This window comes from Photinus pyralis, unplaced genomic scaffold, assembly GCF_008802855.1.
Source record: "Photinus pyralis isolate 1611_PpyrPB1 unplaced genomic scaffold, Ppyr1.3 Ppyr1.4_LG4, whole genome shotgun sequence".
Lineage (NCBI taxonomy): Eukaryota > Metazoa > Arthropoda > Insecta > Coleoptera > Lampyridae > Photinus > Photinus pyralis.
The window spans coordinates 45,215,320-45,359,498 of record NW_022170511.1 but is presented as its reverse complement, the minus strand read 5'-3'; the positions used below and the strand labels follow the sequence as shown (position 1 = coordinate 45,359,498).

The window sequence follows — 144,179 nt, the reverse complement described above, 5'->3', positions numbered from 1 at the left end:
AGACCTTGAACCACAAAACACTTTGTCGATTAAGAATAAAATGAATCGATTTGGGAATAAAAACAAAATCCTCGTGAAAGTCACCTTTGTACATTAACCTTCACCTTGATTTGTGTAACAACTAGTTTTATTATATCCGACATAAGTCCCCTATTTAAATGTCACCGCTAATCCCATTTTGTAAAGTGATTGTATTAAACACATAGAAGAACAGTTCCGCATTGTGAAACCAGCACCCTTAGCCGAGGTATCTTGTTGATCCAGTGGTAGACTAAAGATGTCCATATTTTCTTGGGCACTTGTAGTTTGGTGTCGGAGAAGAACAATGGATTTATTTCATTAGTCATTTAAGTACTTATTAAATCAAACAGGAGTAATCAACCAACTTGAATGAGAATGACTAATACATCGTTAAAGAAAACGGCACGTTCCAACCCAAGTATGTACAGTGTACCTGCACATATTATTAGTTTCTTTAATCTCATCACATCAGTCATCACACGTTCGCTTGGATTATGCATTTCAGGTGCTCATTCGTCTTAATTACATAATCATATTAACTGGCGTTATGATTGATTTGAAATATTGAGAGTGGAAGATCAGGAAATTCCGAAAACGAGAGTCATTATGTGGCAGACAAATTAGAAAGCTGGGGAGGAAATTTTGTGCAGGGGGGATACTACATGCTCATCACGCCAGCATTCAGTGCAAAAAAAAAAGTAAAAATGGCTTCCATAAGGAAAAACAAAGTTGATGATGGTTCACCGGAGACGAAACCTCAGACTTACAATTTTAAAAGTAGTATCTTGAAGAGGAATAAAAGTGGCCATAATGGGTCGCTTATTTTGAAACATTTTAACATCTGTCGGGTCAGCCAGTTTTGTGATATTCTTCCATTTATCATATTGCCCATAAGGGGAAAGCAAAGATCACACTAGTAGGGAAAAGTAATAGCTATATGCGATACAAGGTAGGGTCTTCTGTTGGTAAATTGTTTTTTTATTTCGGTTATCATCAGCTTTTTTTTGGGAAACGTTTGTTCCCGTTTTTCCAAATGTTTGTTAAAAATATACGCTTGCTAAATATTTGTAATCCAATCTTATCAGTAATGGCGTAAACGTGAATGATACATACAACCGAGCATACAACTGATAATAAATAAGTTTGCGGTTATCCGGTGCGTTCTTATCACTTACTTATTCGATTCGAGTTTTATTGACGTTTGCAGGTCTGGGAAAGCCTCTCTTTTTCTGCACGTGCCTTCATATTATAATTTTAAACCTTTTAACTGATGGTTGCATCTGAAAATAAATCACGTCGCTTGCATTTAAGATGCATTCTATTTAGCAAAGCTATAAATACCCGATTACGTTTTCTGAACGTTGTAGGTAGGTTGGAGATTCCAATATAGTAAATAATTCTAATCCAATTGTGAGAGAGAAAGACTCCAGCCGCCAGTGCACTAGATATCGACCAAGCTCCCGGGCGGGGTTATTGACCTTTGCCCTTTAACAATCACCATTATCAGCAATATTTTTACTCAATTTTTTTTTGGTAATGCATTCTTGGTTTTCGTTTCAGAATTGAGTCAAGCGCAGCGATCGTTTTCCAAAAATTTGCAAGGGTTCACGTTCGAGTGCATTGGAGGTATACAGACAGATGACGAGCAAGTTATATCCAGATCTCTCAACGAGTTTGGCAAATTGATTAGTTCTATTGAAGATGAACGGGACAGAATGGTGAGTATCCTATTGTTTTTTTTTAAATTAAATTATGTCGTAATGGAGAAGCGATTTGTAAGGTGAGTGAGTCGCTAATGAGATTTGAGAAGGGTGTCGCTTAGTTTAGTGGTTTTCGTTGTCGGGGGCACTTGAATCGCTCTTTCATTCATTACACGAGCTCCGCTACGATTCGCGCGGCATCGATTTTTGTGTCAAGAGTAGGAAGCGTGTCAGGAATGTTGACGTAAAAATCAGATTTATGATAATCATTTAATGGTCGGTCACGAGTATTTCGATAATGTCATATGAAGAGGAATAGTAGGTAATTGAATTAAGGTTACATGCAACGGGAGTGGCATGACGTCGTTAAAAAGCGTCATGGCCTGACTAAGCACAAAACCAAAAACTGGTAATATTATGTGTAAGACAGTGTTCGTCTTGCAAAAGTAAAACAGACACACCAATAAACCACAATAATATATTAAAATCTCGAACGCGTTTCGACAGCAAGGCTGTCATCATCAGCGAACAGCTGAACATTAAAATACATCTTTTATACTAATTAAAGTGTTTGTTTTTACGAAACTCTAAACTTTCGTAACAATCTAATTCCTTTTTACTATTTTCCTGCTTATTTAGGCAATTTATTTTATTTTTATTTTTGCTTATATGACTTCATTTTTATTGGTGTTTTTGTTGCCACAAATGGTTCCAGTTCTTCAACTGTTTGTCTGTCTGACAGTTTCGAGACCTCAATACTCAGCCCTCTAGAAGGCTTGTTGGAAGCAGCAATTGTTACAAAATTTAACATCGCAAAACAAAGGTAGAAACCGAGGTAGAAACTGTTATAGTCCAAGTGCTATGCCATTATGTGTTTCTCTTATGTTAGATGAGAATTTAGATACGCTGAAATATGGCGCTATTTGGAGAGGAGTGGGGATGACCATATTTGAGGTTTTCATCTACTGGGATTTCAAAGAACTAGACACTTATTGAGTTGAACGGTTTATGACCATCAGTACCTCATAGTCATAAGTAATAACTTGTTACATTACATGCATGATCTCACGAATATAAAGTGATGCCCCAGACAAAACTACATCCGGTATGGATCTGGTCGTAATTAGAAACTGCAAGATAATTGAGTGTTACGCTCATTTGGATTCAGTTCGAATTGTCCGAGGTCCAAAATATGTAAATGAGACACATTTTATAGCAATTGACGTTATGCTCACGTTAACGTAGTCGTCACCGGCACGTAACAGTAAAAATGTAATTTTTAAGTTGTTTAATACGGATGACCTACTATCAAATCCATTGTTTATATATTTTAACAGTTATTTAAAAAAGCGCGCGCGCAACGGAAGATTAATTAAACATCGCTAAAAAATGTATCTTTATACCATAAGATTAGTGAAAACTTTCAATTTCTAAATGTCGTTAAAAAAAACTGCGCTTTTACCGGTTAGTTAACTTTCGCCGGAATTCATCAATCTCGCCGGAAAAAAATTAATACGATATCGAAGTGTTTTTTGTTCGTTTACTATTATTAATAATAATAAGAAGTTTCTATTGCTTTTTACCGATCTGTTCAATGATTTCACCGCTTTAGTGTTTTTAGACGAAGGCGCATTCTATCTCGGGTTTAAAAACTCGTGGTTTTCCTTTATTCTAATTTTGCTGTATTCGGCAGCGAAGGTGTGTGTTCAAAAAAGCTATTGAAATTGAAGCTTCCAATGAGAAATTTAGGATATGTACAAAACAATCGCAAGCGGTATGCTTCAAATAAAAATACTATAAATTTGTACAAATCAGGAATATAATTCCAATGGTTTCTCTACCCATTTGTTATCAATCATCCTACTTTGCATATGTATTTGCATGTTTTACTTACGGAATATTTCGTGCTTAATTGTACTCATTAAATACATATTTGTCTTTGGAATTATGCAAACTTAGCTTTACAAACGTCTTCACTTTCATATTTTTGTTCCCTTACGAAATGGACTTTTATTTATATTGTTAACGTTATTTTCATTGGCAGATACCAATAGATGCAGATGCAGCAAAATACTCTGCTGTTCAACTGATAATATGTAAATTATTACTTCAGTATGTTAATTTTTTATGTAATTATGTGAAGTATCACTAAAATGTCGAAAAATTTGCAATTGTAATCATTTGTATCTTAATGTAGGTACTACTTCATTTATTTAGTGGATAGTATTTTTGCATTTCACGTAAGTAAGCATGTTTTAAAAAACAGTACCTATCTCGCGTAAAATTTATAGGTACACATTTTGACAAATTGGTCCCACCCTGGTAGGTACTATGTGATTTATGTTAAATTAAACGTTCAATGTAAAACGAAAAAAAGTTACATGCAATTTGTCAGAATAAGAGCCAAATCTTTTTTTTTAATTTTAGCTGGATGCTGCCTTCGCTCAAGTGGTTCAACCACTCGAACACTTTCGCAAGAAGCAAATTGGCGACGTTAAAACGGGGAAAAAGAAGTTCGATAAGCAGACGACGAAATTTTGTCAAAGTCAGGAACGCTACCTAAACTTGGCCGCTAAGAAACAAGAGACTGTCTTGCAAGAGGTGAGTGTCTTTCACCTCGTGTATTAACGGTGACGTCACACGTTATTCAATCATTGATTTTTGACGTCACGAGGCGTCGCGATTGCGTCTTTGGCGAAAACAGTGCGTTTGCACCCCCGTTTGACATTTTGATGTAGGGCAAATTTACAAAGAGACGCGCACAAACGCAACTGTAAGATGTATGTCACTACTTTTTGGCGTTTTATTGATGGAGTGCCCGATAATTAGAATGTGTCTGTATTAACCAACAGCTAGTAGTTGGGCTATCACTTAACGTATGTAAATTTTTGTAGGCCGATGCTTCATTAGGTATGGCAGAGCGCCATTTCTACTTGGCCAGCATGGAGTACGTATGCCTAATCCAAGAGGTCCATGAACGAAAGAAGTTTGAGTTTGTCGAAATCCTCCTTAGCTTTATGTTTGGTTGGCTTACATTTTACCATCAGGTACGCGCAAATTGTAAACACGCTTAAGCGCTATGCGTTATTTTAAGGGTCACGAGGTGGCGAAAGATTTTCGTCCATACATGGAGGATTTGCAGTACAAAATACAGAAGACTAGAAGCAACTTTGAGGAGAACAGTAAAAAGTTACGAAACAGAATGCACGAAATGCAGAAGCAGACGCTCGATGAGCCAATTCGTAATCTAAAGGGGCACAAGGAAGGTTACTTATATTTGTTGGAAAAGAGTAAGTTGATAGAGGAGGTCTCTAAAGGTTTACTATACCTGTGTATTTGTAGAGGCGTTTGGTACAACATGGACTAAGCATTACTGCACCTATAACAAAGAAACAAAAGAATTCACAATGTTGCCATTTAATCAGCTAACAACTAAAAATGTAAGTATTTGGCGAGTAAAGGACTCGCTTCTCATAGTCACCTTTAGCTTCAAGCTCCAGAAATCATGGTGCTGTCATCATGTGTTAGGCGAATGTCAGACTCGATTGAAAAGCGATTTTGCTTTGATTTGCAAGTGGATTCGAGACCGGGAGTCACATACACATTTCAAGCACTTTCAGAGGTGGATCGAAAGTCTTGGTTGGATGTAATGGACGGAAAGGAGCCGGTATTACCCATCCTTACCTATTTCACTTGCGATAACCATAATTGCTTTTCAGACATATACTGCATCTAACAACATTAAACCACAGAACTCTGAAGAACGAATCCTTGACGAGGTTGGGATACAGTTTGTAAAACGGTGTATCGAAACCTTGGAAAATCGTGGTTTAGAAGATCAAGGCATTTATAGAGTGGTCGGTGTTACGTCCAAAGTTACTAAACTTCTTTCAATGGGGCTTGATCGACGAAAAACAGATAAGTCGCTGAATTTAGAGGACCCTTTGGAGTGGGAAACAAAGACGCTCACAAGTGCTTTAAAAAGTTACCTGAGAAATTTACCTGAGCCACTTATGACACACAGATACCACAATGGGTTCATTGCGGCAGTTAGTAAGTACAACTCCCCTTCCAAATCAGGTCTCTAATCGACTATTTCAGAAAACGACTCTAGGCAAATGCGAGTCAGAGACGTTCACACCCTAATACATAGGTTACCCAAAGCAAACTTCGAGGTTTTAAAATTATTAATAAAGCATCTTACAAAGTAAGTATTCCTAGCAAAAAACGTTGACACTAATTCTCCAATTGACAGCGTGGTGTCGAAAAGCGAAATTAACCTCATGACCATTAGCAATCTGGGAGTATGTTTCGGCCCTACACTGTTACGACCCGAAGAAGAGACAGTTGCGTCCATAATGGATCTAAAATTCTACAACATCGTCGTGGAAATCCTCATTGAGAACTTTGAGAAAATTTTTAACACGGAACCCGAGCGCGAAGTCGACACGACGTCCTCACAAACCAGCGGTTATAATAGCACTTTAAGTTCGGCGAACAATATAAGTGACACTTCTGCGACTGGACATTTATCACCTGCCGGCCACGTGAGTCCAGTGAACTACATCAACTCCGATAATCATCCGTCTCAATTTATTAATAACGTTAGAAACTATAATCATGTACGGCACAATGTCAATTACAACACTCAGCCTCTCACTTGTGTAAGTAATCGGTCAGATAGTACAGATATCTCACGTTTAAAACGAATTAGTATTCTTAGGACTTAAGGGGTATCAGAGAAATTATTAGCTATTAGGTAACGAGATTGTTTTTTAATGGAAACCATACCACAGATACGCGCGGTGGAAACATCAACAAAATTAGGTGTACATAAAAATTCAAATTCAGAAAACTTAATGACGTGTTATTAATTATATTTTCCAATAGGAATCTTGTAAGCCGTAGGAGATACAGGGTCGCTTAAATCGGCAAAGAATTGCGGAACTTTATGTAGTATATTTCCCATTCAGAGTTTCTTGTAGCCCTACAAACAATGAAGTGATGGTAAAAAAATCGTAAAATGTTATTTTCGAAAATGCGCTGGCGTTCATTTATTTTCAGATATCAAAAAATACTTTTTTCTATTTCGGTGTTACAATGAGAATTTTGTGCAACTGTTTTCGGCAAAAAACAGTGTTTCAATGAGTTCCATTGTAACATTGTTTTTGGTAACTTTTCATCTCTAAGTTGGCAGTTCGCCAAGACGTCAACGTCAAATCATCAGATGTGAAATCAAATTACATAAAATTTATGTGCTTTCCTTGACTTTTGGTACACGAAGAACTTAATACATTCCAAATTAGCAGTTTACACATCCACCATAAATAAATTTATCTACGAATAAAAATTACACATTCACGGAATTTAAAGTTTCTAAATGTGAGTGTTGTGTTTATCTACGCTGCCAACTTAAAATTTGTCAACGTAAATGGTGTTGCCAACTTAAGACATATTAATTCTAAAGTTTCCTGTAGTTTTTCATAATTACTTTTTAATTAAATTAAAGCCCCGAAATAGAAAAAATAGTATGAAAAACACGTGTTACAATGCTTTATTGTAATACTCCTATCTTGTGGACACTCGTGGCTCCGCTTCGCTACGCCACTCGTGCCACAAGATAGTCGTATTACAATAGGTCGCATTGTAACACTTGTCTTTCAATATACTATTAACAAACCGATAGTGATTTTTTTCTTTCTGGTGGTGCTAAAATTTTTATGACTTGTGAGTTTTGAGTAAATCACATCAACATTCTTATTTCTTATGGACGCCATATTGGATTTTTATGTCATTCAGAAACCAATTTTGTTACAAATGAAAATATAATGTCCAACCCAAACATGTAGGTATTTTTTATACAAAATGACTGATTGTTTTTTGCGATCTTAATGTAAACCCACTGCAACAACATCATACAGGCAAAATGATAATTGGACTACCAAGAATGTGTCCAATGTGATATGCAACGAATGATAAATCTAAGGTTTTGAGACCCATGTGTTTGTGCAGTATTTCTTGTAGGTTATTTGTACTATTTTGGTCTGTAATAATTGTGTAGGTAAACTAAACATAATTCTCCCGTAGACAATACGAAAGTACTACGAAACACCACCTGGGACCAATCTATCTTCAAGTTTGTATAACGTTCACGAACCTACCAACGGTGGTACCTCATATTCAATGACTCGAAGCGACCACACGTCGCCTGGGACCGGCCAACACTTACCTCAGCATAGGCTAATTCAGCGTTACGCGACGGCGGGAGTTTCCTCACAGTCTGAAAGTAATATTCCTAATTTGCGCAGCTTTAGCCCAACTAGTTTTAAACTGTATGGTACGTTCTGTTTTCGATGCAAAATACCAGAAATAACATTGCACTTGCAGAGCCCAACAGTACGAGTAGTTCAAATGAGTCGGTCTCGTCACTTACAAGAGATGGCACCTATATTGGAAATCATATATCGCCCGAGAAGAATAAACGATCCAATATCGGCTTGCCGTATCCGAAAAGTTACCGAGCACAAGGCAATATGTAAGTAGTACATTTCATTGTGATGATGTGTTTGTAACATACCTACTAATTGTGTGTAGCCGCTTAAAATAATTTTGAATCTAAATGTAACTTCTTCAACTTCAAACATTGTATCAAAGAACGTCTGTCAATCGATGCATGTTATTTGTATATAGTGTAATGTTAATGTAAGTTTACTTTCTTGATACTTTATTTGCTTCTTAACTGGTAAAGGTCTCACGAACATTTGCGAAGAAATCTTTATTCTCCTACAACTGTTTCTAGCGGTAGATGCAGTCCGACAAGTTCAGGTGTTCGGTAAGGCTAATTTCATTCTTATAATTGTAAATGTGCTTACCTTACTAATTTTCGTGTTCACTGTTTGCGTATCTGTGTCTATTTGTAAGCCCTAATCACGAAAGAGATCTCTATGGTAGATAGTGAAGTGAGCATCCATTTCTATTGTAATTGAAAAGCAAAGTATAACTCGTCCCACTCCAAAATAAAACCATGGGATATTAAACAAGGACAAAAATTGTTGCGGTAACATAGCAATAACTATTGCACTAGTCAAATACAATGTTACGATGTGAGCTTGACTTTTGCAAGAATAGTTGATGTAAGAAGCCCAAAATCTAATCACCACTTCCCTAAGTCATGGCGCATGTGTGTACCAATATGCTGAAGTAATTATTTGATAAAGCTGTTGTCTATGCAATAACCATTTATATTTAAAGGAGAATATGATGCACACACTCATCAGTGGCAGTAGCACAGGCTAGATATACTAGAGCTAGACTACTGTGGTTGTAATCCCTTGCAGGGCCGGATTTAAGATGTGGGTGGCCCGGGGCCCATTTTTGTGGGACACCCATTGTTTCAATATACATTTAATGCAGAAACACGAAATGAAATGAATGCAAGTTTAGGAGAAACAGAAATGTAATTCAATTGTCATTAAAAAGTATAGTATAATCAGTATATCTGTGGTATAACATAAGCTATTGGAATGTTATGTTACATAACTAATTAACAAATAACACAAAAGAATATTTAATGAAGAATGTAATTGGGAACTAGAATCCTTAATCATGACATTTGCTCTCGAAATAGTTATTATTATTTTACAGCAACATATTAACAACAAATGTCTATTTATCGTTTTCTCATACTTGAGTAGTTCTTTCTTTTGGAGTGGGTCAAGATGTATTTTTATACATCATGGAGTAGACCCAGAGTTTGCATTTTTAATTAATTTATTATTTATTTATTTATAGCATTAATTTTTTGTAGTCAGAATTCATTGTGTTAGTGGGGGCCACTTAATCGACATTGAACATCTGAGATTTGTTGTCGTGATATGATTTGTATGGTATGGCATGGTCAAGTTGTAAGCATGAGCGTAATGGTGGAATATTTGAAAGTGTGTAGATTGAATTTTTGGTGTTGTAGGTTTCAAAATTTACTAAGATACGAACTAGTTTACGAATGTCAGGAATTTTTCAATGAATCCTTATTCGTAAATGGATATTCAGTGCTCATTCACAGACTCGAACATTCACCTGAGGGAGTCATCCTTTTTGTTCTCGAGTTAAACGGGGAACAGAGAGACGGACGGACACATTGAAATATTGAAAAATTACCATTAAAAATCTAGTTGATTGTGGCTTAGCAATCTGGTAAATCAGAACTAGATTAACATACTTAAATAGTACAATTCTGAAGCCTGGTGCATTGATTTTTTAGAGATACTTTCCAACTAAAAAATATTGCTATTGTCATCTATTGTTCTCTTTATTTCTTAGATACATTCAAATGTATTCCAGTTAGCTAATCGAATGATTGTCGGCAATTACTCCGTTATTCCAATTTAATTGAATATATGCGGTTAATTTTTTGTATACTCCTTTATTGCACTCTCTGTAGTTTATTTCCATTGTATGTACGTCTACCTATTGTGCACGATTTGTAGTTGTTAATTCCTCAAGATGTTAATCTCAACTTTTTTCAGAAGAGTAAGAACACTGTATGCCTGTTTAGGGGAGAACGACGGCGAACTTTCTTTTGAACCAAATCAAATTATTACAAATGGTAAGTACTCATTGGGGCTGTCAATGCCTTAACGCACTCAACAGTTGCGTTGGTTGAACGTCCCCAATTTAACTGTTGAAGTTCCACCTGCATAATTTGTGATAACTTTCATCTGAACTGATATTTTATTTGTTTATGGTATTACTATTTTATTACTTTTGATTGATTGAAAAATTGATGTAGTATTAAAGCTACGGGTTTGAACTGTATCATCGTATAGTAGGTCTTCAGTAAAACTCCGTGTGTATGTGCTTGTACTGTAAATGAATCTTTTCCAGTGAAAGCATCTCAAGAACCGGGATGGTTGGAGGGAACATTGAACGGTAAAACGGGACTTATTCCCGAAAACTATGTGGAAATGTTGCCTTGACAGAGTGGTGAAGGCAATTCTTTGACGAAATTATCCAGTTCCATCCGTTATGGCCTTAGCAAAGCATTACAACTGCACAAATCAGTAATGGAACTTAAATTGAACGAGACACAGTTAGAAATGCATCGTCACAGTTTAGGTAATGTGACAGAACGTGACCGTTCCGATTAATTGTACCTAATACAATAAACATAAATTTCTAAATAGGAACACCAGTATGTGTATAGAGAATTTAATATATTTTATATTTATTAAAGTTTTTAATTTAAAGAAGGATGATGTGATTCAAGATGTGGACGTGTGTTTTATGGACAGGCTAGTGTGTGCTCTAAATGGCTTTATATTAAAGGTGTAATTGTATAATAATATATAGGAATTTACTAGTCTGTCATGTAGTATTATTCATTATAAATATAATACACATTCTGTGATAGTTTATCAGACTGGCACCATTTAAAAATGTATTTGTTTACCAACAACTGTAGGTGATTGTTTAGCCTATACCATTAATGCTGTTTATGTACATAGTATGAGGAAGGACATTTTTATATGTTTACTTGGGAGGGGATCACGTTTCATATGAATGCATTTAAAGCTTCAGAAGTCCTTTGCGCTATAAATCAAAGCATTGCACTTAGTTTTTTTAGATTAATTGTGGCATGATCCCTTTATTAAGAAGGAACGTTGAAAAACGTTCTTTTTATGGTACCATATCTCAGAACACCAATTACAATCATATCATGTTATCGTAATACAATTGCCTGAATTTCTATTTGACTTTCCGTTATTCAATGATGCACAAATTTGAGTTATGGTAACATTTCGTAATGGTGTATAATTTCGATTGTTTGGCATAATTGCAGAGTGCAATTATCACTTGTTTTTTGTACACGTAGTTTTAATTTTACTTTGTGATATGTGACAAAAGTTAACCATGTTTGTACTAATTCTTATGTAATCTTCCATTTAATTGTTATTATAATAATTCTTTTTTTTCATATAGTTTTTATGTTTTACAATTTAAGACTTTTGTATATATGTTGTATTATTAAATTGTTAAATCATTATATTATTTAACGTTGTATTTTACAATAATAAAAAAAATTGTAAATTAGCTCGTTAATAACAGGTGATCAACACAACTACCAGGGTTTAAGTTGGGAGAAAATTACTTTGGGTATAGGCTCTTAGAGAACTGTATCAAAAGTAATTAAAGCATGTGTCATTTGATACTTAAGTTACTTTTACAGCAAGATGACTGACGAAAAAATACTACACAACAGCGTAACTAATAAACTATAATTGTACACCAACAATTATGTCCATATACAAACAAATGTCATGACTGACAATAATGTTAATCGTATCCCGAGATAAGTAATCAACTGGCAGACACTCGTGCGTAAACACCTGTCCCTACATCCTTGAAGTATTACAAAAACTGGTCCTTTGTAATTTCTCACGAGATAAGGATTACTGATAGTGACGCACCGATTTTGCAGTGGACACAGATATTTATAGGTACTGTATATTTGTATCGTGGATTACTTAGAAGGCAAAGTAACTATCTACTGATCTCGACCAATAAGGTGAACGGGTAAGTGTTTCCATTTAATTTCTATAGCGGAAGGGCAATCATTCCCAATTTTGAGTTAGGACCTTACGTAAAGAAATATATTTTCTACATACTACCAAGTTATTTATTATTTGTTTTATTACATCCGATACCTATGTCATATAATATAAATGAACTATGCCCTCCTTTATATTAGTTTTCGAACTGTTTAAATGATAGGCAATGGACACAATTAATGACAATTAATTGGGCGCAAGCTTGTTGAGGGCCCAGAACAAGAGAGGGATAATTAATGAATAAATGGAGCTTAGCTTAGCATAGCTTAAAATCTATGGCAACCATTGTCTCAATAATCGTTGCCATGGATTTTAAGCTACCCTTATGCTAAGCTCCACTTAAATTTGTCGGTGCAAACGACCACAAGAGCTTTAAAGAGGTTCATTGGCCTTTAAGAAGATTCAAGCCTTCATTAGTTATTAAATGTTTTCTCTCTAATAGTTTGCAATGATTTTTGATGGTCTTTAGAGTTTCAAGGAGCCTACAAAAATCTTAAAAAGGCTTTTAGAACTTTTCAAAACCCTTAAGACTTAAGTCAGTTATGCAACGCAAACAATGAATATTTGACTAATTCATTGTAATTAAAAGGTAACAAATTTTTTATTTAATTAGCAATATTCTAAACATTAACCGCTAACATACCTTTTCTTAAGCTAAGGTAATGTAAACAATACATAACAAACCGGGAACTAACTACGTATTATCTTCTTCTGTCTCATGCTTTATAACTGCAATATGTGCGAGAACGTCTTTAATTGTGGATAAAGTATTCTTGGTAAAGTCAAGTTGTTCATTAACACGTTCCATGTATTCAGACATGTTTTGTTCAAATCCTCCCATGGGTCCTGCTCCTTTAAGTAGAATGTTATGGGCGACACGCTCCATTTGCTTAAATCTAAAGTCCGACACTATAATTGGCGACGATTCCGGCGATCTGAAGCCGGTAAATTGGGCTGAATCGTCTTCTTGCTTGCATAAGATATGAAATGCTAACGCATACATTTCATCTGAATCAGTAGCTACTACGCCTGCCGCGTCTTGTAAGATTACAGATTTAGCCACCAATGACATCACATATAGTCGATAATCGGAAATACTATAAACGTTTTTGTTGCGAAGTGACCATTCTTTCGGGCTCACCGTTGGCGTTTGGTTTAGCGCCGCAACTGGATTCGGCAACCCCCCACCCGCGAATCTTTTCTTTTTTCTAAGTACTAATCCTCTACGAAACTTATATTCATCCCGCAAATAATCAGTAAATTTATAAGTCGCATCCAAACCAATATTTCGTCTTCCATTTTGAAACTGCACCAAAATGATCGCAATGTAAAATCCTTTAATGATTAGCATGATCGATGCGAAGAAAATATAAAATGGTCGTGCAAGTGATGCCTTCTCCCAAAAATTGTTATAATCAAAAGAATTATAGTGAGTCATTGACAGTAGCACCAAAGTCTCGAAGCTGGTTGAGAAGTGGCGGAAGTCTTTAACGCGAGAGCCGAAGAAACAATTGGCGCAGAGCGAGAAAGTGAGTAGCATTAGTAAGTGAACTATAAGAAGGCAAACCGCACTCTTCCATATGGCACCAAAGGCACTCTTTATCAAACGAAAAGATTTCGTTAGCTGCATGATACTGAAGATTCTTATCAAAATCATAGCAAATGATAAGCCCAAGAAGAAGGTAATCATTCTCTGGACAATTACAATATCTTTGTACTCCAACATGGTGTTTTGCCTCGACGTACTCATACGTTGGAAGAATGCTTCGATCAAATAAAATTTATATGCGGAAAAAATGGAAAATATCGAAGTTATCAGTAACGTACAGAAATCCCAGATGCACCAGAAATCGTGCGAGTATAGAGCCCAGTAATTGCCTGCCTCCAAAAGGTTTCGCGCCAACAGGAGCACTGTTAACATTACAAACACAAAAAAGATTATCAGCGTTATCTGTTTGTCCGTGTCATTCGCGCTCACTGCTTCAAAGGTGTCCATCTACAAATGACTAAAATGTAATAAAATGACTTTAAATAATCACGTACCCTTTCGCTTTGTATAAAAAGTCCGGTTGCGAGTTTCTCAATTACGAACATGACTGCGTGGAAAGTATTCGCATTGGCGTTGTAAGCCAGAAATTCGAGACTTATTAATCTAGTGCGTTTATCTAACCAGTTGTTCTCTTGAAAGTGACCAAGTGTGGTGGGATAGTTAACCTTGTCCCTCGGCAGATAAGCAACGTAGCCTCCGGATGGGTAATTGCCTGAATCACCTAGAAACACAAGGGTAGACATGGCTTGTTTTAAAAAAATACTATTGGGAATTTTGTGCGGTTTTCCTAACTAGGTATCTTTTACTGTTTCTGTGTTGCGATGTTTATCAATTTTAAATGGTTCCCTTATGACGTCGATACGCAATTTGTAGTGATGTAGCACTTGCGACAATTTCAATTTTTAGGGTAGCGGGTGGGGAGAATAAACTGGCCGCTGTGGTAACACTTCGAAAATGAATTTTGATCCCAAATAGCTGTTTATTTTTCAATGCATACATATTCAAAATTGTGGACTTTGAGGCTATTTCTTTGGGCTAGTTTCATAATCACGCAAAAGTCGACTTTAATGTTGATATTGATGGCAAACTATTGTATGATATTCATTAGAAGCTACCATATCAATATCATTAATGTTTATAATTTTTAACTCAATATTATTTTTCACTTGAATGCAAAAAAAACATACAATCTCTGAGAAAAGCAGTGTGAATAACGAGGATTGATAAATGTCGCAACTTTCCTTCATAGGTCCAAAATACCTTTCAGAGTTCTTACCCACAAATGTAAAACCTTCATTCAGATACGCCCACACTTTGGAAATTATGTTTCTTTTGTCACTCGCGTTAAAAACTTTCCATTTCTGAACATAGACTTTTTCATCGCGATTTAACCACGAGTATTCCGGCATACAGTTCTTTTCAAAATAAGAAGCAAATTGGGGAGCGACCGTGCATCCTTCGGAAACTCTAATTTGGCGTAATCTGCCAATGCCGATGATCTTGGTGTTAAAGTCTCTCATTAGTCCAGGATTTCTTTCAAACCATCCATTGTACCAATTATTGGCGTTAATGGCGCTTTTCAAGGTTTGACTTAGGTAATTGTAAATGCTACAAAGTGTCAATAATCAGGAGGTTCGACGGGATTGCATATCTTACTCCTCTGTAGTGCGAACCTTAGAAAAGCGATAATACTCATTCCACGCGCTTCCATCGATAATCTGTTTCAAGTTAGTACTAGCGTCCCCGATAGTTGAATTCTTCGTGTATATTATAAATAATAACAACGTCAAGAAATACAAGATATACAAAATGGTGTCTGTCATGAATCTGGAATACCTACGCCTCGCCCATTCCTTTTCTCGTTTTACCTTGAGAGGTCGTTTGGATAACTCATAGGGACCTCTTCAAATCTACTCACCAGCCATTCCGTTCTAGTTAGTGGTTTGTATTTCTCGGAAAAGAAAGGTCGCAGCAAAAATGGGCCAAATTTTTCGTATAACTTATCCCTCTGGTACTCGGTTTCGTGAATCACGGCGGCCATGCCAGTTACGAATCGATTCAGCTAAAACGCTACTCAAACAAAGCATCAAACGACTTATAGCTTTTCTTACTTTTACTACATCGAAGAAGATCAGGTTTTTGAAAATGATGTGGGCGCCTTCGAATATAAAGATGATCTGCAAAATCGCAAAGCCCGACGAGATCATAAACAATACGCTGCTAATGTATGGGAGCCAAAAACCGTAAATTATCAGAAATGTAAAGCTGCCCAATAAAACCGTTATTAACATGATCCTGGAAGAATCAGGTGAGCATTGTTTTGGTTAAGTTTGCCTTACCATGGGAGGACAACTAGGAACATGGTTTGGTGGGTGAACAGATTTTTGTAAAACGCGTACCTGTAAAATGAAGAAGCATTTTAACATAATGCAGCAGTAACTAACACGATAAAATACTATAATCATAAATTACCCTTCTTATATTAGTATCTACTTGATTCAGAATTGTCAGAAGCTTTACAATGATTTATACGGCTTCTGCTATAAATTAAAATTTGGATTATACACGACGATAAAGGGAAACTAACCATCTCTCGCCACTCGTAAATTAACATCTTTCACTCGATGGTTAAAATATCCCTTTATCGTCTTGTATAATAAATAACTACGAATTTTTTCAAAAGAATTTGAATTTACACGCTACATTTACGTGGAGTTGGTTTTGTGGATCGACTCCTATTTTAAAACTTCTTATACGCGCGTATTACATTTTATAATAAAAAAAATCTTCTGAAAGTAAACAAAGAATAGACGCTATGAGTCTTTTTCAAATACAATTCTAACTCGGCAAGTATTTCAAATTCAGCTAAAGCAAAATATTTCTTTTTACATTCACAATATATCTTTACGAAGCAAAAATAAAAATCGCTCTACTATTATTTGGAAAAATCACTCGTAGCTTTAAAAGCACTAAACTTCCTGAAGGTCACACATATCAGCTAATTGGCGGGGCACAAACAATAGCTTCTTAGATTTCTTTGAGTCGATGGATTTTTTAAAGGTTTAATACTAGTCCAGGAATTTTTGGATATGACTCTATTTTTTGTTCTATTCAGCAGGTATCCGTAATTAGTTGTATGGATACACATAATTACCTGAAGAGTGTCACAATTGCGATGTGTGTAAAATAAGATGTTGCGCCGGCAAACAATGAGCAAGCAATCACGTGTGCATTTATCGAAATCTCCCCAAAACCAAGTGAATCATACATACGAAGCTTTGGAACTCCGTACATAGAAAACGCGCACGAGAATGTCAATAGGTGAATGGATAGTATGAGGGTCATTCTGTGGAAGAATGGCAAATCGGTCGTCTGAAATCTAAATGAAGTCGGTTACATGTTGTCGCCCCGTTAAGACGAGGCGAACTGACGTTTGACATAAATTAAATAGGTGATCCTTTGCAGTTTGTGCAAGTCGACTGATACAGCCCATTCGATCTCTGAGTTTCTTTCGAATCTTCTCGTCTACGACTTTCACTCTTAAGGGACGGGTTTCCTTGTCCAGTACGGAAAACCAAGCGTTCACTTGGAAATAATATTCTTTCTTGGTTTGCATGTCCATTACCGTTAGCCACTCACAGTACCTTAAATTATGTAGATTATGTCTTTTCGTTACTATCGGCACACCTACCATGAAGGTCGCGCCCCAACAGAGTCATGCCAAAGTGCGATTTGGATAATGTCTCCCAAGAAGCATTCCGTTGTAAAGACAAATGTGTCTTCCTGGTCTCGTTGAAGTAGTCTCATTTCTGGGTCAGGATAGTTGATTAAATGTGGCTATACAAAGACGGAAGGAAAGTATGGACGGTCGAAGGACTGTAGGTTTGCTTACCTTGCTGTCACAATTGGTGCCTTCGACGATAATTGTGATATTAGAGGTAGTACCTGCGTCTGACTGGATTCCAGTTTTCACACACAAAATGTAACCGTAGGCGTTTACCGGGATGTTGTCTGCCAAATAGTACATCTGTAAGAGAACTATAAGCTCTATTCTACTTGCGTTAATTTCGTCACCGTTTGGTTTAACTCCACTCCCTTTTTAACACCGCAGCACAAAATTAGGCAGTATAGAGCTAGTGCAAGAAAGACGGCAATGTAAGCTATGAAGCAAATTTGTCTCTGAATCACAACTTTTAAACTGTGAAATGGTACCAATACGTGTTGGGCATCAAATGTGACACGCACAAAAGATGAGAAATGGTGACACACGCATACCAAGTACTGTGGTGTCGATTCCTCTGAGATCTACAACGGATCATTTTTTACGTATTCTTTAACTTACTTCCTTACAAAGCAAGCGTCAGTTAACCACGTGTTAAAAGCGACGCTCCAGTACGCGCACGTGAATATTTTAAAGGATACATTGTAGTTAATACTTATGTCTGACGTATCGCGCTAAAATGGGACCTTATACAAACAACATTTTCAACAACATATTCACCTCCATATGCACATTTGACTTAGCAGGTCTTACTGCGATATATCCCCACACATCACCATATTTAGTCAATTCGTGAGGGATAAAGGAGATATATAGTTTGTTAGGAGCGTAGAAAGTTTTCACTTGTTGTGAATAGCGAGCATCATCAAACTGTTCCCACAAGGGTACTTTGTTATATGTCACCAGTACCTATAATGGGGGTTTACAGTATAGTTGAATTCCGCAGTTCTAATTTAATAAGCGTGTACCCGAAACCATAAAACATTTTTTTGGACAGTAAAAGTTTATTTAAAAATAGAGGCTGATTAGCAAAAAAATAATGAACATGTGCGGTTTTAAAGGTTTATGCAAAACGATATGATTGTGGCGGGCTCTGTGACGTAATAAGCCCGACCAATCAGCTCCTAGAACCATTCAGATGACATAACGACTTGGCAATATTGCAGGAGAATGGCATTTATAACTTGCGTCATCTGTCACAGGCACTTGTCACTTTCGTGCTAGAAGCAGTTAAACATCCCTCTCAAAACGTCAAATAAAAATTGAGGACACACGGGTCTTTTTATTTTTACTGTACTTTGTGGATCAGAAATAAAAAATGAAGGCGGGATGACCCCATTTGCTCACAAGAGTAGTCAAATACTACAACGCTGCTGTGTAGGGATTTTTTCAAAATGTATGATATGATAATATATTTTAGTGCATAACGTATGTGTAGTAAAAATTGTAGGTTTCTGTTTGAAAGAAAATAGCTATTTGTGTATTAAGAGCGCAAAATGATATATTGTCGATTGAAAGAGACAGTTGACGCGCGACTCTCTTGAGATCGACAATCAATTTGCGCTCGAATTACACACAAGGTTTTTTCTACAATCGAGCAGTTCACATATTTCCAAAAATTTAAATTTTTCTTCTTTTTACTGGTTGTCATTGGATACTCTGAGCAATGCATATTTTTGATTTATAGTTAATAATTGGGAGAGCGAGCGTTTTTTCTATTTTGTCGCTTATAAGCGACAAAGTGACATTCCTCGAAAAAGATGATGTTTGCGTTGTCAAATACGAGCGCAAATGCCTACTTTGGATATCGATTGTAGAAAAAAATACATACATTGATACATTCAGACGAAATAAATTTATTCTTTAAAAGTTGCTTGAAATAAACATCGACATTTGATGAAATTTTACATGTCCAAAAAGCTATGATCGCTATAGCCACCTTGTTCGAGCTAGGAAGCTAACAATTTTATGACCGTGTGCACCGACAAATTTAAGCGGAGCTTAGCTTAAGCGTAGCTTAAAATACATGCCAATCATTGTGTCAATAATCGTGGATGTTAAGCAACGCTTAAGCTAAGCTCCACTTTAATTTGTCAGTGCAAACAGCCATTAGTCATTAGCATTTAATTGAGATCGGTAAATCGCCACACTTTTTCCGTTCCTCTGTCTTTTATTTTTGGTTTGGAGGTTCTCATTGGTAAAACAAACCCTGTATTTATCTATACGTACATAGGTACTGGAATGCAAATGCTTCTTAATTTTATATGTTTGTTGCCTATGAGGGTTAGAAAATGTGATCAAATAGAAAGCAGGAACGTGTACAGTATTGAATTTGCGTATGAATCGTCTCTACAGCAAAAGTGAAAAAAAATTAAACGTTAGCTTTGGGAAGAGATTTCGGCAGTGACCTATCGAATTAGACGCCGACTAACTACGTGTTTGTGTCACCAACACGCGCATTAAATGAGAAGAGTTCTTATTAGAAGTTACATTGAATAACTCCTCCGAACTTACCATTTGTTGTGTCCGGCAATAAACTTACCTCCAACGATTCCTTCTCTGCAATCTGAAAATTTATAAAAAGGGCAGCACCGTGATTTACGTCGATGCGATGTACATTTATAAGCCGTTCCATGCGTGATGGTATCCATTTTTCAAGCTTAAGTGGAGCTATCGCCAGAAACTGATTGTAATCTCCAGACATAGTTTCTGGGTTTGTGTCCTTTTGTATATTGAACTCAATTCGAAGCAAATCTTCAATCATCCCGACCGAGCTTCTTGTGTCGAATAATTGAACATAAAGTACAGGGAGGCGATAGTACTCCTTACTTAAATCGTACCAAAGAGGATTGCTCTCATTGCTCTTAAATTCGACTACCTGTAAGCCTTAATTACGCGACGGTCGAAAATGTGCAACATATATTTACCAAAACGCTCAAATATTTATACCAGTCATATAGTTTAGCAAGTTTAGGTTGAAACTTGACTTTGTATACGGGTGCCCATCCAATTTCGATATAATACAATACATTAGTAGGCTCTGAAATCAATTGGAAGCGTAATTTGGATGTGTTTATATCTATTCCATCATCTCCATCTACAGTTGCTTGCAGTAAAGTGCGCGCGACATTAAGAAAGCTTTCCTCCATCAGTCGCCAGGTTTCCCTGTACTGAAAATAACAAAAGTGATGGTGGGGCATATTCTGAACAAACGATTGTTACGTAAGCTATTTTGGTATCTCTTTCGGGATCCAAACTTTCATATTGGTCATAATTTTCTGTGATGTCTTCCATTAGAATATCCCCTACGGCATCATTCTTATTAGATACTACATCTGGAGGCTTAATATCTCCTTCATTTGGTATGGATAGTAAAATCCAAAGGTCTACCATACCGCTATAGCGAATTTGAACTTTAAATTAAGAGAGCCAACTTAACCAGTTTTTTACCTGGCATATAGTATCACGTCCGCCATGAAAAGTATAGGTTCAACGCTCTCTTCTATTATTAAGAGCGCTTTGTCCGCTGTACGTTTCATCGCTTCGGCTGTTTTGTAATATTCCTTCGCATTTTTTGCTCCCATTTGCAATGCTGTTTCACTTGATGTAAGCAAAACGCCTAAAACGATGCGCGCGTAATCTAAATCCATACCAAAATCGAGCTAAAATGGAATAAGTAGATACGTTATTGACGTAACGTTTAGTAAAAAGTACGCACTTCTTTGAGGTCATCCATCATTTGTACTTTGAAGTTGGCCAATTCAATAAGGTTCTCGGGAGTAAGATTAAATTTGGTATTTTGTAGGTCCCTAAGTATCACATGCATTGTTTGCGTTGTGCATTCCACCTCGTTCTGTTCGCCAAGCCATTTAACCGGTAGGCCGGTCCAGAACTTGATAGTTCCCTCGTATACACCTTTTAAACCTTTGATTACGTCTTCAATTGTTCCAGTAAACATTGGTTTAAACTATAATGGTACACGGTTTGATGAACTCTTTCAACATGTAGCATTTAAAAAATTTTACTTTTGTGTAGATCAATTGTATTGAATGTAGGTACTAAATGTATGAGGGTTGATCTGTACGTTTAAAAGTTATTTACACTGGTTAATTTGTGCATACGAGTTTGCTATAATTACAAATATTATATTCTCGTATTTGATTGTGGATAACATAGGGAACTAGGTACTGCCAGTTAGGTACATATTATTAAAATTAAAAAAAGTTTCATGAAAAAAATGTTTATTCTCAAATGACAACCTCACCATAGTACACAGGGTCGCTGATATAGATGGAACCAAAGCTCTTACGCCCAAATCGTTTGAGATATACCTATACATGAAAATGGAAACGTTTCCATTCGTTCCGTTGTGGAGGGAAAAAAGTGGCCATAATAATGTATCATTTATTACAAGTAATTTACATTACTATTATCTGTTCACCCAATACATGCAGTTCAGCTCCTCCCAAAAAATCCCGGTAAATTTAAATTGTAATTGCCGCATCTGAATTGACATCCTTAAATGTCAAACCTGTCACTGCATTTTGTATTTACCTTGCCTCAATTAACTGTTAATCTCATTTATACGAACAACATAGCGTTTTTAAAAATGTGATCTATCAAAAGGTAGTGAGGTGATTAAAACTTTCGTGGGACTTAATGAATGTAGCGGAAGCTAAAAAATGACATGCCAACATTTTGATCAAGAAAATTTGTTTTCGGCCAGTAAACATTTTTGACATGACGTAATGTATTTAAAAGGTTTCGCAATAATATTCTCAAGGAAAAGGAGGAGATGATTACCTATAACTGGAGCCGACATTTCTTGCGAGAAATTAGGCAATATGACTGTATATATACCTATGTGCATGCACGACATCACCTCTCTGTAGCTGCTCGTTTTTTGAGTGCGACCGCCATCTTGAATTTTTTTAAATGATAACAGGTCATGCGATAAGTCATTAGAAAGCTTCTTTCTTACGACCTCATAATTTAGATAAATTAAAAGAATCGCATTTGTCACAATCAAATGCTGTTATGATGTTCGAGTATTCATTCGAAATGTTTCCATTTATCTGCATTATTTTCGAATTTAACACCATACATGATTTAGGTACTAATAAAGAGAAAAAATAAGCTTTCTAATGACTTACCACATGACCTATGTTGTCATTTAAAAACTCAAGATGGCGGTCGCACTCAAAAACCATGTGCAATTTCGAATTAAAGCGTTCTAATTTTGATGTCTATATCTCAAACGGTTTGAGCGTCAGAGCTATGATTCTATTTATATCTGCGACCTTGCATAGTTCTTTCCTTTATAACTATTACGTCATACTAATAAGGAGGACTAATAATATGGTGTTAATTACTCACTCCTTGCTGTGTACCCAGTATAAAGTATACTAGGATCAGGTGTATCTTACTAACGATCTTTGTGATTTTGTATTTCTGTCTGTCTGTTTGTCAGTGGGCACAATAACTTTGTTTAGAAATGTCTGATCGCTTTGAAAATTAATGCACAGGTTCTCTATAAGAAGGCTATAAGAAAGGTCAGATTTTTTGAATGTAAAGTATAGGTTCCTAGAGTCGCCTTGGAGAAAAGGTAGAAGTGATCCTTGTTTTATGAGTTGTTTTACCTAAATGTGCACCTAAACTATGTGTGTAATGAAAAGTATTATATATCATTCATGAGTGATCATTTTTGACACCATAGTAGGAAAAATTTGTGGCGATTAATCCTTACATCAAAATTAGCATCCAGCTCTACCGAACCGGAATAAATTCTGTCACCCACATCTACCGTGTCGACAACATATTTTGTAGTGGCACGTCCAAAAATCATATGGTGGTTGCTTGTGTAGATTGTGCCTAACATTATCCCTGGGAAAAAAATATGTTAATGAGTGTATGCAAAACTTACTCTAATAATTATCCACATACATATTGAGACTTTTTATTTCTAAGTATGTAATGTATTGCTCGCGAATATTAATACCATTTGTTTTAATTTGATGTGGTTTCAACATCTCTCCGCCGAATAAAAACATGAGTTTAGTCAACTAATACTAATACAGGGTGTCTAAATTTAAAGATCCACCGTGTAATAGCAGATACTGTATGTCAAAGTAAGCATAAATTGTTAGATAGACGTACGTCCGACTTTGGTTCGTTTTAAAGTTATGAATTGCAAGACAGAATTAGGGTCGCGAAATCGTTGCTGAGGAATGTCTAGCAGCTATTAATGATGTTAATCAATGTGCCACAGCTTGTGTTCGTGGGCACTTTGAATAATTACTTATTGAAATAATGAAAAAAATTCTAGTTTGGCTTTTACGTTTATTTTGTACTAATAACTGATGGCACTTACCTTCAGGCTACCATAACTCGAAAACAAAGTAAGACCGGACGTATGTTTATCTAAAGCCGGGTACTCATTGGCGAACCGAACTGTAACAGCAACGGTTACTGTAACATTTCTCAGTGTAGACCTAAACACGTTTTTTCATCGAACACCACTTTTGAATCTCTTCGTGTTTGAGGTAAAAGCTAGCAACTCTAAAAAACGTGCACCTTTTCTATAATTTTCCAATGTCTATTATAAAAGGCCTGCAAAAAATATAGCTAATTTTATATTCAACGCTGAGAAATAACAATGTTTAAACCTCAGGGCAAGCAATACAGGGTGAACCGATAGTGCATGGGTGGAAAATTGTAGGTTTATTAACGCACATATCTAAAATTGATTGTAGGGAAATGTTGAAGGACTCTTAAGGCTACAGTCTAAATTCTATTGGAACAGAGGATTTATCAAGTCTAAAAGTTTAATGCTTGTTTAGTCTGATACACTTAACATAAAATATAATGTTACAATACAACCATTTTGACTAACATCAAGGAACGTACATTAAATTACAATACGAACATAAGCGACATCTATGATATCTATAACCATAACGTCAATGTTTTAAATCTGGTTATATAAGATGCTTCAACAAATTCAACGAAATTGCAATTATTATACAGGGTGATTTATAACAAATTTGCCTTTTTTTAAGGAATAATATACAGGGGGTTTTATTTTAAAAAAAAAGCTATTTTAATATAAATCACCCTGAATAATTGCAATTTCGTTGAACATATTTTTATGTCGTAACCTTAAGAGTCCTTCAATATGTTCCATCAATGAATTTGAATATGTGCGTTAATAAACCGATAATTTTTCACTCGTGTACTAATGGCTCGCCCTGTATAGAAATGCCTTTGTTTGACGTTTTTATAGAATTTCTATTTATGTGTTGTAAAACATGGTCACGTCATTTTTGTTTAGGTTAAATCCTATTTGATTGTGTTTTATAATTTATCAGGCCCTTTGAGATTAAATAAATGAAGATGGTGCATTATTTGCAGAATTATCGCAATCTCTAACGCAATCTTTCATCAAGTAATGGCCGTATGGACCGACTAATTTAAGCGAGGCTTAGCTTAAGCGTTGCTTAACATCCATGGCAACGATCATTGCGCCAATGGTTGCCATGGATTTTAAGCACCGCTTAAACTAAGCTCCACCTAAATTTGTCGGTGCATATGGCCATAAGCGTTTTTGTTTCATACATGTATGTTCGACCAATTGGTTTAAAACAAACGTGCGCGTTATCATAGGCACCTACCTATACCTATGGGTCTTCTATTTCTTGGTCTGAGTTTTGAAATATAAATCAAATCTGCCTTTGTTGGATAAGATGAGAAATTGCAGGCAGATATTAATAGATGGTAGATACTTACTGTGGGGGTCGTTCTCATAAACCCTATAATACCGTTTTCGTTTGTCAAATGGAGGATTAGCATTGGAACTGCAGGATATTTTAAAAACATGAGGATCTGTATCTTGCTTCATAGTACAACTGGGTGATTCTAACACACTAGCCCGAATGTTATGACGATAAGACGGCGCCGTGAATATGCGTCCTAAAAAAATCCGTGGATTTAGGTACTTACATTCAAAGCGATAGTTAGTGGTTCATAGCAATATAGCAAATAGCATAGTTAACGATACTGTCAGGCTAACAATGTTGTTGAGGCATGTGATTGGATGTTTTTTTAAAGAATGATGCTTTCTTTTTAGTTTAAAAAACATCTCTCTGTAAATGTGTTTAGGGCAAAATCATTAAAAGGACGAATCATCTTTCACAGCTTGATTGAAAGCTATGATTTTAAATTTGCGTGACCGATCAATACCAATAAGTAAATCATTTGAAGTGTTATCAGCTTTAACCAGTTGTCCACATCAGGCATTTCCACAGCAATCGTTTTCATCAAAGGCAAACCGTAACAAAATGGTTCAATCACGAATTAAAAACGCTACGGCAAAAGTATTACGCAATCTGTGACATTTATCAAAAATATCACTCTGATCAACTGCGGAAACACAAAGTCTCCTCAAGGTGGGAATATATAGCAATGCACTTGAAGCATAAGATGTTTTTTCTACGATAGTGTCTTATTAAAATCAAATAATTCGATTAAGTAAGTCAGTTTAGGGACTACTTTTCTAAAATTCCCACAGAGCGCCAGTAAAAAATCCTGCGTGCCAGGCAACATTCGCATTTAGCAAAATAATAATTGAACTGAGAGACAGCATACGAAACATTCCCAGCAAAAAATCAGAGGACTATTACGAACATACGTCGAAATTAATTTTGATGATTAATGAATGTTTTGAGCTAAATGTTTATCCTGATTGTCTCAAAGTGTCCGTAATCGTCCCAATACAAAAATGGAACATGACGGGTAAGCTAGGAAAAATTTTTGAGAAATTTATGGTTATACAAATCTCAAAGTATTTTGAGCAAAACAAATTGTTTTATGAAGGCCAATATGGATTTCGGGAAAACCGTAACACTACTCTTGCTGTGCTAGAGTTAGTGCGGGAAATTTTATCAGCATTTAAGGATAACAAGGATCTTTCCATTTTACGCGTTATGCTCACAAACCCGTTTCTTGAGTAGAAATCGTAAGAATATAAAGTGAATTTGTTGGTATAAATGCATGAAATGTACTGTTTTGGAGACGCAGTTTCCCTTAAGGCGGCTACAGACATGGGAAGTTTGACGAATTCCAAATAGCAAATGTTTGCCATTTGACAAATAGCTTAGATACACATATATAAGTTAAAGCAAGTGTTCGGGATTTGCCAAATTTCAAAAATTTCCCGTCGATTGTCGGTAAATAAGCACACATCAAAGGGCTGAAATGTTCGTCAAAAAGCAAACTTGTCGCTGATACACATATGCGTGCAGAAGTTGCAATTGCGACCACCTTGAAAACTAATTATGCGTATGAATATGAACCTGTTAATTTGTGCACAATTCATTTATTATTGTATTTCGTGCGCGATGGAGTGGACGAACGAAACGGTGATCAAATTTCTAGAACTGTACGAAAAGGAACCCATAATAATATGGGATGCCGCGAATATTTTACATAAAAATCGAAATTCTACAAATTCTACCTCCATTGTGAACGGAAACTAGAGTAGATACTAGCGCAATAAGTTTGAAGTTCCCGTTTTGATTTGCCATTTGCCAAATACGCACATATGTATATCCATACTCGTGATTTTACGAGTAGCAGGACAAACAGTTTGGCGATTGATAAACATTTGATATTTGACAACTTTTACATGTCTGTAGCCGCCTTTAGATGAATCGTGATGATTTTTGAGTGTAACATAACTGTGATTACAATTTAGAGTAGGTGCCCTAAACTATTTTATTCGAAATTTGTCAAAAGTGAAAAGCAACAAAGTTCAACGTGTTTGCTTATTTTTGCTTATTTAATTTTGTTTTATTATTTGGCCGGCATGTGTACTTACCATGGGTTGTGCATGTGATGTTCAATATATTTTTGGAGTTGTCGTACTCCCTCCTGATTACAATGATGTCTCTATTTACTTTAACGTATCTGCTATCAAGGCTTTCAAGTCCTCCACTTAAAGTCCATTCGAATTCTGCAGTACCACCACAGTGTGGGCACACTGCTTGAAAAATCATAGACTCATAAGGAATTATATATTTATAAGCATTTTTAAGTTCTCTAAAATGGGATGAAAAAAATGCATTTCAAAATTAAGTATTGACATTGTATATGTATTACATTACAAGTAGACCAACGGTTGTTTACTTTTGGACACCACGTATAGATGGCGAGGACACTAAAGTCGCAATGTTAATTGTTTAAAAAATGTAGCTCTCTAAAGCAAAGGTTTATAAGTTATAACTAAGATGCGCGTTTACCTCTGGCCTAACCAATTAAAGCGTTATTTCGCGTGTAGATAATTCTGCAAAAGTATTATAGAGGGCTTCGTTCGTTAGAAGCCATCTCAGACCATATAGTACATTGACTGCTATTCGCCCTATGCTTTCAATACAAAATGGATGGTCACGGATAGAGGGCACTGTAGTCGTGGGTATGTGAATCTCAGGGTAAACTAAAGTCGTGTAAACACCACTATAGGATCGCTTAAAGAGTAGCTTTATAGTAACCGCGTAGTACGGGAAGCTTTAAATACTCTTCATTATTTGCTATACGTCCACAAATAAGAATAAATTTGCTTTTTTTGGGATATCTAGGCGATTAATTAATTGACGTTTGTGAATTTATAGGTTGACAGTCTCAAATCGTGTCTCATCGGACAACTTCGGACAGACTCGTTTACCCTGAAACTCACATACCCAGGCGATGTCCTTGACCATATTTTAGTTACAATTAGCAGTCCATGTAGTATATGGTCTAAAGAAGCCATACTCATATGGGTTTGATCGTAGCCTACCGATAGAACTAGCCGTGACACTCATCCCCACTATTGCGTTGACGTCACAACTGACGGCGGCCGTCATCTCGATTGCATTGAGTGATGCACTTTTTCTGCACGCCTTTTAATGTAATTAACTCAAGGCAAATTTTAATTTACTGCATTCAAACAGAAGAAGTAAGAAAATGCCAAACACGGACTGCGGCCCTGGCTGCAAAATCAATATAATACAAGAGATAAAATTACTCCAGGGTTTGTATAAAACATTTCTGGGACAACTTCATTATTCGGGTATAAGACGAAATAAACGAAATCTAGTTGCTTAAGGAATGAGATTTTATTGCATCTATAGGAAACAAAATCGTTGTTATTTTAATTGTTGACACGAGTGTCAAAACGAAATCATTGAATTTGAAGTTTTAGTTTGAAATTAAAAGATCCACTATTTTTAATTAAACTATAGACTTCGACGATAGGCGGCTCATTTGAAAGAGAATGGTGTAAGGATCTCGTGCCTACCGGTATTTTTCACTGGTCCTAGTATTAACATTATTAGGAGGAAAATACGCTCTCGTCATTTATGTTTGCATAATGACTTTTTAAACTTGTATTTACTACTCCAGTTGAAATTTCAAGCGAAGGAATCTGGTTTTTTTCTTTTGTACTAATCTAATAAATGTCACTTATTTTTATTAAGTATATTCAGAAAACTATAATCAAGTGTTTATAAACGTTATCAAAACTTTAGATCCATGATAGCTGATAACAGAATCTAAAATTCCCGAATTATGCTGCAAAAAGGAACAGGTAAATTATCAGGCTGAAACTGCAAGTACCATTCTATATAAATATCACAATTTAAAAAATGTTTCTGTATTGGAGGATACAGAATACGCCTACCAAAGGCCATATAATTAAAAACAAACAGACAATACAACAACCGATTGTTCTAACATCGCGCCTGTAATACAGTGAATGCATACTTTGCGTTATAAAGTAGGTAGTGTACCTTTGTCACTTGGAAGTGTTTCCTCTCTTGTAGCAAGCTCATTCAAAGTATAGTAATCTACAGCGAATCTCATTTAGTTCAGGTATAAACCTTCAATTTATCCATTTTAGTTGAACATATATAATACCGTTATGTACCAACACTTTCTCGGAGCTCGTTTTTGAATCCGTTGGCCTATTTCTAATAAATATACAATGGTATTGAGTATCATACCTAATTTGAACTGGATACACTCGAACTGGGTTACATTCTAGTTCTATGGTGTCTGTATCCTCAGTATACTGATAAGGAGTGTTAACAATTAATTTTACCTCCATATTGAATAGTATAGTAATCGGTTGTAAAAGTTTATACCTTAATATCGGCCCTAAAAGAAAGCTGAAACTTTAATAACTAAAGAGTGATGATACCATCGCCAAGTTTGTTATTATAAGCTGGACAGAGCCATGGAAACCATTCTGTCAACATCTTAATCGAGTTCAAAGCTTTATTGGTCATCCAGTCGATCCAGCCCTCGCCTGCAGGTCTATCCATAATTTTGCATTCCCACCGATAGATGATCTCTTTTGTCGGGGGAGGATAATCGTAAGCTTTTGAATTATTACCAAGAAGGTATATCGGAAGGGCAAAAGTCATTACTATCTTAGTTCCACCAGAAATGAACGCCATAGGAGGATCTGGCTCAAAAGAGACAACGCACTGAAATCCAATTCGTTAAGTTCCGGCTATTTGAATCTTTTGCACTTACGGTTGCAGTTCGCTCAATTCCGTAACCTCTGACGATCGCTTCTAACTTATAAGGATACCAATGATAAAAAACCCTGGTTGTGTAAACAAACTTGCCATTATACATCTCCATAATATATGACTCGGCTAAAAATACTGGAATGTGTTTACATGTATATTGAATACTAACTTACATGATCCCCCTAATTTTATATATCTCCATCTAATGCTCAGATCTCTCGGATCACAGCCTAAAGTTATCTTGGGCAAAGCGAGTATTCTATATGGGCGTCGGCGGCTAAGCAAATAATCGGTGAACTTTTCATCTTCACTCCATTCTCTCCGGTCACTAGAATGTAGGGAGATCAATAAACCTTTATAAAGCATTACATTAGTAGTCATTTTCCGCAACCAGGTAGGTATATGTGCACTAATACACTTTGCTAATACTAAACAATAAAGCAAGAGCCCGTGATTGCCAGACCTGAGTCATTTTATAAAAGCTAAACGTTTCTCTGTGCATGCTTCCAATACAGGTAGATGGGGGTAGGTACTATGTACTTTGGGTCATCACAGTTTACGCAGGTAGCATCAGGTACCAAAGTTGTATATAAAATACAAACTTCCTTATGGCAAATTGTAAAGCGTAATATAAGAAATCACGTCTTCTATTGTCAGGCACTTTACAACGTGGCGACTCCATTGCCAGACACCCTTAAAGTTAAAGAAATTGTTGCTGTACTTTATATGTAAAAGCTGAACTTTATTCATATTATTACTAAGGTAACTATTAAAGGACGTGTTAGTTACTGGATACGACTACTACACAGACCTTTCCGCAACAGAAGAGTGGGTAACCGGAGTATATGGAGTGGAAGGATGTGTAGACTGTCTCAGTTTCGAATTTCGCAAAAATATTGCAGACAGAGGTTTTTACAAAATTGTTAACTCCTGTACCCAAATCCTATTGGAGCGAAGATCTTGGATCTAAATTCGGTAACAACACTCGCACCAGGTCTTTTTTGGAATTGGTATAACCATTGTATTTATAAAAATACAATGGTATAACCAATGAAATTTTTAATTCTTTAGGAAAAACCCCCGACGAAATAATAGAATTAATAACAAAAGTAAGAGGCGGTACCAGTAAACTCATTTTGCGTTTAGTTTGTAAATGTCTCCCGTTGTTTTTAGTTTTCTCAAAGAGTGTCTAACTGCAATTTAAGAAAGCTGCACAAACTCAAAATGCACGGCTTGATCTATTTGAGTACAATAGTATAGTGGATCTATATTCTTTACAGCGGCTCATTATCAACAGTACTATTAGCATTGTTCGAAAAGTATACACTAAATTCATCAGCAGTTAGTGTTGATTGAATTCGAGTATTTGACTTTCTATGGGCGTTTCAATTTTGCACATGACACGACTCGAATTATTCGAACCACTAATTAACTTATTGTACCCTTTGACTTTTTTCTCTCAAAAAATGTTATTGTGGGACATTGGGAAACATTTAAAAGGCGGCAACCGATCAGCTGAAGATTATTCCAAAAGGTGAGTTCCAGCACTGCTCTCTGTGAGAAGTGGAAAAGGATCGTCTCCAACGCAGTGCCGTTCCTCAAAGGTAGAAAACTACTTTGAAGGAGACAATATTGAATTGTAAGTATAATTAAATAAAAAATGTCCATTACTTAATTTACACACCTCGTATATTCGTTCGACTATTAATAGATGTCTACTATGTTTAAGAGAATTGTATGAACCACATTTACTTTGAGAACACGGCCCCAGTGAAGGCAATATACCTGCGATCTGCGCATGCGTATGAATAACTGCATTTATACCCCCTTTTCAAACCCATTGACTAATTGGCAATGTGGAATGTTTACAATTGCTTTTGACGTTTCAACAATGTGACAATTTATGTCTACCGTTTGCACATTTTCAGTAAAATGAATAGAATGGAAACCTTTACCATCTCAAGATTTCGAGGCCTTGAAACACACACTCTGGTTTTTTCGCTCCTGTGAATAGACCAATTTAATAATGATGTGGCTATTACATTAGCGTAAATTTACTTTTTACAAGTCCATGTGGTACAATCTCCGTATCGTTAGCTAGAAATCCCTGAATGAAGGACCATCCTAGTAAAAAACCGAAGAAAATCATCTTGTGCACTAATGTACCACTTTTAATTACATTTATTTGAGTACTGCTATAAATATTCAAATAACAACCAAACAAAATGCAAACCAGTAGCTCATGGCAATTTTGATCATATAAATATGATTGGCGATCAAAAGTTTTCAGCGAAACTTGGATAAAAATGCGCAAGACAAAATACTATTCGACGTGTTCGAGAATTGCAGACCGCAATTGTAAGTACGTTACCTTGTTCCTTTCATTGGGAATGTTCTGGATATATATCAGGATTAGCAAATTTTCATATTTTCAGAACTTATATTAATGGAAGTTTAAATACTTTTGGTAACGGTTTGCGTGAAACAGCATGTATACCGGGCGACGCTATTCCTTTTACACTTGTGCTCACTTTAGAGACAACATTTAAATAAAATGCTGTTGTATACACATGTGGAGTAGGTATAAGGATATACAATATACGCCACATACCTACCCTATAAGTATAGAGGAAAATCGAGACTTTAAATAAAAACAAACTCGGCTAAAGGTCACTTCGACCCACGTACTCAAAGAAGGCGCCAAGTATGGGTTTTCTATCGAAAAACAAGCAAAACAACGACAAATGTGCAGAAAAGGATTGAACTGAAAGAAATTTTGCAACATAAAAACAGGAAGAAAGGAAAAAAATCCGCAAAGTGGAATATAAGGTGAATAAACGGAAAGGAAGTAGAACGCGGCAACGCATGCAACAAGTACTATCGCGGGGGGGGGGGGGGGGGGGGAAGAAGAAATACCTCTGTATATACTGCATAGCGTATACTGCTTGGGTACAAGAAAAATTCGCCCCAGCAATGCTTCAAATTCTCCTACCCTAAAGATTTTGGACTTTTACAAAGACACAGAGATCGTAAGTAAATAACAATAATAATAAAAAAGGGTTTGAAGGTCCAGAAAATGAAGAAAACATGAAACAAGGTGGTAACAGATTCTGTAAAGCTTGCTTGCTTTTATTAAGAACAATACATAGTAATAAAAAAATCAACTACATTCTTTCTTTAGAAATTTACTTGTTGTCGAAAATGTGTTTGTAGCTTATTTGCTTTAGTTTGCAGTTTTGTTTGTAGTTTCGACTGCATCCGTTTCATAAAGTGTATATCTCTTGCATTTCTGTAAAAAAAAATTGAGCAAAGAATAGGGTATTATGGTCGAATTACCTAGCAACCGCTTCCTGTTGCGAAGCACTCCATCCGAGTGCACGGTAGTGAGCTAGTACTTTATGCAATTTCTTTGTATTACGATTAACTGCCACTTGACGATCTGGGTTTATGTGTTGTTGATAATACCTCATCAAACTTCGATGACCGACTACCACTCCCGACGGTAACACAAGTTGGTAATCGTTTTCCTCAAGTTCGGCCACCTCAACTTCCTCATCAGGGTTGACATCCTTACCGGCCGCGTCCGGGTAGGACGATGAGTAATCGTAAAAATCGGCATACTCTGCAAGTGCAACACCCTCGTGAATCATTTTGCAGTGGCCCTTGTCAATCATATGCTTGCGCGCGGCATCGGCAGAATGAAAAGATTTTCCTTTCTCATTGCACCACAAGCACATAAATCCTAGAAAGTAATAATGATTTCGCAACCATACAAATATGTAATTAACTGTTATTTACCTTGCGTAACTTTTTCGCCAAGATATGTTAGTAGACCCCTTAAATCAATGCAGTATTCAACATCGGGTACAAAGAAGGAATGCACAGAAGTCATGTGCTTAACATTACGTACAATGCTACGGCTGTGATGTGAACAAAAGAGGCAGTCATTATTATCAATAGGATTTTCGACATCTTCATCCCATTCATCCGAGTTCACCTCTTCCACATCAGAATCATCAGATTCAACTTCTTGAGCAACTTTTTCCATATGTTTAGCTATGAAGTCACCAGTTTCGTCGGCTAATTTAACATTTTCTTTGTGCTTCTTGGAGTTGATGTGGTTTTCTAACGCCTTCTCATTAGTGAAGCTTTTGCGACAGGGCTCGCAATGAAGAGATTGTGTTTTCTTTTCTTCAGTTTTCTGCTGAAGCACACGACGTTGGAAGTCCTCTGATGTGACTGGTGGTAATTCGGCTACTTTACGTTTAAGATTGTAACGATGCCAGTCTGACTTGTAGTGCATCCTTTGGATCTCCCCATTTTCAAACGCCACTCCACATGAAAGGCAAGTAAATTGCGACATTTTTGTATTACGAATTTAACTGAATTTCAAAACCTGGTGCAAAAGTGTAATCTGTGTAATGCTGTAATGTAAATTTTTAGGTTAAATTTAAAGGTTACTTTATTACTGTTCTGTGGGTTACTTATGTAAGCAGAATACATTGTGCTAACATCTGTCTTTATTATTGGAGACTAACATTTTAACGCTAAATGCAGGACACTTTATTACCACCATTATTTTAGTTGGAACTTACACCTCAAAGATGTCGCCACACTAATTTTGTAATGTACTTTATGAAACTAACGTTAGATGTCAGAGCGCAGATTTTAAAAAATGTTTAAAAACCTTAGATATATGAAGTTTTAACCTCAAATGCATAATGAATGTTTGTTTATTTTATAGTCAAAAATTAAACTTTGTTACCATTCCTTTCTCGCTTACAGGTTTAAATTAGGGAACTGGCTACTGGGAGTGACAGGAAAGCGGCAGACTCAACCTTTGCGGAATATGATACTGTTCGCTCTGGGTCGTGCAGTCGAAGATATGTAGTTCTCGATGGATGAGAAACGTTAGCATTGAATTCAGACAACACAAATTGAAAAGGGAAATGCTATGTAACCAAAACAGAAGGACACAGTGGAGAACTCGCAGAAAACCCATTCTAATGCAATTCAAACTTCTCAAGGTTAAAATCGGAACGATTACATGATTGCAGCAGCTGGCGATGGTGCGAAGCTATTCTTTAAAGAATTGAGCCTAGAGTTTATTTGATAGAACTACGGTTATAGAAACGGTGGTGACATTGGCAGCGAAATAAGGCAAAAATGTTACGCAGTTTGCAATCAAGAAAAAATGTGTTGTTTGTGCGATCTTCGTGTGAAAGTTGTTGTAAAACGGTTCAGTTTAATGTACCTGTTATTGAAATTGTTCTTCCAAGGGCTTTAAATAAACTCATTAAGAAGTTACGAATTGCAAAAATAATGTTTTCTGTTCATTGAGTATGATGTGTTGCCTACAAACCAGGCTACACAAATATCCAGTGCCCATATTCAAATTAGGGATTTGCTTGAATCTCCCCAATCTGCCGTTTTTATTGAGGGTAAGGAGAGCCCCCACGAACGAATGGCCCAGGGCCCAGTAAAACTAAAAACGGCACTGTATTTAAGGAATAATAAGTGCGACGTTGCTATTAATCGCATAAATTCCAGAGACATCTCTCTCCATGTCTCTGATAAATTCAAATGAATTTTAAAAAGTTGCGTACGTGGCGACATCTCAACTAGACTTCTAAAACTATAATTGATAGTGTATCGTTTGCCAAGGAGATGGCGCAGTAGTACTTGTATTTAAATTATCTATTCAAAAACCGGGCCTTTAAACTACAATTGCTCTACAGATCTTGCAAGACACAAGACTCCGTACATTTTGAACTGCCATTTAAGGAATAATAAGAACGAGAAAATTCAAAGGGCTGTAGCTTTTGAACTAGTAACCCAATCTTGGAACTGTTTGAAATTATGGATTCTACAGGCCACATTCTATAAAAAAAAATGTTTACGGGTCGATCTGAGACAATTTTTTCTTCGGGGCTCAAAAAAAGGCAGTGTTTTACCTTCCTTTTTTACCAAAAATCGACTACACCGAAAATTCTCGGGAAAACACTTTTTCTTATTAATTTGGGTGCGTAGAATCCAAATCAATTTGTACTTTTTCGATCAGAACTCTCAATCCAAAGTTATAGACTAGAAAAAAATTCAAAGGGCTGTAACTTTTGAACTAGTAGCCCAATCTTGGAACTGTTTGAAATTATGGATTCTACAGGCCGCATTCTATAAGAAAATTTTCGGGTCGATCTGAGACAATTTATTTTTTGGGGCTCAAAAAAAGGTAGTGTTTTACCTTCCTTCTTTACCAAAAATCGACTACACCAAAAATTCTCGGGAAAACACTTTTTCTTATTAATTTTGGTGCGTAGAATCCAAAACAATTCGTACTTTTTCGATCAGACTTCTCAATCAAAAGTTATAGACTAGAAAAGAAACCAATTTCGAAAGAAAATTCAAAGGGCTGTAACTTTTGAACTAGTAGTCCAATCTTGGAACTGTTTGAAATTTTGGATTCTACAGGCCACAGTCGTTTTTCCTCTAGTCAGCGGTTTTCGATAAATCCGTAGTGGGAAGTTTTCAGATCAACACCCTGTATACCTTACTGTGGCTGTTTCGACGGCTACATAGCGCTCGGCCTTAAGAAAGTGTAAGAAACAACAGTACCCCCATCTGTTCGTAGAAGCTCTCCCCTGGTTCTCTTTTAAAAAAAGGTGGTTGTATTGCGATTTCATATGCAATCCCATTTCAGCTATATTTCGCCACCTATTCAGCACGACAATTTATGTGGCTATCGCTATACAGGGTGGTGCCTAGCGCAACGCAGCATAGGGATTTCAATGGTAATTTCTTTATAGTCAAATACTAGCTCCCCTAATTATTTTAGAACAAAAGTCTAAATACGTTTTTTTTAGAGGAAAAAATACTGCATCTGTTAGTTATAATTTTCCATTTTTCAAAACCGTAGAAATGGACAAAATAAAAAATTACATTTTTATAAATCAGTGATGCTTTGGAATCTTTATAACAAACTACAAGCGCATCGCATCTAAGTTATCGTTGTTTGACGTCGAACAATTTTCATATTTAATTCTGTTACAACTATCCGATGCAAGAAAAAGCGGCAATTGGGTAATGTTTTTTTAGAGAATGTAATGCTGCATCTGCATCAGATACTATTTGTTTATCAGAGAGAATCAGAGTACCTAAAAAAACTGATTTGAAGCAGATTTGTTCCTAAATATATATTCGGATTTTCCGCTACTGCAGCCAAAACGTTGAATGTATTGTCGTTTTCCTGATGGGTTTGAGGGACATTTTGAACGTTATTGCACTTGCAGTTCTTTAACTAATTTATAAACAAATATAAATTTAATATACGTCAAAGGCAAATAATGAAACGTGATCGCTGTTTTTTTAGGTAATTCCAAGGCATATTTGATTTATTGTAAAATGAACCTTTTTATTTTGTCGATTTCTACAGTTTTGAAAAACGGAAAATTATGAGTAATAGCATGAACGGATTCAGTATTTTTTTCTCTAAAAAAAACTTATTTAGACTTTTGCTCTAAAATAATTAGGGGAGCTAGTAATTGACTATAAAGAAATTACCATTGAAATCCCTATGCTGCGTCGCGCTAGGCACCACCCGGTATAGAACTTAAAAGGTGAGTTTCTGACGAAACATTCCAAAGCTCTCTACTACCATCAAAAAAATAAAACATAAAGCATGTACCTAACTCCGTCCTTACGTCAAAAAGTCGAGTTCTGCGGTTACAAGCCCAATTGCAATATGTATAGGGACAATCCTATAGATGTTGCACCATATCTCAACTGCTATTTTACACAATGACATGACCATCGTTATAGAAAAATTTAATCACTTTGATGCTGGCAGCCGAAGACTATCTCGTTATCAACGAATTCCACTTGGGAAACTGAAAATTTGAAAACGATTCTCACCAACAAGGCGAGTTGTTGCCTTGTTGGTGAGAGAGTTCGTTCGAGCCGCCACTTCTGCGATTAAATTTTTTTGATTTAATACGGAAAATTACAAATATCGTCTTTTATACTAAATTAATTTGCTGGTTACAAAGAAAATCTCTTCGCGTTGAAAACGACGACAGTTCAACAAAGCGCGAATTGTCGATATCGCACAAAGCTACTTTAACAATAACCGTTCTTTTGTAACCGCATATAATCAGATTACCTACTGTCTAAAGTTTTTTTTGGCAAGGGGCCTGCTTTACTATCGGTACCTATCTATGTTACAAACAGTAGCATGTCACGTGCAATTATTAGGAAGTTACTGCACCAGCTAAAATACACTGAAGATTGCAATTGCAAAGTTTTGTTTGATTCAAGTCAAGAAAAATCCCACATCTGAATGCGCAAATTTATACTCTGACAGGACAGTGCTAACGCCCTGGTAGAAAGTTTTCGGTTGCTGCTTGGTATGCATTAAAAGTCTGTTAGGAGATATCAGTTTTAAAACGAAATTTCGAATTGAAATTGTTCTTTTAGGTATATATTTTGCAATCATATGCACGTAAAATGGGAGGTCGATATTGTCTTGTATAGGCGTACAAAAGACAATCTTGGAGAAATGTACGTACATTCAGAGTTCATTAGAAACGGGGGAGTGATAAAGGTAGTAGTTTGAGGCCGTAATACTTCCCACATCATTCTCATCATAAAGATATGAGACAACCGGACAAAGAAAGCTCGAGCTTTGGCGTTACGCACCTTTTCTTTGTTCGTATTCTTGAGAAAGGAAAAATATTGATATTAAACAAGGATTGTAATGACGATCTTTAAGTGCCTTATTATGGAGCAGAGGACGAGATCAGCCTATTGTCAATAAACTTTCGTAGAACACAAAGAAATTAATCACGAATAAAGGGCGCAGTTTTCAATAATGCGGCCTTAACAAAATGTAGATACGCGTGTTTATATCTTTCGTACGACAATTCCAAGGATAATAAGATTCGGCATACTATGAGGAATATCGGTATTGTGTTTCTCTTTATACCATTCACTTATGTACGATGAAAATGAGGTACTATAAGGCATGTAGTACATACGTTTAATATTGGCCAGCAGTGGAGTAGGCAAAATAACTTTGGGGTATTCATTATATCTCTGAAACAAACCCAAAAATTACAACAAACTTTAAGGCTCCTCTATAGTCAATCCACCATATTTGAAGAAAACAGCCAAACGTTCTTATGAAATGCTACTTTTATAGTAGAAGTAAAACAAATTGACGATAGTGGATCTTCTTTGCAAGGATGAACTCAACATTTGTACTTAAAGAAATTAATGAGAGTGGAAAAATGTAGGTACAACACCAATTTGGAAATGCGACAGAATTTTTTACGTCGGCGTCGGTGCTTAGAGATAATATTCCCATTTATTATAATAGGTAATGTATATGTTTTAAAAATATAGACTTCCCTATTCTTAGAGAAAAGGCAAAACATAAAGTTTGCTTTTAATTGGCGTGACGATGAAGAAAAGTTTTACATACTTGTAGGTAAAATGCTTGATATACAGAAACATTTTTAATTATTCATTAGAAATTAGATGATGGTCTTTTTTGTGTACCTACCATTTTTTCAAGATTGCAACTCCATCGCACAAATGTGCTTAAATGACGTGAACTAAACTGTTAATCATTATCATTACCTAAATATTTTAAAATGCAGGATAAGGACTTTTTCCTGAAAAGCTACACCGATAACACAAAAAGCAAACAAGGAATCGTCTTTGATAAAGGGCATTTTAGATTTTAAGATGTCAAATTTCTTCGAACACACCTCCGTAATAAAGAGTTGTTTAGAAAATAATGATAGGTAGGTACTAATACGCCAACGGTAACCAGGCGGTTAAAGGAGATTATCTTACTTACCTATACGTAGGTATATATGCATTAACTTAACATGCGAGAAAAGTGTATCTCGAATCTCGATCCAAGCCAATTGGAGATCGCGGTTAAAATTGCCAGCAGTTATACTTAAAACATTCTGCAACTAAGCCAATGGATACGATTGTTACGTTACCAATTTTTAAGTGAAGTTTCAAGAAAAAGAAAACGAAGTGCGTGCCACATGCGTAATAAAAATGATGCACCAATCCGCGATAGCACTGGTCCTCAATCAAAAATTACAGTCTCGACCAATAATAATTCGTAATATGTATATAAGAAAATAAAATAATTGCAGCTATAGTATAATTCATAAAATCCATAGTAAACTACTTACAGGCAACTTTGAGCACAGTCATGGCATAACTTTGACTTACCTACAAAGGCAAATAAGCCATTACTGTTGATATTTGTAGGGGTCCGCTAGAAAATAACTTTTTATCCTAAGTTACTGTACCGTATAAGGCTTGTTTCGTAAAGGGGACAAATTTTCTAATCCCATCTAAGCTGGTTTTTGATTTCGGACGGATGAATTTCGAATAAAGTTTGTTTATTAAAAATTAATATTGAATAGGCTTGTTGAGTACGCGTTTAAAGTTTCTCAATTATGTAGCTGAGCACTTTGTATGACATGAATATTAAACAAGTCGGACGTTTTCCACGTGCCCCCTTCGTTTTCCACGACTCCGAAATGTATATGTAAGAGTATACATCTCTCTCCCCATCTTCATCTAAACTAATTTAGATTATTATTACAATTTTCGAAAACTTTTCAAACTGGTACGAGGGAAGACGCATTTCCTCGGAGACCCTTAATTACTCCTCTCATACATACGAGATTAGATTTGGTCTCTTTCTCTGTGCGTATATGAGCGTTAGGTGATTAATGTATCTAGAGTTGAAAACAATGCCTAATCTCACGCATAAGAATGTGAGATAGTATGAATAATCTAATTAGTTTTATACCTAAGCGACATCTTTTCGGAGCTTCATTTGGAATAGTTATACTTAGTCAGATAGTAGGTATATACCTACTTATACATCTGACAGAAAGTTAATTTATTTGTGCCGCAAGGCAGAGTGTGGTTTAGACCCTACATACTCTCAGAAGCACGGAACACGGAACGCCAAATGAGAGAAAATAAGGAGATTAAGTTTGGTATACACGAAGTATTACATTTGAAGCTGCAAAATTAAAAATGACCTTATTTATTTTCTGGTTCTGTATGAATGTATACAGCGCGAAGTTCAACAACATTTCTATTAAATTTCGGCTAAAAGATTTTCACAATAAGCGGCGTCTGATAAAAAACGTTGAACTCATAATAAGTAGGTACCTATACTCTTTGTGCCATTCCGTTTAAATGTCATTTGGTGTTAACATAAAAATGAACCAAGGCGTTAAGGATTTTTCAGTAATTTTCATTGACAGTTTTCCTTGTTTCCATGAAGTTGTCTATTCTCGGTTACCTATACCTTTAGAGTTGTCATTATGGTAGGTATTTGTACCTACTAACTCGCTTAGTATGTTTTAATTTCGGTAAAACCACGGAGTAATTATTTCTTAACGCGAGCTGTCAAACTAATTAATATTAGACCTCGCCTTCTTTTAATCAAAATTTTATTGCGTTACCTATTTTCCAATCGTTTCTTTCTTCTCAGCTTTCAGGACCACCAGAGTGAACATTGGTAATATAATACAATATAATTCAATAAATATCGATTTTTTGCCAATTCGAATGGCCTCCGAAAGCTTTTCAGCTCTCCAGACCATTTAAGAGAACATCTGTTTCAAATGTCAACCAAATTGGTCAGGTAGTTTCGGTGGAACCTTGTTTACAAGAATCATGCTGCACGCACATACATATGTATAGGTACAATACACCCAGACATGTTTTAAAAAGCACTTTTTTGCACTCCTGTGTCCTTGAAACGTATCCGATTTGGAGTGACTTCAACAACCTCTCAATTTTTTAATCGTGTGAGGTTCGTACAAATTCAAAACCAAATTTTTGAAACTGCAACGCGACCACCCTTTACAAATTACAAGAAAAAATATTTTGTATTACAAAATTAAGTATCAATTTGCTATTATTACCATTGGTAAACGAGCGAGAATTGAATGAAGCTGAAAATTGGGGGACTAGCAAGGAAATGGCCCCTTTTGCAAAGACTCAAAAACGACACAACATGTTGTTAAAATTATAAAGTGAATGTTTCTCAGTAGCTAACTTCTATAGAAAGAGATGTCTAGTTTGAAACTGGATGAAAGAGAGAAGGCAATTAGGAGGAAAGAACTAGATGTAAAAACAAGAGGTATTAAAGAATAAACGGGCATGTAAGATGAAAAGTAATAAAGGAAGACGTGTGACGTATGATTTGGTGTTAGCGGTAAACGGTAATATACCTATACTTAGTACATTACCCATTAGGAATGCTCCCTCAGGAGCTTTGCTTAAGAATTCTACCACATATGTTCAAAATTGTCGATTTCTTCGCTTTATTAGTTACCTATTCTTCTAAAGTAAGCTGAAAGCAAATGATGTTGGATGAGAGTAGAAGACATTCATTTTTGCTTCATATGTAGCATCTTCGAAGCGGTAAGGTTGTAGTAAATTCTTTATACTCTTCTATTATAAATTCCCGGTTGATTTTTAATATAACTATCACAGGACTGAGGTGTCATTTAATCCATTGTATCAATATTCGGAGTTTTCATAAGCACCTTCGGACGGCGAATGCCATGACTTAAAAATTACAAACATCGAGTGAATTTAAAATTATGTTATAGTGTCGTCCGTTACGAGAACAATTTTCTCTCAATAGTTGCATGTTTGATGCTGGACGAGTGCACTCAAGTGCAAGAAGGAATACAAAAGTAGGGCCGACATCCATGCCAATTTTGCATGCACGAGATTAAACGGCGATGACCACACGCAAGCTCAGCATCTATACGGTCGGGATCAAATCCACAATAAAGAAGACGCCTAGTTAGCCGCTGCGAAGCTTAACTTTGCTAAGCTTAAATTATAGTGCTGAGCTACACCACGCTACGCTGGACATTCCGTAATTCTGGCCGTTTATCTTGCGAATATCAATTAGATATCGACCGGACGGACATTTAATGTCACACAATAACTTTTCCGGAACGTCTTTTGCCACTGTGTTACGAATACGTCGTACTTAATTACGTTCCGAAGGAGTAAATCTTAACCCAATCTCGCAGTTCGAAATAATTAAATCTTCCACCGACGTGACGTACGTGATATACTATGAAGATCTTTCGAGATATGTCATACAAAAGCAATTAATCTGTCATCACTTAGTAAAGTTGCCGGGATCTGTCGAGCGACGGGTGGAGGCCGCGAAAAGGGGGGATGGAGCGAGTTACTTTATTGACTAAGTAGAGCTGTACTGTAGTATAATAATGGATATTAATGAAGCGGTGGGTAATTTAATTATGTAATAAATCGTGAAGCGGACACGAGCAACCGCAAGTTAGGGTAACGGACCGCATGAGGTACAATCAGGGGAAGTTGACGGGCCGTATACAATTTAAAGTCGCATGCCAACCTTTGAATCAACAATCTAAGTTGACTTGCACTTAAATTTATTGGTTCGCTTCTAAATTTGTGTGCCTTCCGCTGTATTGTGCTAGGTATATAGTTGACGTACCTATTAATTCCATCTCCTGGAAAATACACTTAATTATACAGAAAGTGCTGCAAAACTGCCAAAGCGATGCAATCGGTTTATAAAAGGGCGATTTGAGTGAGCTCCGCGACTGCAACAATTCAAAATTTTCACGGAGATATACGTATTATTTTGCTGTAAATACGAAATAAGAACCATTTTACAAATGGAATGTGAACCATTGACGACGAAATTAATCGGGCTGCACAAGTTTTTAACAATTTATTAAAAAAGAATTTGAAACATGATCTGTGTGCCATGTGGAAGGGTGAAAATTATAAGCTAATTGTGAATTGTCCGGTTGTAATTGCATTTTCGAAATATACATGAAAATCTACGTCGTTTGATACTGCATTCCAACATCAAACGTTTTAAAATTATTCAAGATTCTTCAAAATTTTTGACTGCTTTTCTTTTCAGCCCTGTAGCTATGATTCCGTTTCTAGAATTTCAAAGAGTCTTCCAAAATAAACAATACTGACTTGATGCTACATGAGAATGATTTAAATTTTGATCGCTCTTTTACAGGGTGCTTTAAAACTAATGAGCAATAATAACTTTTATAATAATAACTAATAACCTTTAAAAGTTGATTTTTTTAATGGAGACCTGCCTTATTTTTTTGCACTTTCGCCAAGTGTCGAAAAAAATTCTACATCGATTAAGTATTACCTACGTTCCCTATAATTATCTGGTATGGTTTCCGTTTTATTTTAGATTTTCTATAATTATTCTTTCTGTGAAGTATGATATGCCTTCTAGCTCTTTAGGGAAGATCGATTGTTTGATACAGGTATAAGTAAAGTGAATTGTGTTTACTTTTAGTCTTAACGTCAATGCCGAAGTAATAAATAGTGAAATCCGTGCTGTGAATAGAAGTAGTAAGTGATCAAAAATTAACTGTTATAAATCAATCTATTTAAAGACAATTTTAATTTAATCTCTTGTTAATAGTGTTAATTCCTGTGAACATTAATAATTAATTTAATATAAATAAATCACGTAAGTGAATTTACGTTACAGGGTTGAGTGAAGGATTTAGTTACTCAATGGTTACAGTATGTTAATACATACCCTAATTATCTTAAAAGACCTTCGTTTTTTAAATACATAGGTACATATAATTACGTACTTATTTCTTGCAGAAGCTATAGCACCGGTTCTGAAATAAGCACTGATAAACTACTCTGCTTAACAAATACCTATTACTTGCGTCATAAATGTATTATACCATTGTTCAATTAAAGTTTTCTCTTGTCTTTTCTATCCATTTCCATTGATCTCTGATCCACTGAATTGGTGCAGGTGTTCGGTTGTCACAACTTAATTCTGAAAAAGCGACATTTTCTTTACCTTTTATGTGATTAGTTTCAAAATTATATTCCTCAAAGGTTAACCCAAGTTTTGTTCATCTCGAAGATGAATTGGTCTTTCCAAACTGTGAATATTTTAAATATGGTTGAAAGAACTTTACTACCCATGTTACCACTCTTTCTCAATTATTAACGAGCAGTAGGTATGTATTTGCGATTGTTATATATTTCAAATACTGCGTGGCAATATTGAGTAAAACAATTAGAAGCTAAAGTTTATGTTTGAACGAGCCAAAGAAAGCTGTTTCAGTGACAAAATGCAATTGGAAGGTAGACAAGGAAACTCAGATTTTGACTTTTTCCATGTGAGAATGAAAATTAATTTAGAACACAGTCTCATGGGTTAAACAATTGTATTTCACATGTTATTGAAAGGTAAAAGTGACCGCATGTGCAGATAAGCGCATCAGGTGATTAATCTCTACCTGCTTACGTTACCGCCCCTCCATCAAAAATATAACTTATGACCAAATCATTCGATCGTATTAACGCGACGTGCAGTGCATATTGTGCGGAATGGTCTCCAAAAATTTCAAATGGTTCGTAGGAGGGTGCCTAGTACCGAAAGCAAGAAAGCTAAGGGTGAATTTGGACAAGCACGATTAGGTACCGCGTAAAATGCAGTAAGTAATTTGGATTTTTACATTTAAACATTGGGCATACAATGCAAAATGATTTTGGAGTTGGACAATTAATAGGCGAATGGTGACTAAATATTGTGTATGGAAATTTACCTCCACACATGTAACTGCCGTTAGTTTCAATCAATCATTTTCCAAATCAAAAATTTATACACGACAATTACAATCATCTTATCTATCCAAGTCTAAAATTGGAAACACATGTGTAGTCCATTGCGTCGGCGACGTCGGCATTTTAAACAGGTGTTTAGAAATCTGTTGATAAAAACCGCACTTGCCTTTTTATTAGCTTAGTAATAATTGTGGCAGAGTTCACTAATTTTGAATTAATTTGATACGAGTGAACCAAATACCTTCGCAAAAATAAATGTCTTGCAATCGAAACATGCAACTCGAGATTATTGTGTCACCTCATGGCTAAAAACTGTACTAACAATTTCGTTCTTTCCCTCTGTATTCATGTTAAATCCGGGTCCTTATTAGAGGCACTTAATTGGTCCTAAAATTCATTCAATATATCAACGTATTTACAAACTTCTTCAGAGTGGATTTCCATTTTTCGCATTTTCAGACCAGATAATTTTGTCTTGAACTTGTATTAGGTATTACCTCTTGCATGAATGTTTAATGGTATTTGTCTCAGCAACCATGACAAATGGACGGATTGAACTTGCGGCTATACTTATTCTTTTTTAATCCCCAAACGACGCCCCTAGGGATGTTGTAAAGCATATTAGAAATGCTGTAGAAAATTCAAATTCATTAGCCCATTGCGTTTGGGTAAGTGTAACATTGAAGACGGTTTTAGAGATGTTGTAAATTTCGAGGGCTATTTATCAACCAAGTTCATTAAAATTTGATATGAAAATTAACTTAAAATACTGTAGTTGAAGCGTGTTAGTTAAGGAATTTCGAAAATGAAATTATTATGGTGGTAACTTAACCACAAACGATGTCATTTGAGAATAGAAGTTTTGGTGTGCTTTTTAAAGACAAGTACCTACTTTACAATTTAGAAATAACTTGAAATAATGTAGAAGGTCGAAATTGTCCAAAATCATTAATAACTTGAACAAAAGACGTGGATTTGCAAGGATTACACCCAAAACAATGTTCTTATTAGGGACAAGTTTGGGGTTGCTGTTTTCGTGACGCAGCACCTTACAATTTATATGAAAATGAAATACACTTTCGCTTGCGTTATTAGATAAGGGGTAAGGCGGACTGACCTTTATGGTTTAAAACGTCACAAATGCCGCTGCTTAGTGACATAAGGGCATCAGTTGCAGTGAAAGGGTGGTGTTGGGAGAGCCATTCAAGCAATTTGTATGAGATTTAGTTTGCAGCAAATGGATCTAGCTAGGTAAATTAAAACCAGAAACCTTTTCTGTTCGGTCTTTAACAAGCTGATTATTGAAAGCCTTAACGGTTGGCCATTGTTCTCTCCATCCGTCTGTGCTATCAAAATTCTGCCTCAAACATTCTTGACTCCAGAACGGAAATCTCGATTTTAAGCGTAATAAGTTTGGAGGGTTTTGAAGATCTTGCCATATAGGAAATTTGTCTGAATATTTATTATGTTCTATTATATAATAGTTGTTTACATAAAAGTCAGGAAAATGACATACTGCTAGGAAACTTCCGAGTCAAGTAATGCCATTTTACTGACGAGTTTTGTACTCGTATTAAATTTTACCCGAAATCGTATTTTAATACAAAATTTTAATTTTCGTGAAGAACTTTTGATTAATGTCAATCTGGTCAGTGAGGACAAGAGTCATTATAGACATTAATTTAGCAATGTGACAAGTGCGACCGGAAAAGTATCAGGTGCGGCCGAGGGTGCGGCCGGTAAAGTGACAGGCGGCAGGGAAAGTAGTGTGGTCTGCCTCTGTCATGGAAACTGAATTTTTCTGACATAAAGTAGGCATAAAAATAACGATGTTGGGTATTACTTAAATGTGTTTTTGGTGACTACATATGCATAAGTTGTGCACATTATGAACGCAATACTGCAGCAAAGGCAAAATTTGTTTGTAATTGGGACAAGTCTGCGATTACAATACATTATATACTATAATTTTTTAAATTAAGTCTTCGTACTTCAATTCAATTTGATTTGAGAGCGCACAATGCCACTCGTCTGTGAGAGGGATCGGCCGCAGCAAGAAAATACTAGGGTATTAACGTGTTTAGAGCAAAATATGAGACTTGTCCCTTTAGCGAGAGGTTTGGCTACATTTGTAGTGTTTTGTTGGTGCATTGTTTTTGGGTTTAAATGACTGCGGCGTTAAATTCTAGGTATCATTTTCTTGCTTAAACCGATCGATATCTTGTCCTAGAAGAAATAGACATTATTATTATTTTAAATTGTCCTCTCTTATGGTTAACATAGAAATATAAGTTTCCGTAAACGTTCACTGCACGATAAGTATAATATTAAATGTGAGATTTTAACGGAATTGCTTCAAACTTCCAATTTAGTTTGTGGAAGGTTTATTGGGAATTCCGTATTGGTATATAGCATCTAATAAGGGGGATAGGACAAAATTCGCTTCACTAACTCGACATACCATTATTTGTTGCTGTTATTACAACGATATAAGTTTACGTAACTACTTATCTTGCAATACGGGAAGTTTGCTCGATGCAACGGCTTTGTTTATTTTGAACGTCGTTCGTGCCATTTAAAACGTTTTTTTTTTTAAATTAAACTTGACAAACTTGTATTTGGAAAGGTTAATTACGGAAATTGTTTCATGAATAAGCGAATATGGTGTTCGTGAATTCCAAATTATATAAAAATGCAAAACGTAGTTGTCGTTGAGGATCGCAAAAAGCTACGATTAAAGGGAAGTAGCCCTATAAGCTAAAATCAGCATACATTAGTCCGCCCCGGGGTGTGAACGCCAAGACAGAGCTGCCGGTCGCTAGTTCATTAAGGGTTGAAGAAGGCCCGACCAGAATAAGCAATAAGCTCACTTTACACCCTCTAATCCTAGCGACAAAGGCTTGTTTGTACCGAACCCGTGATTCCCTACTCTAATCAACATCAATATGCGCCAAGAACTTGACGACTACAACACTCGACAAATATTAGGTTCGCGTAAAATCCTCCAAATTAAGTCTATACGAATCGTGAATAATGCCCAAAATTGTGATACGGATTTTTACTGGTGAAGGACATAAAACTTTAATACTTCCACCGGCACATACGCTTACAAAGCACCCGCTAATCTACATCTAAAGTCATTTTCAAAATAATGCGCTGTTATTGACAGTTGAGTTAGTGTGCATTAACGTCAAGACTGCTTTATGTTTTGCAGAACTCGAGTATAAAGATAACCGTTTGTATAAATTGAACCGTCAAAACTTTCCCAAATCCAATATAAGAAAGTTGAGTAACGATACTATAATCTTTGACTTTACAGTTTACATTACACTTCCCTAACTTTTGATTAAACAATTTCTCATAATGAAATCTAATATTAATTACGTCAAATTACATACGAAAATCGCGATTTTTTGAAAATAATTTGTAAATAACGGTAGCCATATTATTAATAATTTATTATAGAAGATAAGAAAAGCACACAGAATTGACTACAACCGTTGAAGAGCGATTCCTTCACTCAACGCTAAAATGCTACGGCATGGTATACCTCTATATATGGATGAAGATGCAGCAAATGAAGTAATCGCCTAATTGTTTCTAATTTTCTAATAAAATCTAGAAAATGTTATACAAAAAGTTTGAAAAGTAAATAAAAAAAAAAAAAAGAAACCGAAAATTTTATAAAAAATGTATTCTTGGTATATACTTTTTGAAAAATCAAACATGAATAAGTATGTATTCATTCTACGCGCTGTGCTAATTGTTGTAAAGACATAGGTAGATGTCAAAAATTACCTAATTTCGTTAAAAAGAAAAAAATAACTTCGATCCCCAAAAATAGAGATTAATAGCCATTTTGATTCGGTAAGTGCAAAACAAATTCATTATATAATATACTGCAGACGTAAACGTTATCCATTACTTTTGCCACGATTGGATCCTACAAAAAGTCGATTGTTACCGTATGTAAATGTTACAAAATGCCAATTTAAAAAGCGACATAAATGTGAAATATATGCTTCCGAGTAGCCGCGGACCCTTATACTCGCCTCGCTGTTTTATATTTACAAGACATTTTCCTCCAGAACATATACATATATATATCTATATATATTAAAAATAAATAAAACGTATACGCGTCCCATTCAGATTATGGCGCTTAGGTGCGGTCACCACACTTCAACAATCACATAAATTTCCCGAGAGGATTCAAAAGATGTATCACCAAAATATACGGTGCTTCAGCTTCACGAAGTCGAATTTACGCAATCCGATTAAAAAAGTTAGAATATTCCACCTTTATCTGACAACCGTATTCGAAGTTAACAACGTTTAGGCATTTACGGCGTCAAACAAATTTATTGCCGAAGCCCTACCCGCCCCTTTTGTTTTTCGCACTTTTTGCGTAAATTAACTTGACGCATTTCAAACACCCTAAGATTAACTGCAAGTGGGTGCGATATCTAATTTACCCCATGGAGATGCGTAGATGGTAAATGCAGAGACGAGGCAGTGAAGAGTATCCTTGTTTGATGTGATTTACTTATACTTAATTATTGTCTCCATTTTAGTTGCACTGTAAATGCAGAACATACCAACCCTGACTGTGAGTGAAATTACGGTAACGTTCAATTAAAATAAAAGGTTACAAGAAAATATTAGTTAATAACACGATGCCACCTACAGCAATTCCCACTGGGTATCTACCTACCATACATATGTATATGTCGTAGTCTTTTAATGAAATCAGTCATTTCACGAAACGGCTAGCCATTTATATGAAACTGTGCACAGTATACTTTCCAGGACCAAGCGATTGGATTCCCTTCCCATTCGAGATCGATAAATGGTATCCCTTATCGATCTAGAAGCGGAAGGAAAAATACCCCACATGTACAAATTTTCAGCGTTTCACTAAATGACTAGGCTTCGGACTAGCCGTTTCGTGAAATGACTGATTTCACTAAAAGACTACGACATATATACAGATATTGTTGTTAGTTAAATGACAAAGTCTGGGAACAGGCAAAATAATTCGTTAAGTCTGAGAAAAGTATACGTACAAGGATTTTCATAACAAAAATAAATGGCATGCTTCGTTTAAACTGTACAGTAATTACAGATAAAATATGAATCCAACTTTGTCTAAATACCTCCAGTCATAAGAAAAATAAAAGAATCATTTTTTAAGTTCAAATAGAGAACAACAGCGATGTCAGTAAAATAAATCTAGGTAGAGTGACAGAAATAAAAATAAAGTTTCCATTATTGTTCCGACTATTTATTCGAATTTGGAAATTCGATTGTAACAAGATTCCCTCCCGAAGCCTTCACGCTATTCCCATAAGCGATGGCCGACATTATCGCAAATCTAGAAAGGCTTCTCCTTTCAAATCCAATACGATATGTTTTATATACCGACGTTGCTTTTCTAAATGGAGAAAAAAAGGAGAGAATAGGAAGACGTCATCTTAACGTTCGGCGTAGCCTTTCACTACAACACATGAAACGATTACTCTCCAGTTACGTCGCTTGAAGCAAGACGTTTGAAAAGCTCGCGTTAATTAAATCTTAACCACGAACTTGTCAAGTTTAACTTGCTTGAATGCGACTTAATGTTGTGACGGTTATCGGACGTCTTGTAGATTGAATTAGGGTTGAATGATGGAGATAGTGTTTAATTACTTTTGAGGGAAGAAATTTTAGAAAGGTGTTCAATCATACATTTCATCTATTATTAGGTATACATATGTGTGAAACTAGCTTTCAATTTGTAACGAAAAATTAAAGGGCGTACCAACTCTTGAATTTCTAGAATTAAATCTTGTGCCAATTTCCTGAATAATTCGGGCAATGAAATACAATTTCTGGACTCAATTTGTCCTTATTGCTATTGATTTCTTCCATTTGAGACTCTGATGTAATTTTAGACCGTCTTTGGCGATTTAGATTTTGTATCTTGTCCTCTAAGTAACCCCCATCCAAAATTTTTCCGAATTCCTGAATAGCTGGAGTAGCCAAATATCATATTTTATTTTGCTATGTATGATTTAACTATCCTAAGAAATGTTTCGAGCTTTTGTTAACTCGGATTTTACAGCCTATTTTTCTAACATTTAGAACTATGACCCTGCTTACCGAAAATGTGCAACTCCAATGGATTAAAGTTGGCAAATTGATTGTGCAAACTGCAGTCGGGAATGTCGACAACGCATATCCACTTGAATTTAAAAAGAGAATGGAATTGAGTATGTGTATAAAAGCACAGAGAGAGTTTACTCTTTGGTATAAATTTATCGTGTATAATCTGAGTATCGGACTGCGAAAGTGAGAAATATCGAAATAAAGAAATTAAAAATAAAAGTGCCGACATACCTGCACCTTGGAATTATAGACAATTAGGTATTATCATTGAATCGTGCTCATCAGGTAATAGTTAAGAGGAATAAAACATCACACTTGACAGTATTAATTTAGGTAATGAGAATATTAAATTTAAATTAAAGTTGGCAAAAGAATGAAGTATAAAACACGTAATGAAATTAATTGTGCTCCAATAAAGACTGTTCAACCGTAAATTCAGATTTAAACGGGAAAAAGGAAAGATGAAAATGTAGGTAGAGCAACGTCAGTTATCATCTAACCGCGTTTTATGCGGTTAAATTTCCAATACAGCTGCCGTAGTCACATATTCACTTATATTTTCAGTTTAAATTTCTTTTAAAACAAGCTAAACGAATAGAGATCATTTTGACAAACGTTGAAATTCTCGCATAAAAGGAAAGTCAGGATTCAAAATCGCGCGGTTTTGTCTTTGTAAAATCAAAATTTTAATTAAATAGTTTAAGTGAAGCATCTGTTCGTAATGAATGAAAAAAAATAGTACAACGCGTCACTATGCACTTATGCAGCAAGCGCTAATTAGTGATGGGGAGCCCCGCTGTACGAGCGAGCGGAATGAAATAAATAACGACTTTATTACCAAAAGCGAGTGTGTCTCAGTTCAGCTGAAGGCTACTGCAAATCCCATGCGAATCAAGTATACTAAACGCAATTATTAATACTTACACGACCCAGAATAACAATCAACTTTATGGACTTACAATTTACTCGCAACCGAACTTTATCGGGAATTGTAAATTTACATAAAATTATTAAATAACGTCCCTTATTTAAATAAGTATCCCCGGAGAACGTAAAGGATATACTATAAACAAATTGAAACGCTCCTGAATTTATTATATTAAGTGTTTAACAGAACTACTACATTTTCAAAGCCTATAATTCAATTGTTTGCACTTACGAGATGAAAACGACTTTTTTTAATCTCTACTTTTGGAAACAGAAGTTGCCAGTTAAAACATAATACAAAGGACGTCCGTGATTTGTGTTCTCTTTCTTAATTTTGAGCGCCTTATTTTGTTTAGCCACACTGTGGGTACTGCTGTCTTATGTTTGGCAGTAATATGTTTCAGGATGCTGCAGGATTGATATCAGATTTTCAATTGGATGAATTATTTCCAATTTTTAGCATTGGAAATGCTTATGTTTTGTGTATGGGTATGAAGTTACCATTTTCGTCAAGCAGAAAAGAAGAGTGGTGTCGCATCAAGTGATGATTGAACCGTAGTCGACTGCAATCGGTATAGATTCAGGAAAAGTCGTGGATACTGTTGATAGGGTACTTACTTAACAGTGCGCAAAGGTTTTGTTAATTCGAAGAGATCTAGAAATCTTTTTGAAATTATAAATAGATAGGTAATAAATTGTGTCAATGCATGATCAATTTCGATTAACGCATGCCGAACGAAATAATGAAATAAAGAAGGAAAGCGTTTCATATTCTCCCTTTTATAGTCCCATGCGTTTTAAACTCACTCAAACTCGCTCTTTGCCAAAGCTTCGGTAGTTGCTTCTTTAAGAACTGGATGCACTATCGTGGTACTTATATTTATTATTTAACGAGCAATATTAAGTTGATTCTTAGATTAATATAATTGGTAAGATGTTTAATGAGGCTTATCTAAAATGTTGGCCAAGAGTATGTAGGTAATTGATTATAATTTCACTTGAAAACTCTCGAGTCGAGACGAATTACCACCCACCGGTGCATATGATATAATTATATAGCGATACTTAAACCCACCCTCCGCTACTACACTCAGTTTTTCCGAACAATTTCAGCTCGTACAGGAAAAGTATTCATTTTGATTGTACGAGTAGATTCAGGGACAATTCTGTGTATGACAGTAGGACCACCCAGTAGTTTCAATCGAGAACGTAAACCACAGAATGGCACAAATTCAATTTAATCGTAAATCGATGACAAAAATTGCGCGACAGGCTTTGAAATTCCGCCAAACGGATGTACCTCTAAAGTAAGATTTCCCCAGAATTAATAGGTTAGTAAGCTTGGAAGTATATAATCCTAATCCCAGGAGGTTTTCGAGCATTACGCTAATTTATGTTTAGAACTCATCATAACTTAGTACACAAGTAGGTAGAGTTTAATGGTATAGTATTTATTATTTTATATACGTTCCGTATTTGTCTCTTCTGCGTAGGTATATCGCCTAGGCGAAACTCCATTTTCTCCTTTAGGGTTATTAGGTAAATGTTGACGCAAACATACAATACACACACACGTAAATCCCTCGAAGGACAGGAAATAGTGCGATATCGATCGTAGAGATTACCTATACTCGCTTAATCCTCAAATGAGTGAACGTTTAGCTAAAAAATAAGCTCAAGACGACTGATTATATTTGCCAGTACGAATTCGGAATGTCTCATCGACAGATGCATTGTAATGGATTTATGTTGTCTATATTACTTAGTTTTTCTTATAAAAAAATTGGTCAATTTGTTAATAACTTCACATTACCCACTTACCAAATCTTAACATCAAATCTACCCGATGGATTTATTTGGGACCCTTTTTGACCTCAAATAAGTTTTTTTAAATTTGTCTAGATTTTGATGAAATTTGAAACCTGTATGGCCAGAGCATATTTAAATTAGAATTCAAAAGACTAACGGAAGAGAAGATCTAAGTGAGGGTCATTTTTATATACTTAGGCCTGCTTTTACGGTAGATAGTTCCTCTGCTCCATTAAAAATGTTCTATACGTAAGTACTTATTTATATCTATTGAATTTATTTTCTAGATGAGGAAGATTCTTGAAAGAAAACTTTTCTCTCGTTTCTATTTTTATACAAGAACTGCATATGACACATTTTTAAGTGTCTATGCCTTCCATTTTCACGAGTAACAACCCAAATAATGTAATAAAATGGCCGGAAATTTTCTGAATTTGGTAATTGTAAAGTACAATGTATACAAGAATGCGTACACAACTTGTTGCTCAAACAAATGAAGCTCCTTAAAACAAGATTAGTCAGCAAGTGCTCTTTAAAATTCGTTCCGAAATTAAATGATCGCTATTTGCGATAATTGCGCAATTTAGAAACTTTGGCTGAAGTATAATTTTTAACGTTCCTTTTGAATGAAACGGCGTCTAATTACAGCGGCAAAATGCGCTCTTGTCCCCAGAAATATAGTAAACTTATCAATTTTTTCACTGTAGTAGCATTAAAAAAAGATTTAGTATATTATTTTGTTGAAAGACTAGTTCACCCAACGACATTTACCTACACACCTTTTATTTGCATGAAAAGAAACAATTTGTATACGAATTTTCTTCAATAAAAAAACTGTGCCATATAACAGTGGCTAATACCTACTTTCTTATTTTAAACACAGCATTCTGTATATTATTCAAGTTTTGAATTCGTTAAGAGTTTAAGACAATGTACAATGTTGCACATTTTAAGTTTTATAATTTTTGTAAATTGTAAATTCACCCATTTCGCTAAAATCTGCATGAACATTGTTTCTTACTATTTAGACTATTTAGACAGACTAATTTACTCTGAAACGTGCTGCGCGCCACGGCCTTTTATACAAAGAAACTCTAAAATCGCCATAAAATTAAATGTACCAACGGACCCTACCCTTAGGAATGGGGGGGGGGGGGGGTCGAATGCTTTAGATGCCCGCAGATCTCAGGCTTTATTCACAAATATCGCCTCTGAAAAAAGTAAAAGGTATCGATCTTTCTTAAATTTTTACGATATAGACATTTTCACCGCCCGATAGGTATGTTATGATCATACAAACTAATACAAACAATTTCCATAATCAATCATTGCTTTGTATCTGACAAAAAATTTGATTCTAATATTCCCTGAGTTTGTAAATTTATCGATAATATAAAAATTGTTATTAATTTGGAAATTTATTAAACATAATGAGAGGTTAACAGATCCCTTTGATTTAATGGAGCCAGCTTATTCCATTTATCGTTCATATCCATTCGAGACGTTATCAAATATTTCCCACACTACAAATTACCCTACAACCGAAAATATCATTTGTGGGTGGCAAAAATTTTGATTTTTAGGACGAAGGTCATTACCTCCAAAATTTATTTATTACGAAGTAGACCTACCTATCTAATTCCTCATCTTATTCGGCACTGTAATAGCGTCTTTTAAATTTTCACAATTTCTAGCCTTTACGGGCATCGTTACTTTTTAACCCGTTACCAGAAGGAAGTGATAGTGATTTTTTCGTTTACTTTTATCAAAACACTCAATGCGTTTTCGTCTTTTCCTGCTTGGGGTAAACTTAAATTAGGTACTCATTGTCACTATTCATTAGCTACTCTATTTTCTTGCCAAATTTGTCTATATAGATTCGCTTCCCTGTTTGACTTGTTGTAAGTGATTAGCGAATAAGTGGCAGATTTGATTAAAATAAAAATCCTTCACTAATTCAACGTGCTTTTCTAACATATCATCCATCATCCAAGCAAACCCGTTTAAAAGCTGTCAATCAAATCCACGTAGATTACACTTTTTGATTTTAACAACCAATCTCTACAAAGTCTTAAACACGTAAAACCAAGATAGTATGACGGGATTTCCTCGCACCTAGCCTCTCAACGCGTAAATTTGAAAATCTGGGTCGAGCTCAGAACAAATCTCCAAGGTTACACAAAAATTTTGAATTGTGCGAAACGTATATAAAATATGTATGCTAGCGTTAGTCATTCGAGCCATTGGAATAATATTATCTGTAACTTGAGCATGTAACATCTAATTTAAATTCACCTATATAATGGAAAGCAAATAATTTGAGTTGGTATCTTTACTCATTGAACTTTCACAAGCACAGCATCATTCCCATAATTATTACGTACAATTTCAGTTTTTCATAAAAAGTCTAAACAGGAAACAAAAGAATTAATTTTGTATGACACATGAAGCTGTGTTTATTCCGAATTACTTTTATTATATTCCAATTACAAGAAATACAGTACAATTGTTGTAAGTGAAAAAATTAGAAAAGATTAATTTTTAAATATCATAGGCAATCCTAACAGTTGTGCGGTTTTCAGATAAACAAAATTGTCAGATACGTTCACAGCGAAACCGAGGTTAACGTCCAATCCTGTAAATCCTTGCGGCACATCCCTCTCACAAGGATGAATTTCCGCTAAACTTTATCTACATTTTTAATAAAAGTAATAAGATATTGAACGTTCTGCGCGAAACAAAAATACTAAGTTGCTAAATATATTTTATGAAATATTTTCTCAGAATGGAATTCGCTAAACTATAACACTTGGCGATTGGGAATTTTTTGCTTAATTACGCGAAAGTTCTAATTAAACAAGCAATTGGCTTCTTGCGTTTTAGGTGGAATAATTGCTAGCTTCCGTTAACTGGTAATTTGGTGATACGAAATTGACAACTAATTTAACACATTTCATTGAAACTATTAGACATCATAGTATAGCCCTTCACTCAACGATAGTAGTGAATGCAGCGACGCCCTTTAACCGTTGATGTCGATGGTAGATTGTATATGATTTCCAGTCGATGGTAAAAGTGGGACCGGTATAATTTTGCTAAGCCAGATTTCAGAGTCTACTAATAATGTGCTGTGTGGCTGATTTTTTTGAAAGTATATATTTTGTTAGTAAAAGAGAACGTTACTACCTACAAACACACTTTCTAATGTTCTCTCGCATTCCTGCTCTACACGCTATCGTAGGGTATTGGGTAAATTCTAAGGAAACAGCCAATTATGGCAGTCGACAGATGTATAAAACAAACACTATGTAAAGTAATTAATCTTACCCCAAAATGTAACTGTCACGGTTTTTTTTGCGTAGCTACCTACCTAAGTGCTGCCTGCTTATGACAAGAAGTGGGTAGAGTGAGCGTTTCTCATGCGAATCTGTACTGGAATGTAAAATAAGGAAATAACGTTATAATAATTGCTTTAATAAACGTTAACAATTTTCTTAAATAATTTCGTCGACTCTATAACAAATTAACAAGGGGAGGTAAACAAAATGACAATGGAATTGGAAACGGAAACACTTCCATCGAGAAAATACACACGCCAAAAACATCGAGGGCCCTTATGGATTGGTATCGTCGTGATACACAGTGGGAAGCACGTGAATGATGGTTAGTCGTTGCATTTCGAATTAGTCATTTATATTGGACAGCGCGCAGCACTCGTACACAACACTCGTATAATGAACACATTTTGTTAGAGAGAAGAGATCGATTTCACCTAGAAAAATAAACGAATACGACGAAAGTAAATAAAACTGTCACTCGAACACTTTTATTAATTGAAGTTGAGTCTTTTGCAGCTTCTAAATTCCCTCGAGTAACCTGTTCTTCGCACTTTCCAATCGCATCGAGGTCGAGGTTGCTCATCGCTTTTCCGTTCACTTCCAGCGGGGAAATGCAGTAATTTTTTGATATAAACTGTTCGACGCTACCATTGGCTAGTGGTCCCTCGATGAGAGTATGTATATGGCAGTCACACGGGAAATGATTCGATATCACCGTAAGCACATCAACTGCGAAAGAAACGCTGTCCGCTTTAGGAATATCGAGCACGTGATTCCCTTGGAATTTAATCGATCGAATGTGATGCTCGGGAGTTATGTGTAACTCTCGAATGCCGTCAATCTTGTTATTGAGGAAGTTTAAGCTTCCTATATACGACAATCCCTCAAACGCCCCTTCTCTGATAATTCCCAAGTCGGATTCTTGAATAGACATAACCCCTACGATTGTTAACCCTCTAAACGTACCAAATTTTAACGAAGGCAAATCCATGAATGCCAGCTTTAATACGCCAACTTGTTCTAGTCCATTAAACGCGTCGACTTCAATTGTACGTATTCCGGACGGCAAAGCTAAACGTTCTACGTTCGTTAATCCGCTAAAGGCATTACTCTCTATTTTAATTATCGGATTACTGCTCAAAATTAGATGCTTCAAATTCGACGTACCCGCAAAGGCGTATCCCTCGACTTTTTTTATTTTGTTGTGACTTAAAAGGATGGAGGTGATGTTTTGTAATCCGGCGAACGCGAACTGTGCTACGGTCGTCAGCGGAGTTTGCTGGATTGAAAGCTCCTTTAATCGCGGTAAGCCACGAAACGCGAAAGGCTTGATGATTGATATGTTGTTTCCGTCTAGGGAGAGCTTTTTCAAGGCTCGAAGTCCCGCGAAGGCGTCACTTCGAATGGTGGGAAAGTTGTTCCTCGTTAAAGATAGATGCTCCACAGTTGGTGGCAGTAGCTTAACTGGTATCTCGGTCAATCCTCCGGAGTTGCATAACACCTGCCGACAAGCACGAGATTAAGACATGTACGATTAGCTCGCTCAATTACTAAATTTAAGAGCTTTGCGCAAATCCCTAAGTTGGTGTACAGTAGGTATGGCTCGGTTTCGTTACAATTTCAGGGTACGTCATATAGCAGATATATCCTACTTATTTAATAATTATTTATAGAAATTCAGTACTAGGTATTGATCATTCTCATTCGTATTTGGGTGTAGTACACCAAATACTTCTATTTCTTTGGTTGATTTTGTTTAAATAATTCTCAAGTAATCCTCTAGCTGCAAATTCAAAATAATGTTACCCCTCGTGATTTTGATATTGAAGATTTTTTAGAGAAATTCGGGCCTACTGACTAAATTCTTATTCGCATTGAGAATGATGTCAAGTTTGTAGTACATACACTATTTATTTCTTTGACTGATGTTGGCTAATTAGCCTGTAGAGTGCAGAACAAAAACAAACGTAAGTCATGATAAATTTGACATCGTATTCCTGTGTTTGGTCAAAAAGTAGGAATTTGAAAGCAGCTATTTCGTACCTATAATCATAATTGCGCTACCCTGCAATTACAACGACATCCAGACCCCTGCACATATTCAGTCGTGTTATCCTTGAATGGAGTTCTTTTTAGTTTTCCATCAATGCTCTATATTGTATTTTGTTATATGTTCAATATTGTAGAGGATATCGTATAGGAAAGCATATTCATTTTGATCTACTTTTTATGACCTATAAGTACATATAAACAAATAAAATAACAGATCAAGTTTTAGCTCAGGTTTTATGGTGAACGATCTCTGTCAAACTCAAGTCAAGTTCTGCTACAATATCAAAAGAGATTTGTGCATTGCTAAGTATGTTGCACACACGCCCTTCTTCTGTTTTCGGTTTTTTTAATTCACAAAGAAAAAATCTACATTACAGTTCTAAAATAACGGCCCCTTCTCCACCAACTTTCACGCTATTCTGTCAGTTATGACTGTAGAGCCTTTTTTGTTATAACTTTAGATACTCTGAAGTTTAAATTTTTATATCTTTTTCTTGTTAGAAAGATTAATTTTATTCAAACAATCATAGACTTTGTTTGTAGCCTATATAAACGTGGAGAGCAATTAATAGAATCAGTTTTATAAAACCTGGTTTAGGCTTATGAGACGTGGTATAAACAGAAAAGAAGTGATTTTGACAGTTCGAGGAACGGTCATACAAATTCAAAAACAAAACTACGTATCGCTGTTGTAAATGTACGAAAATTATACAGAATAAAAGTGTGACGTGATAATAAATACAGTTTGGACAGATTCCGTCGATAAAGTCAATAAATCCACTATGGATGAAAATTTGTTCTTTTTTTAAATAAAAATCTTCCAGCGTTTATACAGTCCTTAAAGGTGAAATAAGGTTTGAGAACTCGGTTAGCGTGAACGTTCTCAAACTTATCTAAATGTCATTAATGCAAATGCTGCCGGAGAAAAGCCCCTATTTACCGAATAATTTATGCAAATTTTATGATTTAGAATCTGTTTCAATTTCTTGACGGATATATTCAAATTACTGGCTAAACAAAAACTAACATTAACAATTTAAACAAGTGAGAGAGAGGGTTCCGTGTAAAGAGGAAGGTATTAAAAATTATAAACACGTACCGACGAAAGAAAACCGTTTGAATTTTTCAAGCGTCGAAAAACCTTTTTCCAAACTATTAAAATATGAAATATCCGCACGTTTGCATATTTCATATTCAATGACCATCGCCTGATTCATGGGCAAATAATAATTAGTCCGCTTTGCGTAATTACCTGTGTTTGCGAGAGGCAGATGCACTCTGGAGGGCAGACGCTTGGTAAAATCATATTAAAGGCAGTGGCTTGGACCAGGACAACAGCGTAGACGTAACGCCATGCACAACAACCGGTCATCTGAAAAAAAAATGCAATCAATTCATTTGAAAACTGAAGCGTATATTAAGAGTCCACGTGACAATATTCAAGAGCTCAGGCATGAATGTACAACTTACAAGAATCTTTACATGAAGAATTTACTGCAATATTGTGATTGTTTATGATGGACTACTGGAAACCTTTTGATAATTTAATTAAATACCTATCTAAATAAACGTGTTTTTGCAATTTTTTATTTTTATGAAAATTACAATTGTTAGTTCGTTTCGAAATTAAAGCCCTGTATATAAATACTTGACTTTGCATGACAGATAAGTAGTTCAAAAGACAAGTAAAGTAGAGATATATGCATTTATTTTCTTAATTTTGGTTTAGCACCCTCATTCTCAAAGGGGGAAATGAATCCTACAGGTCTTCTGCCGATAATTAGCAATTCGCCACAATTTTAATATTAAGGCGTTTAAACTGGCAGGGCGTATAAATTAATGCGCCGTCGTCGAGAAAAATGTAATTTAGAGCTACATTTTCCGGTGAATTTTCTTAAAAATGAACTTACGATTTCCGCGTAATTTAATTTAAATGCAGGATATGCTTCATTTCTTTAATTCACTCGCCGGGATTCCTTTTTTCAACGTCGAAGAAATACAATTTACCCAGTTTCCTTGTGCTTTAAAGGGACTTGCTTTATAAGTTGTGCCGCCTCAGAACGAAACAAGTACCTATATTGCTCTTTGTTTGTAAAACCGACTTTATACCTACACGTAAACGATAATAAAAAGTAAACATAACGATCCAATTAAAACTTTCTCTAATTTAACCCCAAGTTCTCTTTAGAACGACATCTGAACTTTATGTATGGTGAATAAGCGGATAGTCATATAGTTTCGTAATTAATGCCAACAATCTGCACTTTCTATATAAACCGCATCATTACATTAGTGAAACCTTTAAATAATGAAATAAACAAATTTGGTTTAGGTACGCTTTACATGGATAACATGATATTTTTTTGTTATAGTCACATCAATTATAAAAAGTTACATTCAAACAAAGTCCCTCTTACATACCACTAGATCCTTCAGGGCAATTCACAGGGTAATATCCCGTGGTACAATGTACATTAATAAAATGTGAATACATTAGGGCAATGTGCCTACATAAATGAAATCATTATTACATGCAAAATCTTAATTAACGATGTACTCATCTGCACACACTGTTTTGTAATTAAAACAGTTTATTTCTTTTCTTGTGCGCCATTTCACAAAAGTTGTACACATTAGTCTTAGTAAATAAGAAAATGATCTAATTTAAGGGAACTTCTGTTGTTCTCTGAAAGGAAAATAAACTATAAGACCGAACGGGACGACGGTAATTAAATAAATTTGTAATAACAAAAGACATGATAGTAAAAAATTATACGCTCCTGTTTGTTCAGTGTATAAATCCTTGAACGTAAGCGATATTCTTTCAAATTTTATAGGAACGGCAGTTTTGAAATTTGCTAGCTATTGAGATGGAGACTAAACCGATTAGTTAATTGCACTCCAAGCAAAGCTACCGATATACAGGAATTGTTTGTACCATATCGCATCTTCGATTGAAGAGTGATCTTAATTCCGCTTCCTCCCAAGTCTTGTGGTATACTTCTGGTATGAACTTTGCTTTATTAATCCTCCGGTTGAAATTTCCTTCTTAGACGACTTAAATTAAATGTCTTTTTTTATTTATTTAAATCTCGCAATTAACAGCGAGCTTGTTCAACTGCTTCAACATTTCGATATTAAACGAACTAAAGCAACGTTTATCGGGGGTAAATACACAAGAGCTTGATTTTTTATCGGAGAATTTTATTTTTACACGGAAAAAACTCGAGATCAAAAGTGTGAAGCCGGAGCGATTTTATCTTATGCTTTTGATGGAGTTTTTTCCAGGAGGCAACAAAATTTGAGTGAATTAAAAATAAAATTATTAAAACCAAGATCGAGTGTAGTTTAGGGAGATTAATACAAGGCAGTAGGTAAATTTCCCAACCACTGTATTTTACGCATCTAGGAACACGTGCTGTTACACGCTTGCAAATTCGGAACTTCGGGAATTCGACTGGTAATATTATTATAATATTTTTGTTCTCTTATTTGGCACACCATTCTATTTCAGATCGACATGGATTTTAAAATACACTTCAAAAGTAAAGATGACAGAACAGCATTTGTTTCTAGATACTAGCATTTTTTATATCCTACATGTACTATCTGGGAAATAAATCATAGTGGATTGTTAACAGAATGGGAGCAAAACTCCCAAAAAATTCTTTCGTTTTTAATCATGGAGAACCACGTCAAAGATCGAAAACAGTTAAAACGCTGAACACTAAACCAGGAACTGACAGTAAGCATTTTCATTTTTTATGTGTATAGGAGAACAAACACCAGAATTAGAAAAATCCATTGGTCTCTTCTAGAGGCATTCATTATAATTTTAAATCTTTCTTAAAGTGATGGTTCAGTATCTACTTAGTTAAGTACCTACTAATAAAATAGTCAAAAAGAATATAACCGACAAGAAAAATAAACAAATTTACCATTAAGGATTCTCAGGAATCAGTTATTTTTCTTAGAAGAATTACTTATTTAAACAAAACCAGCAGTGCAATTCAGCCCTCTATTTATTACATTGGACAACATATGTACAGGGTGACAATTTGAAAACTTACCACCCCCCATATCTTAGTAAATAAACGAGATATTTAAAAAAATCAAAATCCGTTTCGGTAATTCGGAGGGGGAATCACAATGACATAGTTGGCGACGCACCCCCTCCAACCCCCTGCGCCCCAGCCACCCCAACTTTTAAATCTTAAATAGTGACCCCCCATGTGTGATACGTCGTTGGAAAGCTCTGAAAAAATACTTTCCAACCATACCAAATACCATTACATTTAGGTTAGTAATTATCGTGCAAATCAAAAAATAAACTAATAAGATACATTTGAAATCTATCGTATTTAAAACGCAACCGGCGAACATAGACGAACTAAGACAGAGAATAATTCAAGAATGTCGAAATATTGTAAAACCAACATTTGAAAAGGTTCGACAAGAGTTTGAGAATAGTTTATAACTGGCCATCAAAAATGAGTTGCTGTCGAGTCGGCTTTGGAAGTTCAAGTTAAATACGAATTTCCATGTTTATTTTTTGATTTGCACGATAATTACTAACCTAAATGTAATGGTATTTGGTATGGTTGGAAAGCATTTTTTCAGAGCTTTCCAATGACGTATCACACATGGGGAGTCACTATTTAAGATTTAAAAGTTGGGGTGGCTAGGGCGCAGGGGGTGTGAGGGGGTGCGTCGCCAACTATGTCATTGTGATTCCCCTCCGAATTACCGAAACGGATTTTGATTTTTTTAAATATCTCGTTTATTTACTAAGATATGGGGGGTGGTAAGTTTTCAAATTGTCACCCTGTATAAACCAGTAGGTGTGTTTCAAATACAAATGATCTGAGATCCTGTTTGAATTGATTGATTTTCCATTAATGCAACACTTAGAACTTTCTTATCAACGATTATAAATTATTTTGTCATCACTTTATTCACAAAAAAGCACAATTTGTTAGGTCCAAATGTGGAAGACAATTACATAGGTATATGACGCGAATTTTTTTACAACAAAAAAAGTATAAACAAATACACCCCTAAATAATCACAGCCCAAGTCCACAGGTCGAAGGGCGTACGTAGAACACTGTCCAAAATCGCTTTGAAATAACGCAAAATGGCATCGAATAAAAGTTAAAAATGGATGAATAAAAAAACATCAATGTAAAGTCAAATGCAGCATTTTTTTAAGCGGAAGATTGCATTTTATTTGCGGGCTCTTACCGCATGCAGTGCGCCTCTTCAATGGAAATATTCATCCCCTCCCACACAGGTTTGCACTCAGAACCCTAGTACGAAATTTTCTTTTTTAGATACACAAGTGTTAGATGTACAAACTCTCAAAAATTTGGGACCATACCCAGCAATATTCTGCACCAAAGCAGGGGCTGCTGATGGGTGCATCAAATCTCTGCAGAACATTTTATTAGCTATACTGGCGCATAAGAATCAACAAAAAACGGAGCCGAGAATGAATTAGAAAACCGTGTATTGCGGCGTGAATGACTGAACGCGCTAAAAGATAAACTGGGAAACCCATGAAAGGGTAAATTAGTAAATAAACGTGGAAATGGGAAAAACTGCCACCCTTTTCCTCTTTTATTGCACGGTCTAGATAGAAGACGGATACGGATTGCTTAAATTTATCACAACCTAACCAACCGTAGCTGAGAATTATGTTAGGTGCTTTCTTCGCTGTTATAAGATGGCGCGTTTTAATTACCATAGGGGTATGAACTCTTAATTCGCGCCTTTGTTTTGAGGGCGTTGAAATCGATTACAGCGACGTGTAATCCTAAAACAATTGTTCCACTTAATTCGACATATTAATAATGCACGAGGAAGGCGCCCTTAATGAAGTAAGGGTCGTATGCATCAAGATTTATTTAAAGAAAATGGAGTCACAAATAAGATTACAGTCTTAATGTCAGCTAAAGCGGTAAAACGCGTGAAGTAGTTTACTAAAAGCGAATAACAAACTGCTCTCTAAACTACATCTGCTTCTCCATGTGAAAAGTGGGGTTAGGAGGAAAAAAGCGAGAGGGATAGAGTTTGTCTAGTATACAATTTCCGGTTATACAGGACACAGAACGCGTTATGGCTTGTAGAGTTGAGTTGAGGGGTTTTATTTTTTGATGTAAAGATCACACTTTCTCTCTAAAGGTCGACTTTTAAAATGCAATAAAGATACCGATACGCCTGTTTGCTTGTCATACGTTTTGAAAATACGGCAGCCGTTCTCGCTCCCTCTCACTTTTGTTTCGATTAGTAGTACCACGGCCCTTTTTTGCAGTATAACTTATGAAATTCGCCGCTTGAGTTTTTATCGTTTAGGCGAGACGTGCTTTGGTTAAGTAAGTGTCGGACTTTGTCATCTAAATTAAAACCAGTGCACGACTTACCGTGTAACCGTGACTTTATTAATTAACAGCTTAAGAAGGTGCCGTCACCACGTTTTATTCATAAAGATCACATTACACCTCAACTGGCGGAAAAATCCTACCCATTAATCTTTCTTCCAATTTATGAAATAGACGTGTCAAATTTACTTAAAAGACTATAAATAGACCTAAAAGAGAAGTAGAAAGGTTTTTCTCTCATCCTTCGGCTTTTATAAAGACGTCTAAAAATAAATGTCACAATTGTCAGGGCAATCATCCACATCCCCCGTTTCTTATCTCTTTTAGGCATTATCCTTATAGTGACAAATTAGGTCGTTTCGTTTACAAAAGGTTTGTTTTCAATCAATCAGAATTTCTTTCTTAAGAAGACGTCTTTCCTATCGAAACTAAATAATGTTTACTATAAATAAGCGAATTGCATATATTTTGTGCTTATTTAAATTTCAGATATCAACAAAATACTCAGACAGGACCTCTTCTCGCATGCAAGTGTATTTCATCAGCTGTCCGATTTCACAACGCCCTGCACCGTTTTTCCCGATCCTCCAGAGATAAACGGGAATCATAAAACCTCGTAATTCGTGAACGTCCATCGTAATTGGAAGTCTGAGGAGAGTTTAAATTACCCACTATTATTTTTCCTCGTTCTTTATATCAGTTTATAAATGCCTCTTTGTCTACATAACGCGTCCGCTACCAAAATGAGCGGAAACGGTCATTCATAACTTCATAAATGTTAGAAAAAAGCGATTGCTATAATTCAGACATCTTCAATTATAGGGTATTTTAAAATTCGGTGCCGTTTAGGGGAAGCAGTAAATCATTTCACGCGTAAATATTTCTGTTTGATTTCGATTCACCTTGTATGTTGCTGATTGCAATGGGATGAATTCATTAACCACTCAAATAACACTTACCTAGCTAGCTCAAATTTACACAAATTAAACCTTGTAACAAAACCTTTACTTTTAATAACTAAAAAAAACTCTTCTTCAATGTTAACTGACAAAACCGAGAAACAAGATTTAATAACACAGCTGACGAGACCAGATGCGGATTTCGTAAACCGTATAGTAAGAGATATAAAGTCGCTTAATTGAGCAAAGAATTGCAGAATTTTATGTAGGTTAAGTTTCCCTTTAAGACTTTCTTGTAGCTCTACAAACAACGAAGTTATGGTCAAAAAACCGAAAAATCTCATTTTCTCAAATACGGTGGCGTTCATTTATTTTCAATACAAAAATAGTTTTAGCAACTCTTGGTAATTTCTTCTTTTTGATGGTGTTAAAATAAAATTTTTATCACTTCTAAGATTCGAGCCATAAGAAATACATTATAAATTTATATATAATATTATCATTATTATTTGAACGCCTGGAGGCCGTTAAACAAAAAAATCGGAAGATCCAACTTTGAAAAATTCTAATGAATGAGGAAGGAAGGGTACTTTAAATTTTTACAGAAAACCGTTTTACGGCGCCAGTTCATATTACAAGTTAATATGATGTGGGTATTTTAGTCTAATAAATCTAAATCTACTAAAAATATAATTAAGGGTGTGTTCAAAAGTGACCGGTAGTAGTAAATATAACGCTTTTCCGGATCATTTTTGCTCCTACAGAAAACAGATTAGAAAGAGCAGATCCCGACTTGTATGGGCACCCTTCGTAGAAACTTGGACGAATTTGCAACCAATTCTTAGAAAGTTTTCCATACAGGTGCTCCTTAAATACAATTTCTCACAGAAAATAATTCATATCTCAGCAAAACGAGATACCCCTTTTTGTTCTAATTACGGCGATCACTTCCAACAAGCTTTAGAGACTTAATTATTTTTTAATTATTGTGGCCGTGTTTCTCAGAGTAGTAAAATAACAGAAAGCCGCTCGCAATTGGGTAAAAAGGCGTAAAACTTTTACGATGTTATTCATTTATTTTGAGGTACCTACCTAACCGCATAAAACGATGATCGCCCACCTACAAGTTTTGCACACATAAAACTTTCGACTTGTTATGAAAGTCGTTGAATTTTGGCAATGGATTAATTTGCAAAGGTAATCAATCAATACGAAGAGGGGTCCCACGAGAAACATCCATCTCTTTCGATTTTCTTTTGATTACGTTTTTTTGCGGTGTAAGGGGACATTCCCTTTTGAAGCATTTGCGAAATTATATTAACCTAATTTGCAGTATTTGTGAGTTTCCAACTGAGAAAAGAGCATTTTCGATCAAATTTAAATCGTATACAAGAGTAAGTAAATACGACGGCGATCTAATTACCTATATACTCGTACAAAATGGAAAATATCGGCTTGCAGTATTTTTCTGTTGGACAGAAGAAGAGTTAAAGCGCCAAAGTTGTACATTTTCATGAAAAATCATTAGCGTAGAGAGAATTTTCATAACCACTATATAGCTTTGGAGATATAGCACAAAGTTTTAATTTAATTTAATTAATGTATATACGAACACGTGGAGTATCAATCCCAACACATTTTTATAATTGGCACTTTTTCAACATTTAAATCTATATAGGAATATTTTTACGATCAGCACGAATTGTTTTAAAATGTTACATTAAAAAACTATTTGACTACAACACCAAGACGAGACATTGAGGCTTACAATACTTTTGCTTAATATAGTTGTGTAAAATATTTGGACCATTTGTCACTTTTCTCAGGGACCGTATCTCGCAGATATTTTTCCACTTCAACCTCCCATCCCTCCTCTCTTAAACATAAAAACACAAATCGATATCTAAACAATTATGATAGTCCTCGTGCGAAATCGAAGGGACTTCATCGCATTTTTGTGTTACAGATCAGTATTCTATTGTCCAGTTTTGTTAAAGACTACCACCTTCCCTTTGTCGGAACCTGCTTCCGACGTTCCGTGCACCCTCAATTCGCGTTTAAAGTTTTGACTCCACCATCGGCAAGATCTCGTCGTTGGTTACCATATTCCTTTTATCGGTACCCACCTCCGACGTTCCGTTCACCGCCAATTCCCATGTTGGTGGATTTCGCTAAAAACCCACCAAAAAATAGTACTCAATTTATAGGGACTCCTAATAGCTCGGTAAATTTGCAAAAATGCGCTAAAAAATGAGGAACTTATGACGCTCGGAAGAAAGTCATATCCAATTTGTTCACTTTCTGAGCCCAAAGGGGTCCTAAAATGAATCCGTGGCCATATTTACTATATACGAGTAGTGCTGAGACGTTCTGTCAAATTTCAACTAATCATACAGTGCGAGTGTAAAGTCTGGAACTACCACAAAAAAAATCTCGAACACGTCAGGATTTTGTTTTTATTGAGATATGACGTAAGCGATTTTTTAAATGCTGAATTTGTTATGCTGAATTTGGAAAGATCATGACATTCTAAGATCAAATACGCTAAAAAATTTGAAATATTCGAGATTTGCTTTTGAAGTTCTAAAACCAAAAACCTAATAACAATCAATAGTTTGAAATTTTAATAAAAAAATCGAGTAGCCATGTAACAATTGCCGTTAAAAATGATGGTGCGATATTTGATTGAAAAAGAGCGAATTTAAGAGCAATTGTATCGAATATTTCCAAATACAGTATAATTTATCTTATAATATATCTTATAATTTCATGCTCTTTCCCAATTCAGCACAAAAAATTGGGTTTCCATTTAAAAAAATTATCACTTACGTCATATCACAAAAACAAAAGACGATCCTTAAGTGGCAATTACAGTAAAATATGTCACATAAAAATTGACGCGTTTCAAGATTTTTGCAAAAATATTTACTAAAAGATTATTGTAATAGTTCCAGACTTTACACGCGCACTATATGTATATCTTAATCCGCATTGAATTAATCCAAACGAGGTTTAAACTGATGCCTTTGTACAACCGGCCCTAAGAGATTAAGTATACATTTAATTCCTTGGAAGCAAATGAACCTTTGTCCCCCAAAAATAGACATTAAATAACCCGTAATTTCACAAAAGGTGTTACGGGTGCAGTTTGAGGTTAAAGAATTTTTCGGAAGCGGATAACGCGGATAACTTGTAGATGACTATTTTTTGTCAACCTTCAAAGAGGGAAGGTAACTTTCTTCTATAGAACCAACAGATTTAAAGTGTGTTTTAGTAGAAGAATAGGAGGGTTCGTATAATTGCATGCAGTTACTAAATTATCTATTAAAATGGTGTAGGTATTTTCTGATCAACTCCGCTAATGTGTCGACTATCTAAATGCCGCCTCTTTCCTCATACCTATAAATTCGGCATTCTCATAATAGATATTTACATGAAAACATCGATTTAAGAATAAGGACGGAAAGGCGACATCTTCCTGTTGCACCAAATGCGTTATTATTATGTTAGAAGGGTCTCGAACCTTTTCTTAGGCCATTTTTTCAATGCGACATGAATGATTTATAAATTCGGAAGCAATGAGATAAATCGAACAATTTATACTCCCTCCTTTTTCTCATTGATTTCCTGTCCCCGACTTGACTCGTGTGAAAAACTGGGCCGATGGACAATATGGGAGCTCGTAGATCTTTTTCATTACGCAAATTTCTTCGAATGCGAGTGGAAAACACGATTTCCGATCGTACCTGCACGCAAAACCCTTTTTCTGGATGTAAGCCTGTTGCGATATTCGGCTTAGACTTTTCTGAGCAGACGTTCATTAAAAAGTTGGCGACGCTACTATTTTTTTTGTAATTTATGGTTTGCTTCCCGAACTCCAAAGAAGGATTGTTTGTTGCCTTTTTGTTCCTTTGATATAAATTTCAGTTGGGAAATAATAATAATGCAAATTTATGTATAGGTAAACCGAGGTAAATGGAAGTTTGATAACTTAAGTTGCAAAGCAATTACGTCTTTGAGCAAATGGCGATACTTACACGTGCCGACCTCAGTGTTTGATAAATAACCCCAACACCAAACTGTATTATATCAAATATAACATTCGACCCTCGGTCTCTTCTCTACTAATTTATTCAACGATGAAATATTAAAAAGCACTCAGTGCTATTTTCAGATCTATGCACTTACAAAGTGAGTTAAAACTAACGAGGTATTAAAGTAGGTATGTACACTGCCTATAGTAAATTTATGTAACCTCATGATTGTAGTATATTGGAAGTTTCAGAGTTTCTCTGAATTTTAGATTGACTTTCATATTATATAGAAACATTGTTGTGACAGAATTTTGCGCGTGAAGCAATTTGAACAATATTCAAAGTTTGATGAGGTTGCAAACTATCTGTCATATTTCTCAATCGATGGAATGGCGTAAGAATGCTGGCGCACGGAAAGACACAATGTTATTAGGAGTACCTATTGCTTAAAATATGTTACACAAAACAATATTTTTCGCTTTTCAGGGTTGTAGGGAATCCTTAAGATCATTTTTAGTTGTTTGCTTGTTTACGAAGTTGTGGTGTGCATTGAAAATGCGTAATCTGAATTGTGGGGAAAGATACGGCCTACATATAAGTAAAAATTTGCTGTTTAATAAATTAGTTGTTATTTATTATTATCATTATTATTATTGTCGATTAAAATGCTTTACTTGACTTACATCTAGCTCAGTCGATTTCATTAAATGGGTAGAGTATGTGAACTTCGTTTTCCTTTACTTACCTGAGAATTACGAATAAATATAGAAAAATAAAACTCGCGCCTTCAATTGTAACTCTTTGAATATATTAAATAAAATCTTGATTTATATACCGTTCAAATTAATTCGTTGTCAATAAGATTGTTAAAAATTGATGTTGGAGAGTATACGATTTCAACGCAACAGTCGGTAAAGTACAATCTAGTAGTCCACAATAACACAATGATGTACGCAGGGAGCATAAAGTGAAACGGCCGTTTTTGATTAGCGGACATCATAATTGCATGTAATGTGCTCAATGCTCATGCCAAAGGCACAGTTCACAGCGAACAATTTCTTGCTTCGCTGATTAAAAGAACCACGAATTTTTTTGAGATCTTCATAAAAAATATCGGGCCAATAATACTTTGCAATGGGTAGATAACATATTCTTCTAACTAGAGGGTAAGGGATACAATCAATAAGCATACGTTTCATAGCAATGAATATAGTACGATTGTGATCGTTTTAATGTTTGAGGGTAAAACATTAAATAAAGTAGCACCTTTATCCAGAATACCTTTCCGGTATAAGTATAAAGTACTACTATAGGTATGTTTTGGAACTTTGATCAAGTAATCCCGTAAAAAATACTCATGATTTGTGACTTCCCTATATGTAAGATAACATCGCCATTACAGTACACGAAACAGATGAAACACAGATGAAGCGCAGCATGCCTTGCAATGCAACTGTCTCGGTACGTACATCGCATTGTATATGATTCTAATGGCTCTTTTTTTGTAATAAAAATATTTCAGACAACCGATTGATTCCACTGCTTCCCCAAAACATAAACTTCAGGCAATACATTGTTAACTTTTATTCTTACCTGGGTTTAGGTGAATTTTTCATAGCAGAGACGGAAATTACCTTAGACCAGTTTCGAGCATTCCGCCGGCTACTCCGAATTAAGTTTTCCTGCAGTTTTCCTAATTCGTAAGGTAAGTACCGGAGTAGTATAGAACAACTTAAGACCTTCTAAACAAGAGAGGGATAATAAATAAATAAATAAATATGTTAATGTTGTGAGAAAATTTAGCTTCTTTTAATTTTTGTTGGTAAATTGCCTAAATTTTTGTTGGTATAAGTTGCCTAAATTCTTCTTTATATATTGAACAATTTAGGGTTAACTTGTACATGCTGGATACTTTCGATTTTAATTAGAGACAACAGCTCAGAAGTAGACCCTCCTTTGTTCCGATTGTTCCTCAACGGACGTTTTCTTTTCATAGGAAATATTCGAGGAAACCAATCTCGAAAACGTTACACGCGTTTCATTATAATGTAACTTGTATCTTTAATAACTACTTATTATAAAATTAGAAGAGTATATTGAGAAAACCAGAAGGCTGACCCTTGCGCAATTGGTTTCGAGACTGAAACAAAATTATTATACCAAGTATACTGATTGCAATAATAAATCCACCGCATCATGGTCGATTGTGTCAAAAGCCTAGCAAAATCAACAAAATCCGGGAGATATTCTTTAGGAATCCATACAAAGTTGACAATCCGTCCAAGGAATTGTAGGTACGTAACGGCACCAACAATTTTATCCATTATTACGTTATTTTTAATAGTGTTCTTCATTTTGTCTAGGACTTGTAAGGAGTTGGTGACGATGTTAAATTAAACCATTCTATATCTTCCCTTGCAGATGAAAATTTCCGCTGTGAATACTATTGCGCTATCTTCAGCTTCTAGTTCGTCACACAATATCCGCTGATACCATTGTCGCCGTTGGCGCTTGAGTGATGGATCCGTAAGTACTCGAAGATTATATTTTTATGACAGGTCTTATCCATGGTGAATAAGGGTTGGGTCCAAAAATTAGTGGAGCTGCAGGAAGCGTGATTTGCACACAGAAAAGTAACTTTTCGGTGCGAGTAGTGAATACGTCAAAGATCTAGAAAAATCATTCACCACCCACATTCACTCGTACCGAAAACAAATCTTACATTCTTTAGAATGTTGCTGTCCTTCTGCAGTCGGTTGGGTAGATACAATAGGTATGTACTCAATTTGGAAAGATAATCCACTATTTTAATTACGTATTGGAAATATTGGAACTTTTGTGGTCGTTAAAGCAACAGAACGCACCAGGAAACCATAGGTAATAAAGCTTTAATAAATCCGTTCAACATTAGGTTTATACATTATACAAATGCAAGGTAGATACCTACGTTGAAACGTAATTGACCAATTCACATTTGCCCTTTGTTTATGAAATGAATAAACCACGATTTGATCCATTACGTAGGAATACCATTATTAATATTAAATGGGTGCATTTTAACTTGTTTAGTTAATTGTTGTCTGAATAATGTTAGATCCGCTCAAATATAAATGCAAATTTCGTGTATAGTAGAGCAGATACCCACTGAAGTAGTTGTAAATTTCGAGATACATTTTGGAGTAGTAGGTAACGCGAAGTAAAGAAGACTATAACTATAGTTTAATGGCCACTTTCCTCATAAATATTCATATCGATAGATCAACATGAAAACCATAAATAATTTCCCACATAACCCCCTAAAAGTATAGCTTCCCTCCGGCAAGCGGCAGAAAAGACATGTTTACTGTTCGAAACGCGAAACGACCACTATTTTCTCTGCCAATTTGAGATCATAATTACCAAAGGGAAGGCGGAATACTGCGGCAAATATTTATTTAACTTTAGGCATCAGTTTGAATACTTGCTTGTGCTTCGCAAACGTAGGTTTTATTACAAGTATACAGCCAGCGATTTTGTGGCACTAATATTTCCTTTTAATTGACCTCACCAATCGATAACTGTACGTACCGAAACAGGTGAATTCCGAAAAATAGAAACTCTTTTAGTCCGATTTTTCATCGCACCATATTCGGTTTATACGTCGGGTTGCGTGATGTATTTTATCACTTATTCAGGTTTTCTTCTCGCATCATCGGCAGTAAAGGCGTCCTTTATTTTACTAAAATGTTTCGCATTGAACCTCCCTTTTTCTATATGTAACACGGATTGAGATACCTACCTATTATTTCAAATGCTTTTTAGTTAAGAAATTTATGTTTGCTTTTAAATTATATCATGTCTTAAACTCTTAAAAAGAAGTTGACCGGATGAGATAAATGGTAAATGTTTTAAATCACTGAATTAAAGGGCTCTTCAAACACTGAACTCTAACAATACGACACTCTGACATTTAACTCTTACCATCCAGCGTGTCCATTCAAAATACTTCACCCTATTCTTTTGCATTAGAAGTAATATCTGTCTGGAAGACTAATGAATACATAGATTAAAATGAAGGAGGAAACTGTAAGCTACAGGCCTTTGCATTTCAAAGGACCCAAACAAATGTTCCTGTAACATAAATTTGAAATCAAATTAGACTATGCAGTTGGTCAAAATAACAATGACATTTTGAGTGACAAAGGAGAAGGGTTTTTGCAGTTATCCCAGATGAGCATGTTAACCAATTTGATTTATTAAGAAAATATATATCAATACGACCACCTCTTCATTATCGTACGGAAACGGAAAATGTACTGTTTAGCCCTGCGGTGTCGATTTCTATAGGTAGGTAAGTACTATTGTTTTGGTAACTAACGTATTATGAGTAACTAACGTAGTATAACGTAGATAACTGTACTCAAAGTTGCAATATTAAGCAAACATAAGTGTCAATGTTACGATAAAAAACTTAACACGAAAAACTCTTATTTCCTGGGTCCTAACTTGAATTCGATATAACCATTTACTGATGAAACAAATTTCTTCGATCTCAATCAATCAAAGAAGTTAAAAAAAATATATACTCACTCGGGGCCACAAAAACAAATACCATGCAACAAGCGATCGTAAGTAACAATTAATTGAAGAAATCTTAATTACCTTAAAGTGTTAATAATCTTTTAATGGAGTTGAGGGTGTTTTTGACAATATTGCATTTGAAACATCTGAAAGGCCAATACATTGTGAATGATATGACATCGGTATCATGTGTTTCTCATTATTTCAATCAAGACAATCCTTTCTATGAATAGCTTCAATCGATAATACCTATACCTTATTAAAGCACCCCGCATCATTGTCTTGTCCTTGCGACTAATTTTGATCCAAGTGAAAACCATATCACGTGAGTGGGTGTTTCGCTAAATTCCATATTACAGGCCGCAAATTGAATTAATTTAATGGAAGAGCTATTAAATATGTAGTTTGGTACCTACGGTTAATTGTTCTATAGTTTTATGAGAACACTAAACACAATACTAGAATTAGTGGTTTTCTACTTGTCTTTTTTAAACTGAAATTAGCTAGCATTATCATTTCTATGTTCGTAATTGTGATTCAAAATCATTACACAGAGTAGTAGAAGTATTTTTAATTCGTTTAATAAGGAATTCGACTTTAAAAAATCTCAGACATAAATTAAATTTTCAGTGAGATCGTTTTGCTTAAAGAGAAGCGGCTCACAATTAAGAAAATCCCTGAAGGACGATGCCGCATGAAAGAAAAGCGCTTATTAAAAACAGAGCTGTAAAAAAACCTTCCAAAAATGAGAAACAATTAAAATTTTCGAAGCGCGTGATTTCATAAACCTAAAATCAGGTTCAGTGGGAAAACTTTAAGTATAGTTAAAAGGCATTTTATTGGTTACTCATGCACGCCGATATAAATTTGCATGCATTAAGTGCCATTTCATAAATTATAATTTTGGAACGTTACATTACTTAATTTAGAGGCACAGAAGGCGGTTAACGATAAGAACTTCTTACTTCAGTACCTAATCTTTAACTTTTAAGAAGGGAGAATAACCGAAAAGTTTGCTAGTTGCGCCAAACGCGTACTTTAAACGTAATTTAAATACGTAAAAAACTTTTTCCTCGCTCTTTTCCACAAACGGCCCATAAATCCAACTCCTTTTCTCCTGCCGCGAAAATAAAACTATTATTGAACCGCAAGATGGCCTATATACTGTTAGGAAAAACAATGTTAGTAGATTACGACGTCATAAACCACCCCATCAAAATGTAGCGACGAGAAAGCTCGATTTCGAGCTTTAGTGGTAGCGAATGGGTTTAACGGCACGTAGAACTGCGTGGCGGGTGGAAAATCCTCATTATATCCTAGATCTAATTTAGAATAACTTTCGACGTAGCATATTGAACACGTATACAGCCAACGGGAAAAGTTTTAATCATTTAATGATAAGGATGATATACTATACGTTACTTCGCTTTCAAGCTTATGGCACTCTCGCAATTGTACGATCGATACAATTAGGATTAATTACAACAGCATTTTTGAGAGCTAAATGCTCGCACTTGGGACGACAATTCGCTACGAAACATCAAAGTAAATGAGAGGGACGACGATTGACGTGGTTTATTAAAGCCCGAGTGAATTAGCTAACTCGTGTGAAGTGAAATTAACACAAGTGGAAGTGCTTTAACTGTACCGACCTTTTCTTTAGCCGAATTCAAAAATAGTGCATGCAATTTGTGGCGAAAATCTCGTATCTAATAAAGTTAACTTTTTCTAAAATCGTGAAAGTACAGACCGAGATATCGAATAGTTTCGAATAATTTCTTGGGGACATTTCTTTAAACTTTTGTAAATAAGTTTTAATAAAAAATTATAACAATTGTTAGTCAGACCAGTAAAACAAAAGTTATGGCTGGTGTTAGACAAAGGAGACGCTATTTTTAAATATTGTTTGATTCGTACAATCCATAAGAATAAAACATAATTGCTCATCAGACCTTTAAACAGAAGTTATGGTAAGAGAATTGATTTTTAAATAAGAAAAATGTAGTGTTGCCTCGAAAGTGCACAAAAAGATGGCATGGTATTAGATCGAAGGAACGCAATTTTCAACATAGATTTTGACTCTTACAATCTATAAATGAAGCGTGATTAATACTACGACAAAAGTTGTGACAAATTTTTCCGGAACTTCTGTAAAACATTTTTTACGCACCAGCCATAGGCATAGTCACATGTTATCTGGACTATTAGTTAACACTCCGCCCAATATAAAATGAATATTTATATAGTACGTTAGGAGTTAAATTCGTAAGTACTAGCATTTTCTCTCCACCTGTCCATATCTTTAACATTTTTTTGCTGTATGGATCCGAGATTTTAGTAAAGGGTTCTTATCTTCAAGCGATAATCTAGAATATCTTAAATTTAACACACTTTTGAAATATACTTTTTAAAACTTTATGATAGTATAGATTATTCGGCGGTAAATACACAAAAGAGCTTGATTTTTAATCGGATAATTTTATTTTTTTACGAAGCTTTTGTTGCAACGGAAAAAACTAGAAATCAAAAGTATGGTAACAACGCGACAGCTTTAGCTGGAGCAATTTTATCTTATGCTTTTGATCGAGAGTTTTTTCCAAGAGGCAACAAAATTTGATAGTAAAATTATGCTGATTTAAAACCAAGATCGAGTGTATTTAGGGAGACTAATATACTCCATTAATATACGACCAATCAGCTTGGTGATTGTTTCAAATTATAACCAATCAGATGATTTTTTATCTGATTAAAAGCTAGGTACGTAGCTTTTTGATCAGAATAATTTTTAATTAACCAACCAAAATTTAGATTTAAAAAAATCGTTTCCCATTTGATCTAACACAAAATACGTCTTCGGTCGATATTTGAGGATAAGCTATACATTTTGCCAATTTAAAAGTGGATCCTCTTACAACAATTTTTTTGGTATGATCTGATAATCAATTATGCTTCGTTTTTAGATTTTAAGAGTCAAAATCTATTAAAAAATTGCATCTTCTTCAATAAAATATCAGCCGTTTTTTTGTGGAGTTCCGAAGCAAGCCTATAGGTACGCTTTTTCTATTTAAATTCGGTTCTGTTGGAAAAATTTGGAGTGGTTTGATCATCCCTTATGTATGTTGTAAAAACTACGTTTGAAACCTAAAAGATATTCAGCCCGCATTACTTCATCTTGTGTCCCGCGAAGCTGGGGAATTTTATGCTTTTTCTAGAAAGTGTTGGTCGGAAAGTAATAGATTCTGATGTCTTTGGGTAAGTCCTGTAACTAGGTACACAAAAATTACATTTTTAATGAAGCGACAGCATTCACACCTATCGGCTAAGTGCTACTATAATGTCAAACGTTTAAAATAGGTACACGGAGAAAAATGGATTGTTAAAATCATATAGTAAAAATTATATTGTAATCAGTACGAGAAGCTATTATTAAATCAAACAAACCTTGACACACGCTGTACAATATGAATATGTCTAATCAAAATAATTCTCACTATAATAATGATGTATTAAATATGATCTTAGATATTTAAATATATCCAACAAATAGACAATAAACATTAAAATATAGTTTATTAACGAAATGGGTTTATTATTTGTGTATAATACAGTTTAGTATATAACGCATTCTTAAATGAAAACCTTGCGGTTGAAAGATTGTTAGTTTAACAACCCATATTATACCTTATTGTTGCAAATATATCATGATTTTTGAACTTATAATTTTATATATTCGAAACCAATATGTGTGTATCCTGATTTTTGGTAAAAAAGGAAGGTTATTATATTACCTATACACTGCCTTTTTTTTCGGGCAAAAAAAAATTGTTTCAGATCGACCCGGAAAAAAATTTTCTTATATAATGTGGCCTGTAGAATCCATAATTTCAAACAGTTCCAAGATTGGACTATTAGTTCAAATGTTACAGCCCTTTGAATTTTCTTTCGAAATTGATTTCTAGTCTATAACTTTTGATTGAGAAGTCTGATCGAAAAAGTACGAATTGTTTTGGATTCTCCGCACCAAAATTAATAAGTGTTTTCCCGAGAAATTTTGGTGCAGTCGATTTTTGGCAGGGTGTGTATATATTAGTTGCAATAATCTAAGTTACTTATTAATACAAAGCGGAGATGTTAATATACTCCCGTATTACAAAAGCATGCATATGAGAAGGTTGCCGTTACATACCGTTTATTTGTATGAGTTAAAACAATACATAATAAAACTTGCTATATATACACTTGCAGCAATATGTATATGATAAATTTTATAATTCTTCATAGCTATCCCTATACGTATTATATTTTTTGATAGCTATTATTAAATTTTTAATTACCTTTAACATACATTTTTCTCCGTGTAATATTCAGTTTCGTAAATAAACGATGTCGTGGGACGCTTATGATTTAATTTTCTTTTGAAGGAGGCAGTGCGTGTATGTAGAAATTGGAAATTGAAGAAAGTAACTATTATGGTACAGTTGTCGATTTTGTTTTCATGTAAAATGTTTCATTAAAAGTCAAGTAGGTATGTAACTAGATACTCGAGCACTGAAAATTTAATCAGCTCTTCCTGGATGATGATAAATATACCTAATACTGAAAACATATATAATTGGAAAATTCGAAATCGTCCGCGAGTTATCATGTATATATTATACACGGGCGGACAGAAAGTCCAAAATCATAAACTCGCTTTTAGGAGTTCGTTAATAAATACATCTCTTATGTGGTTGTAAATGTATATTAAATAGAATCAACACTTCTAGTCAGTGCAACATTTTTTGTTGAATTGTCGTGGTGACTAGGAGTTTGGATGCTATTTAAGTACGAGTATGTAACAAAATCTGTTTGTTTCGAATTAACAAAAAAAAAGCGTGGCCCGAGGGGAAATCTTACTTTTCATATTAGGCCCCCCTGGTAAAAAGGTTGGCCAACCATGCTTTAAAATATGTGCAGTTCACATAAGCGGATTCATTTTAGATAGGTAGGTTAACTCCCAAACAAAACTTTATCGATCTTCAATGTATTTAGAAAAAAAAGTCGGGTTTGGTCCCCTGTACTACTCAATTTATTCCTGACAATATAGAATAATTGCGGTACATTTTTTTTATTACTTTATTAGACAGCATCATTTGCTAGACACATGCAATGCATCATAGTATTATAAAATCGTACGTTCTTGCGGGTGAACAAAATTCGTATCATTTTGTATTTTCTGGATTGCACTGAAACTGCCATCTACCTACAGTAGGCAGCCGCATGCTGAAATGTATTATGCATGTTTATAAGCAATTAATCCAAAAAATTAAATGGAAATTGAGAAGTCCTATATCTGTACCGCATTACGTTTACGTTCATGTGGCGCCGACCGTTATCGTAACGCGAGAAATATCATAAACAGCTAGGCATCAACCCTATTTACAAGAATAGGCAAATTAGAAAACAGGAGTAAAAGATAATGAAGTTATAAGTTTTCAGCAAATGAATTTGAATTACATTATTGCGCAGTTGCCAACAGAAATTTGCGTACAATTAACGCGACATTAGATATACGTGTGACAAAGAGGGCTCTTATGAGAAACCAACCTAGAATCATCCGCGTCACGAAAACTATATAGAGTGAGCGATGGTGCTTCGAAATGAAAGACCATCGCACGGTTTCGGGTCAACGCATCCAAACCCACAATTAGACTTTTTTCTTCGTTCGTTTTTCGCGTTTTTCCATCTATTTCTCTTTATTTTTTTTATTACCGTCCAAACGTCCAAAGAGACTTTTATATATGCGGTGTTTTATTGTTCAAATATGTTTAGATCTGCCGTTTTTGGGCGGTTTTTAAAGAAATTGAAACGTATAAAGTAGGTACGTCAGGCCGGCAGTGGAAAATGGTTTTGCTTTCCAATAAAGTTCCCAATCTTAAATTGCGTTATACACGAAACGTACCGACTGTTGAAAAGGTCAGATGGATGCTACGTGCAATTCTCATTGCAGATGTATACAATTCAATTATAAACCACTGTGTGGATGTAATAAGGAAACAAGATGAATTGTTCGGATATTGAGGAGATCAAAGACACCGTAGTCCAGTGTGCTCGCTGATTTAGTCGTCTCCTCTGAAACTTGTGCGTCTACTATTGTGACCATAATAGGGAGTAATATCGATACTCAGTTTGAATTGGATTTGAATTCCTCCACAAACGCAAATGATCAGTTTGGACAAGCACATAAAAGCTAATAGCAAATAAAATGCCTTTCAGTACCTTCCATTTCTTTCAGTTTTGATAGTTGCTCATTAGCCAATTTTTCTCTACTCATGAATTAAAAGAACCGTTGACGTCGTCCAACCGTTGAGTGAAAAATTCGTTATTCAATGGTCCAACTAAGACCTGCAAGACGCGCATAAAGTTTAATAAAAAAGTATTGTGTGGGTCATAGATTAATCTTACCGACACAATAATATAGGCACTCTTATAACCCGCTTTCACCAATACTTTATCCTTGTTACATTCTCCTCTGCATATAACAGTTACAGATATTTTTTACTCCGAGTACTATTTTTCAGAAAACGTAAATTATCTAGAGTTTTATATTGAAGCATCTACCACTTTACATGAGAACTTATTATCACTAATAAATTGGCGTAATAAGGTTCTAAAGTTTTTAAAACCTCAATAATTGAATAGCCATATTTCTTTAAACCAAAACAGTAAAGCGAAATTATAATTAATCCAGTCTCATAATAGCTTAATTTAGTAAGTCACAATGGGGGTTGAGAGAAGTTATAATTAACTTTCGTGATACAATCTGATTGTGCATGACCTAATATTAAACTTTATCGTCTTTGCACTTTACATAACGGCGACTAGTCATTTAAGGTCGATATTTGCGCGGCACGATACTGTCCTAGGGTCAAATTGTTCTGCTAGAATTTTCTGATTATAACACTATCCGATAAAGATGAGTGTTTTCCATATGAGTTATCCATTCTTTGTTGTCTCTACATTCTACTTATTGAACCCATATACATACCTTAATATTGTACAGTGAGAGACTAGGTATAGCTATCGTTTCAGTGACTGGGAAAGTCAAGTATTAGTATATGATTTTTTTACTACACAAACCGTATATGAATATTTTATATACCTACTATATCTTATGTTTAGTGATTCACTAAGTAGCTTGATGATTTTCCACTTGACTTGAAAATCATGTATTTCAAAAAATGAATACTTCACTTAACTTGATATCAAGTAATTTTAAACTATAGTGGATTCAGCGAAAAAGTTTAACATTTCTCATTAACGCTTAGGGGAGTTCCCAACAGTATTGCTAAAAATGAATCGCAGTTTATGATCGAAAGTTGTTCAAAACAATCCTTACGGTTACGGCCTGTTTAAATGAATAGAACAATATGAACACCAATCACCTAGAAGTCAGAAGTTCTCAATACTCAATAGAATATAAATACGAGGATTGTTCAATAGAAGCACGTTCAGAGGCTGTACAACATTTTTTATTCAACGGTTTTAAAAGAAGTCTAGTATCCATTAACATTAAGGCATGAATCCCACTGTTGTACTAATCTGTAAATTCCGTGCTGGTAAAATTCTTGCGGCTGGGCCAAAAACCAAAAACATGATAATCGCAAGGGGACAGGTCGAGGCTGAAAGGGGCGGAGTGTAAAACTTTCCACTTCATACGTCTAAGCAGTTCTTGAATCGCCTGGGCTACATGGAGTCGGGCATTATCATGCAGAAGAATTTAATGGATTCTCTTCCTTGTCGAAATTTATTGCACCATTCAACCACTGTCGCATGACAATAACTATATTCACCATATACATTATACAGCTTTCATTCTCGTATAAATTTTCATTGGCTGACGTCCTTCAGTGGCCATCAACTGAATAACAGCCCGATGGCTGCATAGATCAAACGTGATTCTATTGAACAATCCTCGTATTACACCAGTCTAAAGGAAGATATCACATTCAGATGATCAAGTCAACACGCAATCCTGGTTCTTTCGGATATCGTCTATGTATACTGTTTATTTCATGTACCTACTTATGTGTAAGTAAATTTATTAGATTTGAAATAAGAATCGAGATATGTATGTGCTGTGCATGTACCTATAGATAGCGTACAGGTAGCGTACTTTTTTTTTTGTTCGAGTTAGTTAAAATCGCATAGTTGGATTTTGGAACCTAAGCTTTGACAATGAGGCTTACTCTGTTTATGCCACCGAATCTTTGTGCAACCTAACCTTTTTTTTAATTGACACCTGTAGGCTACTTGTTTTACCTTTTAGGCTTCATATTGTATTTTAACTTTTAATATGTTATTGAATTTTTACTGGGCGACCAGTTTTTGGCACTGGGCGACTAATATGTTCGACTACTATGTTATTTTATGCTCTGAATTGTTGGAAATCAAATTATTTTTGCAAAGACAATTTTATTGCCTTTAAAACGTATGTCACTCGATGGGGTGGGCGAAACGCATATGCCGGGATGCCGGGTGAATAGTAAAAGTTGAATAAACTTCCCATTAAACCTCCCCCCCCCCCTTACCTATCTAAATGGACGTGTTTTTGCAATTTTTGATTTCTTATCAAAATTACAAATTTCAATCGGTGGTTGACGTTGAGATGAAAGTGTTATATAAAAATGAGCCCGCGCGCCCATATAACTGAAAATATCAAATACCATTAGCCACATGTTCGCACTGGTTAACGTTGCCTAAACTGCAAGAGGTTTGAGGTGATGCCACGCTGTTTGAGTAGTCAATAAATTGAGTGAGATTACAGGCAAATGTAAGTAAAGTACGATACAAAGATACCCATTAATGCCCTGCTAAATGAAAAAACATTCCAAAGAGAACTTTAGCTGACTGAAATGAAAAAGAAAACTTTATCGCGGCAAAGAGTTTATTGAATTTAGTCGAGTGGCGTGCCGGATTTTTACTATTTCCTTTTAAACGATAAATTCAGCAAGTAAGTAGAACATTTTGTTGTCATTTTTGTGTAGGTAGGTAACTTGCGAACTTTCCAACTCTCCTTTTATTGTTATAATGTAAGAACTTGTGGGGCACGACATTTTCGATTTGCGGTGGTGTTCCCAGCATAAAAACGCGAACATGTTCTAGTTCGGAGACTTGTACTAATTTCCGTTTGGCCGAATGAATTAAATTTAATGATGGTAATTGTAATAAGACGATATTAAGGCTGCCAATTAACGAAATCGAGAAAATTCTATTTTAAGTTAAAAATATAAATGCGAGAACGCAGAAACTTTTCTTAGCGGCCGTTTTAAGTGATTATTTAACGGGAGTCGTCGCCGCCCCAAATGGTTCGCGTATAAATTTGAAAAGTGCCACTTTCAACATGGGCCGACAAGATAAAATGGGGCCATTGCGATAATCGGTGAGAAAATGATAAGGGAAGTGATAAGAGGGCGATAGGACAAGAATATGGCTTGGAAACTGAACAAATGTACCGGAAACAATGGCAAGAAAGTATGAGGAGAACGAGCCAACATTGCAATTTGGGGCCGAGTTTTATATATATTCGTTCCACTCCTTCAACTAAAAGAGTGTTGAATTACTGATGTGTTTTCATTTGGAAGACGCTTTTTAACGCTGTTTTCTCGAATTTACATTTTCATGTGTGGAAAAAACTATGATAAATGTATCTGCATTGCTTTCAAAATACCGGAGTAATAATTATAAAATTCTCACCTCGCATAAAGCACGCCGTTTATTAGTCCTCGAGGCTCTTACATCGTTCTTCCTATAACGCCATTCTGAAAGAAAAAAAATGAATCAGACGTAAAAATTTATCTCATTTTTCTACTCCATGTCTTTTAATTAAAGGAATTTATTTCAGTTCTAAGTTTTTAAGCGTTTAAGCGAACGTCTACATTTTAAAAAAGAAACGTTTTGGCGTCTTCAAAGCGGTCATGAAAGCGTGTTACCTATACGAAGACCACGAATAAAAACAAAAAGCATCTTCGTATCATAAAATTTTGCAGGTGAGGCGCTTTTTTGTGACCAAAAGAAAGGGTGTACCCATATTAAAGACAATTCTTTTTATTTTATCTAAAGTGTAGATTAAGTGTAGGTATATGTGTAATAAACAGTAAAGAAAGTTGCAGGTAGTACCTAGTGTTGTTAGAGTGTTCAAAGTGGATTGTGTTTTTATTATTATAGCATTACCGTATTCGTCGCAGACCGCAGTTAATAAGGAGCATACCATTTTTTGCGATCCATAAAAGTATACAAAATATGAGCCCAATGGAAGTACCTATACAATCCTGTATGGTATAGGCACACCTAGAGTAGTAGTCTTCTATTGTAGATTATGAACCCTCTAAATTTGGGGAGCAACAAGCTGCGTAAAACTGTTTTCCCATGATAATTCCCTATGTTCGGTTTGAAAGTATTCACCCGGTATAGAAATCAATAAGAGTGGTGATATCAGAATGAAGCTATGGTATGATGGTAAATGCCCTATTAATTTCAGCCCTTGTGGAACTTCAGGACGTTTGGATCTATAAACATTGGCTTTGTTTAGCTCCGTTCATACTGATTTGGTGCTAATCGAAGTAGTAGACATATGGTTGATCAACCCCCCCCCCCTCCTCTCACCCGTCTAACCCCACTTCATTCTTATACAATTCAATTACACCTATATTCTTTTCAAGTATGTTATAATTATAATTATAACTATATCGATATTCTCAGCAAATCACGTATCCACAAAACATGCGCAAAGTATTTGAGACCCTTCCTAATAAATCCTATTTGTTGTGTAATCAAAGCGACCGAAAATTGAATAATTTTTCAAATAATTTACACACAACACGACGTGCCAATTGAACAAAAAATTAATACGCCAAAGAAGGGTTAAATATGACTTCAATAGTTTTGTTATGACAATGAGGCTGAGGTAATTTAATTAGTAACAATGAGATCTGTTTACCCTACAATCAAAATTTCCACCTGCCTTCACTCACGTCATTTTCAGTTAAATAAACTACGTCAAACGCAAGACAAATTCACTAAACGGAAGGCAACCTAAAGAAAATGAGTGAAATTCACGCTGAATGCACGTACGTAATAGCATAGTGTAATCTATTCTTTACACTAAGGTAATAGCTACCGATAACAATGCAGTTATTATCTTGCAAAAATAAATCGTTAAAATTTAAATCCTTTGTAAACTAGTAGAATGCGGATCGTATAACGGAACAACGCTAATGAAGCAGCATCATCGGCGAACAGAAACAAAAAAGTATTATGGCTATGCAAAAATTTTCCTAATTTAATTAATGAAACCCACATATTATAAAAGTTCGACGTTTTTATAATAAAAAGTTTAAATTAAAATTTTCAGCCGCTAAAATTTCTTCGTTGGGAAACAACCTGTTGTTGACAGTCGCTTGGAAACTTATTCTAACAAAAAAAATCAGATCGGTATACATACCCATTACAAACGTAAAGGGTGCAGTGCTTGTTTCAACATCGCAAAAGTTTGTTTTGCGCAATTAATTCACTTAATCTCGTCAAGTATCTACACCGCTATTTCACTAACGGTAAAGAAAATTTTATTATTATTTATTTAGGTTTCGGGATGAACATATATTGTATAATAGTTTTGCACGTATTTTTCATTCTTCTTTATGGATTTGAATTCACGTAGGTAAGTATATTATGCTCTGTCACCTTGTATAGTTTTGTATTCGTAAAATGATTATAATGAAGTAGATTACAAATTTACGGCGTTTACTAAATCCAAGTAGATACAGGCATATTACCACCGGCGCGGGGTTCTGGATTCTGGATTACGATAGGAGGGTGAACAGGGTCCACGCGTACTTAGGCCTCAAATTCGAGCCCTTTGTACTACCTCGGTGACTAGGGTCGTCCAACCCCTCAACGTCACTCAAGTCATCCCACACCCGTCGCGGGGTAATTACTGTATGTTCTGATGATATCTAAAATGAGTCGTTTAGCCGCATTGAAAATGGTTCAAATCCAATGACCCCGTTAGAGTCCCACCGAGGTGCTCTGCTGCTTTTTTAGATCTGCTTTAGGGGTTTATTGGGTTCAGGTTAGTTCAGAAAATTGTGACTACGAAAATTAATCTAAGTAGTTAGGTAATTCATAGAGAACATTTGTAAAGGGAAATGTAAATTGGAATTTTTTCACTATTTGCATTTTCGTCCATATCTAAACTGTATGGTCACTTTTCATTTAATTTTGAGAGCAAGCAAGCTAGACAGTAGATTTTCAATTTTCAAGAAATTAGTAAGGGAGGAGTTTTCCAGTAAGTCTCAGTAAAAAAATTCACGTTAAAGGCTGGTCGGAGGTCATTTTAAATTCTTCCTCAAAAATTTAAGTTCATTAATAAATTCGGTAATAGTTGCTTCTATGAAAGGATGGCAAGAGACTCACCAACCTCTTTCTCAAGAGGAATGGACACCTATTCAAAGTTCAAGTTTTATCTTACAGGGATAGGTAGGTAGGTATGTTTGTTTGAGTAAAAGTATTGGCCTTTTCAAGCTTTGAAGTTACACCATTAAGCGCCTTTAAATCGCGATTAAAAGAGATGGTTACGAACATTTTTTTTAATGAAAACACGGAAACGCGAGCGTACCTTCATAAATTTAAGCTTTAAATGTTGGTAATTAAACAAATTAACTTACCTTTTAATACTTCCTAATTACAAGCTTCCCGCCTGAAACAAAACATAAATTACAGTTAATAACGATAGTAGAGTTATTACGATACATTTAAATTATGAACATACCTTCGCACAGATCGAACACAATAATTAAGGGAGGTAGTTGAGTGTAACGCGTATAAGTACGTATATATACATTGCCATAAAGTTTAGAGGAAACAAAATGGAGTTCTTCGAGGTTCCCTTCCGATAAACTTCCCGAGTCTAATTTAATCAAAATAATAAATCAGTGCGCTCTCTATCTTCTTTATCTGGCATAGATCTCTCGAAGGATTTGGATAACAATACAAAGGAAGAAGTGTAAAATAGGAATTGTAAGAAGGATATAATCAAATAACTCAGCAATATGGCTGCGGGTGACGGTTTTCTTAACCCTGAAACCCTTACGGATCGTAAATGCTTTTCGCGTTTTCCGATGTAATAAATTTATTTTTCGAATGCAAACAACATCGGAATATACCATTAAAATATTTTTATTGCCGCCGCTTTGTATTTATAAATCATTCGCGACGACAACCCAAATTTCTTTTCCCGCTTTTAAAACTGCACTCGCCACTTATTGCTTTTTTCGGGGAAACGAACAAAAAAAGATATGAAAGACTCTTTTAAGTAGACGTAATGAGAGAAAAACTAAGAATTAATTGTTTGTCGCGTCGAATGCACAATAGTAAACATTTCTTCCTGATGCTCATTTTTGAGAACGTATTAATTAAACCCTTCGGTGTCCCAGTTACAAAAAAAACCATTATTTTCTATATGTGGAACTAAGTATTATTGTTCCGTTTATTCACTCTATGGATCTTTAGTGTCCAACGACGAACTAGTTGGTTATTAATACGGGAAACTAAGTAATGCGAATAGATTTTTACCAGTTGTTTAATGACTTCGTTTCAACTAAGGACTTCTGGTTATACCGGACGTGTGTTTCACTTACGATACAAGCGGAAGTAGCACAAAATTGAAAATTATTTTATCTGAAATGAGTTAATTAAATAACTCACAGCACACACGCACAAATTTGCAGAAATGTATTCGCATTCGAATCCCAAATAATAGTTTAGTAGCAGAATTTCTGCGAAAATCTACTAATATTCTACGTTAGGTAGGTATAATTCCGTACATTGACGTGCAACCCTTTGATAAGCGCATTTCCCTGTAATTAAGTGTTAATTATGTGGCGACATGTAACCTAATGGGTGTAATGACATAAAATGTACATCATACAAGAAAAGGGGCGTAAAAACGTAGTTGTAAGACACAAATATATATAGCATAATCCAAGCTGAAACGAAGCAGATTCTTTTTTGGATGTACCGCCTACATCCATTTCGTTTTTGTGGACTAGAATAAGTTTGGCAACAATAAATTGTCTTTCTTTTCATTTATAATGAATGACGTTGCATTATTTATACAACGATATCAAAAAGATTAGCTTTTTTATCGTACCTTGTCCAAAAATAATTTCGATATTTAAGTTGATTTCTAAATTAGGTGTACTGAGGTCGCTTTTTAGGATCAAAATCGCACTACGCAAAAACTTATAAATACCTCAGTTGATAATTTGATAATAATCGGGTGAAATTAGATTGAGCGTCGTTAGGAGATATCCCGTAAACAAATCGGTCTTTAGAGACAATCGCTCTAACAGCTTCTAGCAACATAAATTTATTATGCAGCACTTAGGGACTACATTTTAGAATTTTAATTACAAATATCCTACGAGGACTTTGGGGATTAAATGGCGTGAGGATTAAAATGAATTGTAAACTTTCAACACTGACAATAATAGTCATCGTAAAAGTAATTGCTCTTTAACAATAAAAAGAGGTTGTGCATTTCGAGTTGGGAAACTTGCACATTCAATTAGCTCGAATGCAAATTAATATGTCGTAAGTGAAGTGGAAAATATCTTGGGCTAAAATATGTGTTCGAATATTAAATGTATGTTTGTAAAGGAACTGGAAAATTGAGATCGTGTTTTCCTTCGACCCTATTGCCTCTAAACAAATTTATATAACTCTGCACAGCTAAACATATACCAAATTGCATGGCCCCCGTCGTGGTCTTAATATTTTATCTAACAATTTAAGAGAATTTATGTTTCTGGCATCAGATACAATATTAATAAAGTAAGTGATACGCGGTCGATGAATTCGATTATTTGCTTTTCGGGAAGTTCTACCTGGGCCAATGCTCCCTTTACAAAATGGTCGCTACCACACGGTCTTTTTTGTCAGAGTCAGGTTCTAAATTTACAAGAAAAGAGAGCAAATTTGGGAAGGAAATGGATTTACCTACATTGTATGTGTAATTTAATTTCACTTCTCCGACAAGATTCCGATAAAAACTTGAAGCGTACATAAGACAATAAAGAAATACAATTTGAGGAAGGTTCTAATGTAATATTCTGTGTGATGGAGAGTAACTTTAGAATTTTATCGCTATACTAGTTCCCACAAAGGGCTTCCGTTGTTTATACAACATAGAGAGGGGAAAAAGCACTAATTGAAACCATTTTGAAATTGAAAGGGAGAAATTGAGCCTTTCACATTGACAAACACCGCAATGTAATCAATGGATATTTATTGTGCGAATTATGGCCATTTGAAACACTAATGGTGGAAAGGCTTTCAATTATGTATGTTAATTATATAATTTAATTGTGATTTGCAATCTATAATTACAAATTGACGTAAATATGACGAATGGGAACGGTAAATATTGTGTTACAGGCGTATAATGATAACGATTGCTAATTATAAAATGGCTACCATCCGGTTTGTATTGTCAAGTTTTATGAATGTTTCGCTTAAGTTACAGGCTACACCATCAAGGCCATATAATTTATAGTACACTAACCACGAAGGTCCTTTGTAATTTATGCGTTGTTTAAACGTGCCATGTAGAAAAACAGTGGCCAGAAAGTTATACGCTTTTTAGTAAAATTAGTCGTAAAAATTCTTGAAGCTAAATGGACCAGAAAATACGGTGTGAAAATACAAAGAAAGACAAATAGGTATATGGATCCAAGAGGACATAATTATTATTGATACAAGTACAATTCATCAGTTCAATAAGATGCAGAGAATGAGAGAAAACAGCAGGACCGGACTGGACCTACAAAACGGCCCAGGCGATTTTATTAAACCGTTTGTGAATCGTGTTTAGTAGAAGTGATAAATAGTGACATTCGCGCTCGTGTTTTAAATTTCAGTACAAGTAAGTGATAAATTATCTGTTATAGATTTCAGCACCGTTATAAATTCATTAATAATTAGTCAGTAGTGACCAGATCCGCGCCAGAAAAAATGGAACAACTCATGCAATTAATGCAAAAAATCAAAGTTAAATCCCATCAATACGGCCGTAGAAGCTAAATTTGAAGCAGGTCGCCATACAAGTGCAACGTACAGTATTATTGACCTTACCACTACGAGCCCCATGTACTGCCAAAATCCCTTCTGCAGTTTGTACCCTTTCCAGGTCAGACGGGGCCAGACCCTGTTGGCGTCTTCGAAGGGTGAGCCCATCGAGGTCCCCTCTCTTTCTATTCGTGAATGTATTAACGGATGTGTTAACGAAAATGCCATGGCTACTGCACCACCTATCCACTCTCTAAGAATCGTCTGCATGAGTTCTTTCAGTGTTTGGAAACTTTCTAATTATGACGATTGCTAGATCGTCCGCGTATTATAAAATTCCGCTGTTGGTGTTAGTAATCATTTGCTTAAAACCTATAAGAAATAACTTAAAAATAGGAAACACCCCCACTGCCTCCTAGCTATTTAAATGGAGATAATTTTGCGATTTTTGTTTACAAGAGACAATCGGTGGTTCGTTTTGAAATGAAAGCCTGATGTACGTGTTCTAGAAAGCACCGTGCATAACTACGGTGCAATAAATCATTTCTAATAATGTTCTACTTTCTAGCATTGGCAAAAGCAATTAGTTGTGAGTTGTGTATATGATGTAATCGATTTAATTTGAAAAATCCCCATTTGATTTGTAGTAAGACCAACAAAATATTCAAACTAAATCCGCAAACGGATGCGTACGCCTATTTGAAAACCTCGAAGCTCTAGAATGAAGTCGTTAACTTCTTAGTGGTGACCATTAGAATGGTTATTACGTTCTCACGTACTGTTTTGCATCGGAAAACCCATTCCGTTAAGAATGTAACAAACAGAATAATTTTCACCCCTTACTTCCAATTTTCTATTTTCTTCCACTTCCTTTGTTAACCCTTGAACCTCATTACCTTCCTGTCTCTATACGTGCTAAATAAAATAATTAATGAGAGCTGATGCCATAAATTATAAACTTTTGCCCTTCGGCTTTTAAAAATAAATGTCAAGACACAGACACTAATTTAAAATTTAATACATTTAATTAAAAAGTTTAATAATTGAGAATGACAAAAAAGTTTTCAACAAAATAACGTTAAGATGCGTTTTTGTTTTTAATAAGCTTTTCCCCCTTTTTGTTACTGCAAAAATTAATATTCCGAGGTGGCTTCGATCGAACAATATAGAATGGACACTCCATATTTTTGCATTCATCCATGATAACTAATCAACTCGTGAATATTTTACGAACCCTATTAATATTTATTAAACTTATATTACACCAGATTTACATTACCTATACACCCTTTGGCGCGTTATCACGGTGTTGACTTTTAGTTTCAACACCAGGGCAAAAACCACTCCCCTGCAGTGTATGTAGATGTGGCGTGACAACTAGTTTATTTCGATTAATTTAATTCACAATGTTTGTGGTTAGTTACAAATGGGCATTTTTGTGGATTTCAAAACGGAGTTCTCTCGACGCATACAGCAAAGGACAAATTACCGAAATGCACGTCACCAATTTGATCCACCTGTCACTTCCGGTTCCGGTACAGCACTACCCCACAGTTAAGGTTACTTTTCTAGGGACCCGCAAGTCGAAGTCGCAGCTAATATTTTCACACTTTACTCTGTCGAATGCAAAAAAATCGCAAGTCGATAAGTTACGGGCTACGGCGGCGTTTCAAACCCGAAAGCGAGTGGCTTAAAAATTTGACTCCGTGGCACTTTCGTTTTCAGAAAAGTTTTACCCAAAAGATCAAAATCACCTTTCTCAGGAACCGTCAATCATATGTGGGTAATATTTTTACACTAGTCACTTTGAATCATCCTCTGTCGAAGGCAACTTTAAGTCAACAAAAAAATGAAAAAGTTAAGCCCTTCGGAAGGGGGTTATGTTCTTTTTACTGCTTTGGACCCTAAGCAAAGACTCGATAACGAATCAATGGTCATTTTTGGAATCGCATCCGATTTAGAATCCACTATACGATGCAATTTTCGTTCGATTCTGAGAAAATTTCCAAACTTGCGTTTCTTCCCTGAAAAGCACAAGTGTCAAGTGCAGCTGTTACATTTTATGGAACTTTTCGAAAGACTTCCGAAAAATGAAATCGGTTATGAGCCCTTAAGACCCGAATAAATGGCAAAAAATGCGACGTGACGTGATCCCAATTAAAATTTGCAACGGACTGACTGCATGTGACTAAAAAGAAACCCCGTTTCACGCATTCAAAGGCGCAGACAGTTATCTAAATTTAGCATGTAAACTATTTTTATATACATCGGTATATAAAATGTTTTAAGATAATTAGAAAATGAATTAAAAATATAATCTTATTTTGCAACATACCTGCAATGTTACTTAAACGGAATTAATTTAGTAGATATTAAATTCACCTAAAGGAAAAATGTTGCATTATTTCTAGAGAAGATTTACATATTGGGTCGATATTTCTAGAAGGAAATTTATAACAGGGAAATTAGTCGTATATCAGAATCTATTAGAAGAAATAACAGATCCTTTGATCTTAGAGAATCAGGTGACCGACAATAGTGACATGCAGCTAGACGAAGTAGTTTGAGCAAAATGGTGCGGAAATTATGCTCTGGCTGTGAGGTAGGGGCTCAAACCAAGACATTCTGGGTAATATGGATTGACAGAGGGGGTGCTATAGAACGGCAAGGAAATTAAGCCATAATTGGACCATCCAAATTTGATTTATAATATTTATAAAGAGAATTTTATGGCCTAGCTAGATAATGTGTTGTTACCTGATGGACGATGCATATTATCATGTGGGGGTAGCTGGAGATGCAGAAGTGAATGCTAAAACTAAGGTCCTTCCATTACTGCGATATTTGTATTGTAGGTTAAGTACTAATACTTTTCAAAACCACCAAACAAATAAATTAGTATAAGTGCGATACCTACTACTACAAGTTATTAATCCTGCGCCAAGCTTGTTTGATCTATGAAATTAACATAACGATACGTAGGTAAATGCTTTTATCTTTCTAACTTATATAGGATTTGAGTTCGGTAGATTTACAAAGTTTTTTGGGAAGAAAATTATAAACCTGGGACTGTACGCAGTAAAAACGTTTCGATGTTGGCACTTGGCAATGGGGTGTAAAAGGATAATGTTTAAAATGACCGCGGCGCTTGGACTAATGGGTTTAATACATTTTGTCCCCGTGAAATGAATCACGCAAAACCTCAAGGGATGCATCTACAGCGTGCGAGAGAGAGTTACCACCCTACACGCGTGTATACTCAATGCTAAAACGATACGAGAAAAAATTCGCGCCATTATAAATTATTATCAATAATCGGGTGTCTCGGTCGTCGCGTCGCCAAATTGTAATATACTTAAAGACTTAAGTGGCCATTGTATTTTTGCAATTTGACCGTAACAGATAAAACATCGTTTACACCGCGGTGGAAACGGCTTAATAATACATAGTTACATCTCCACAGGGACTACTAATACATCGAATGGAAGCCTCACAACAGATGTGATTCGAACGGGGTCTGAATCAAAAATACATTAAACCGTATTGATTGGATCTGTGTATGTATTCGATGGCGCCAATCGGAAGTAATCTAAAGTTTGAATATTTCAAAATCTCTGTTTGTGAAAGAATTTTTAACAACCTGCCCAATTTCGCAAACACAATCGCCGTGAGTGATTGATCCCTGAGGATGGTCTTTGTGCGAATGGTTTGGACTTTTCGAGAAAAAAAGGGACTGGAATCCTCGCATTCTGTTGGGAGTTAATGGAGGTGTAATTAACCCTTGCGTCCTTTCATTAAGTCAATTTCAATCGTAAAAGTCTACGCGCTGATTTTGCAACACTTATGAAGGGTGCCTCGCTAGCGTCACAAGCCAAATTAAAAATACACATTTTTCGCTGTGTAGAAATAGGTCACTCAGCCTTCCCCACATAATTCGTTTAATACGTTAAATTGAAAATTGATTAAGGTTGAATAAAATTGATTATGTATAAGGACAATAACTGGTGAATGACGATAATGACGTAAAGCTACTAGTTTCGGAAATTATATTTGCCATCATCAATATAAAGGTAATATTAAATATAAAACGAAGTTTAAATGTGGAAGGGGTTACAATAATTAATCCAGAAAGGTCGTGGTAAATGAAAGTGTGAATGCAGTCGAGCACATAAGCACTTTCGACGAAATTTACCCAGGTGTGTGTACCAAAACCGTTAATTCCACGTTGTTGTTTACTATTCCATAGAAAATAAAATAAAAGTCAATAATACCAAAATAATCGACACATATAAATAACATATGTTGTAAAAGAAATTTAGAATAAAACTGACAATGCCGGTGATACTGCTGACAGGCGTTTTAAACGGTTTGGAAATCGAGTTTCAACGAAACGTTCCTATATAACCGCGTGAATTTTTTGAATAGCTTTACCATGTAGAAATCCGCCCAGAGAAAATATGATAAAATTGACGTTTCCCCAATTATGTCGAGCCAAAACAGGGGTGTAGTGTATAAAGTCCGAGTCAATAATCAATGTGGCGTATAAAATGATATTGAATTACGATTAAATGCATTGCGGGCGCGTGCATCTATAGTTTATACCCCATTTGTTTCGATTTCGATGATAGCTTTATAAATTCAGTGAATCCATTGTTAGTGTTGTACGGGCACGAAATTAACGATTTCAATTACCTACCTTTTCAGACGTGACAGCGTCGTGAAACTTTACGAAAATCTTTATAAGCATCCGGTTACCCGCGTCGTCGTCCTGAATAATAATAATATACCGCTCGGGGTGTTTCAAAATATTTTGGCGCGCTCGCGTGATTATCATTTACGTTTAGTAAATGAAAGAATTAAGCGATGCGTTAATTTAATTTTGTTTGTTATTGTTATGAGAAACCGACGCTTTGCGGTGGTAAAAATGGGAAAAGGTCCGTCATATATAACTCCGGGCTTCCGTTAGGCGAGTGTGTTTGTGAGTTGACCGTAACGGAAGTTGCCGAAACTTACGTGTAAGATCTAAGAAATGGAAGTACGACTACGGTTCGTAATTAGATTGTTTAAGACGTACCTACGTGATTCCTCCTAAATTTCCCGCTACAAACCAGGTCGTTCAGGTTAATCGATGCGTTCTGAATTAGTACGCAGGACGAACAATCAAAATATAAACTGAAAATGGGACTACATATTTGACTTTCATTAAGTGAATCTGCATTAAAACAGATCTGGAATTGGTAAATATATATATCGAAATTCGAACTCGTGTTAAAAAAAGTTTTTCAACTTTGTTAAACCGTAAGCGCTTTAAAGCTTTAATGTAGAATTAAACCTCCAATCGATCCCAAACATGTGATACGATACAAGTCAGAATATTAACCATATGTTATGTAGTACTTACCTACATTTACAAAATGTGCTAAAATAACGATTCTAACATTGAAAGTCCGACTTAAATTAAATCATGAATCATCATCAAGTAATTAAATCTGTGGGAGAGATATTGATCCTTTGTACCTACAGTAAGGATCACATTTAATAAAACAAACACACACAACTTACAATCTGACAGTTTATTTTCCTTTTCGTAAGTAATACGAAAGGGGAATAACAAAATGGCAATTCAATTATTAAGCTGAAGCTATTTCTCTTATGAAATCACATTATCAACAGTGACAGTTCAATAAATGTGTCTCGGATACATTTACACTAACGTCTAAGTCTAACAAATAAAAATGATACGGCCGTCAGGCGAACTAGCGGAGAAAAGTTAATTCACTTGTCTTCGATCTTCTACAATAACTATACGTAATAAATTAATCCCTTTCCTGACATTCCACCAGACTAATCTCATCATAAAGTTAATTAACAAGCGTCAGTTTCTGAACATCATTGTTTCTTGTATTTACAATGCCACATGGGAAAACAGAAAAAAGTTCTGGAAGTAAATCCGGGAATGAATGAATCGTTGATTTTGTCAAATGAGTAGTTTCCCGCACGTGAGCTAAAAAAAAATCACCCTGGGGAAAAGTTTAAAACTCAAAAGTTCAACAGGTCAAGGCACTTTTTTCTCTTTTTTTCCGTCGAGCTATCGACGATTTTTGTCGCTTTTCAGTTAGGGAGAATTTATGAGGTAACTTTCAGTTAATTTATGCTTGTTAACAAGTGTTTAAGGAAAGTTAACTATAACAAATGCGAGTTTGGACGTAAATTACTTCCAGCAAAAGCATCTGCGAGCTGCTAACGTAGTCAACTCAACGCTACAGCAATAAAACACCTGCTCTTAGAAATCGATTGCCCAATACGGCCCAAAAAAACAATCGTCGCAACATTCGAGCGCGCGTTGACAAACAAAATGTGGCCCTTTGAGATAGGTAATTAGATCCAACACGAGTAGAGAGAATCGCCGAATTCTAACTAGGTACATTTACGATCTTACTGTAATAATAACGGTAAACTAAAGGCAGAATGTTGGGTAAAATACTTCGTTACCGCCACAGAAATTAAATTCCGAATTTGTGCCAGGTGTTTCATTCAACTTCCACCTCCTTGTATTGTTTACTTGCCAACGTGTTCCTACAAAGTAATATTTTCACAAGCACTAAACGTAGAAATGTAACAAACGATAAGCTGCAATTGACAAATGCATTTAGTACGCCTTGCCGTATTCAATTTAAATATTAATGTGAGAGATCCGCGCCGTGCGAGACAGTGCGATTTTCCCCTCACATCAAAATGGTTAAAGTACGTCACAAATGTAACTCGACATCTTATTACGCCTTTTCCCATCCTATTCTCCTAAAATGGTTTTCCTACGTTTATTTTAAATTGCTTTAATACCGTTGAAATTGAAAACTTTTACTTATTGTCTTATTTTATCTTTCTATTCCAAACCGCATTCTGATTTTGACGTGTGTTGAAACGTTTGTAACAAAATACACGTTGCATTTTTTGAGGCCATTAATTTATACGGATGTGCTATGCGTCTTGTCAGCTCCTTATGGAAAATGAATTTTCAACCTTTTTGCAACCGGCGCGTGTCGATTAAAACTGCCAGAAAGAATTTTATCTCAGCGTACATAACGCACTACTTACTTATAATTTCCTATAATCGTACTTTTTTCTTATCGTTGAAACTTAATAAATTTTACGCCTGCAGTTGACCAAGCACTTCCCTTCCAAATTTTACGGGTTCAAATCTCCTTTCAAATTTACTAACGTAGTGGGTTAAGGGTCAATTACATTTTGTTAGCTATTAGCTAACCCACAGTTCTAGCCCTTATGCAGTTTTTCGATTTTGAGATCACAAACATTTAAGAATATAGCAGTTTTGCAGTTAATGTTAGGAACCGATCAATGCCCTTTGTCCCCTTAGACTAATTTCCAAATACTTAACTTAAACCCAATTTTGCGAGTCGTTCTCACACCTTCAATTGCTGCAGAAGGAATACGCTTTTATTGTAATTATATGCTGTTTACTGCGCTCGTGTCTCCACCAGCACCGCGTTGTGGCTCGTTTCATTCTGGTTCCCTGAAGTTATGAACTTTTTCCTGGCGAGATGAAGCTATTTTGCAGTAGCAGTTACAATTAATGGAACAATAATTGTGTTAACGATTTCAGGCACTTATACTATGTGCTAGTGGTCTAATTCTAACCTATTCAGAATGACGAAAGTGCGCAAACTGTTACACAATTCCAAATGTAACATTTTTTCAGACAGACAGTTACAGAAAATCCACAAGATGGTTCAATTACAAGGTGCACCTTTTATAATTACTACACTTGTGCATCCCAGCACGTAATTATATACTCCCTGGCGATCGCCCTCCAATTCCAAATGTCTTATAATTTAAATTCTCCTCATTCCTTTCCGATAGGTATATCGTCTTTAATCATTCGAAAACAATCTGTTCTCGCTTTCCCCGTCAGAAATAAATTTTCACATTTCAATAAGGTTAATTAATTATACGCGTGTTCGTAGTGTCACAATCGAGTTATTTTTAATTAAGTTGGTCCCCGCACATTCCGTATTGAAATATTCGCTTCTAATTGAGGCAGAATCTTGACATTGCTGTATTAAACGAAATGCTTCAATTTTGAAAATCAATTACAAACGCCGCGATTGAAATGATGGAACGAGGAGCGAGGCGGCACGCTTGCATGTCTCAAATTTGAAATAATAACGACGACGAAGAGTACCTATCTTGTAACAATGGACATGTTCCTCTTGGGCTGTATAATATATCCACAGCTTAATTTTCATATGCAGTGTACCTACTTACTACTCTAATTAAAAAAATTAATAAATAACTTTTTTTATTAAGGAAATTACGAAACAATGGGTCCTTAAATGTAATGAAAACTGCTTATCACGCACGTATACAAAGTACGTATACTTTTACATTTGAGCAATTTTGAAACGCTCGGAAAAGGCGCGATTAGCACTCTGACGTCATTAGGGAAAATTTGACGTGCGGATTTCCATGTTTTCGCTTTATTCGACCATTAGAAACTTTAAAAAGGTAGTTGAAACACGTGTTACTTAAAATCATGGATTATGGGTTCATAATAGTATGCATAAGTAGATATATGAAGGTCTTTAAAACGTGCGATATTTCCTTCACAACCGACGCCGACGGCGCGGGCGCAGCCGGTATGCTTATCAAATACGACAAGTGTTTTACAGACCAGTTATCCACGCATACTTTACGCTATTTTTTGTTGTTGATGTATTTTAAGACCCTAATAGCTCTCAAAATTTGAAATTTTGCGCTTTGATATTTGGTAAGTAATCGTTGCAGCTTTGTCATGTTTGAAGTACCGAAATCAGTCATTTCTGTATATGACGTTCTTGTCCATAGCAACTTTTTAAAAATGCGCACTTTTTAATATTGCAATTAAACACACTGCAGGATGTTTTAAAGAAGGCTTACGATGATGCAAATAATAAATAAACGAATTAAACAAAATACTTACATTAAAATGATCCTTTAAACAAAAAAATACAGTTGTACTTTTCGGAGGATTCTCTCATCGAGCAGCTTTAAACCATCGTTTTATTTAAACCTTAGTTTTCGGCACACAAAATGGTACAAAACAAGATTTATATTTACTTGTTCCATATTACTTATCAAAACCTGGAAAAGGCGAATTCGTATGTATTGATAGTAACCGCAATAATTAAAATTTACCCTGTAGACGTCAGCGCGCGATGATTGGCTAACTGAACGTTTTGGCATGAATTTGAAATTGACAACTTTAAATGAATATTTTTTACCTAAAACGCTATCAACATTAAAATACAAACATTCTACATACATTACTCAACGTGTACTTGTATTTAAGTAATAAAATGAAACATAGGCATATTGAGAAGCCTAATTGGGTCCCAACAAGCGTACCTATGTTTTATGTATGTAACCCTCCATCCTTAGTCTTTTATTTCAATTTATTTCAACTATTAAACAATCATTAAGTTTGAAATGTTTAAATAAAATGTCAAAACTGAATTGACAGATATTTGAGTAAAGGTTTCCTTATCAACGCAGTTCGTATTGTCGCGAGAATAAGCACAACAGCCTATGTGCAGTTTAAAACTTCAAATTTCTATAAATCGATACGACTTGAATATATCGTTTTCCCCGTCACAGAAAAAACTAGTGAAAAATGTTAGATTTTAGCTCTCGGTTTGGCTCTCGAGCTAAAATCTAATACTTTTTTCCCTTGTATAAGAAATAACTATTGTTTTTTAACTTTGACAACTTTTTTTCTCCATTTTGTTGTAATAAAACCTGGCACATTTTTTGTAGGTTGTACACAGGAAAATAAGGTCTTTCGAATAACTTAAAAAACATTCTAGGTTGCTATTTGTAAAGTTCGATGCCGTTGCGGCATTTTTTTCAAAAATCCCACCCGTTATGTTTCGTTTCCGTATGCCTAACAGACATTATCTCAAAGTTGAACAAAATCCGTCCAGCCTTTATCTCGGAAAATTTCCAACGCATGTATTTGTACCTACATGTATACACACACACACCCTCTCTCACACATATACTTACCTCTACATACAGACGGGAAAAAAATTCTTTAAAAGTTGCTTAAAATAGTGTAAACTCTAAAACGTCGACATCTGATGAAATATTAACCAAACGGCGATGGCAATACCCAGCTAGCTCCCGCTAGGAAGTTAATGATGGAATTGGGAAAACTAGGTTACCGTCTTCAAAAGAGAAAATACGGCGCAATTTTTTTAATCATATCACACTGTAGCTCATTCAGGTTGTTGACATTTACAGACTACTTCGAACAACACGCAAAATGTCGCAATTTGGTACGTAAAACGTTTATCAAGTTTTCCAATTAAGTATCGTACTTGAGAGAACGAGAAAAGTACTATTACGAACCGATAACGCAGAAATGGTAATGACTTGAGCGAAAAAGCGTGTAAAAGGACGAAAACGGTCAGTCCCTCAGCGAATATCAGTTAAATTTTTAAAAACGAATTTAAATATATTTTTATTTAAATGCAATTATCCTAAAAGAGGGAATTTCCATATTATCCTTGCCTAGCATATATTTACGTCAGCGAACTTTCCACTTAGAGCGCAGCTACTTGCTATAAATTAAGAGACTTTCGATTACGAAGCTTTTTTAATGGGATAAATCGTCTCATCCCCCGATTGGTTACAAATCACCTATTGCAGGAAAAATCTCAACTCAATAAGGAGTCAATATGAGTGATACACTAACTAAACTCCCGGAATCGAGATTCCTCCTGATAGAATTCGTGATCGGAATTTGTAGGATAGGCACAAGTCGTAGATTCGATTCTCAAAAAGGAAGGAACGTCGACCTAAATTAAAACGCAAGCTTGGAAGTAAGTTGCGAAGGGAGAGAAAAAAGGTCTCGTTTTACTTAAATTAACGTCCCTATTCTGATGTTTATGAATAAGAACATCATAAAGCATTACTCGCAAGAGAGTCATACCAAGCCGCACAACGACCATAGTAAAGTTTTGTGAGTGAAATAATCAACAGAGAACAGAGGAGAAAATTAGCATTTTGTAGTAGGTGGCGGTTTCGTTGCTTTTCTTTGAATAAATGACGATAACGTTGTTATTGTTGGAGATATGATAGGAATTTATGAGAGAGTAAATAAACTTTGGAGTGGAAAAATAATAGGAGGGTGCGTAGATAAGTTACGATGTTAGATACATTGGAACGGTATTAATCTGCACCCTGCCTTCTGAAACGAATTGATTCACAAACCGAATCGTCAAAACAATTTTTCACACGGTGGCCCTATATTAATCAATTCGTAAAATTCCGCATTCTTCTTAATTGATAAATTACGTCTACCTTACGTATCCACTTCTTAACGTTTGAGATTTATTGAACGCTTGTTATTAGTTCAAACGCTCAAAACCCATTTATTTTCAACAGAGAAAATTTTGATGGATAGTCGTTCAATTGATTCATTCCGCGTCACTTCCAAAACCTTCATTAGTAATTTTAACGATATGTACCAAAAAGTAGGAAAACGAGGAAAAGGAGACAAAAGAATGCACACCCTTATTAGGTATACTGACTTCATTCTGATTCAAATATATGCAAAAAATGAATAAAATTTATTAAGCTTTGAAACTCCAATTTTATCTTTTGAAAAATTATCCACTTACATGTATAGCAATCGCCAATTGCAGGGGTTGTACCTTTCCGGGTAGGTACACGGAATATTTTTATTTCCTTGATAGATTATGTTTAAATCGTCTATAAGCAACCCTTAAATTGTATTCTAAAAACAAAACCCAATTCTGATTTCAAATTATGTAATCTTTTAGAAAATATACAAGTGCGCAGCAATTTTCAATTTTGTGACGTTTATGACACACCAAATATTTTTATTTCTTTGATGGATCATGTTTAACTTATCTATAAGCAAACATCCATTTAGATTGATTAAAAGACTATAATTTTTTATTCAATGACTACATGAAAACTGGAGAAAATGGACGCGTTATAGACTATAACAATAACACTATACACTATAGTTTTCTTTGAGTTTTGGCTAAAATAACAAATTATTCAATTTTGAAGAGTTGCCTGGAAAATAATAGTATTAATAGTCAAACGTCTTAGGAATGTACAAGGTTTCAGAATCAGGAATGAATGGTTTTGACAGTGTTCACGGCTAAAAACGTAATTAAATGAATTTTACTAAATTTAAAATCCTATTTGAGATCAGCTCAGAATTCTGCAAATTTAACTTGTTTGTTGTTTATACCAATTGTATCTTATTTAATTTTATTATGAACTAAGCGTGTTTATTGTTTTTAGTTTATTAGAGTTAAGGTAACGCCACCAACATGTCGTATTCTGATCATATTTTGATGTTCCAATATTTTCATTTACCACTAAGTTAGTTCTTAATTTCACGAAAACTAAAGTAATGATTTAATCTTAAACAGTAGATGAAGATTCGGTTAGCATCTTTCGCTTATGATGTAACAAATTACTATTGTTAAGGCGATATTAATTATAAAGGACGTAATCCGGTGAGTTCGCATTTAAAATTTAGAGCTCGAAAACAAAAAAATAAAAAAGCTTTATACACTGCGACCTTTTTTTAAAGTTTATGCTAATCCTTAATTATAATCGCGTAACCATTTTACGAGCTTATTTTTTATCACGTACATTTTCCGTACGATAAACAACACCCCCTTCTTAACAAACACTAATTGTTGTTGATGACTATCGTAGTTGGCACTAATGGGGTTTGTCTCGGTTCCTTGTTCGTGTATCTGACTTGAAAGCGTAAAATTGTAGTAAAAGGGTTGATTTTAATACAAAAGGTCGATCTATCTAGTGGGTTGGAATTATGAGGGAGGCGATTTTTACGTTTAAATAAAAATAAATTTCGCGCGGGTCTTCTTCGGTCGAATAAACCTTATTTAGTGAACACCGCTTTCGGTTTTAACGTTCATAGCTATAGATATGTAAATAATTACCTACAATTGGTCCAAAATAAATACATCGACCGGATATAAAACAAAGAGCGTGCCACAAGCCGGATATACCTACGACCTATGCGGCTACTATTCATGTTAGTCACTCGCCGTTTTCAATACGGATGCTGCTACCAGAAAAATGTGCTTTGATTGTATAATTATTGTCTTTTGGGCGTCAATTGTGGTTGCACTGCAAGAGAGTAGGCCCGTCGTCCGTATACCTCAGGGCCCCCTTGTCGGCGTAAGTATCGCAATTAAAATTATAGAGCCTTCGCTTAAAACGAAATTTAGATTAAAGTGTACGCCGATTCGGGTGGAATTGCAGATGCTTATCTTGGTGTGCCCTACGCGACGCCCCCGCTTGGTAAATTACGTTTTACGGCTCCACAACCACATGATGGATGGAATTCTACTTATCAAGCATTAACTTTTGGTCCTTCGTGCCCGCAATTGCCGCTACGTGATGGAATTAATGAGAGCGAGAATTGTTTATATCTCAATATATGGACGCCAGAGGTGCGATTTTTGGGAGCTTTCTCGAGCTAATTACCTACCTAAACGTTTCACTTTAGACGGCGAGATATCCGCTGCCGGTCGTTATTTTCTTTGATGGATATGAGTTCGCCAAAGGTGGCCGTACGCCAATTTCCGGACAGGATCTGGCAATTGAGGACGTAGTGGTAGTCACCGTTAATTATAGGCTTAACGTGTTCGGTTTCTTGTGTCTGGAGTCGTCTCAAGTGAGAGGAAATATGGGGCTTCTCGATCAGTACATGTCCATGGTATGGGTGCGTGAAAATATTAAGCATTTTGGAGGAGATCCAGATAAGGTCACAATTTTTGGATATTCGGCCGGTGCCGCAAGTGTTGCTTTACATCTGATTTCGTCAAGGACCGCGGGTAAGTTCTAATACGATATGTATATACTTACTATATGGACAAACTTTACAATTCAACCAACGCTAAAGAGTGTATGAAACGATGAATAAGAAACACTATACCTATATGTGTACCTGTACGTACAGGTATGGGGAGTATTCCAGAAAGCATCGCTTAACCTGTCCTGAAATCTACTATGATTGTTGCTATCGGGAAATGGTCGTCAAATTATTTTATAAGGGCGCCATTAAATTTCCCTTTCGTGAGAGATACTCGACAGATCCACACACGAGGGTTATTAAAGATAAATTCGGAGCACGAGGAGGACCAACCCAGGATTTGCTTACAAAAAGGATTAGGGAGTGAATTTAATCTGCTGGTGTTGTCAGGGAGGCCAGTGAGAGTTTTTTGTAGAAAATTTTTTTTTACACCAATCCACCGTATTAGTTTTCAATCTTTTTCATGTAAAGACGGAAAATTGGAAAAATAAAACCCGCATCTTTTTCAATAATCTGCGATGCCCAAAACCGTAGTTTGACTGGACGTATTTATGAATATTGATACAATAAATGCGATCGCGTGGCATTTGAGGTCACTTTCATTCGTCCAATAGTGATGCGTTTCGCAAATTTGAATTTCCTTCGCTTATTTTGCATTTTTGAATTAACATTTTTTGCAATTAAAAACAAACTAAATAAGAAAGTAATGGTTTAAGTGTAATACCAGGACAATAAATATTCGCGGGAGAAAGAATCATGTCAATTTAAACCACATGCATATTCCCTATTGAAGTGAGTTTACTGGCTAAAATTTTACCTCAAATATTTCTTACGTTTCCCATTTTCCAATAAACTGTCAAGTTATGAGAGGTAATAATTTTTATTTCATACTATCTGGTAATCGCCGCTTTCCCAGACTGATTTGAGTCTGGTAAATCGTATTTTACCAGACTGAAAATTTTTACCAGACTGGAAATTTTGCCTAGCAACCGCAACTGACATCCATCTAAACGTGATATTTGATTGATTGATTGATATTGATATTTGTCAAACTACTGTCAGATCAAACAAATCAAGTGATCGACTTTTGCTTTTATTTTAATGTGTACCTACAACATTCTAATCAAAATGGTATTTTAATAGAAATAGAGCAGTATGAAATAAAATGTTTTACATTATTTGTATGTTATAGTTATTTACATAAAAGTCAGGAAAATGACACGTTACTGGCGAGGAAATATTGAAGTACAAGGCCTCTTTGGGGCCGAGTACTTTAATTTCCGAGTCAAGTAATGTCATTTTACTGACGAGTTTTGTATTAAATTTTACCCGAAATCGTCTTTAACATAAAATTTCAATTTTTATATAGAACTTTTGATTAATGTCAATCTGTCAGTGATGACAGGAGTCATTATAAACGTTGCAATGTGACAGGTGCGGCAGGTAAAGTGACAAGTGCGGCCGGTAAAGTGACAGGCGGCAGGAAAAGTAGACTGGTCTGCCTCCGTCATGGAAACTAACACTTTCCTGACATAAAGTAGGCATGAAAATGAAGGTTTCATGCAGAGTTGGACTAGGTCAAGCATAGAGTGACCCAGTGACCCGGTGACCCAGTTAGTTTACTGACCCAGTGACCCGGTGACCCAGTTGACCCGGTGACCCAGTTTGACCCGGTGACCCAGCTTGACCCGGTGACCCAGCTTGACCCAGTTTGACCCAGTGACCCAGCTTGACCCGGTGACCCAGCTTGACCCGGTGACCCAGTCTGACCCGGTGACCCAGCTTAACCCGGTGACCCAGTTTGACCCAGTGACCCATCGTGACCGAGCTTTACTCAGTGACCCGTCTTGACCCGGTGGCCCAGTAATTAAATTATTGTTAGGTATCATCCAAAACAATTTCAAGTAACTTTTAATTTTAAAAAAAACTTCCTCAATAATATTCGGCAACAAGCACGTAGCCCAATTTCATTCAAGAGAACTAATACCTAAAAAAATCAAATGCATTTGTTTATAGTTTGTAGTCAAGTATTCAATGAAAGTATTTGCAGAAAAGATTTATTTGGATTAAGCTAACTAGTAGAAAAAATTAAATGTGAATGAACACCTGTAAGCAAACTGGTAAGCCCTGAAGCAAAGAAATAACATTATTCTAATACAATTCGGAACATGGAAAGTTTTTTACGGCAGTATTAAAGCAAACATCACAGAAATGGCAGTTGTCAAGCAATCGAGTATTATTTTCAACAAACCAGCATTTCATTTATTGCATAATCTGTACACTTGAACCGAGGGCACTGACTTATCTGCGTTATTCAATCAAACTAGGTGACTGGGTCGAATTGGGTCCCCGGGTGAAATTGCGTCGCTGGGTCAAACTGGGTCACTGGGTCAAACTGGGTCACTGGGTCAAACCGAGGGTCAAACTGGGTCAAATTGGGTCACTGGGTCAAACTGGGTCACTGGGTCTAACTGAAAAGAGTATGACGTGACCCAGCGACCCAGTGACCCAGTTTAATTTAGTGACCCAGTTGACCCAGTGACCCAGTGACCCAGTCCAACTCTGGTTTCATGACGATTTTGGGTAAAATCAGTTAACGTTACTCGTCTCGAAATTCCTGCCTCAGCTACGCTTCGGCAGTAAACATCTCACTCGTTAACGTAAACCTTGATTTACCATACTCATATGTAAATAACTATTTCGTACTATTTGTTGATATTTACGTAAACTTAAAGGATTGTTAGGTAATGTTATTATGAATAGGGTTCAATATATACGTGTTTCTGAGCATTTCCCTACTTTATTAAAAATGAAACAAGCTTGCAATTAGCATTACGTTTACTTCTTCCCTAAATGCGTAAAAATAAAACTACGTAGCAAAAAGTACATGAGGATCGTTTATTACCTTTTTACATTAAGGGTAACGCTCGACGGAGCGTAAATCTCTGCACATAAAAAAGGAAACAAAACTGAAAAAATCATTATAATGAAAATGGGCAACACCGAACACTCTGAATATGTGTTTTATTTTCTGCAGGATACTTCCAGCGTGCGATCCTGTCATCAGGTTCGGCACTTTCGCCGTGGCATCTAACGAAGGACGCCAAATCGGCATCGTGGAAAATTGCCCAAATTCTAGGATGCTTAAACAATTATTATCACAGCATGTTGCAGTGCCTACGATCGAAAAGCACTCAGGACATTTTAAAAGCTTACGAGGAGTATTGCGAGGTAGGTAATTTTATTCTCTCAGTTTTTCACTTATCTCCGTTTTTTTCTTCATTTTTTGACATTAAAAACGAAATTGTAAAGGGTCTAATTGAAGTTTATTTCCATTTAGGTCGTAAGTTTTTATTTTGTTACGGAATTTGTGTAAATATTTACTTCGGAAGCGAATTTAAATTGGACAAGTGCTAGAATTATGTTTGACGCCGATCATTTTTACAAATTACAATTTGTGGATTCCGTTGGTGTTTTACAGTTCTTGGAAGGGAACAAGAAGTTAATAAGAACCTAGTGCCTACAACCCTGAGCTTTTATTTACGCATGATAAACATCATTTTCCACAAGACATTATACATTGTAATGAAATTGCATCAGCGCCAGCAAATAAATACTACAAGATCAACTCTCACCATTCCTTACCCACCCTTTCAATAGAAACCTGTAATATGATATACCCCATAACCGAAGGGAAAGAACAAATGCAGAAATTGGAAAAATCCCAAACTGCAGTGTTGAGCATAAACCACAACGTGTGTGTTGATAGTGGAGAGTCTGTGTGTCGAGCGGAAAGTATATGAAAATTCCTCCATTTTGTTTTAGATTCAATTGTATAATACACGTATGTGAGCGTTGCAAATACGTTAATTTGAAAATACAGTCTAATAACAATTAATCTCAATTACGCAGAGAGATGTAACGGTCGTTCCACATATTAAGCACAGAGAATGATGCGGTCTACATTTTCTGATCTAATTTTTCACTGAAAATATTTACGAGTCGGATAGATGCCCGCTCATTGATTTGTATTTAAATTCTTCGTTGTCCCTTTTCCTCTTGCGGTGTTCCGAACAATCCCAGTCCAAATTATTTATTACAAATCCACTTCATCTTTCAGTCCGGAAATGTGACCAGTATGCTGCTTCCAGTGATTGATACTTTTCTTCACGAAAACGACCGATATCTTCCTACCCATCCGGAGCATGCCTTCAGAAATGGCACTTTCAAACAAGTTCCTATATTAACAGGAATAACACGGCCTATCGTCGACATTCAATACGGTATGATGGCTAACATGAAAATGAAAAGGCCCTTTCAATATTCGCGCTCTTTTTCAGTTCAATGGGCCCAATCTGCCGGACAAGGTTACATGCAACTGGAACAGTACATGGAGCTCTCAAAAATTCCCGAAATTACCAAACGTTACCATCTGAAAGGTAAAAACTACCCTCAAATTTTGGAGGCGATAAAATGGAGATACATTACTTCGAGCGACCGAAACGTAAAACTTCTACTTCAACAGCTAAAAAATCTTGAATACGAATCTAAAATTGAAGCGCCGCACTTCCTGCAGCTACAACATCTACAGAAGTCCTACACGCAGCCTATCTACGTCTACGACTTAGAAAATCCCGGTTTCATTCTAAACGCCACCGGTAAGTTTGACCTCGACAAGTCGTCTATTAACGAAACCCAACCGTAGATGCACCTATCACCTCCGACTTGCTGCTCTTGTTTAGCCCATGGTTGCTCAACCAGCTTACGCGTAGGCGGTTAAATAGTAAAGAATTTCGCTTCAGTCAGCACGTCAAGCAGCTTTGGAAGAACTTCGTTACTTTCGGGTACTAATTGCAGTAGTGGGACCCAACCTCGGACCCAACCTAACGATTCATTATAGGAATCCTACACCTGGGAACCAAATCAATCCGTGGAAGAGGTACAATTCCAACGAACGGTTTATTGACCATCTGAGTATTGAACAAAGCAAACCTAATGGTGACGAAAACTTCGCTCTTACGCAAAGAGTTACGTTTTGGAATCAGCTATTACCCAAACTGCTTGAGATACACCAAGAGGACATGTTGTCGCCAAAGGAGTTGCAAAACTTTTACGGTAACTGCTCGTAATGCACCAAGGTGGTCTAAATTGGTAACAGTTGTAGGTTCGGGATATCGACATGCAATGTATACGTTGGTGGGCCTGGTTATTGTTTTATTGGCGTTGTTGCTGATTTGTATATTGTTAATTAAAAGAAGAGCTAAAGAGAGAAGCAGACAGTTCCAGATGGTTTACTAGGCTTAAGTAATTATACGTGATGTTGTTATGTAAATTAAAATTTTACGTTCTTTATGCTCAGGTTCAGACACCTCTAGTCGTATTTACTTCATACATTCGACTACTAATTATTTTTCATCTGCTTGCAGCAACCGGGGCGAATTTCGCTTTCTCGAAATGTAAAAATCACAATTCTTTCGCCGTAACACACATAAAATCGCAGATAATATAAATGAATAAATGTAAAGAATTAATGACGACTCCATTACACTTTCCGCATTCAACGTGAAGCCTTATTGTGCACATCAATATAAAATCGTGTCGGAGAGAAAAAAACTTTTAATTTGATTTCGTATTCTGGATACGAAAAGATAGAAGAGAGAAACGTTAATATGAAATTGGCATCAAGTTTCATAGGTATATCAAAACTCGTTTTTATATAAAGAAAACCATTTTAAAAAAACGGAGAGAAAAACTTTCCTTCATTTTTGCGTCTTTTGTGCCTCTTCCCTGAAATATCAATTTTTAAGGCGTAACGTAGATATTTCGCGTATATATACAATAATAATAATAATGACATGAGTTTTTTTTTTTAAATTGAACGTGGATAAATTGTAATTTAAATTTGAAATTATAATTCGCGTGTGGAAGTGTGCGCGGCCAGTTTTATCAACAGCACTATATTCCCCTTTATTTAGGTAAGTTCAGCAAATGACATATGTGCGTTGAGGTTGAAAGATTAATTGATACAATCTGATATTTGCGTACTTTCACATCATTGTTCGAAATTCAAGTCGCATTTTAATTGCTTTTAAAGGATTTTGACCGGTTTTTGGAAAGAACGCGATCGATTTTAATTTTTTAATAGTTGCATATCTGGAATGCATAAACTTTCATATAACCAAAACTCTAAATTGACACAAGGCCTAGAAACTGAGCAACCGAGGAACGACGGACAGATGATCAGACAGTTGCGCTAAAAACGGATCCTGGTACTTGAGAGCTGGAACTGATGTTTACGGAAAGAAGCACACTGTTTGAAGCGAACGCATTTTTCTCGTCAACGATCAGTATTTTATTCAACAAAGGGTATATCACTCCCGAAAGTACTTCAATGGTATACCTTCGCATTCACAAGAATCACCTGCACAAAACCCGAAACGCCATTGGTAGGACGCAACTCTCGAATTCTGGTTCATACGAAATACGAGGAGTGTACAATTAAACTTCGATAAGATCAGTGGCTAGATTTAAGATCCCACAAGCAGATTGGGAACTTTTTGCAAGTAAGCTCGTCCCTCCAGCCCTAGATAGCTTAAGTTTAAAAACTCTTACATCTGCTATATTAGACGCTGCGAACGCCAGTATTCCAAAATCCAAACCTGGCAATAAAACAAAAATGGTTCCGTGGTGGTCGTCTGAAATAAAAGAAAAAATATCATTAAAAAATCAAGCCTTATATAGATTTATACGTAATCCTACGTTGGACAATTTAATAATTTTTAAGAAACGTCGTTCGGAGTGTCGCCGAAAAATACTGGAAGCACAGAGGAGCTCCTGGAATCAATACGTGTCCACGATTACACCGGACACTACTAGCAAGGAAGTGTGGAAAAAGGTTGGAGCCGTATCAGGTAAAATTGGTTGCAATAGTCTGGCCTTCTTGCGAGATTCAGAGGGACAAATCACAAATAAACCAGAGGATATATCGGATATCATAGCAACCCAATTTTACCAAGTTAGTAGCTCCAAAAATTATGCGGATACATTTCTTCACACTAAACAACATAAAGAATCCATTCCTATTATTTTGGATACTAACGAAAACTTAAATTATAATACTCCGTTTACCTTAGAAGAGTTGAATATCGCTATCCGTAACACCAAGTCATGTTCACCGGGAGAAGACGAAATCCACAACCAGATGTTTCATCACTGTACTCCTGAAATGCAACAAAGTATTAGATTTCTTTAATATTTGTTGGAATGAACATACTTACCCCTCGGAATGGAAACAGGCCGTTGTCATTCCTATACCGAAACCTGGAAAAGATCCGTTGCTGGCACAAAGTTATCGCCCAATTAGTTTAACGTCTTGCTTGGGAAAACTGCTAGAGAAAATGGTTAATGTGCGGCTGCAAACATTTCTTGAAGATAATAATATATACGTACCTTATCAAACGGGTTTTCGGAAGGGACGGGCAACGGCTGACCATTTGGTCAAATTGACCGATAGAATTCTGAGTGCATTTGACAGTGGTGAACACCTGCTTGCGGTTTTCTTTGATATAAAGGGCGCTTACGACATGACTTGGTGATATGGAATATTGCAGAATATGTATAAATACAATCTTCGAGGGAAGTTACCAAAATTTATACAATCCTTTCTAGAGAACAGAAAGTTTGTTGTAAGAATCGGTGACATCCACTCAAAAGAGTATGTTTTAGAAAATGGTGTACCGCAGGGGTCAACATTTAGCTGTTCCCTGTTTGGCATCGCCATAAACGAAATAGCTAAAGGTGTTGAGGGGATGATTGATAAATGTTTGTATGTTGATGATTTAATGGTTTGTTGTTCTGTTAAGACGGTCGGTGCAATAACTCGAAGTCTACAAGTGGCCATAAACAAAATCTGTAGTAACGCCAATGCGGTCGGGTTTGTGCTGTCGGAGGAAAAGACAAAGGTTGTCCACTTTTGCCGACTCCGTAGACCGCACTATGATCCTGTGCTACTAATGAATGATCGTGTAATCAGTGTTGTTCAGGAAGTCAAGTTTCTCGGGCTTACCTTTGACAGGGAATTACGGTGGTCAAAGCATTTAAATAATGTTACTGCTACATGTAGAAAATCGCTGAACATCATGAGAGTTCTCGCTCATCATAGGTGGGGAGCTCGCCCTCAGACCCTACTGGATATGTATAAGGCCCTCATCCTATCAAGGATGGATTATGGATGTGCAGCGTACTCTACGTGTGGCAATAATGCTTTGCTTGGGGAACTTGATAAGATTCAGAACCTGGCTATTCGATATTCTTTGGGAGCATATCCAACAAGTCCAGTTCCATCGCTCTACGTCGAGGCAAATATTCCCCCTCTAGCTCTTCGCCGGAAACAGATTGTTGCAAACTACTATATAAAAGTAAGGTTAGATGATAAACATCCAAATTTTAGATCCCTTACTGATGCGACTACCATTGCTCGTCTATACAGATGTAGATCGTTAGGTGTTAGGGCTAGAGAGGTATTAAACCACCTCCATTTGGAGAATATTGACTTCACGAGTATGTCATCTACTGCACGGCGTGGACTTGTGAAAAGTAAAATCTATGAGCGGTGGAGTGAGCAGTGGTCGGAGTCTGATACGGCTTTGAAAAGGATCAAACCTAGTCTGGATCCGCTATTCTATATCGACGTTAGACGTTTGAACTTGATCAGGCTGTACAGACTCCGTCTGGGGCATACTGCTCTCACTCAGGGGTATTTGTTGGCAGGTGAAGAACGGCCATTATGCGAACAATGTGGTGTTAATTTAACACCACATCACATTATTTCTATTTGTCCGCAGTATATGAATGTACGTGTGATATTTAATATAAACCCGATATGGGAAAATAACTTCAAAAATGAAGAGCAATGTAAAAATACTCTCGCGTTCATCCAACAAATTGGCATTGCAAACCATCTGTGATATTTTTAAATTTTTGTCTTTATGTATATTTGTGTAGTAAATAAGTAAATGTAATCACGCCTGTCTTGTTTTGTGTGTTCAGAAACTGTGATATTATACATAGTACCTTAGTATAAGTATAAAGGCTAATGGCCATAGATGCCGAAGCCTCAGGTGGGGTTTTAGTGGGTATACCCAGATAATGGGAGAGTCCCACACTACTCCGGACTTCTATCCGGAGTGTGCGTAATGCATTTCCCCACCTGTCCAAAAAAACAAAATAAAAATATACCATTGGAGTATTCGCTCCGAAAAAACGCGCCTTAAAGATATTCGCACAAGAATTATTCGGCCCCAAAAATTCTCTATTGCTCCGTAACATTCGCCCTTGAAATACCTCCCCCCTCGCGTCACACAGTCCATACAATTTTACAATCTTCGATAGGTTGTTACTTTATGGTGCACCAAATATTTCTGTTTCTTTGATGGAATATTTTAAAATGATTTATAACCTACCCTCCAACCACCGCCCCGTCTAAAAATAAAATTGTACTTCGGATAAACATTGTGTTTTAGAAAATTCACAGCACAGCTCGATTGCATGGGTTGTAGCTTTAATCGTACGCCAAATATTTTCGTTTTCGTGATCATTACATTAGTACATTACATTAAATGATCTATCGCCAATCCTGCGATTGTCTTCTCGTTTTCTACTAAGTATACTAATTTTGTTTTACATGTAGCACGGTGACATGTAGTAATTTTTTTCAATTTTGAAAGAAAGAACCCCCTGATGGGCCCTGAAATATGTAGTTAACTTAGAAGATTATAATTGGCATGCTTCAGGCCTTGCAAATATCTTGCATGAAACCAACTGCTAAAGTGAAATGAGAAGTGACAAAGATAGTGCTACCAGAATGGCGATTAGTGTTGTTATAAAAACATTAAAATGAAGCCCTTGAAGTGAAAGTTCGACCGCAGCCAATATTAAAAACCGCGAATAACTTTACCATTCCAATTCTTTCGGTTCTATGGCCAATGGGGATAAGTGAGAAGCCCGACCTCGTAAAGTTCTTTTAAATTATTTTATAGTAGCCGAAATGACTACCGCATCTTATATTCCTGAGAGCAGGGATTCAAGCCAAAGATCTCGAAATCTCGAGTCGAGAGCTTTAACTACGAATTCGGAGCTTCGTTTAGATATTATGCAAAATACGACAGGTTTCCAGTTATTGTTCAAGGGTTAAAGGAAGGTAGGCACAATTCGTTAATCAAGAGTATTTCAATTAGTAGTTTCCGCAGAACATTAAATCATTAGGTACGCGAGCGTTTCGTGAAACTTTCACCCGAGGTGATGTGGAATACCATAAAAAAAGGGTTAGGGGATGTTTCTGGCTCGATTGAATGCCATAAAGGGAAGTAGTAGCATAAAGTTTGGCAGAAAAATCAGGTAGTAGTGGAAAACGACGAGACCAACGTCGCTAGCGAAGTTCTGTTTCTATACGGATAATCCCTCAGGAAATGCATGAATGCACACACAAACCTCTCACGGGGTATTCGAGACGCATTTTTATAACGACCATCTCGTATGTATCTCGTCTCCATTTCTTTGTGCCGTAAAATAGATGTAAGTGCCTGAGGGAATGTTTCTTCCCTTACTAACTTACAAAAAGGATTTATTTAGAAAACATGGGCGCGATATCAACTTAAGACATTTTCATTAAAACACGAAATTGTTTACCATTCCGCAATTCGTTTTCGGTTACGACTAAAATTACATTGCCGGTGGCCCTTCTTTGTGGGTCTCGGGAAACTTCAGTTCGCCCATGTATAAAAGATCAAAGCGCGCCATTCACCTTATTGTGCAATATTTAAATATCGAGAGACTGAATAACAAGGATTAGCTTAAATACCTCTCCGTATCGTTCGTTTCTTTGTGTATAAAGAATTCGGTTCGAAAGGGAGTTAATTTGAAAGATGTTTCAAATAAAGATGTCCACTTCAATTTTAAAGGCTTCTTATAATAAGGCTTTCCTCTTGTGTCACATTAGTGCCGTTTCGTGACGCTTTGAAGGGAAATCGAAGAAAAATAAAGCTTTAGGAGGCACAATTTACGTTTTAACAGGAATGACAACAAAAATACGCAGTGACTGCTACCCCGTGCGCATGGAACTATAGTCCTCTAACTCTTGCTCCGTGCGCACGGAGCAGCAGTGGGTATTCTAGCACCCCGTGCGTACTATGCTCAGACATCAGCTGTGATTTAAGATAGGTTAGGTTGTTTTGGGTTAGAAGCACGATATTGTTTCAATAATAAAATGAAGGAGGGTGCGTTATTTGCAACATTGGAACAGTTGGAGCAAGAAATAAAAGAATATAAAACGTTTAAATACAAGAATGAGGCATGGGTTAAGACAGTGACAATATTAACCGATAAAGACATGACAGAGAGAAATATTTTTAAGAACGAATTTCCACACGCAGACGTTTTACTTTGTCTTTTTCATACACTTCGGACATTTAGAAGGGAGATTACTATTGAAAGGATGGCCATAAAAAAAGAAACGAGAGAAAAGTGTCTTCAAGTAATACAAAAAATAGCTTACTCGGCAACTCTTAAAGAATATAATATTAACTACGAGGAATTACAGAAACTTGATGTTAAAAATGTTTTAAAGTATTATGATGAAAACTGGCATAACATAAAAAATGAATGGGTAGAAGGTTTAAAGAGTTCATGTTTTACTCTAAATAATAGCACTACGAATCGTTTGGAGAGCATCAATCAAAAAATTAAATCGGGTGTTGACAGACATAGTTCATTATGCCAATTTTATACCGATTTCAAAACAGTGTTACAGTCCTTGAGAATAGACCGGGATCATAGTGCCCAACTTTTGCTGTACAAAACCCCCGTTACTCACTATCAAACTTCTTCCACCGAATACCGATATATGAAATTGATAACAGCATTTGCGTGGTCGCATCTTGAAAAGCAGTTTAAATCTTTGCCTACAACAATTATAAAAATAAAGAAGGAAAATGATCAAACTTTTAGTTACAACTCAGACAGAGAAGGATTAATAAGTGTTACAGTTGACAACTGTTCTTGTCGCTTTCGAAACCAAATGAAGTTACCTTGTCGTCATATTTTAGCAGTTAGAAGACATTCCAATGCTGAATTATATGATGAATTGTTGGTAAATGAAAGATGGCTTGTGAAGTATTACCTTGAAAACCATCGAGCAACTATGAAAGACCTACCCATTTATGATTCAAACCATGAACTACTAACTGAACATACCATAAGCAAGCCAGTTTTAAATCAGCACCAGAAATTTAGAGAGGCTTCCAAATTATGCAATTCCTTAGCTGTTACTATATCACAATATGGGAATAAAAGATACCGAGAAATTATGGATCAAATGAAACTGTTAAAGTCTTTTTATCAAAGCAAGAAAAAAGTTTTAATTGTTGAAGTGATTGATGAGAAAAGTAATGATCACAATTCATCAAATAATACGGAAATATGTGTTTTGGACGATAACCACTACGAATTACACGGAACTAACTCCAAAATATTAACAGAGGCGGCAGATATATCATTAGATTTAGAACTGCCAGGAGAATCAGAAACGTCAGGTACTGTATTAACAGAAGAAGAAATACCAATTAGTTTATTGGGTGATAATACGCACAACTGTCCATCTCAAGAAATTGACTCGGAAGTACTAAGACATGAAGCAGAAATATTACCAGAAGGAACAGAAATATTAGAAGCAGAGATTATATCAGAACCAGAAGATTTACAACTCGCAAAACAAGTAGAATTGATAGAAAGAGAAATGCTACCAGTAACAGGAAGTGTTTTGGATGGTAATAAACGCAACTACGAGTACTATGTATTCCAGAAAAATGACAGCAAAGGGGAAGCAGAAATAGTAGCAGAAGAAACGATATCAAAAAATCTAGAAATTTCAGATGGAGTGGGAAAAATTTTAGAATCGAACATCAGCAACAAACATGATAATATAGGAACTAGCAAGAAATATGGTAAACACAATTATTACTATATTGTATTTTTTTAAGATTGTTTATTCCAGTGTTACGTGAAATACAAATACCTCCAAAAATGGTTAAATGTGGAAGACCGAAGGGTTCAGAGTTAACAGTCATTGGTACAAAAAGAAAAAGGCGTAAAGCATCAGGTCCATCCAACAACTGAATTTTATTTTTCATTTTTTATTTATTTCGATTTGGTTTAACTCTGTAAAGTTTCTTATAATAATAATGTATTCTCAATAAATAATGTTAATTTGATGTAAAGTTAATTTTATACGTATCTTATGAAAAAATAATTAGAGTGCCCAATATGCGAAACTTCGTATTTAATCACATAACTCAGATTAACAGCACGGGGAGTTAATATATCAACTGCTGTTCCGTGCGCACGGAACGAGAGTTGGAGGACTATAGTTCCGTGGGCACGGGGTAGCAGTCACTGCGACAAAAGTAACTACAAAAATGAGCGATTTCTTCCGTTGTGTTTGTAAAGTGTACCTATATCTACAACTCGTGCACATGGAGGCAACAGCTAGTACTTCTTCATCTGAAAATTTAGCGTAGGTACCTCTTCTTGCTGTCACGTTTCAAAATCTTGAATTTTGCAAGTGAAACTCAGTACCTACTCAGTGGACATTAGGTGAGGTATGTTCAAAACATAATTGTGAATTACAGACAAGACGTCGACGCAGTTTTGTGAAGTTTGGTTTGACACGAAAGAAACAGAGGATTACCATGTCATTTAACATTTTTACATCGGGTTAGCAAGATTTGAAATTTTTTGCTAGCTGAATGCTTGAAACGGATTTCCATAAAATATAAATTAAAAGTGACATCTCATAAAAATGTGCGCGTTGTAAGCCAAATGTAATCCTGGGCGTTTTTCATATAATAAACTTTTCGATGATAAATTTGTCTAGTTTTATAGTAAGTTTTCAACTCGAGAGAGGCAAGAGCAACGGGATGTCCCTCGAGTGCAGTCTACCAATCTTACTTTCCCTAATTCTATCAGGCTTTCAACGTGAAATAGAAGCTTTCGTTTCATCTTATTCATTCACTTTCCAACTTATACATACGTATAAAAATCTTTAAAATGTATATTCTCGTTAAAATAGATTTATATATCACCTTTTTCTTCTACTTTCCGCTGCGCCTTGGAAAAACGTCGGATTTTAATCCAGTGAGCCAATATGTTGAGATGGACTACGCTCTTAATTTAAGAAAAGTAAAAGTTAATCCTATTACTACCCATTACCCTTTAGTACTTCTTGAGAGTAACACTTTGAACAAATGCCGAGAAAGCCTACTTTACAAGTGGAAAAAAGGTTAATAATCATGTCATCAGACGCTAGTAGTGAAAAAAAGGGTTTATTTTGCATATGGAAATCAAGAATGACGCCCTTCTAACATTCTTAGACATTTTTAGTGCCTGACAATTGCCCCCTTTTACCAATCATAATATATCAATTAAGTGTGACACGACATATTCAACAGTGTCCAACATATAAATATTAACCCCATCCCATTTAAGCTTGTAGCACACCGTGGATCATAAAATATAGCAGACGTCGTTACAGATTTAAACAGTTATTGCGTCTTTGTAAACAGTGTAACCGAAATGAAAACAAAACCGCTTAATTATGCAGGAGTTGGTGTAATATTTGTATAAAGCACACAATATTAAAATTCATACAGTTCGCGCACAACCGCGGTGCTATTCTGGGTCCGTATACACTTACATTTATTGCAATCGATGCCGTATAGGATTCAGATAATTACCCCATTTCGTTTATACTACGGCGGCGGCGAGTTGCGTTATTGCCAAAGCATACCGGAAGAGACCAAAAGCGGCAGGCAGACAGAGTAAATTAGCGACCTCTTTTTCTGAACATATATATTACAGTTGTACAAGATGGAACGTGTCGAAATATCGGTATACGGAACAAAAATAAGTTTGCAGAATTTTTCACCCAATTATTGATTTTTACATTTATATGCAATAGCCGTCCGCAATGGAAATACACGGTATAATATAAAACTCGGACTTTTTAGGAACTTCTATATAAAGTTAAGTGTTTATGCGGCATTCAAAATAAAAAAAATGTTTACCCTTTTCATTCAATTTTTTCCGGGCCTTTTTATGTACTTTTCAAAATTATTCCTTTATGATCTTTCCAGAGATCTTTCTATACTTTTTCGTTTTTATTTAGCCGAAGATGGGTAGTTAAAAATCTAAATCATAGACCTGCCCCCTACTCCACCATGTATTACCTATTGTATGTATAGCAGAGCTAATGAAGTTTCATTCGATGAATTTGCAAATTAAATTTGATTTACCTTCCACATTTCTGCATTTGTGTCATTTTTGCATTTATACAACGTTTCTCTTTACCAAGTGTAAAATGCGCTATATTAACTTAAAATGTTAGCTTTCGCTTGTATTGTTACGTGAAATGTATATTAATGTTGCTTGAAATGAAATAGTCATTTGTAGAGCAAGTGTCGCATTTGTATTCGTCGCTACAAAAATTATCGTTACTTACTTGTGAATGGTGAAGTCCGCATGCAAGGTATCCTTCTGAAACAAAACATATTGTTAGTATCAACTATGCTATACCATAGTGTAAGTTCATGGCTATACTTAGATCTAATTTAGTACAAGTTTTAGCGAGTAGTACCTATGAAATGGATTTTTTCTGAAGTATACCAATAGACGACAAAAACAATATAAAACAATTTTCTACATTCTTTAGAGAAGAGTACGAAAATGGTATAAAAACCTCTATTTCAATAACCAAATCCACGAGACACTAAGACATACATGTCATTAATTACCTGATGAATGTAATTTGAAGTTTTAAAGCCTTTGTTCTAGCTATATCTAAGAACATGCACAAAAATTTTATTTTAATTGGGATTGTTTTAGACCTCCTAGCGAAACTGGCAGCAATCTCTAATATAGGCAAAACGTCAAACTTCAACCAATCTTATACCTTGATCCACTGGTTAATTCCAAACGAGGTTTAACCAGCCTTTGTACAACTCGTCCTAAAACACATAATTGTTTTTCAACAGTTTCTCGCGGCGAATCAGACCGTGGCGTGGGGAGTTGGTCTGCGGTAAACCGGGTTTCGTAGCGAATTGGCCGTGGTTGTCCAGTAGCGCCTCAGGGCCGCATTTTTCGCATTTCTCAAAATATTCAATTAAATTCACTTGGTTGGTGAAATATATTCACAGTTTATGAATGTGTTGGTATATAGACTATAGAGTAAGATACGTACCTGATTTCTGCAGCCTTTATCGCTTACATACTATAGGTACTATTGCATTTACCTAAATAATACGATATTGCTTGGATAGTAATAAATACCTGCCTAGTCGTACTGATATCCAATACTACCTTACATCGCTTTTTCCATTATGTTTTAAAATCAATTATTTTTCAATCTATTTTTCAATATGTTATTTTTTGTAATAAAAAAGACAAGGAAATTCAAAATAGAATAACTTAAATATTTTCATACATTATTTACATTCAAGAAAATTGCGCTAATAGTGTTCTGACAAACATATGGGCCTAGCTTATAAATTTTGGGGGGTGCTAAAGCTTGAAGAAAATTTGAAAGCATTAGACATGTCTAGAGAATTCTGACCCAACCTGAAACATATTAGTGTCAGGTTGACTCACCCATTGAAAAACCTGCCACTGATAAGGTAATAAAGAGCCACGCAAAATCTTTCGCGGTAACTTTATGTACCAACTGAAATGATGGTAGGTACCTACTGGAAGTTTTCTAACAGTAGGTACGCCCAGGAGATTTAATGAAAAAGAAAATTATTTATGGGCCGTCCCGCCATTGTCGGTAAAAGTACAAGAAATGTGTCTTGTATGGACTGAAGGCTTGAAATAACAGATCCGTTAGCCACTTTTCTAGGCGAATGCATGCCAAGTATATCTTTTGATTTTGTGAGGTTTCTATAGATAGAGCAGTTATGTATGTAGAAGCTTGTAAGAGATATATTCGTGTAGGGGCAAGCCAATAATTAACTGGCTTTACACTTGAACTCCGTAAAGGAATGCATTGCAACGTCTTCATTACGGAGTTGAGACAGAAATTCAATGAAACCAAACCACTATAAACTTTCATAGTGTATTTCCTTCCAATAATACTTACTTAATTATAGCGGGCACCTTTCTTTGTTTTAACGTTTCAATTAACTTTAGTTAATTATATGATATATTGACAAAAGATTAGTACAAAAACTACAAGCATAAGCATAACATAAGCAGGCTAAATGTACCTAATCCGATTTTATTCATAATAACCAGCACAAAGGAAAACGTAGTTAGTTAAATTACTGTTTTCAATTTCGTGTACTCTTAAATGTAAATTATGTCTTTCTGTGTTAAATGGTGCATATATTTATTGTAGGTACAATAATATTTCCAAGACCGCCCCTACATATAGGTATTGCTATTTGTTGGGTACACAATACACATGACTCTTGAATTACTAGAAAGAAAGTACCGCTGGGAAGCAGTTGCATTTAAAGGATTAATCTCAGCAAATTATATAAGAGACGCGTTTGAGTCTCCATCGGTATACAAACGTCTATGCCAATAATCTACGTGGAAAGCGTTTTTTACTTGTGAATTCAACACAAAACCTACAATGCAAAGTTAGCCGAAACGATTAATCACAGACCATTATTTAATGCGTTATTGACAGCACACTTTTGTGAAAATTCGCTAATTACGTACACACAATATACCCGCTACATTATTTTTTTTAAGAAAAGATGATTTACTGAACATTCAACATCGTGTGCAAGGTAAAAATGATCAAGTACAAACGTTTCTACGGATACCAGCTAGTTTAGTAGGTAGGTAGGTATAAGATGATGGACGAATTTTGCATACCGATATAATTATAGCCTGTTTTCAAGATAGTAACCCGTAGATTGGCCTATAAAAGTTAATTATGCTAGTTATACAGGGTTGGTAACGGAAATACAGTTGAAACAACCATTGCTGTTTGAAATCGTTGTATTGTATTTAAGATGTTAAATACAATATTAATAGTAGGTATTATTGGGCATTTTAGCAGGACATTAAAAAAAGAGCTATTTTATATCCCTCACGTTTTATGCTTTGATATGTGACATGAAACATGTACTCATTAGCATTACCGTATCATAATTCTATACCATAAAATTTAGTTACTTGAATGGGGAGTTTAATTGCATTTACTATATCTGCCAGTTAGCAGTATCAATACTATAGACCAGTTACAATGAAATACTAAATTAGCCTCACAAATCTGACACGTTTCCACGGCCATGATGGAATTATGTGCCAACGAACCATTTTTAATTCATTACCCGTGGAGCGTCCTAACGTCGTGCACACACAGACGTTCAAAGGAATATTTCATACATTTTCACATCAACCGCACGTGTTCCCATTCCACGATTATTATTCATACCCAAAGCAAAACACAATTTCAGACAAATACATTATGCTGAATATTCCGCACACTCATACGACCACCACCCTTATTATTATTATCATTGTAACTTTGAGCGAAGGATGGATGTGGTTTTAACGTTCGTTTCAGCAGAACTTATCACCTTAATGCAATTAACGCAAATACTGGTTTTATTTGCTCGTTCTCCGCTCGCTTCTTTTTTCCTTCTTCTCCATCTCGAATTTTATTTTATTATTTCCCGAATTTCGGCAGGTCAATGACAGCGACACTTTTTATTGTTACGCTTCAAGTGCACACTCTTGCTTTCAATTAATTTTACCGAGATTTTTATGGTCACGTTGACGGTTTCTCTTTATTATTCTGTCGTAAATCAAAAACGAAGTAATCTTGAATTTCGTTCCCCCTATTTTGGAATGGGAAGTTCAATACATAAGTGTTAGGAATTTGTTCAAAAATTATAGTAGTACATAAATTCACTCATTCGGAAACGTCATTTTGAAGAGTAGGTACCTATACTAGCAAACGTGTGAATTAATTTTATTGATGTATTGCTCCATGTGAAAATTATTTTGGACTACATTACATATCCCAAATAGTGTAAATTAATATTCCCAAAAAACTTGCCATTCAGCCTTGATTATCTCAATTCTTGGCCCTAAACACAGGAAAAAATATCAGAGCAAGCTTCATTGGTAAAATATTGCTATAGAAATTACGTTAGTAATGATCATTTACTATGTAATCAGAAACAAGTATAAATTGTGCACAATTCTTGTGCAGATAAAGCGCATCTTTTTAACCGAAATAGCTTTTGTTTTAACATCACCAATTGATATATTTCTTGCAGACGTCTCAATCGCATGAAGGGTAGAATATGTTTAACTTGGCACCACTAAAGGCATGCGTATGCAAAATCTGAGACCAATTGTTGTCTTATGTAAAAGTTGTGCACGTTTCACTTTCAAAAATATCATCTCAGGAAATAATTCGCCGAGAGAGAGGAGGGGGGCCTTTTAGACAGCGAAATTTGATGGCCGTCTGCATAGAGTAAATATGCCGTCTGGCACACCTTCCTTCCTTGCCTACGGCAAAAAATTCCAGGACTCTAGTACCGTTCCACTAGATTCTAGAAGTAGTTCGAAACGGCAGAAGTGGCTCCTAACTGTTAAGCTGCCAAATTCCTGTCATACATAAATAATTGTGAGAATTTTAGTCAACTTTCGTTTCTGAGTTACGCTGGCCATTTCAAAAGCGGTGAGTATAATTTTAGTGCCCTCCGTAGGCCATACTTTCTTTAGGAGTGTGATCGATTCAAGCACTCATTCTGTTCACTGCTGACTGCACTTGATCGACACAATCTCAAGACAAAAATGTATTTCTGTTAATGTGAATGGTTTCATACGAATTGACAACGAAAACCAATTAAACCGGACAGCAAAATTTGCAAGCTGTTTACTTACGTTGACATGAAGCGTGACAATCACAACTGCGACACAAAGAATACTACTGGTATGTTACCAAAACCGTTTTAATACCGAACGAGATTACTTTGAAAGTTCAACACGGAGATACGCATCATTTGAATACCGAAAAGGACAAGAATTTCTAAAGAAAAACGAAAGCGAACTTCTCCAACTTTTCATCTGCTCCACAGGAAAATACATGCATATTAACCTTACCAACCTACCACTCTTTTAACGTATTATTACTTTCGACCCTCCCCGCGTGTTTAGCAGCAAATTCGACGTCCTTAAACTGCTAATTAAATTTGGATGCCTAATCACGTCGACCTACATAAATATGATACGCAAATTTTATGACTTTGTTTAGGGATATTGTAAATTAAAGGTGATAAGGGTTTGCCAAGTCATACGCGGTGTATGATGATAGCTGTAGAGCGGCATTCCGTTTTTCATTAAAATAAAATTGAAATTTCAAATTCTATTTTCGTGTTTCTTATTCTTTCATATTGTTGGATTCCACTCGACAGTCTGTATTCCATTGCACAGCAATTCGCAACCGTTGGGTTTTGACTGAATTCGTACAACAGAATATGGCTTTGCTTAAAGTTTGCGGTAGGTAAGTGTTTACAAACAAGTTGTAAATCAGCATATGCATGATTAAAGCGCATTTTTGGTAATGCAGGTCAGTATTTTATTAGCGAAGTTTAAAATTATCGATCTCACGAGTCATTTTGGCTGCGTTAAATAATTAATTTTATTTAATTTCAATTGACGGTACGTCTTCATTTTGTAAAACAAATCACAAAGTAAATAATAAGTTTTTATATTGGTAGCGCTATATCTAACGGTAAAATTATAGCACCTCCGAAACCCATATCGAAATTATTTTCTTCAATTATCGATTTCACAAGTAATCTAACTCAAAATAGAGTAGTGCCTGCACATCTACACTATAGCAGAAAGCTTTTAGTGAAAATTTGAAGTCTCTAGCTATTGTAGTTGTGGAGATCTAACGCGGACAGCCGGCCTGCCAGCAATGACGAATATAATAGCGTATTTTTTTCAAAAATGCGCTAAAAAGTTCCGATGTTGTTTGTTAGTGAAATGTATTAAAGAGGAATTAATCAACTTTTAAAATTGGCAGCGCTTCTTTATTATATGATTGAAAATAGTAATATATATTATATAATGTCTAGATTCCTATAATATACCTACTTATTTTTCGCTTCTGATTTCTAGCACGCTGCTGTGCTTGCAGCTTAAAAATAAAGGCAATTCGTAGATTCATTTTACAGACATATATCACAAATTTCCAATAGAAAATAATCTGGTTTGTTAATTTATGGGATATTTTTCAAATTTCATTGAGTTTAATTACATAATCAGTAAAACCTCTAAATTGGAAACAAGGCAAGGAAATGTTTTTCCTTGGCTCCGTTTTTTTCCATTTTTTACCAGTTTCAATTCATCGAGTAGTTTATCTAATGATGATGATGTAACGCCTCCTTTGACTGAGCTATCAGACTTAGTTTATGAGGGGTTAAGTGGTAGAACAGACGTTTTTGTTCGATTAAATAGAAATTAAATAAATGCGGCAAATTAACTCTCGCGCTTATTACATTCGTATTTCCCAGCGTGAAAATAAATAAGTTAACATAATGGTTTTTACTTTTTAACGTAAAAAGTATAACGCCATACATATCAGCATTTTGAACAAAACATTCCCGCTTAGATACTAATTTTTTTAGAGTGCGAATTATCGCAGCAACCACGTCTTCAATTCGATACTATTATGTTCGTTTAATTACCTATGTCACATCAAAAGAATGACATTAAAATGAAACTTTAAAAGCCCATCGTTAAGCTTTTGGTTAAAATAATTGTCCAATCAATTTTGTTAAGTTACTGAAGCGTATCGTATCAAACATGTTTCGCTTTAGTAAATATTCGTCCTTCTGAAAATGTTAATAGAGAAATCGTACAAAGCCATCAATTATTTAACCATATGGTCCCGAATTCTCATTTATATTTTTAGCGTCTTTAAGCCGATTCTGGAATTATGAATTCCATGATATTCGCAATTGGAACCTCGAGGCGTAAACTCATTAGTCTATACAGAAAGTTAAAGTTCTATAAATGGAAAAAAGAGACTCCGAGTTAAAAAGTGTTATTACCGTTCGGGTTTACTATTTAATAATTCATTCGATTAATGAAGCATAAAGTTTAGCTTTCCAAATTCAATATTGCCATGAAAATGGGTAATTTGTCATTATTGCGAGATTTTATTGATATTTCCAGTTTAATGTCTGTATGTATAGGCTTAAATTAAGAGCCCGCCATTATTTTATGAAGTACGTGCGTAAATATTGGGCCGTGTAAAATATGTCCGTGTACCCAGGTAGCGGTATAAATTAAGTATTCACAAGGACCTTGTCCTGATAAAATTTAAAACATAAATCCCTTTACATTGTCTGCTCTTTCGAGTAGTTGAAGAAAATTTCATTTACTCACTGCTTATCTTCTATTCATAAAACTAAGTGGATAATTAACGTGAAGGAACCAAACTTCCACTTACAAACAAGATTTTCAGCCTCCATTTAGGTTGTATTTCATAATTAAGTATCTCGTTTTACTCGGAAGCATCCTTTATTCAAAACAAATGGTAAGTAGAGACTTTTCGGAAGCCCACGTGTAGTTTTACCAGAAGTTGACTAGTAATAGCTTAATAGAATATATGTATACAAATATAGGTATACAGAAGCTGCAGCAAAATTTTTTTCTACATATTTTCGTTTTCGTATATGTATTGTGGGCACTTATTTGCCCGTCTTGGTCCCCACAACATGCATGTGGAGGTTGTTAAGTTGACAGTAGAACATTTCGCCGTATTTTAGTATAGGTAGTCAAAACCCAAGATCTGTAGTAACGCATCAGATAGACAGTTTAGGGATCTACAGTTTTAGGGAAGGAATGAGAACAATAAAGGACGCTTGTAGTATACATATATTCAAAGGTCACCCAGATTTTGTAAGCAATGGAACAACGTCAACTTGTAAGATGATATAAAAAATGTTTCAAAATCCACTCATGGGTGTTGCGACGTAACATTACTGTAAATGCAGCAATCAATTTGTGAAAACCCGAAGTCTCTTGATGGCCTAGAGGCCGAGATCTCGATGGAACAGACAGGCAGATGACGGAAAATTGAGAATATAAGCGTTGGTTGTGTTGCGCTAAAAATGTATAAAAAGTCTCACTCTTTCAGTTTACAGTAAATTAAATCATACAGTGTATAGAACTGGTTTGCGCACCAAAGGTACTTCATTGGTAATTACTTTATAGTACGTGATTCGTTTCTACACCCTGTATAGCTTAAACGAGTATAGAAGGATAGAAAGAAAAATGTGCTTGGTCGCTACTTTCAATATACAAAACGCGTAAGATTCCAGGCCTCTGATTAATAGTGAGGTGGGCTATCTGAACAATAAGTTGAAATAAATCCGTTTCTCATTATAAGTACAAACCATAAATTATATTGAAAGGATTTTACAGTTGCAATAGGATTCACAAGTTACAATTCAACATTTTAATGAGATAGTCGTCCTGAAAAGTGAGGTTAAACGCGGCGAATTCATCTCTTTGCCAATTTTGCGTGTCGACGAATCAGGTGAATGCAAAAAATTCGGCGATGGGTGGGGGTGCGATATTACCCTTTCGAACGCGAAATGCAATTTCTCGCACTATGTATCTACGAGTTTAATTAAAGTAAAGTCAAATTGCTATTACAGGTATTTGCAGTAGAATGGCATGCCAATACTGCAATTAAGTTAAATAGACAAACTAAGATTCATTAAGGGGAAATTCATCTCTTATAGGGCGGAGAGGCAGCTACTAGCATTAAATTATATACATGTTGAGAACCGAGACATCTTTGAAGTACGTGACAAACACACGTCTTACTAAATCCTAAATCAAGGATGACTTTCTGGTGATTGTGGCTTAATTAGTGATGTGCTGTTGAAATAATTTATTCAAGAAGCATTGTAAAAAAAACATTTTCATTTGCAGATTGCATTCATGTTTTGTCAAACACCCTTTAAGGGTTTAGGTTTACTACTAATTCAACACACTATTATATTTTGTAATTTAAAAAATAATCAATGGTAATCATTCATTGACTAATTAAGCTATAAGTGTCTTTAATTGTTGTGTTATCGCGACTGTCTTTTTATTATCGCACACTAAAAACACAAAATAACTCAATCTGCACTAAAAATAAATGTAGGTATATATCTAATATCTATGCATATTTTCATGGAAGAAGTAAAACTTTAATTCAGATTGAAAAGGCAAGGAACATTTAAAGAAACGGTATTTTGCATTTTTATCATTTCCAATGATCTCCAAATAAGTGGTTAGGAAATTTGTTTTTAATGTTCACTTTAAAACAACCATGTAGGTGTTAATGGTGTGAACTATTAAAGATGATTTACATACAGGGTATAGGTAGAGTACAGTCATTATTTTCTCCTAAATATGGTGATTTATGTATACAGGGTGATTCCTATAGTACCTGCCACCGTTTGGGAGCGTGTAGGTGGTGCGTAGGGGAGTATTTTGATATAGGACACTTGGGGGCGGAAATCTAAAATAAGGGTGCCAGAGCCAAATTTACCTTCTGGAATTTCGCGCCTGTAGGTAGGCAACCCAACCGGCCGGCGGTGCACACGGAGCGATCTCAGGCGGCGATTTGTGGCTGACACTTGATCAGAATTTTGTTTAAACCCACGAAATCCCGTCTGCAACGACACGTATCAAGTGAATAAACACTATGGCAATAGTATAATAATAGTTGGCTAGATGTAGGAAGTGCATTGAGAACAACGGTGGCCACGTTGAACACTTGAAAACGTTATTGCTTTTGACTGTCGTTTTCCCTCCTTCCCTCCCATGTCGCTTCCTCGCGCTAACTCGCTCTGCATCGCTCCGCGCGAAACGTCGGTCGGTTGGGTTGCCTACATACAGGCGTGAAATTCCAGAAGATAAATTTGGTTCTGGCGCCCTTGTTTTAGATTTCCGACCCCAAGTGTCCTATATCAAAATACTCCCCTAGGCACCCCCTATACGCTCCCAAACGGTGGCAGGTACTATAGGAATCACCCTGTATAGTAATCCCTTTGATGCACAAAACCGGAAAAATCCACAGTCTAGCAATAGTACATTTTGGATTTAAACATTCCAAAATTATGAATCTGTTAACCGTTTAAGAGTTCAACTATAAAAAGATTTGAATTTGAGAACTACCAATAATACCTATACTGTCGGATTAAAGTATGCGGTCGAGTTTGAAGCTTAACACAAAAATAACCACATTGAGCCAATTTTATTGAACCTGGTATCTAATCAAAGCCTGTTTAATTCTATGTTATTTTAGTCTAACAATTATTTTATTAATTAATATTTGCCACGCCTTATCCAGTTCAAATTCTCAACAAATAAAATTACTCAACCAAAGCCCTCCAAATTTTAGTCTGTTATAAATTGAACAGTTATTAACGCACGTAAAAAATGTTGTTAATAAACTTGAAATAAATTGCCGATAGACCTTTAGATTGTTTGTTACATTAATCACTTATAATTGCACAAGAGGTTTGTATTTTACCGAGTAAATTTGGGTTGTTTAGGTAATGAAAATCTGTTGCCTAGCAATTAGACGAGAAAAACTGTCAACTAATAAAAATGTTACATTAATCTAGGAAATAGGTATTTTTATTGACTACCTATTTTATAATATCCATGTCTGTAATCTTGAATCGGATTGGTTTTAAATTTTGCTTACTAATACTACTCCGTTAAAGTCCTCTAATTAAGTTCGCCGCTTTCTCCGCAATCATTATGGTAGGAGCATTAGGATGGCCAGAAATAGCAGATGGCATGATGCTCGCATCGGCGACTCTCAAATTACGCACCCCGAAAACTTTTAATTCTGGATCAACAACCGCTCCCATTTTAGGATGTGGTCCCATTCGGCACGTACCAGTGGGATGAAACAAGCTAGTCGTCATATGGCGAATTTGACAATACCAATAGTCACGAGAGAGATACTCAAGATGGCTACAAGCGGGGAGTGTGATGTCCTTCAGTTTGGTGTCGATTTTTCGGAATGAGTTTGTGCGCGTCATCTCCATCACCATTTGGATGCCTTGATACAAAGTCTCTATATCTTCATTTCCCGCGTCCGAAAGTAGATTCAAGCGAATAGTGGGATAATGAAAAGGATTTGCTGACGTTAATCGAAGCAAACCCCTCGACCTCGCGTGCAAGCAGAATACAAAAAAGGTCAACGTATTCGCAGAATCACTGTTTGTGCCCAATATCTTAAGCGTTTCCTTATCCAGATTCCAAAAGTTGTCTGGCTTTTCGGTTTCTCTGCCCGGAAAAATTGATAAGATTACTTCAATATCGGGATAGTCGGGTATACTAGAAGCTTTGGTCGATAGGAAAGCCATACCATACACACTCAGAGGATTGGTTAAAGAACCGTCACCGGACACGTAACCTTTTACCAAATCTTCCAAGCTGCGTTTGGGCTGTGTATAATTTGTTAGAAACTGGAAATGTGTGAACGCGGGATGATCCTCTAGGTTGTCTCCTACAGGTAAGTTTTCAACAACGTGTATACCCATTTCTTGCAGGTGTTCCTCTGGGCCTATACCTGACAACATCAGTATCTGGGGAGAATTAAACGTCCCAGCCGATAGCACAACATCTCCCCGTGATTTGGCTACGTACAATCTTCCGTTTTGACTAAAAAGAACTCCGTAAGCTCTTTTTTGTTTGACCAAGAGTTTGATTACAAAGCTGTCAGTCAATACTCTAAGGTTAGACCTGTCTAAAACTGGCTTCAGAAATGCGTTAAAAGAGCTATGTCTTTGTCCGTTAAGTGTGTTTAGTTGCGCATTACCGTAACCTATTTGACTTTCAGCGTTGTAATCAATCTTCTCTCTGCCCAATTCCTTATTGGCCTCAAAAAAAATTTCTTGCTGTAAGTTACGCGCATTATAAGGTACCACGTTCAGGTACCCGCCCTTTCCACGGTAAGGTGAATCTTCGCAGACGAAGTGTTCCGACCTTTTGAAGTACGGCAAAAGGTCACGATAGGACCAACCAACGTTACCCTGACGCGCCCAGTTATCGTAATCCCGTTTATTTCCTCTGGTATGAACGAGACCGTTTATGGTGCCGCTTCCTCCGAGCACTTTGCCTCTAGGAATAGCACTACTTCTGTTTACCATGGCTGGAAACCTGCATGTGGTATTTTGCACAGAATGTCAAAATTCTCACCTAAAGATACTTCATCGTTCGGCACACTTTTGTAATTCCAATTAAGCTCCAAGCCCGAGAGGTAGGCCATCATTCCGGGAATATCTGAAAATTCTGTTGTATTTCCACCAGCCTCCAAAACCAAAACTTTTCGAAATTTGTCTTCACTCAACCTGCTCGCTACAACAGATCCAGATGTTCCGCAGCCCACTATAATATGATCGAACGTGCCATAATCTGCCGAGATTTCGTTTCACTATTTATCAAAATTAAAAAACTGATACCGGTATAAATATTGGAATGCGGCACAAATTTGGAGGCGTTTGTCGGAAGTGGAACGTTGTACGATCTCTTCGTTTCTTGGTCAATTATTTTGAGCAAATGTTCGACTGTTCCAGCGTCGCACCCTGCCGTTATGATGTACAAAACTATAGTCGTGAAATTTTCTAAATGCATCTCGTTGCTGCAGTGTGCTTGTACTGTACTACCTATATGACAGCAAGGTATCACATAATTAATGATGGAGCGCTGCTTTTTAATCTCAACTATTTGTTACGTAGCAATTACATTAGCATTAACTATGATAATGTGTGGGAGCACACAAATCTGTAAAGTACGACTAGGTACTTATATACTTAGTTTGTAAAAAAAAGTAGATTTTGTATGTAGTATCCTCGGAGTGCTACTTTATCGCCAAACAAGATGTTTTCATTTCCGATACCCAGTATAAATCGGAAATGGCTGAAAACCGCCAATCAGCGATTATAATTACTATTCCGTATAGAAAAGTATCAATTTTAGCTTTTGTTCCTCAAAACTATACGTTTTATCTTTTCCTATAAGAAAAAAATTGCGGACCATCAGAATAGTATTCGAAATTAGCGAGCAGGTACTATTATAGAGGCAAATGAATACGAATTTTGAAACAAGTCGAAAGTAGGTATAACACTTAATTAACTATCAACACAGTTTCTCATTAAATAGTGCATGGGGAATACAAAGTGTTATAAGGAAACACAAAAATTCTTTCGGAATTTTCTTAGTCCAATGTATGGGTACCAATACTGCGCCGAATGTTACGAGAAAGAAGTTTTTATGTGTAGTTTAGTACAGTAGCCACGACACATAGATGATTAATAGACCAAGGAAACAAAGTTGTAGGTGAATTGATGTCTACGTATATTCAAGTCCATCTATTCAATTAACGGTCAGCTTTCCTTAAATCTAAATCAATGAGACAAGCAAAACTGATGAGGGTTTACGGCAGATTAACAAACTAGTAGACCGCCAGCGAAGTCGTCTTTAATATCAAAGGCCTCCCCCGTAATTACTTCCACAACTAGTAAACTATAACTACAATCCGAAAAGACATATATACACCATACACTACACATACAAACATAATATACAATAGAGTCGAACTCTAATTAGTAAAATTTGCGAAAAGCACTATTAAGCATCGCCCGTATATCTTGTTAAGGGTGTTCTTCTGTTGGGCAAAACTACAAATTAAGCTCGTCTCGTATTATGCACTATTAATAACGGCGCGGCGTTAACTGACGCGCTCCACTAATTAGAAACGTTCCGGAGACCGAAAAACTTTTCTTATAAGTCCTAAAGTTTGAAAGGCACCTAGACTAATAGTATGGAACTCACACTAGCGTAAATACTAATAATTAATGATAAATAAATACAGTCTTGCGATGATGTCGACTAAAGTTCGAGGATACTGTTTTAGTTTACGGTATTGATCATAGTTTTTTAATACATTTTATATAATCAAATTAAGAATAGTGCAATCTAGAAAATAGTATTTACCGCATGTTGCACTTGTATATTGTCCAAATTAAAATAAAATGCAAGTTCTTGACAATCCTATCATTTTTTCTATCGAGTGATAATTTTAAGGTTAACTGCTATACGTAACGATTAAACCTTCAACACACTATCTAAAAAATTTTGTCCACCCCAAACATTTTTCAAGATAATTCCATTGAGAAATAAAAGAATTGCAAGAAGTAATGCAACAGGGCGCAAACCTACCTATGTTTAGTTATTGCTTATACATACAATCATTTTATTTTCCATATAGACTACATATAAGAGTATGGGAACGTCACAAAAATAAATAAATAAATAGATAACAAACAAATACGTGCAATAACGGGAGACTGAAATACACAGATCGTCTTATGAATTGACGAGATTCTTTAATACTGTAAAATGGGTGGTCAATGAGGAACTTTCTTAGATATCTTTTAAATGGGCGAAGAGAGGTCAGATTCTTGGCTTCTGGTGGAGACGGTTGAATAGCTTTATCATCATACAATTTTGGTGATTCTTCAAATAGCGTTGTGCTGTGCGAAGGTACAGTGAGGTTGTTGTGGTAGCGGATTTTCATGCCCTGGTTGATATCCTCGTTTGTAGTGAAAGCCGATTTATTCTCAAACATATTATACACCAAACAATTATACACCGGGTGAATACTTTCAAACCGAACATAGGGAATTAACATTGGAAAACAGTTTTTCGCAGCTTGTTGCTCCCCAAATTAACTTAGAGGGTCCACAATGGCGCCACTGGAAAGAAGATTTTTTTCCCATCTAACTAAATGCGAATTAGTTAAGTTTTATTTGTATTTTCTCATTATTTTATCAAAAATTCTCAAAATAAAATGAACTCAGAAAATCATGTAGCCATGACCCGTAGATTTAAGCATCCGGAATTGTCATATTGAAAAACTGTCGTATTGTCGATATTGACGGAATAAAAGTTTGATTAAATTTCATGAAATGTCGCACTCTGCGGTACCACTATACCGCCGTAAACGTTTTTTACAATAAACACTTTTTCCTCAATGGAATACATCGTAAGTATTGTAGTAAGTACAAATTAAAATTATTGACAGTTATCGTACCTTGTTTTCATGACTACCGTGATTTTTTAAACTAAGTACATACACATATTGACTACCTAACTTCGCAAAATAATAATTAAACGTGTAACTATAAGACGTTAATAATTTGCATATCATAAAACGCGGAAAAAAATCTTCTTTCCAATGGTGGCATTATGAACTCGTCTAAGTTAATTTGGGGAGCAACAATCTGCGAAAAACTGTTTTCCCATGTTAATTCCCTATGTTCGGTCTGAAAGAAATACCTAATGGCAATAACTCGTTCATTCCACTTAAATAAGATGTAATCGAAAGTAACATAGAAGAGTACTTAACTATTGAATAAAACCGTGTGACTAGTTTTGATGTTTCAAATAAAATTGATACGGAGTTAAAAGAGCAAGTAGTCCAGAGGAAAAGGAATGACCTTGAAACTATATCATTAAAAATAGGAGAATTGCTTAAAAATGTAAAAAGAACGTAAGTAAATCTAAAGAACAAAAACACTAATGAGAAGCAAATTTTAAAAACTGAATATAGAAAATGTCGTATTGTGAATAAAACAAAAATGATAAACAAATGTTTTCAATTTCTTTATCATTAGATATGGGAGTCCGCAATATCGGTGGCGGAGGCTAGCAGAGTAAAAGTTATGACAGGATTCAACATCCGAACAAGACCTGCACCATTCTAATTCTAATTCCTCTCACGAAAACGCTAGTTCCATTTATTGTTTACTTGCTAAGTAGCAAAACTCGAAAAATCTATCCATATAAAGCACTCACCTATCCATAAATAATTAATGTAAATTCGAATATTACATTAAGTTTTGAATAAAATTGTGTGACCGGTTTGAAGCAAAGATCAATTGCGCAATTAAGTAACAATTCATTTAAAAATGTATTAAAAAATTTAATTTATTTTTACATTCAAAATAATGCTAATAACATATTAATAAAGACCGTGATCTCAAAGGTCGAATAATTGCGAAAATTTACAACAACAAAGGATTAGATAAACTAATTGAATCTAAGTACATATATGAAAAACTTAATTGCATAAAACATTTTGTGAGAGATTTGATGAACGTTGCGGTTTCGGTAAAATGGGTAAGGGAAAAAGTTTTGGCTACCCAGACATTCATTCATTTCATTTTTTTGATAAAGTATCTAAAAAAATTATGTGACTGTGGAAGAGGTCTTAAACTGTGCCTCAATTCAAAAATTAGCCGCCTGCGCGATATAGTTTCTCTTAAAAAAATGTCGAGAACTGTCAAATTTTGACCAAAAAAGGTAACCTATAACAACGAAATCGTTAAAGTTGGGGGTACAACATGTTATATCAACAAATAAGTATTTTTCAAGTACATTTCAAATCAGTAACAAAATATGGGGTATTCCATTTAAAAAATGAAACTTTGATACGCCACTGGAATACATCACGCCCCTGGTAATCAACAATATTTTTAGAAATATGGCGACGGTAATTGTGTACAATTTTGCAATAAGACTTTTTTCAGGATCTTTTATGGTAAAGGAATTATAATCCGCGGGATCTAGGTGCTACACCCTGTACATTTAAGCTGTACCCTGGAAATATTTATTGAAAACGCCTATTTTCTACGACATGCGGTGTAGCAGTTAAAAATTGGAATCTCGTTTTATATAATTATTACTTGCTACCCTGGTTTTTCAGTGTAGAATCTCTTGGTGGACAGATAACACATATAAAATGTAAACGTAAGCGAAGATGCGGAATTATTCATAACAATAAAAATGTCATTAGTCAATGGTCATTAGACCCCTCACAAATTCTATTCGAGAGCAAATAAAGAGAAAATGACATCTATAAGCGCTAACCTACGAAAATAGCTTGAGAAAAGTAAGGGTTCGAGGTCTGTTTTCTCCAGTCGATCGCTTATTTCTGTGGCTCGAAGAAACTGAGCAGTTTATGTTTCATTAGGTACCTACTAGGCGTACTGCATTTGTTATATTATTCTTTTGTCCTAATTTGTTCATCTAGCTTGGAACTGTGGATCCGATCACTGTACAGTAAAAAAGCGAAATCAACCGAAAGCTTTAGGTACATCTGGGTCGTCGGGGATGAAAAACTGTAGATATGAAAACATTTGGCTCAATAATTAGAATGATGGCAATCAGCAAAATTTTTAATTAATGGCAACACGAAAGAAGCACAAATATTTTTTTTGAAAATTAAACTGGAGTTAATTTAAAAATACCTCATTTGTTCATCGTATTTCTCCATTCATATTCGTCAAACATTAAGAACCCAACGTATTGATGTAAATACATAACCTATATATTTCTTATTACAATTCATGCCCAAACTTGCTGAAAAAGTGTATTCCCAAGGAAAATCCTATTTTTAGCGTATTTTTCTTGTGAATTATGGACAAACGCGACGTTCCTCGAAAGAATTTTTTACTAAATTATTTATGTGCAACTTTTGTAAGTCCTCATGCGCTGTTGTGCTCTAAGATATTGAGAAAGTGCTTTTACTTATTGATGGAATTGGAAAGCATGGAAATTGAGAAGAGCGAATCATCAAAAATTTATGATCTGTTTAGTTTGCCTGGTTGTCGTATAAATTAAAGTAAAATTCCTTCGCTTTTAACCGAAAATGTACGTTACAGATTACAGCGGCGCGGATACAACAAAAAATGTGACTGCGGAAATAATAAGCCCGTCCCGAAATTTCCATATTATAATAATATATATTACGATATCAAGGCGGGAGTTAGGGGGTAGTCTTCGAGCCAAAATGAAGGAGAGCTTATTCGTTTAGAAAGAGTCGCGTCCGTTGTCAATGGCTGCTCCATTAGTAAGATGAATAGTTTCCTTTATGAAGTGCGGAATTATATGTATATACCTACCTACAGATAGGTAAGTAATGAAAATGCATATATTCGTACATCTACCTACTTCATTTTCTTTTGGCATCACAACACGCGAATGCACAAAAGGGTACTCTACAATATGACGTTTTGTATTTCGAAAAATGAGTATAGAATTTTTGAATAAGCTCGAGTCGCTTGAGAGATGACGAGCACGGAATCCAATTCTTATTCAACTAAATCGGTTATTATATTTAATTCGATCAATTTTTAAACCCGACGTTTCACTGAACGAGCGTGATAAGAGGTCGTGAGTGGAATTCAAACGCCAAAAACGAAGACGAGACTTTGTTTCGGCATCCGCTGGGTTTAATAAATCAGCCGACGAGGAGGGCCCTGTATATTTAGCAACGTACCTACGTGACTCCTGACATTTCGACTCGTAAATAAATTAACAATCTCGGTTTTCCTAATTAATCCGTTTCGTGTGGCAAAGATCCGCCGGGATCAAACGTCTCAGTTTAGATGGTGACATCACTCCAATGAAGTCGATGAAGCAAAATAGTGTGAGGGTACACGATACGAGATTAACGTCAGAGGAAAAAAGTCACCATGGCACGATTGGAATGCCTTCGACGATGTAACTTATTAAGAGTTTGTCAACGAAGCCTGGATAAAAATATTCTGTAGCAAGAACCCACCTCTGGAGAAACTACCCAGGTAAAAACAAATATGCATAAATTAAGTTGTAAATTACCACTTCTTAACCTCACAATTCCAGTAAATTGTTATGAATGTTATGATTTTATACAGAAGTTCAGTAAGTTTGTTAACGTAGTTGCTTGTATTATTATTAAATTTTGCACTTGCTGAGGAACGAAATTTATGCACAAATTTTACTTTTTTAGAACGCTCTGATCCAGCATACAATGCGCGTTATTTTCCAAGTAAGTGCTTGGGTTACAAGCGATCTGACGCGACCTGGGATTCCAAGCCCAAATTAATTTGGTTGAAAAATTAGAAACAAGAAGTGAGAGCCAGTGTGGATCACATAATTCCGAATGTGTCAAAGGCCTGCAGAGAATTAATTACGTGCCGCTCCACTGGACTCTGTAAGACATGCAAGTGCGGGAAGACTAATATTGCGTGCACAAATTCAATTGTACTAAATACTAAGCACATTAGATATACCAATTTTAAGAATATCGGGTCTTAAGCGCATGCAGTCACAGTTATTATATGCCGAAAAACCGCTACATGTCATTTTTACCTTTGCATAACTTTAGATGTACAATCGGCAACCGAATGTGGAAGGTATACATATGTTTGGTATTATTTTAAAGATCTTTTCGCGACCCACGCAAAATTTTACTGAAGAAAAAAAGTGTAAAAATTCAAGTGTCTGAGAAAAATGACAAAATGTCAATTTTTAGGGGTTCGAATCCTTATAACATAATAGTAACTCCTCGAAGTGGTAGCCTTTCGAAAAGTGTTTGTTAGGGTTTCGAGAAGACTCATGCAAAATTTGATGCTTGCATCCGGTTTGTAAATATAATGTCCAAATTTTACATTAAGCGACGTCACTAATATCATTGAATTCAATGCTAATATTAACAATATCGTATAGAGATTGTCTCATATACGTGGCAAAAAGCAGCAAACCGAGACGTTTCACTTGTAATATAAACAGTGGTTATGCTTTACTTTTCTTTCAAGTGCAACAAGATAAACCTAAACAGTTCCGCATGATCTAAATTCCTAGATATAATTATCGACAACCATATGTGATTTGGGGATCATATTAACATAATATGTACGTAGGTACTAAACTTAACAAGGCTTAACATGCTACTAAAAAATTTCGGAACTTAGTCCATCGTCGTTCCGAAATCGATAACCTACTAGAAGAATATATAATTATAAGATTACGGCAACACTCAATTGTTTTTATTTATATAAATATCTCAAATAGTAGGGCAAAGTTAAGATGCCAAGTTCAACAAATTTATACCTACAGCAAGCTCAGCTAGGTACCTATAATTAATATTTGAGATGTTTCGAACAGCACGTCTTTGTATAGCGAAAATTCGCTTTGTGTTTGAAGCATGACCCCATGCAATGATTGCACAGCTCATATGATTGCATGAAAATAACCATAATATGCAGCAATTGCAGTATCAATAGAAACAACCGACTAGATCTGAGCAAGAAACATACTTTTGACAATTTACTTGAAAGCTGATCACAGTGTCCAGACCAATTTAGCTTAGGATCAATATATACTCCCAAAAACTTGATATTTGGATTGTTTATATTGTCCACATGCTTTAAGATGAAAATGCATTCTACTGATTTATTTACATTTAATTTCAGTCTATTGTGTAATAATTACGCGAATGTGCATTCGGTCATCAACTATAACATAATAGTGTGGGGTCAATCATCTCAAGTTAACAGGGTTCTCATCGCACAAAAGAGAATTTTAAGCCCAATGTACAATATTCCCTACAGTCAATCCTGTAACAAAGTATTTAAAGCAAAATGGATGTACATTTTACAGGTACTAGTGACCATGCACACCCATGACACCAACACTCACTTCTGAACTCCATGGTTCATACATACAACACAGCCAAAGGATAATGTTCACAACGAAAGGCCAACGCACGAATTCTACAAACAATTTCCTAATTACTCAAAAAGTTATCTATTTAATTTGCTACCAGCCACTTTAGTTATGGCGTGCCCTCAACTGTGATATTTAGTTCTTATATGTGATATTTATACCTTTTTTTAAAATCTGAATTCTAGTCCAAATCTTATTTATATGTATACATAATTTTTGTGGTGTATATGACGATGTCTTTTGAAATAATCCACAATAAATATTTGAATTTGAATTCCGTGCTATAGGTACTGTCTTTTTCTATCGAGTTTTTGTAGAGTACCGCGTGAAACCCAACAGTGATGGATATCACCTTTGAGTATGTATAATTTTTAAATTATTTTTTCGTGTAGTTAATAGAAAAGTGACGCATTGTTAAATCAAAAATCGTGAAGAAAAGTGATACTTCTCTTGTTAGAAACACTTTTTTTCATTCATTTTGTTTATTATTGTAAATCATAAATGAACAATTTGTTAAGTTAATAAATATTACCTACACCAGAAGATGAGGAAAGCGACCGCAACGCAGTCAGTGACTAATTAGAGTTAATTATTTCGCTTGTTGCTTCTGTTGTAGTCGACGTTTTAGATATTGAAGAACGGCTGTGGTGCGTCAACACTGCGTCCGGATATTTAGTTAATTTTGATATCTATCGGAGAACTAATCCCAGGCGACGAGGTGACTATGAAGGAGCTTTTAGAAATTCAACAGTTCCTTTTATCCTGATGCTGAATGATTTACCCACCGATCAAAAAATTACCTACCATATATAACTCTTTACGTTCAACATTGACACGATACTATACCGGAAGTCGCTCGCATCTTAAGAAAAACATAGATTGTAGACCGGGATCAGATGTTCTGTGACGAGAGGTTTACATAAGCTCTTATATGCCAAAAGCACGATGCAGTACATATATGTCTTAGTTATTTAATGACCTCCGTCATTTCACGAATTAAACGCATAGTGTACTTTACAGGGCCAAGCGATTGGATTCCCTTCCCCTTCGAGATCGATAAATGATATCCCTTATCGATCTATAAGGGGAAGGGAAACTAGCCCACACCGCACACGTCAAATTGTCAGCGTTTCACTAAATGACTAGGCCTCGAACTAGGCTTTAGTGAAATGACGGATTTCACTAAAAGCACAGAAAAGACAGCCGACTATGAAAAATGTTTATAATTGCACAAATTTTCATTTCGTTTCACACAAACCGTACATTTTACGTATAGGTATAGGTAGGGATATAGCACTCGCTTCAGTACAGAATCCATTTGTGAACAAGGGTGGCGGAGAGGGTATCTACGTTTTATTAAAAAAAATAATGAGTTTACCTCGTTTATCTTATAAAAGAGAATTTATTTTGTAGAGGCTCAAAATGTCTAAGAGAGTGACATAATTCAAAAATCGTTCGATTTAGGTTTATTGTCTCTTGTACCACTTACCTACTCCAAATTTTGCATCCATAAAAAAATTCATAAAAATTAGGGCATCTCGTTTAAAAAAACGACATGTAATTCAGCTGCAAGTATAACTGTAAGTCGTATAAAACTGGGAAGAAACTTAAAACACCTCATCCTACCCCTAACTTTACTACAGAAAAAAACAAATTTACTATGATAGAAATTATAATGTTTCTAATTATAATAATTATAATTTATAAAATATAAACGTTGAAGATGTGGATTTATTCACTACAGTAAAAATCTCATTACTTAATCTCCGATTATTAAACATTTATTTCGCCATCTAATTTAGGCAGCTTTATATACTCCGCTCAGAAATTTTATTTCAGTCCATAGGCGCCTTAAACTTATATTATACAATAAGATGCTAAGTAAGTTTAATAACAGATTTAATAGGTGTACTAAAGAAACCGGTTTGCAGTTTATCTATACCAAATCTTTAATCTCAACTTTTTTTGTGTGCAAATATTGGGAGGAGGGACCTAAGTATAAACTTTTCTCTAACTTTTACTACCTTGCGTTCTGCTCGTCTTCTCGTCTTAGGAACTAAAATTGTGGCAAACTGTCATACAAGTGTTTGTAAAATGCACTTATTAGAGAATAAAGCGCGTTGTGCCACCAAAAACTACCATTTCTTGCTTCGAACATATTACGTCAACAAATCGCGCGTCATTTGGCACAAAATATTCGTATACAAAATCGACGGCCGCTGAACGTGTACTAAGAGGAAAACCGGTGAAAAGTTTTCGCGAAATGGGAAATCTGCACACGCGCGACGCCGCTGCCGGCACCGACGCCGCTCGGAAAAGAGGCGTCCTTCCTACTTGTACAATGCTCTAAAGTTAAACAATTCACTACCGTGTCTATAGAAAGTTAATAAGTGTAGCTCAACAACAATTAGGATTGCAAACTTAGTTAACTCATCTAAATTATCCCATTGCAATAATATTTTTGGCGAAA

At 35.6% G+C, this 144,179-nt stretch overlaps 7 protein-coding genes across 16 annotated transcripts in view; 3 read left to right on the top strand and 4 right to left on the bottom strand.

Moving 5' to 3' along the window:
• LOC116168419 (rho GTPase-activating protein 26) overlaps positions 1–11,082 on the top strand; it is a 19,021-nt gene extending 7,939 nt beyond the window's left edge. The window contains exons 1-15 of one of the 6 annotated variants that reach the window (XM_031484239.1): positions 225–439; positions 1,582–1,739; positions 4,149–4,322; positions 4,616–4,768; positions 4,816–5,011; positions 5,064–5,161; positions 5,209–5,388; positions 5,441–5,774; positions 5,823–5,928; positions 5,977–6,385; positions 7,809–8,058; positions 8,109–8,256; positions 8,470–8,553; positions 10,247–10,326; positions 10,605–11,082. In XM_031484239.1, coding sequence (XP_031340099.1) covers positions 391–439; positions 1,582–1,739; positions 4,149–4,322; positions 4,616–4,768; positions 4,816–5,011; positions 5,064–5,161; positions 5,209–5,388; positions 5,441–5,774; positions 5,823–5,928; positions 5,977–6,385; positions 7,809–8,058; positions 8,109–8,256; positions 8,470–8,553; positions 10,247–10,326; positions 10,605–10,696 — 2,511 coding nt within the window. In that variant the 5' untranslated portion in view covers positions 225–390 and the 3' untranslated portion in view covers positions 10,697–11,082. Of the gene's footprint in view, positions 1–224; positions 440–1,581; positions 1,740–4,148; positions 4,323–4,615; positions 4,769–4,815; positions 5,012–5,063; positions 5,162–5,208; positions 5,389–5,440; positions 5,775–5,822; positions 5,929–5,976; positions 6,386–7,808; positions 8,059–8,108; positions 8,257–8,469; positions 8,554–10,246; positions 10,327–10,604 lie in introns of those variants that run through there. The other 5 variants (XM_031484240.1, XM_031484236.1, XM_031484234.1 and 2 more) reach the window with 5 other exon arrangements.
• Positions 11,083–12,420: 1,338 nt separating this feature from the next.
• LOC116168416 (polycystic kidney disease protein 1-like 2) lies at positions 12,421–32,462 on the bottom strand. Of its 2 annotated transcripts, XM_031484229.1 has the most exons (28): positions 32,286–32,462; positions 32,183–32,231; positions 30,401–30,555; positions 30,229–30,353; positions 29,891–30,179; positions 29,694–29,847; positions 27,533–27,753; positions 25,444–25,626; positions 23,405–23,541; positions 21,377–21,625; positions 21,109–21,320; positions 20,881–21,055; positions 20,586–20,828; positions 20,201–20,536; positions 18,379–18,567; positions 18,228–18,332; positions 17,952–18,182; positions 17,770–17,904; positions 17,569–17,714; positions 17,309–17,521; positions 17,032–17,256; positions 16,217–16,276; positions 15,989–16,172; positions 15,796–15,939; positions 15,534–15,745; positions 15,154–15,485; positions 14,372–14,598; positions 12,421–14,324 (listed from the first exon to the last, which is right to left on the bottom strand). In XM_031484229.1, exons 1-28 carry the CDS (start codon positions 32,374–32,376, stop codon positions 13,023–13,025), a joined length of 6,324 nt encoding a protein of 2,107 aa, XP_031340089.1. In that variant the 5' UTR covers positions 32,377–32,462; the 3' UTR covers positions 12,421–13,022. The 2 variants fall into 2 exon arrangements, with proteins under 2 accessions (XP_031340089.1, XP_031340090.1); XM_031484230.1 differs by lacking the exons at positions 29,891–30,179; positions 30,229–30,353; positions 30,401–30,555; positions 32,183–32,231; positions 32,286–32,462 and having other exon boundaries at positions 29,481–29,772.
• An 866-nt stretch (positions 32,463–33,328) lies between these two features.
• LOC116168415 (zinc finger protein 622) lies at positions 33,329–34,719 on the bottom strand. The gene is made up of 3 exons (XM_031484228.1): positions 34,026–34,719; positions 33,564–33,969; positions 33,329–33,516 (listed from the first exon to the last, which is right to left on the bottom strand). Exons 1-3 carry the CDS (start codon positions 34,588–34,590, stop codon positions 33,405–33,407), a joined length of 1,083 nt encoding a protein of 360 aa, XP_031340088.1. The 5' UTR covers positions 34,591–34,719; the 3' UTR covers positions 33,329–33,404.
• A 23,593-nt stretch (positions 34,720–58,312) lies between these two features.
• On the bottom strand, positions 58,313–143,926 carry LOC116168307 (insulin-like growth factor-binding protein complex acid labile subunit). 3 transcript variants are annotated; one of them, XM_031484051.1, is made up of 6 exons: positions 143,734–143,926; positions 121,602–121,636; positions 88,767–88,798; positions 85,798–85,862; positions 61,443–61,562; positions 58,313–59,639 (listed from the first exon to the last, which is right to left on the bottom strand). In XM_031484051.1, exons 5-6 carry the CDS (start codon positions 61,560–61,562, stop codon positions 58,569–58,571), a joined length of 1,191 nt encoding a protein of 396 aa, XP_031339911.1. In that variant the 5' UTR covers positions 85,798–85,862; positions 88,767–88,798; positions 121,602–121,636; positions 143,734–143,926; the 3' UTR covers positions 58,313–58,568. The 3 variants fall into 3 exon arrangements, with proteins under 3 accessions (XP_031339911.1, XP_031339912.1, XP_031339913.1); XM_031484052.1 differs by having other exon boundaries at positions 121,602–121,633; XM_031484053.1 differs by lacking the exon at positions 85,798–85,862.
• Positions 101,957–111,541, top strand: LOC116168306 (liver carboxylesterase 4-like). 2 transcript variants are annotated; one of them, XM_031484050.1, is made up of 9 exons: positions 101,957–105,414; positions 105,465–105,689; positions 105,746–106,073; positions 109,089–109,282; positions 110,172–110,334; positions 110,392–110,709; positions 110,757–110,895; positions 110,952–111,166; positions 111,216–111,541. In XM_031484050.1, exons 1-9 carry the CDS (start codon positions 105,313–105,315, stop codon positions 111,347–111,349), a joined length of 1,818 nt encoding a protein of 605 aa, XP_031339910.1. In that variant the 5' UTR covers positions 101,957–105,312; the 3' UTR covers positions 111,350–111,541. The 2 variants fall into 2 exon arrangements, with proteins under 2 accessions (XP_031339910.1, XP_031339908.1); XM_031484048.1 differs by having other exon boundaries at positions 111,210–111,539.
• LOC116168305 lies at positions 117,138–119,316 on the top strand. The gene is made up of 2 exons (XM_031484047.1): positions 117,138–119,049; positions 119,100–119,316. The coding sequence occupies exons 1-2, from the start codon at positions 117,315–117,317 to the stop codon at positions 119,219–119,221; spliced, it is 1,857 nt and encodes a 618-aa protein (XP_031339907.1). The 5' UTR covers positions 117,138–117,314; the 3' UTR covers positions 119,222–119,316.
• Positions 131,863–133,789, bottom strand: LOC116169183 (glucose dehydrogenase [FAD, quinone]-like). Its single transcript, XM_031485211.1, has 3 exons — positions 133,618–133,789; positions 133,355–133,570; positions 131,863–133,307 (listed from the first exon to the last, which is right to left on the bottom strand). The coding sequence occupies exons 1-3, from the start codon at positions 133,787–133,789 to the stop codon at positions 131,863–131,865; spliced, it is 1,833 nt and encodes a 610-aa protein (XP_031341071.1).
• Positions 143,927–144,179: the final 253 nt, after the last annotated feature.

Coding starts and splice junctions, on each gene's coding strand:
- LOC116168306 (XM_031484048.1), top strand. CDS start 105,313: ATGTGCTTTGATTGTATAATTATTGTCTTTTGGGCGTCAATTGTGGTT. Junction 110,335..110,391: donor TATCGTCGACATTCAATACG/GTATGATGGCTA, acceptor GCTCTTTTTCAG/TTCAATGGGCCCAATCTGCC. Junction 111,167..111,209: donor GGAGTTGCAAAACTTTTACG/GTAACTGCTCGT, acceptor AATTGGTAACAG/TTGTAGGTTCGGGATATCGA.
- LOC116169183 (XM_031485211.1), bottom strand. CDS start 133,789: ATGCATTTAGAAAATTTCACGACTATAGTTTTGTACATCATAACGGCA. Junction 133,571..133,617: donor GCATTCCAATATTTATACCG/GTATCAGTTTTT, acceptor AAATCTCGGCAG/ATTATGGCACGTTCGATCAT. Junction 133,308..133,354: donor GAACGATGAAGTATCTTTAG/GTGAGAATTTTG, acceptor GCAGGTTTCCAG/CCATGGTAAACAGAAGTAGT.
- LOC116168416 (XM_031484229.1), bottom strand. CDS start 32,376: ATGATTTTCTTCGGTTTTTTACTAGGATGGTCCTTCATTCAGGGATTT. Junction 32,232..32,285: donor ACCACATGGACTTGTAAAAA/GTAAATTTACGC, acceptor GTCTATTCACAG/GAGCGAAAAAACCAGAGTGT. Junction 27,754..29,693: donor GTGTATCCAGTTCAAATTAG/GTATGATACTCA, acceptor ATCCCATTTTAG/AGAACTTAAAAATGCTTATA.
- LOC116168307 (XM_031484051.1), bottom strand. CDS start 61,562: ATGACCGGTTGTTGTGCATGGCGTTACGTCTACGCTGTTGTCCTGGTC. Junction 59,640..61,442: donor TCTGCCTCTCGCAAACACAG/GTAATTACGCAA, acceptor GCTTGTCGGCAG/GTGTTATGCAACTCCGGAGG.
- LOC116168305 (XM_031484047.1), top strand. CDS start 117,315: ATGAAGGAGGGTGCGTTATTTGCAACATTGGAACAGTTGGAGCAAGAA. Junction 119,050..119,099: donor AGGAACTAGCAAGAAATATG/GTAAACACAATT, acceptor TGTTTATTCCAG/TGTTACGTGAAATACAAATA.
- LOC116168415 (XM_031484228.1), bottom strand. CDS start 34,590: ATGTCGCAATTTACTTGCCTTTCATGTGGAGTGGCGTTTGAAAATGGG. Junction 33,970..34,025: donor TGGCGAAAAAGTTACGCAAG/GTAAATAACAGT, acceptor ATTACTTTCTAG/GATTTATGTGCTTGTGGTGC. Junction 33,517..33,563: donor CAACAGGAAGCGGTTGCTAG/GTAATTCGACCA, acceptor TTTTTTTTACAG/AAATGCAAGAGATATACACT.